At 47.8% G+C, this 124,567-nt stretch overlaps 3 protein-coding genes across 5 annotated transcripts in view; all 3 read left to right on the top strand.

The window, feature by feature from the left end:
• The first annotated feature begins 12,718 nt into the window (after window positions 1–12,718).
• On the top strand, window positions 12,719–99,523 carry sacm1lb (SAC1 like phosphatidylinositide phosphatase b). Its single transcript, XM_085989295.1, has 18 exons — window positions 12,719–12,790; window positions 17,091–17,218; window positions 33,200–33,349; window positions 35,176–35,235; window positions 36,970–37,003; window positions 43,486–43,587; window positions 46,039–46,124; window positions 48,035–48,121; window positions 52,415–52,483; window positions 52,594–52,676; window positions 64,116–64,214; window positions 64,355–64,493; window positions 75,015–75,084; window positions 75,630–75,702; window positions 85,348–85,441; window positions 86,827–86,919; window positions 89,294–89,351; window positions 97,954–99,523. Exons 1-18 carry the CDS (start codon window positions 12,766–12,768, stop codon window positions 98,088–98,090), a joined length of 1,587 nt encoding a protein of 528 aa, XP_085845421.1. The 5' UTR covers window positions 12,719–12,765; the 3' UTR covers window positions 98,091–99,523.
• Window positions 99,524–103,319: 3,796 nt separating this feature from the next.
• snrpd1 (small nuclear ribonucleoprotein D1 polypeptide) lies at window positions 103,320–114,801 on the top strand. Of its 2 annotated transcripts, XM_085989294.1 has the most exons (4): window positions 103,320–103,451; window positions 108,591–108,667; window positions 111,281–111,472; window positions 114,616–114,801. In XM_085989294.1, exons 1-4 carry the CDS (start codon window positions 103,438–103,440, stop codon window positions 114,690–114,692), a joined length of 360 nt encoding a protein of 119 aa, XP_085845420.1. In that variant the 5' UTR covers window positions 103,320–103,437; the 3' UTR covers window positions 114,693–114,801. The 2 variants fall into 2 exon arrangements, with proteins under 2 accessions (XP_085845420.1, XP_085845419.1); XM_085989293.1 differs by lacking the exon at window positions 103,320–103,451 and having other exon boundaries at window positions 108,562–108,667.
• A 7,996-nt stretch (window positions 114,802–122,797) lies between these two features.
• The window catches only part of slc6a20 (solute carrier family 6 member 20), a 114,969-nt gene continuing 113,199 nt past the window's right edge, over window positions 122,798–124,567 (top strand). Inside the window, exon 1 of one of the 2 annotated variants that reach the window (XM_085989291.1) lies at window positions 122,798–122,996. In XM_085989291.1, coding sequence (XP_085845417.1) covers window positions 122,876–122,996 — 121 coding nt within the window. In that variant the 5' untranslated portion in view covers window positions 122,798–122,875. The remainder of the gene's footprint in view (window positions 122,997–124,567) is intronic. The other variant, XM_085989290.1, reaches the window with a different exon arrangement.

The following is a 124,567-nucleotide window of genomic DNA, read 5'->3' as shown; positions in this document are numbered from 1 at the left end:
CCCCCCCACACACACCTCCCCCCCCCGCTCCTCCCCCACCCCGGCTCCTCCCCCCCCGGCTCCTCCCCCCCCGCTCCTCCCCCCCCCGCTCCTCCCCCCCCCGGCTCCTCCCCCCCCGCTCCTCCCCCCCCCCCCGCTCCTCCCCCCCCCCGCTCCTCCCCCCCCCCGCTCCTCCCCCCCGCTCTCCCCCCCCCTCCTCCCCCCTCCCCCCCCCCCTCCACCCCCCCCCTCCACCACCCCCCCCACCCTCCCCCCCCCCACTCCTCCCCCCCCCACCTCCACCCCCCCCCACACCCCCCCCCCCACTCACCCCCCCACCTCCCCCCCCCCCACCACACCCTCCCCCCCCCCACTCCTCCCCCCCCACTCCTCCCCCCCCACCACTCCCCCCCCCACTCCTCCCCCCCCACACCTCCCCCCCCCCACTCCCCACCCCCCCCCCACTCCACCACCCCCCCACACCTCCCCCCCACACCTCCCCCCCCACCCCCCCCCACTCCACCCCCCCACACCTCCCCCCCCACCACCCCCCCCCCCACCACCTCCCCCCCCCACTCTCCCCCCCCCCACTCCCACCCCCCCCCCACTCCTCCCCCCCCACACCTCCCCCCCCCCCCACTCCTCCCCCCCCCACTCCTCCCCCCCACTCACCCCCCCCCACTCCACCCCCCCCCACTCCTCCCCCCCCCCACTCCTCCCCCCCCCACTCCTCCCCCCCCCACACCTCCCCCCCCCACACCACCCCCCCCCCACACCACCCCCCCCCCCACTCCTCCCCCCCCCCACACCTCCCCCCCCCACTCCTCCCCCCCCCACTCCTCCCCCCCCCACACCTCCCCCCCCCACACTCCCCCCCACCACCCCCCCCACTCCACCCCCCCCCCCACTCCTCCCCCCCCCACTCCTCCCCCCCCCACTCCTCCCCCCCCACTCCTCCCCCCCCCACTCCTCCCCCCCCCCCCACTCCTCCCCCCCCCCACACCTCCCCCCCCCACTCCTCCCCCCCCCCACTCCTCCCCCCCCACTCCTCCCCCCCCACTCCTCCCCCCCCACTCCTCCCCCCCCACTCCTCCCCCCCCCCCACTCCTCCCCCCCCCCACTCCTCCCCCCCCCCCCACTCCTCCACCCCCCCCCCACTCCTCCCCCCCCACCTCCCCCCCCACTCCCCCACTCCCCCCCCACTCCTCCCCCCCCACTCCTCCCCCCCCCACTCCTCCCCCCCCACTCCTCCCCCCCCCACTCCTCCCCCCCCACTCCTCCCCCCCCCACTCCTCCCCCCCCCACTCCTCCCCCCCCCCACTCCTCCCCCCCCACTCCTCCCCCCCCACTCCTCCCCCCCCACTCCTCCCCCCCCCACTCCTCCCCCCCCCACTCCTCCCCCCCCCCACTCCTCCCCCCCCCCCACTCCTCCCCCCCCCACTCCTCCCCCCCCCACTCCTCCCCCCCCCCACTCCTCCCCCCCCCCCACTCCTCCCCCCCCCACTCCTCCCCCCCCCCCACTCCTCCCCCCCCCACTCCTCCCCCCCCCACTCCTCCCCCCCCCCACTCCTCCCCCCCCACTCCTCCCCCCCCCCACTCCTCCCCCCCCCACTCCTCCCCCCCCCACTCCTCCCCCCCCACTCCTCCCCCCCCCCACTCCTCCCCCCCCCCACTCCTCCCCCCCCCACTCCTCCCCCCCCCCAACTCCTCCCCCCCCACTCCTCCCCCCCCCACTCCTCCCCCCCCACCTCCCCCCCCACTCCTCCCCCACCCCACTCCTCCCCCCCACTCCTCCCCCCCCCACACTCCTCCCCCCCCCACTCCTCCCCCCCCACTCCTCCCCCCCCCACTCCTCCCCCCCCACTCCTCCCCCCCCACTCCTCACCCCCCCCCACTCCTTCCTCCCCCCCCACTCCTCCCCCCCCCCACTCCTCCCCCCCCCCCCACTCACAATTCACAATTCAAATCGCTTTATTGGCATGATAAGTTACATCTTATGTTGCCAAAGCATCAAAATACATTTATGGTTTAGCACATAAACGCAGTTCTATTCATACAGTGTATAAACAGGTATATCCCTGAGTGTATAAATATACATTTGCATTGTTTATATATATTCTTTTCTTAGTTTACTGGTTGTCCCTCTGTTCATGGCAAGCTGTAACATAGTGTGCCGCCAGTGTTATGCAGCTTCTCTCCTCTCCCAGTAGGAATGGGAGTTTTTGGTTGTCATTCAGATTTCTGAAATCAGGGCATATTTGTGAGAATTTTTGGTAGAAATTCTCCCTGATGCCCTGATATTTTCCACAAGCTGTGAGGAAGTGCATCTCTGTCTCCACCACTCCCTGACTGCAGTGAGAGCATATCCTGTCCTCCCCCCCCCCCCACTCCTCCCCCCCCCCCACTCCTCCCCCCCCACTCCTCACCCCCCCCACTCCTACCCCCCCCCCACTCCCCCCCCCCCCCACTCACAATTCACAATTCACAATTCAAATCGCTTTATTGGCATGATAAGTTACATCTTATGTTGCCAAAGCATCAAAATACATTTATGGTTTAGCACATAAACACAGTTCTATTCATACAGTGTATAAACAGGTATATCCCTGAGTGTATAAATATACATTCGCATTGTTTATATATATTCTTTTCTTAGTTTACTGGTTGTCCCTCTGTTCATGGCAAGCTGTAACATAGTGTGCCGCCAGTGTTATACAGTTTCTCTCCTCTCCCAGTAGGAATGGGAGTTTTTGGTTGTCATTCAGATTTCTGAAATCAGGGCATATTTGTGAGAATTTTTGGTAGAAATTCTCCCTGATGCCCTGATATTTTCCACAAGCTGTGAGGAAGTGCATCTCTGTCTCCACCACTCCCTGACTGCAGTGAGAGCATATCCTGTCCTCTCTTGGCAGCCTGGTCTGCCTGTGTCTGCCTTTTTCGATCGCTAGGCTATGTTCGCTAAGTCTGTACCTTGTCAAGGTTCTTCTCAGTTTGTTATCCTTTACCATGGTCAGGTAATCAGCTATGTTGTATTGTCTGTTTAGGGCCAAGTAGCAATTGAGTTTGCTTTGGGTTTTTGTTGTTTCTGCCCAATATGTCAGATATTTTTCCTTTTGCTTAGCGACGATTGTGTTGGGTCGAATTCTTTGTGTTACCCTGTCACTGTCCTGGGGCTGGTTATTGTTAGTATTGTTAGTAGTTACTTCACTGAGTCCCAGGACTAGTTGACTGAGGGTATTCTTCTTTATGGTCAGCTCTTGGCATTTCAGGGCGTCGTAGTGATAGCATTGGGGATTGCTCATTTGTAGGTGATTCCAAAATTTGGTGGCTCTTTTTTGGATAGTGATTATTAATGGATATTGGCCTAGTTCCGCCCTGCATGCATTGTTTACTGTTTTCCTTTGAGTCCGGAGGATACTTTTACAGAATTCTGCATGTAGGATCTCAATTGGGTGTTTGTCCCATTTTGCAAATTCTTGTTGAGTTAGCGGTCCCCATACTTCACTGCCATAGAGTGCAATTGGTTCAATTACTGATTTGAAAATTTTGAGCCAAATGCTAATTGGGATTTCTATTTGGATTGATTTTTTGATGGCATAGAAAGCCCTTCTTGCTTTCTCTTTCAGTTCATTCACAGCCAGTTTGAAGTTTCCCGTAGAACTGATTTTTAAGCCCAAGTATGTGTAGTTAGTGGTTTGTTCAATTTTGGTTGTTCCTACTGTGAAATTTATTTTGGGTCCCTGATGTTTGGATCTTTGCTGGAACACAAGGACTTTGGTTTTTTGGGGATTTATTGTCAGGGCCCAAGTCTGGCAGTACGACTCCAGCAGGTCCAGGTTTTGCTGTAGCCCCTCTTTAGTAGGTGACAGCAGAACCAGGTCGTCTGCATAGAGGAGGAATTTAACCTTGGATTCATATAGGGTGAGGCCGGGTGCTGTAGATTGTTCAAGTAGTTTTGCCAATCCATTTATGTAAATATTAAAGAGTGTCGGTGAGATTGGCGAGCCCTGCGTCACCCCCCGCCCCTGTGGGAAGTATTTTGTTTGTTTGTCTCCAATTTTAACTGCACATTTGTTGTTTGTATACATTGATTTAATTACATCATATGTTTTCCCTCCTACCCCACTTTCGATAAGTTTCAGGAATAAACCGTCATGCCAGATGGAGTCGAAAGCCTTCTGGAAATCTACAAAGCATGCGTAGATTTTGCTTTTGTTATGGTGAACGTGTTTGTCAATTAGGGTCTGTAGGGTGAAGATATGATCGGATGTTCTATAGTTTGGCAGGAATCCAATTTGGCTTTTACTCAAGACATTGTGCTCCTCAAGGAAGTTTATAAGTCTTTTGTTTATGATGCTACAGAATACCTTCCCCAGGTTACTGTTTACACAGATGCCTCGATAGTTGTTTGGGTCGATTTTGTCCCCACTTTTGTATATGGGCGTTATGAGTCCTTTGTTCCAGATATCAGGGAAATAACCGACACTCAGAACCAAGTTGAAGAGTTTTAGGATAGCCAGTTTCATTTTGTCATCTGTGTGTTTAATCATCTCGTTTAGTATGCCGTCTGTCCTGCAGGCTTTTCCTGGTCGCAGGTCCTTGAGTTTTTCAAGAAGTTCTTTTTCTGTTATTATGGCGTCCAGCGGGTTTTGGTTATCTTTTATGGCCATTTCTAGCTTTTCCAGTTTTTTGCATATTTGGTGTTGCTCTGGTCTTAGTGTGTTTTTCTGGTATAATTTTTCAAAGTGGTTTACCCATGTGTCCCCATTTTGAATGGCCAAATCGTCGTGTTGTTTTTTGTGTAGTGTTTTCAAGTTTTCCCAGAAACAATTGGAATCAATGGATTCCTCCATGGAGCTGAGTGTATTCTTAATATATTGCTCTTTTTTGGTTCTGAGTGTGTTTCTGTATTGTGTTAGTGTCTGACAATAAGTAAGGCGTAGTTCCTCGTTTTCTGGATGTCTGTGTTTTTGGTTTGATATTTTTCTAAGTTTTTTCCTCATGTTATGGCAATCTCGGTCAAACCATTTTTCATAGTTTTTTGTTTTGGGTTTGTTCTTGCGAGCTTTCAAGTTTGCATTTGTTGCCAAATTATCAAAAATATTGTTTAGTTTACTAACTGCCCGGTTTACGTCTTCTTTATTGTGAGTGTATATGTTATCCAGAAAGGTGTCTAAGAGAGCTTGAGTTGATGCATTGCTAATTGTTTTCTGGTATTTTTCCGTGTCGTTTTTGGCCCATCTGTACGATTTTTTGGTGTTGTACAGTTTACTGGGTTGTGTTTCTATGTTGTTTGTTTCTGTCTTTTTGAGGAACATAGTAATTTGATTGTGATCTGACAGTGTTGTTTGTGGTTTGACTGTGAATGCTCTGAAAGAGGATGGGTCTAAGTCTGTAATCATATAGTCTACTGCGCTGCAGCCAAGAGGTGAGCAATAGGTCGATCTTCCTAGGAGGTCTCCTATGAACCTACCATTGACAATGTACAGACCCAGGTTTCGACAGAGCTGTAGTAGCTGTTTTCCGTTGGTATTTGACTGCTTGTCGCAGTTATGCCTGTATGGAAGGGAAGGGATGTCAAAGTGGTTATTCCCGAAAATGTAATTGTTTCCCTGATTATTGGTGAAGTCTGGTTCTTCGCCCGTTCTTGAATTGAGGTCCCCACAGATCAACACGTTCCCCTGGGCCTGGTATTGGATAATTTCCCCCTCCATGTTGGAGAAGGTGTCCTCTTTAAAGTACGGGGAATCGATTGGAGGGATATAAAGTGCGCAAATGTAAACATCTTGGGTGTTTGAGATAATCTCCCTCTCAAGTTTGAGCCACATATGGTTTTCGCCCTTTTTTATAAATTTGATGTAATTCTTAAGTTCTGTTTTAAACCAGATCAGTATGCCTCCGGAGTCTCTGCCTTGGGTTACACTTGGTAATTTATTGGAGGGGACCACCAGCTCAGTGTACCCTTGGGGACAGCCAGTGTGTCCTTTTCCTTTATACCAAGTTTCCTGTAAAATGATAATATCTAGGTCTTTAGTTTCATCTATGAACTCTGGGGTCCTACTTTTCACTTCTCGCAGTGAAGAGCGTAGACCTTGGATATTCCAGGTCGAAATATATAAGGATTTCATGTTAAGTTTGATCTTTTACTATGATAGGTTAAAGAGTGGTACGTGTTTGTCGTGTCTAAGTGTGGGAAAAAAAAGATCACATCAGTTGTCTACAAAAGTTAATACAATTTGGTTACAGTTCTTTCTATTAATTAGTCCTTGATCCATAAGGCGGAAGTAGATGCTGCTGCACATCTGCTTATTGTCTCTTAATGGATTGTTTCTGTCTGAGGTATTGCGTACGTCCTGTGCATCTCTCCCTCTGTCTGGCTGGGAGCAGTCCTATTCCCCTGTGGGACAGGAGTGGTGCAGGTCTGATATTGTTGTTTTGCATGGGGATCCTCTCTGGTCTCGGTTGGTGTGTTGGTGGTCCTTGTAGTGTTCCTGATATGTACCCCGCTGATCTCTGGTGGTCGGGGGGGGGTCCTCTTGGAGTCTGGGTATGGACCCGGTTAAAAGCGACGTCCTTCAGGGCTTTAGCAAAGATCGATATTCTTTGCCTTTGGATGTGGACGTGGTCATAAAGACATTCCTCATCGAGGGTGGGGTGTTGGGCCAGGTGTACGTTGTGGTTTGATTCGCAGTCTCTTGCTATGCTGGCATTTATCTCATGAATTGTGTTGTTGTTGAAGTCTGTTCTCGGCAATATTGTGGAAACAGTGATTCTAGTGTTTGGAAATGTACTGCTTGCTTTCCTAATCATTGCTCTGAGCGATGTTGCTACTTCTTTCTGTTGGGTCTTTAGGTCATTTGTGCCCGTGTGTATTATTATGTGTTGGGGGGAGCCTAATCTGGCTTTGGTCAGCCATCCCATGGCTCTGTTTGTTGTTGGGCACCAGATCTTTTCTACTTTACTTCTAGGGAATAGCTTTTTCTCCCATAGAAATTTCCCATTTGAGTCTATGAGTATTACAACGTCAGCCTTGTTTGTGTTTACTGTCTGGTGGCTTTCGCTTGAACTCCTAGTGTGTGTGCTGGGCTGGGGTGTCTGGTGTGTGCGTACCTCTTGTGAGCGGCCCGCTTGTGGTTCCACGGTGGTGGGGGAAGATTGCGAATCAGTATGCTGGTCGGTCTGTGTGGCACCCCTTGTATTGTGTGTCTGTTGCTTTTGTTCCGTGTGGGAGTGCAGCCGTTCCGTCCGGCTCTGTCTTGTCTTATCTCTAGCCTCTGGTTGCTGGTCTAATGGTGTTATCTCTCCTCTATGGCTCTCTTCTTTTTCCTGCAGCTCTTTCACCTGATTCCTAAGTAGATTCACCTGGTTCTCAAGTAGCTTCAGCTCTCTCTTGTGTCTCTCCCTCTCCTGATTTTGATAGTCATTCATTTTGAGGAAGTCCTCTCTAAGTTTAACCACCTCTATCTCTAATTGATTAAATTTATCTTTTGGTCGTATCTGGCTGTGTGATCCCGGGGTATGTGTCTGGTCAGCCCTGGAAGGCTCACTCACTTCCTGGCTAGGCTGGTCGGCCCTGGAGGGCTCACTCACTTCCTGGCTATGCTGCTCTTCTCTTGGTGAGCTGGGAATGGTAGGGGGACTATGTGTGGCTTCCTCCCTGGTAGTTATGCTGGGGTTTGTCAGTTGTATCGTGTGGCTGTGGTTCCCCGGGGTTAGTGTCTGGTTTGAACTGTGTGGCTCGTTCACCTCCTGACCAGGCAGATTTTCTCCTGGTAAGTTGTCAATGTTGGGGGGAGTGCGGGCCACTCTGGGGCTGTTCCTTCCCCCCTTAGTTAATTTTTTCAGTGTCCTGAAGGCCGTTGCAAATTTGTCGAGGTTGCCTTGCACTAATATTGTTCCGGTATTGTACGCGTTGACCGTCGTAGTTGAACTGTCTCCTGGTGTGTTAATTTTCATTATGGACCCATTTGCGGTATTTTCTAGCTTAACATTGGTATAGTGTGATTTTATTGCTGTGATCCAAGCCACTGGCTGATCTGAGTAGAAAATGAGGTTACTTTTTGTCCCATTGTTGTAACAGTCAGCAAAAAGTGTTTCTGGTTTTTCTCTCATCTGCTCATGCTTGATCGCTTTTATAGCTTTTTTTGCGGTGTTGGGGGGAATCTGGAAGCGGGGCTGTTGTGGATCTTCTGATTCGCTCATTTTTGGTAAAGTATTGTTGATCTTAGAATAAGCTTTTCTGGGGCCCCGGGTTTGGTGTTTCCCTCTCCCTGTTCGCGAACTTTCCCGGTCCCCCTCTCCGACCCCGTGGTCCCTGGGCCTCGGCTTCTGGGTTCACCCTTCTCAGGTCTGGGTCTGTGAGCCGCTGTTTCCCGGTGCCTTCGGGCTGTTCCCCTCCCCCTCAGAGGTCTCTGTGCCTCTGTCTCGGCCTGGCTCCTCGGGCCTTTCCCTGGCTTCAGTCTCCCTCCCTGGGCCCTGTACTCACAGTCTTGGTTTGCTTCTGGAAGCCTTCTGGTTGATCCCCTTCTCCTCAGAGGTCTCTGGGCCTGGCTCCTCGGGCCTTTCCCGGGCTTTCTAGCCCAGCCGCCGCTCGGGCTGTGCCTCGTTCGCCGTTCGGGTGCTGGACTGCGGTCGTCGCTCGGGTGCTGGACTGCGGCCGTCGCTCGGGTGCTGGACTGCGGTCGTCGCTCGGGTGCTGGACTGCGGCCGCCGATCGGGCCGTGTCTCGTTCGCCGCTCGGGCTCCCCGAGTCACCTCGTTCCAGCTGCCGCTGCGTCTCCGTGCGGCCTCCCCGATTCGCCTCGTTTCCCGAAGCGGCCTCCCCGAGTCTCCTCGCTCCGGCTGCCGCTGCGTCTCCGTGCAGCCTTCGCGCCTCGGTTCCCGATGCGGCCGAGTCACCTCGCTTCTGCTGCTGCTGTGGCCCCGTGCGGCCGCTGTTCTTTGGTTTGTATATATTTTTTTTTCCCCTTATTTCTTTTTTTTCTTTGGCTTTTTTTTTCTAATTTCCTCTGGGTTTTTTTTCCTTTGGTGGTCTCTTTGGTGCTCTTTTCCTTCCTTACTTAATCTAGACTAAACTAAACTTAAACTTAACTAAACAAACTAAACTAACTTAACTAGAACTAAATTTAACTTTAAAACCTTTTTAAACTTGAAATGAACCTTTTTTTCCCCCACTTTAAACACTAAAAACACTAAAAATTCAGCAGCCCATCTTCAGCTTGTGTATTCACCCCCCCCCACTCCTCACCCCCCCCCACTCCTCACCCCCCCCCACTCCTCCCCCCCCACTCCTCCCCCCCCACTCCTCCCCCCCCACTCCTCCCCCCCCACTCCTCTCCCCCCCCCACTCCTCTTCCCCACTCCAGTGATCTAAGTGTTGTGCCTGCTGCTAATAGTCCAAAGGCCTCTGCTGCACCTGCTGCTGCCGACAGCTTTTCCACACTGAACGTCAGAGAACTCATAATAATATAAGAATTAGGAGCAGGAGTAGACCACTCGGCCCCTCGAGCCTGCTCCGCCATTCAATAAGATCATGGCTGATCTTCGACCTCAACTCCACTTTCCCGCCCGATCCCCATATCCCTCGATTCCCCCAGAGTCCAAAAATCTATCAATCTCAGCCTTGAATATACTCAACGACTCAGCATCCACATCTGGGGCAGAGAATTCCAAAGATTCACAACCCTCCGAGTGAAGAAATTCCTCCTCATCTCAGCCTTAAATAGCCGGCCCCTTATCCTGAGACTGTGCCCCCTGGTTCTAGACTCTCCAGCCAGGGGGAAACAACCTCTCAGCATCTACCCTGTCGAGCACTCTTCTAAACTCCAGAGAGTATCGGCCCAATCTACTCAATCTCTCCTCATAGGACAACCCTCTCCTCCCAGGGATCAATCGAGTGAACCTTCGTTGCACCACCTCCAAGGCAAGTATATCCTTGTCTTAAGGCAAGATCACACCTGTTTCTGGCCGTTATTTTTATATTTATATTAAAGCACTACTGCTGCTTACGTCGCAGTCTGGTAGGGTTTTCTTGGTAAATTACATTGCAGATTTTCTTCTCCAGAGAGGATTCCCTGGGAGAAATTAATTTGACTGCAGTTGAGTTTTGCCTAGCTGCTAATTAGTGTCTCCGATGTTTGATTCTGTGGGTAACCCTGGAGACTTTTCTCCAATTGACAGCATGTCCATCAGTTTGACTGAGGACACTGCACAATATAGGTTGACCTATTTTGTTCTTTCTATCTGTACATATCTCTGTGTCTCAACTTTACTGGAAAGATGTGATTGTACCAGAGAGGGTGCAGAGGAGATTTACGAGGATGTTGCCGGGACTGGAGAATTTTAGCTATGAGGAAAGATTGGATCGGCTGGGGTTGTTTTCTTTGGAACAGAGGAGGCTGAGGGGAGATTTAATTGAGGTGTATAAAATTATGAGGGGCCTGGATAGAGTGGATAGGAAGGACCTATTTCCCTTAGCAGAGAGGTCAATAACCAGGGGGCAGAGATTTAAAGTAATTGGTCGAAGGATTAGAGGGGAGTTGAGGAGAACTTTTTTCACCCAGAGGGTGGTGGGGGTCTGGAACTCACTGCCTGAAAGGGTGGTAGAGGCAGAAACCCTCATCACATTTAAAAAGTACTTGGATATGCACTTGAAGTGCTGTAACCTACAGGGCTATGGACCAAGAGCTGGAAAGTGGGATTAGGCTGGAGAGCTCTTTTTGGGCTGGCACATATAGGATGGGCTGAATGGCCTCCTTCTGTGCTGTAAGTTTCAATGATGCTATATTTCTGTGATTCACTCAAAGGCTCTATACGTTCACATTCAGCAGAGGAGCACTGGACGTCAGTGAAGAGCAGGATTCAGGGACAGTCACCTCCTCTTCCTCAGTCTGGCGTTGCTGATGCTAGTTTCAGTGGCATCAACTGCTGGCTGTCGTCAACTAATTCAACACAGTGCAACTTGGGATCCTCCCTGTCCATATAGCTTAGTAGCACACTGTGTGCGCGGCATTTACCCAGTGGCATGACCACCACCTTAGCATGGTTCACTTTATAACCAGACAGATCCAAATTTCTAAATACTTGGCCATACCATTCAGCAAAGGCAACACATCACAAATATAGAGCAATCCATACATCTAGGAAGAAAAAAAAGACAGACTTGCATTTCTACAGGGCCTTTCACAACCTCAGGACATCCCAAAGCGCTTTACAGTCAATTAAGTACATTTTGAAGTGTAGTCACTGTTGTAATGTAGGAGACGTGGCAGCCAATTTGCGCACAGCAAGCTCCCACAAACAGCAATGTGATAATGACCAGATAATCTGTTTTAGTGATGTTGATTGAGGGATAAACATTGGCCCCAGGACACCGGGGAGAACTCCCCTGCTCTTCTTCGAAATAGTGCCATGGGATCTTCGACATCCACCTCAGAGAGCAGACGGGGCCTCGGTTTAACGTCTCACCTGAAAGACGGCACCTCCGACAGCGCAGCACTCCCTCAGCACTGCACTGGGAGTGTCGGCCTTGATTCTTGTGCTCAAGTCTCTGGAGTGGGGCTCGAACCCACAGCCTTCTGACTCGGAGGCAAGGGTGCCGTCTACCACGGCTGACACTCGCATTTGTGTCGCACCTTTCACATCCGCTAGACGCCCCAACATGCTTTGCAGCCCGCGAAGTATTGAAGTGTAGGCAGTGTTGAAATGTCGGGAAATGACCATATTTTCTGTGTTACTCCTTGCATTTTAGACCCGTGAATATGAGAGTTGGCTAGTATCTGCATAGGCAAATGCTTAGTGGCCAAAGTAAACAAAAAGGTAGTTAAGGCTGACTATTTCAGTGCATTGTGTCGCCCTGTAGTGTTCCCTAGAATGGGTCAAGCATGGTGGGGTCTGTACCATTTATAGCCACTGACGATCAGAGCCTGAAATTTAGAACATCGACCCAAAGACAATATCACTTTGCACTCATTATATATCCCACTGCCACACCTGTGGAACTCATTCTTTTTGGTTTAAAAAAAGTCATCGATGCCTTGCTTTTTAAAATTAAAACAAAAAGTCTTGTTTATATATGTCCACAATCCTCTTGTTCTTATTGATTGCTTGTAAGTCTCTCTCTCTTTCGTTCTCGGTCTGTCTCGGGTCTGTCTCTCGCGCACTCTCTCTCTCTGTCTGTCTCTTGTCTGTCTCGCGCGCTCTCTCTGGCTCTTGCGCTCGCTCAGGCTCTCTCTCTCTCTGTCTCTCTCTGTCTCTATCTTTCCTCCCCACCCCTCCAAACCAGTCTTTTGTAGCACAGAAGCAGGCTGTTTGGCCAGCCAGTCCATGGTGTTTATGAGCAGTGGTCCTTATCCCATGTTCCCACTCTGTTCCCATGTTCCTTTATTCTCCTTTCCTTAAGCCTCCTATCTAACCTATTCTTAAATGTTGACCTGGTCTCTGCTTCAGTCACCAACTCCAGTAATACATTCTTCACCCTCGCCACCCTCTTTTTAAAAAAATGCAGTATACTTCTCACTGTTCAAATCTTTTAACATTATAACTGTTTCCCTCCAAACTAGCTCCCTTAACACCCATCCGTTTCTAGCTCCTCTGTCCTTGAATAATGCACATTTCTTCATATGCAACCAGTCTGTTGTACTTTCTCCCGATCTATGTATGAAATATTTTGATGCCTAAACAAATTTGTAAAAACTAAATTATATTAATGCATTTTCCTTTTTTCCCCCTTTCTCAGTTAAGAAAGATGTCCCTCCCTCTGCAGTGACCAGACCTGTTTATGGAATCATGGGAACAGTTCGCCTGGTGGCAGGTGGGTGGGCTGAATTAACATGCACCTTTTTAGAGCTGTGAGAGGTATGTGTATGTTTTAATTAGTTTAGTTTATGCAAGAATCCCCTAGCTTTGCTTTCACTTCTTGCTGCAGTAGAGCCCCAAACTATCTCCCCTGCTATAAATATCACATTCACGCTTCTCCAGATTCCTGACCATTGGCAGTCGAGGCATTGGGCTGCACTTTGGTTCAATATTGTATGCGCACTTTGCCACAACTGTGAGTTGAATTGTGTCTCTTGACGGCGCTGGGCTGCAACTGGTGTAGGGTGGGTTGTGACGCCAGCTAGAGGTGGAGCTGTCGGGGCACTCAAATAATCAATTAGTTTGGATTTTCCTCTGAGATTCAACCTTTATGGCAGAAAATTAAAGTGCCAGCATCAATGTTCCCTTTATTTTGGTGCCCGGCCCCTTTAAGGGGCTGCGTGGCCCATTCAAAATAACGCACGTGTGGTTTTTCCCATTTAAAAGCCAGTGAGCTGGTTGTGCAGGAGCTCCAGAGCGCTGTGCGGCCTCGCAGCTTAAAGGGAACATTGGCCAACGTATGTAGCGGTGAGATATCATGAATACCTCCAAACAGTGTTCCCTGTAATAACTTTTTGTGCGCGGCCCCTTTAATTGGCTGCGCGGCCCATTCAAATTTTACGTGCATGCGTGGTTTCGCCCGTGTAAAAGCAGGTGAGCGGCCTTCATGGGACCTCCAGACTGCCGTGCGGCCACGCAGTTTAACTGAAACGTTACCTCCAAATGAGACTGGCTGGCTAGGTTGGATTTTAACCTCTTGTGGAGTACAGACACCAGCACAGACTCATTGCGCCACTGTTTCTATGCTGTATATTCTCTGTAACTGAGACAGGATCGTAAAATACTGCATCCTTGTCAATTAGTGCAATGCATTTCTAACTAATTTTTGCTGGCTAATTAAAGCGAGATTTTTTTAAACAATCATTGTACAGGATTTACTTCCCAGACAAAAATAACTTGTTCCATTCCCACTTATAGATTGTAAAGATCAATGTTGTATTGGTTATAATTTTGGTACAGAAAACTCTTTTTTATCCGACACCGACAGGACCGGCGTGGTGCCGGTTGATCAAAAAGTCCGGATTACAGAGAGGTATACTTACTAAGGTACGAAAGCCCCGTACACGGCCACAGATCCAGGCGTCCCTGTTGCATGGCAACAAGTGCAGGAACCCCGGTTACACGGCCACAGATCCAGGCATCCCTGTTGCATGGCAACAAGTGCAGGAACCCCGGTTACACGGCCACAGATCCAGGCATCCCTGTTGCATGGCAACAAGTGCAGGAACCCCGGTTACACGGCCACAGATCCAGGCATCCCTGTTGCATGGCAACAAGTGCAGGAACCCCGGTTACACGGCCACAGATCCAGGCGTCCCTGTTGCATGGCAACAGGTGCAGGAACCCCGGTTACACGGCCACAGATCCAGGAACCCCGGTTACACGGCCACTAATATGAAGTAAAACTTACCTGAACCTACTCCTGAATTTTGCCGGTTAAGAGAGATTTCCGGTTATTTAGGTGCCGGTAAAAAGAGAGTTTCCTGTATATTTTTTTTTTTATTTCTTCACGGGATGTGGGCGTTGCTGGCAAGGCCAGCATTTATTGCCCATCCCTAGTTGCCCTTGAGAAGGTGGTGGTGAGCCGCCTTCTTGAACCGCTGCAGTCCGTGTGGTGAAGGTGCTCCCACAGTGCTGTTAGGGAGGGAGTTCCAGGATTTTGACCCAGCGACGATGAAGTAACGGCCGATATATTTCCCAGTCAGGATGGTGTGTGACTTGGAGGGGAACTTGGAGGTGGTGGTGTTCCCATGTGCCATTTTAATAATAATTGATGCATTTAAAAGTAAGCTGGATAAACACATGAGGGAGAAAGGAATAGAAGGGTATGTTGATGGAGTGAGATGAAAAGTGTGGGAGGAGGCTCGTGTGGAGCATAAACACCGGCACTGACCAGTTGGGCCGAATGGCCTGTTCCTGTGTTGTAAAATTCAATGGGCCTGAATTTGTGATCGGAGGCTTCTCGCTGGCGAATGCCTCCGAACCGCAATAAAAGTACCCACCTACCTGATGGTCCTAGATCCCTGGAGACTCGTGCTCCTGGGCCTCTGCGCGCACGCATACGTAAAGGCCCACGTATCCCGCGTGCGGTTCGCAAGCGTCCCACGGATCATGTGGGCCGGCCCGACCAATCAGAAAGGGGATTTCCATTATGCTCATGGAGATTCCATTTATGTACGGAATCCCCATAAGCTTCATAGGAATCACCCAAAAACACATTTTTACAGCACTAATATAAAACAAATCATTACATGTTTAAAATGAATTAAAATACAATTTAATTAAACATTTGAAACAAAAATGTTATTTTTTGAAAAATAACTTTAAACCTTTTTCAAGGAACCAAAAATATAACAAACTTATTTTACAGGTTTTTGAATATTAAAATGATTTAAAAAAAAATTATTTTCACCCGTACGCTGGTAAAAGAACGCCCTGCGCCTGCTTGTACCAGGCGTAAGAGTTTCACGGGCACTCGCTGGGCAAATAGCCTGACTCTCTGCCAGTGAATGTCCATTTCCCGGGGATGCGGGGGATCGATTCTTGACAGATCGCAAGTTCCGGGTTTTAACGTAGGCACAGCGCGTGCGCGTTACCCCGGAACTTGCGAGGCACTTACGGCCGCGTATGTGGCCATAGGCCCCGGAAAATCCGGGCCTGTGTAATTCTCTGCCACGTAATCAGTAATAGTTTCCATAAAATACTGTTTGTGAATGTGTGGTAAACATTTATATTTTGAAAATGCACAAAGAGCATTTTGTGCAAGACTGCGGCTCGTGGTTACTTGGGAACTAAAGCAACACTGCTGTCATTGAAAGGTATTTGGCAACTTTTCTCGTTTCCAAAATTCAGTAATCCAGTTTATGTTGCCAAGGTAACCTGTCACTTTTCTCCCCCTCCCTCCCCCCCCTTAAAAAAAAAAAGTGCCACCAAATTCAACTTGGTAGCCCCCCAAAAATTCTGCTTGTGAAGGTTTTAGCAAGTTAACTTCTAAAATCACAGAACCTTAGTTAACAATTTTCTGCTTTCAAATGTTGATCATTTTGCCAGTGGATTAAATTACATTCAAAACTCTGTCACTTGACATTTTCCATCTCTGTCACAGAACTGGTGTTAGCTGCCTGCCAAACCGACAGTAGCAGGAAGCGGTGCCGCATCTACCAGTACAAGTGTGTTAACTGGGCTGTTTTCTCCAATTTATTTTTGCTGACTATAAATAAAGTGAGGTTTTCTGCACAGTGGGACTGCAGCATATTTCAGTTGTATTTCTAACTGCATCTTAGATGTTGCTGCTTTTCAGAAACCCGGACTGAAAGAGGAGATTGAAAGGCATTATGAGGAAAATCATAGAATAGTCCAGCACAGAAGGAGGCCATTCGGCCCATCGAGTCTGCGCCGGCTCTTTCGAAGAGCAATCCAGTCAGTCCCACTCCCCCGCTCTTTCCCCACATCCCTGCAATTTTTTCTCCTTCGAGTATTTATCCAATTCCCTTTTGAAGGCTCCTATTGAATCTGTCTCCACCGCCCGATCAGGCAGCGCATTCCAAATCCTAACCACTCGCTGCGTAAAAAGATTTTTCCTCACGTCACCTCTGGTTCTTTTGCCAATCACCTTAAATCTGTGTCCTCTGGTTATCGACCCTTCCGCCAACGGGAACAGTTTCTCTTTATTTACTCTGTCTAAACCCTTCGTGATTTTAAACACCTCTAGCAAATCTCCTCTTCGCCTTCTCTGCTCCAAGGAGAACAACCCCAGCTTCTCCAGTCTATCCACATAATCCTCATCCCCGGAACCATTCCAGTAAATCTCTTCTTTGGGAAAGGACGCGAGTTAGCAGTGAACAAAGCAACAACTCGATGTAAGAGTTACGGATAATTCCATCCTGCAATTATGTGACAGTATGAGGCACTAATGAGACAAAGTTTACCTAATGCCCATAAAAAGTTTGAAGAAAACTAAATTGAGGAAGTGCTCTGGCGCGATTAAGTGCTGACATAAACCACACTAACACACGACGAATATTGTGTGTGGGGTCCAAAAACAGAAACCACCCGGGTGCAGAATTGAAAGAAGGAGCCTGGGTTTGTAGGGTCGTCACGGCTAATGGCGCTGGAATCCCAAGGCTAGTTCAGTTCTGTTGGGCTCCGTGCGGTGTAGTTTGATTAAATCCTTTCTTTTTCCGCTGTCGCTGCAGGCATGTACCTCATAGTCATTACCAAAAAGCAGAAGATGGGAGACTTGTTCAATCATGCAGTTTGGAAAGCAACGGAATTCAACATCATTTCCTACAAGAAGACGGTGCTGCATCTAACTGAGATGCAGGTAACGACTGCAATAAATTCTATGTTTGAAATATTTACAGAAACAGCCGGCTTTCAGGCTTAATTCTCTTTATTGACTTTTAACACATGCAGTGTGTGCTCCATTCTCATTTTATCGAAATATGCACATTTCCTGTCTGTCTCACTTTGTCATGATTTTCTAACGCCTGTCACAGATGGGTAATGCCAGCAAACTCTCTGTAATATAGAAACTGTAGGGTAAGATCTGCACACTCCGCATATACTTTCCTTTACCTCCTCCCGCCCCACAACCCTCCGAGTTCTCTGTGCTCCCCCAATTCTGGCCTCTTGAGCATCCCCAACTTCAATTGCTCCACCATTGGTGGCCGTGCCTTCAGCTGCCTGGGCCCTAAGCTCTGGAATTCCCTCCCTAAACCTCTCCGCCTCTCTGCCTCTCTCTCCTATAAGACGCTCCTTAACACCGACCTCTTTGACCAAGCATCTGCTCTAATTTCTGCTTAAGTGGCTCGGTGTCAAATTTTGTTTGATAATCACTCCTGTGAAGCGCCTTGGGACGTTTTACTACATTAAAGATGCTATATAAATGCAAGTTGTTGTTCATGAATCTTGTGCTCATCGGAAGTTAGGTGGTGCAACGATAGCATTCAACAACCCCACCTACTTTATTTCCTTTTCCAGAGTCTCCCCTTTGCCATAGTGCTGTTTATCCACCCTCTCTGTTAAGTATACTACTTTGTTGCTAATCCTCACCTCTCCTAACCCTCCTTCTGCTCCACAAAGCGCAACCCCTCCCTCTTCCAACATTGCAGGCCTTGGCCATTTGGCCTCTGACTTGCACACCCTCCAACTCCTGGTGTTGCTACTGCTCCACTCTGGTGCCTCACCAGGCGCCAAGGCTCACTCAGAATTTTTTCTGGGGTGCGTGGCCCATTCAAACTTCCGCGCATGTGCGGTTTTTCCATTGAGCAGTCAGCCTGCGCGGGAGCTTCAGACAGCTGTGTGGCCGTGCACCTAAACAGGAACATTGCCGGCCACTCCCCTCCAATGTTCCCGTGAAGCTGTCCGGCCGCGCAGGCGCGAGAATTTGAATGGGCCGCGCAGCCCGTTAAAGGCCCCCGAAAGAAAATGAAAGGGAACATCGCTCCCCACTCCTAGGCCTCCTTTATCATCATTTCCCAGCACTAGGAAACTGTCAACAAATGCGTTATAAGCACTACGAGTGCTGTCAAAATTTAAGTGCCCGTTTCCCAGAGCTGGGAACCCAGCAAAGCTGACAAAAGTTGGTCCTGGAGCAGCAAAGGGGAAGGAGTTTGTGTTTTAAACAACTGTTGTTCACTTGAGTAGTAACGAATTCGGTCTTACGGTTATAATCACTTTATTTTTTCTACTTTAACATAAAAGCAATCTAAAATTCGGAGTATAATTTCTTCAGAGTATAACGCAGTTTACAAGCGAAGTTTCGTCAGCAGTAGGCATGCACTCAAAAAGGTTTCTTTTTTTTCTGTAAACTTAACACAAAAGCTTCTTATTTATACACTATTCTCTTGATCAAACTGGAAGTTGCTTTGCCTTACTTGGTAGTCTCCGATCAAATGTACCGTCCTTCAGCCGATTCTTATGCACACAAATTTACATTTCTCTAATATTCGTATGTCAACATCCCTCTGCGCAGGTTGCAAATGCCCTTGTTGAACATCGTATTGGCAGGAATCCCAATTTCAGTCCCCCAAGGTTCTGAAGCTAGTCACTTGAACTGTTGCTACATGAAATCTGTATCTCTCACTCACTCTCTCACTCTCACACTCTCACACTCTCTCACTCTCTCACTCTCTCACTCTCACACTCTCACACTCTCACACTCTCTCACTCTCACTCCCTCTCTCCCTCTAGTGATGCCAATCACCTTATTTTGCCCTACTTTGAATGAACTAAACATGAATACCCTTCTGAAGCCGAATTAACCGAGTTCCATATGCCAGCAGTTTGGTCGGGTTAGGGAATACCCACAAAATTATTTGGGGTAAGGGTGGTGGTGGGGAAGAAGGGGCAGGTACATCAGATTAAGGTGAAAGGGGAAGAATCCTTTCCCACTTACCATTCCACCTCCCCCTCTCCCCTGCCCCCTCCGACTCGGAAGCTGTTTCTGTGGTGAGTACTCAGCTATTAGCAGGAACATATTTTAAATTGGTTTGAAGGGCAGCATGCACTTTCAAACCACTTAAAGCTTTTTCCTGAGTGAAGACTGGGAACTTGGCAATGTGGCTGCTTCTTGGGTGAGACATGCCAGTGAAAAGAAAGAAAGTGCCTTTCACAACCGTAGGACAGCCAATGAAGCACTTTTTGAAGTGTTGTAATGTAGGAAACACGGCAGCCAATTTGCACACAGCAAGCTCCCAAAAACAACAATGAGATAAAGACCAGATAATCTGCTTTTGTGATGTTGATTGAGGGATATATATTGGCCCCAGGACACTGGGGATAACCCCCCTGCTCTACTTTGAAATAGTGCCATGGGATCTTTTACATCCACCTGAGAGAGCAGACGGGGCCTCAGTTTAATGTCTCATCCGAAAGACGGCACCTGGATTTTTGTGCTGAAGTCTGTGGAGTGGGACTTGAACCCACAATCTGCTGACTCAAAGGTGAGAGGGTTGCCCACTGAGCCACGGCACCAGCAGAGCAGAGCGGGGTGGGAAGAAGCGCCACAATTACCTCGGCTCCCTTCTTCACAATGCTATGAGAGCCTGCCTCTTTCCCATCCCCCTTCAATACTGTCAGACCCTGCATCGCAAACAACGCTGACCCCTTCACTGCTCCCGCACACCTCTCCCCAGTACGCTTACGCCCCCTCCCACTGGTCCTACACTGAGATACACCCGCCCAAAACTCAGGACCCCGCTCCCATCACTGAAAGACCCCACTCGCACAGCTCCAATGTGCCAGGACACTTGCCTTCACAGTACTCCGATATCCCTGGAACCTTTTCTGTTCCTGTGCTTCCATAACCCAGAAACACTTTCCAGTGCTTCTGCACCTGCAGATCCCATTTCCGAACACACAACCCAAGACTGCCTCAATGTTCATAAACTCCAGGAATCCCCATACAAGAAAACCCGACACTCGCGTGTTTTCTCTTGTTTAAGAACATAAGAAATAGGAGCAGGAGTCGGCCATTCGGCCCCTCGAGCCTGCTCAGTCATTCAATAAGATCATGGCTGATCGTCGACCTGAACTCCACTTTCCTGCACTATCCCATATCCCTCGATTCCCTTAATATCCAAAAATCTATCGATCTCAGCCTTGAATATACTCAACGACTGAGCCCCCACAGCCCCCTGGGGTAGATCCAAAGATTCACCACCCTCTGAGTGAAGAAATTCCTCCTCATCTCAGTCCTAAACGGCCGACCCCTTATTCTGAGACTGTGACCCCTGGTTCTAGACTCCCCAGCCAGGGGAAACATCCTCCCTGCATCTACCCTGTCGAGCCCTGTAAGAATTTTGTATGTTTCAATGAGATCACCTCTCATTCTTCTAAACTCTAGAGAATATAGGCCCAATCTACTCAATCTCTCCTCAAAGGACAATCCCCCCATCCCAGGAATCAGTCTGGTGAACCTTCGTTGCACTCCCTCTATGGCAAGTATATCCTTCCTTAGGTAAGGAGACCAAAACTGTACACAATACTCCAGGTGTGGTCTCACAAGGCCCTATATAATTGCAGTAAGACACCTTTAAGACACGTTTCCCACATTACAACAGTGACTCCATTTCAAAAATTACTTCATTGACTGTAAAGCGCTTTGAGACGTCCGGTGGTCATGAAAGGTGCTATATAAATGCATGCCTTTCTTCTTTCTTTACTCTTATACTCAAATCCTTTTGTAACGAAGGCCAACATAGCATTTACTTTCCTAATTGCTTGCTGTACCTCCTGCATGTTAACTTTCAGCGATTCGTGTACAAGGACACCCAGGTCCCTCTGAACACCAACATTTCCCAATCTCTCACCATTTATAAAATATTCACATTTCTCCACATTATATTCCATTTGCCATGTTCTTGCCCACTCACTTAGCCTGACTATATCCCCTTGTAGCCTCTTTGCATCCTCCTCACAACTTACATTCCCACCTAGCTTTTGTATCATCAAACTTAGGTTTATCACATTTGGTCTCTGCATCCAAATTATTCCTACTCTTTGTTTTCTGTCCATTAACCAATCTTTAATCCATGCTAGTATATAATCTCCAATCCCATGAGCCCTAAATTTGTTTAATAACCTCTTGTGTGGCACTTTATTGAATACCTTCTGAAAATTCAAATATACTACATCCACTGGTTCCCCCTCATCTATCCTGCTAGTTACAACCTCAAAAAAACTAACAGATTTGTCAAACACGATTTCCCTTTCATGACTCTGCCCAATCCTATTATTTTCTAAGTGCCCTGTAACCATATCCTTAATAATAGATTCTAGCATTTTCCCTACTACTGATGTCAGGCTAACTGGTCTGTAGTTCCCCGTTTTCTCTCTCCCTCCTTTCTTAAATAGTGGGGTTACATTTGCTACTTTCCAATCCGCGGGAACCGTTCCAGAATCTATGGAATTTTGGAAGATGACAATCAATGCATCCACTATCTCTATAGCCACCTCTTTTAAAACTCTAGGATGTAGGCCATCAGGTCCAGGGGATTTATCGGCTTTCAGTTCCATTAATTTCTCCAGTACTATTTCCTTACTAATACTAATTTCTTTCAGTTCCTCATTCTCACTAGACCCATGGCTCTCCACTATTTCTGGATTTTTTTTTGCTGCATCTTCCGTGAAGTCAGACACAAAATATCTGTTTAATTTCTCTGCCATTTCCTTATTCCCCATTATAATTTCTCCTGTCTCAGCCTGTAAGGGACCCACATTTATTTTCACTAATCTTTTTCCTTTTTACATACCTATAGAAGCTTTTACAGTCTGTTTTTATGTCTCTCGCTAGTTCACTCTCTATTTTCCATTTCTTTATCAATTTCTTGGTCCTCCTTTGCTGAGTTCTAAAATCCTCCCAATCCTCAGGCCTACTACTTTTTTTGGCAACATTATAAGCCTCTTTAATCTAATGCTACCTTTAATTTCTCTTGTTAGCCAAGGGTGGACCATTTTTCCCCGTGGTGTTTTTATTCCTTAAGGGAATGTATATTCATTGCGAATTATGAATTATTCCTTTAAATGTTTGCCATTGCTTTTCTACTGTCGTATCTTTTAATCTAGTTTCCCAACCTACCTTAGCCAACTCGCCTCTCAGACCTAATTTTCTTTGTTCAGATTTAGGACCCTAATTTTGGACTTAACTAAATCACTTTCAAACTCGACATAAAATTGCATCATCAAATCAAATCAAATCAAATCAAATCAACCTTTATTGTCATTGTTAGTGCACAAGTGCAGTACAACGAAATGTAGGCTTGCGGCTCCCGAGAGTGTACAATTTGGATTAGGGCACTTAAACATTTCAACATACATTTGTACATATATATTAGCATAAATATGACCATAATAAAGTGCATCGGCAGATGTGCAGGCTTTAGTGTTTATTTGTGGAGTTCAGTAGGATGACAGCCCTGGGAAAGAAGCTGTTCCTAAATCTGGTCGTACGGGTGCGAATGCATCTGTAGCGTCTTCCAGATGGTAGGAGGGCGAACAGACTGTGGCTGGGGTGGGTAGGGTCTTTGATGATGGACCGTGCCCTCCGTAGGCAGCGTTTCTGATATATATGTTCTATGGTCGGTAGCCGGGTGCCGGTAATGCGTTGGGCAGTTTTGACTACCCGCTGCAGGGCTTTCCGGTCATGGGAGCTACAGCTGCCGTACCATACCGTGATACAGTTTGTCAGGATGCTCTCTATAGTGCAGCGGTAGAAGTTAGAGAGGATCGGGGGTGACAGATTACATCCCTTCAGCCTCCTCAAGAAATATAGGCGCTGCTGGGCCTTCTTCACCAGAGAGGAGGTGTTGAGGGACCAGGAGAGGTCTTCCGTGATGTGGACTCCGAGGAACTTAAAGCTGGCCACCCTTTCCACCTCCGCCCCATTGATGTGGATGGGGATGTGACTTCTGCCTTTGGATTTCCTGAAGTCCACGATTATTTCCTTTGTTTTCTTGGTGTTAAGGGCCAGGTTGTTGTCGGCGCACCACTTCACGAGATGCTGGACCTCCTCCCTGTAGGCTGACTCATTGTTGGTGATCTGGCCTACTACTGTGGTGTCATCTGCAAACTTGATGATGGTGTTGGAACCATTAACAGCCACGCAGTCGTGGGTGAAGAGGGAGTAGAGGAGGGGGCTCAGCACACATCCTTGTGGGGCCCCCGTGTTCAGGGTTGAGGGGGGGGGGGGAGGTGTGGTTGCCTAATTTGACAGACTGGGGTCTGTTTGTTAGGAAGTCCAGGGTCCAGTTGCAGAGGGAAGTGTTCAGGCCAAGAGTTTGGTGGCCAGTTTGGTGGCCATATTGTCACTGCTCCCCAGAGTCTCCTTTACTACAAGGTTATCAATTGTCTCATTGCCCAATGCTAGATCTAAAATAGCCAATTCCCTAGTAGGTTCCTCGACATATTGATCTAGAAAACTATCTTGAATGCAGTCCATGAACTCTTCCTCTGCACTATTACTGAACATTTGGTTTGCCCAGTCCATATGAAAGTTAAAGTACCCCATGATACTGTATTACCCCTGTTACATGCATCTCTAATTTCCTGATTTATACTCTGTCCAACACTACTGTCACTGTTTGGGGGCCTATAAACCACTCCCACTAGTGTTTTCTGCCCCTTGTTTCTTACCTCCACCCAAACTGATTCTACATTTTGTTTTTCTAAGCCAAGATCCTTTCTCTCTACTGTCTTTATCCCCTCCTTTATTATCAGAGCTACCCCTCCCTCCTTTTCCATTCTGCCTGTCTCTGCTAAAAGTCAAATATCCTGAAATATTTAGTTCCCAATCTTGGTCACTCTGCAACCACATCTCTGTAATGGCTATTAAATCAAACCCATTTATTTTTATCTGCTATTAATTCATCTAATTTGTTGCGAATGCTTTGTGCATTCAGGTATAGTACCTTTAGCTTTAACTTTTTTCTATTTTTCCCTGATGTCACTTTAGTCACTGGTGCCCTATTACAGGAAACTTTGAGTTATCCGGAGGCGAACCATCCGGCAAGCTCGAGCCACCGGCAAAAATCAGGAGCCGTTTTTATTCTTTTCGTTTCTTTTCTTTGCTTTTTTTGAACAGTCAAGCTCTGCAACGTCTGTAGCTAAGCAACAGCTTCAGCTAGAGATGCTACAGAGACACTTGCCGACTGTTTAGAGGCTGTTGCTAAGCAACAGGGTTTGTTGATTCATACGGAGATGAAAATCTCCGTATGTTTCAACATTAGCTCTGGAGTGTACGGCAGTTTTGAGGGAACGGCAGCAGCGCGGTCCCGTCGGTGCCGGATAGCACAAAGTTTCCTGTACCTTTTATTAATCTTCCTGTCCCTTCCTGACCCACTCTGCTTATCTTTACCCAGATCACTACTCTGCTGTACAGCCTTGACATTTCTCTCGCTGCTTTTGAATTTGCCCTTTCCTGAATCCTCCCACCCCCCTTCATTAGTTTAAATCCCTATCTACTGCCCTAGTTATTCGATTCGCCAGGGCACTGGCCCCATCCCAGTTTAAGTGGAGCCTGTCCCAACGGAATAGCTTCCTCTTTTCCCCAGTACTGATGCCACTGTCCGATGAAGCGAAACCCCTTCCTCCCACACCACTCTTTGAGCCATGCATTTAACTCTCTGATCTGTCTGTCCCTGTGCCAATTTGCATATGGCTCAGGTAACAATTCAGAGATTATTACCTTTGAAGTTCTGCGTTTTAATTTGGACCCTAGCTGCTCAAACTCCCCCAGCAGAACCTCATTCCTAGTTCTGCCTATGTCGTTGGTTCCTATGTGGACCACGACCACTGGATCCTCCCCCTCCCACTCTAAGTTCTTTTCCAGTCGCGGCGAGATATCCTTAACCCTGGCACCGGGCAGGCAACACAACCTTCGGAACTCCCAGTCGCGGCTGCAGAGAACAGTATCTATCGCCATGACTATACTGTCCCCTATCACAACTACATTCCTATTCACTCCCCCCACTTGAATGGTCAGTTTGCTCATCTACACAGGTAGCAAGTACCTCATACCTGTTGGTCAAAGACAAGGTCCGACGCTCCTCCATCACTACATCTTGGGCCCCCATACCTTCCTGACTTGCAGTCACAACCTCCTGTCCCTGACCACGGACCAAATCTGAAGTATTTATCCTAAGGGGTATGACTGCCTCCTGGAACAAAGTGTCCAGGCAACTCTTCCCCCCTCCCTGATGCATCGCAGTGTCTGCAGCTCAGACTCCAGCTCAACAGCTCTGAGCTGAAGTTCCTCGAGCTGAAGACACTTAGTGCAGATGTGGTTGCTCAGGATCTCGCTGATCTCCACCAACTCCCACATGCTGCAGTTACAGCCCACCCCCTGCCCTGTGCTGCTATGTCTGTCTAACCTTCTTTATTTATTTGATTAGCTAATTAATTTGTATTATTAATTATTTTAGTTTTATTACTTAATTGGCTTATCTAGTTTTAGTTACTAATTTAATGAAGTAAAGTTATAGCAATTTAGTTTCTTAGTTAGCTTAGAGACTGAAAAAACTGTAATACTCACTAGCCAATCACTTATCTGCTGCCCTGTGATGTCACTCCTTATTTTTTTTGCTCTCTCTCTCTCTCCTCCGCTCTTTATTCCCCAGACTCCGCTCTGTCCCCGGCCAGCTCCGCGCTCTCCGCTGCTCTCGGTGAGACGGGCCTCTCTCTCCGCTCTTTATTCCCCAGACTCCGCTCTGTCCCCGGCCAGCTCCGCGCTCTCGGTGAGACGGGCCTCTCTCTCCGCTCTTTATTCCCCAGACTCCGCTCTGTCCCCGGCCAGCTCCGTTCTCTCCGCTGCTCTCGGTGAGACGGGCCTCTCTCTCCGCTCTTTATTCCCCAGACTCCGCTCTGTCCCCGACCAGGTCCGCGCTCTCCGCTGCTCTTGGTGAGACGGGCCCCTCTCTCCTCTGCTCTTTATTCCCCGGTCTCCGCTCTGTCCCCGACCAGGTCCGCTCTCTGCTGCTCTCGGTGAGTTTGGGCCTCTCTCTCTCTCTCTCTCTCCGCTCTTTATTCCCCAGACTCCGCTCTGTCCCCGACCAGCTCCGCGCTCTCCGCTGCTCTCGGTGAGTTTGGGCCTCTCTCTCCGCTCTTTATTCCCCAGACTCCGCTCTGTCCCCGACCAGCTCCGCGCTCTCCGCTGCTCTCGGTGAGTTTGGGCCTTTCTCTCCTCCGCTCTTTATTCCCCAGACTCCGCTCTGTCCCCGACCAGCTCCGCTCTCGCTGCTGCTCTCGGTGAGTTTGGGCCTCTCTCTCCGCTCTTTATTCCCCAGACTCCGCTCTGTCCCCGACCAGGTCCGCGCTCTCCGCTGCTCTCGGTGAGACGGGCCTCTCTCTCCTCTGCTCTTTATTCCACAGACTCTGCTCTTTATTCCCCAGACTCCGCTCTGTCCCCGGCCAGCTCCGTTCTCTCCGCTGCTCTCGGTGAGACGGGCCTCTCTCTCTCTCTCCGCTCTTTATTCCCCAGACTCCGCTCTGTCCCCGACCAGGTCCGCTCTCGCTGCTGCTCTCGGTGAGTTTGGGCCTCTCTCTCTCTCCGCTCTTTATTCCCCAGACTCCACTCCATCCCTGACCAGCTCCGCTTTCTCCGCTGCTCTCGGTGAGTTTGGGCCTCTCTCTCCGCTCTTTATTCCCCAGACTCCGCTCTGTCCCTGACCAGGTCCGCTCTCGCCACTGCTCTCGGTGAGTTTGGGCCTCTCTCTCCGCTCTTTATTCCCCAGACTCCGCTCTGTCCCTGACCAGGTCCGCTCTCGCCACTGCTCTCGGTGAGTTTGGGCCTCTCTCTCCTCCGCTCTTTATTCCCCTGGCTCCGCTCTGTCCCCGACCAGGTCCGCTCTCGCCGCTGCTCTCGATTTCTCCTACATCCTGTGATTTCCCGCCCCCGGTGACACACGGTAACCCAAGCAGTACCCAGTTCCTCCATACGCTAAGATCTGCTCCTCCCAGAACTCCCGGTTTGTTTTAAAGTCCACACCATCACCTGTCTTCCCAAATTTAAATGTGCCCACAGCCACACCTGGCTTCTACCCAAGCCCAAGCTCCCCAGCCCTGCCAAACAACAACTTGTATTTCTATAGCGCCTTTAATGTAATAAAATGTCCCAAGGCGCTGCACAGGAGGGTTATAAAACAACATTTGACACCGAGCTGCATAAGGAGATATTAGGGCAGGTGACCAAAAGCTTGATCAAAGAGGGAGGTTTTAAGGAGCGTCTTAAAGGAGGAGAGAGAGGTAGCGAGGCGGAGAGGTTTAGGGAGGGAATTCCAGAGCTTAGGGCCCAGGCAACAGAAGGCACGGCCACCAATGGTTGAGCGATTAAAATCCGGGGTGCTCAGGAGGGCAGAGTTAGAGGAGTGCAGAGATCTCAGGGAGTGGGGGGGAATGTGGGGCTGGAGGAAATTACAGCGATAGGGAGGGGCGAGGCCATGGAGGGATTTGAAAGCAAGGATGAGAGTTTTGAAATTGAGGCGTTGCTTAACCGGGAGCCAATGTAGGTCAGCGAGCACAGGGGGTGATGGGTGAACGGGACTTGGTGCGAGTTAGGACACGGGCAGCCGAGTTTTGGATGACCTCAAGTTTACGTAGGGTGGAATGTGGGAGGCCGGCCAGGAGTGCGCTGGAATAGTGAAGTCTAGAGGTAACAAAGGCATGGTTGAGGGTTTCAGCAACAGACGAGTTGAGGCAAGGGCAGAGACGGGCGATGTTAGAAGTGTGAATAGACGGTCTCGGTCATGGCGCTAATATGTGGTCGGAAGCTCATTTCAGGGTCAAGCATGACACCAAGGTTGTGAACAGTCTGGTTCAACCTCCGACAGATGCTGGGGCGAGGGATGAAGTCGGTGGCTAGGGAACGGAGTTTGTGGGAGCTTGCTGTGTGCAAATTGTCTGCCGAGCTCCCTACATTACGACAGTGACTGCACTTCATAAAGTACTTCATTGGCTGTAAAGCGTTTTGGGACGTCCTGAGGTGGTGAAAGGCGCTGGAGAAATGCAAGTCTGTCTTTCTACTAAAACAATTTGACTTATATAATTATTATAAATCAGTGGCCCTCATAATACCTTGTACATTACATGGAATAACATGTTATAAAACAGTGTATCCTCAACTCTCGTGGAGGCCTACTGGTGTGTGTGTGGAAATATTTATTTATACTGGTTCATAATCCCTTCATGTCTGAGAGCTAAGATCATAGATCATTAATCTTTCAGTGTGGCATTATCACATATTCATGTGGGAGCAGGATCATTGGTTTCCTTTACCCAGCTCGGGGATCAGTTGTTGTACTCCTAATTCAACCTTGGAAATTGTATCTAGAATCTTCCAACTAATACCTGAGTTTAATGGAGAGAAATCTCTTTTTTTGACATTTCTTTGGGGGGTAAACTGCTGTACAAAAATGCTCGTCCTGCTGACAGGTTTTGAACTTCCAAGCTGAGTTCTAAACGATGCTGTAGCACTTTGCCACATGGTGGCAGGCTAAGCTCAGTGGAGGAGGTTGCACTTCATAGTTGCTTCTGTTTCACAAGAGATTGTAAGTACGCACCTCCATAAGCCAGAATTCTAACGGGGCCTGTCTGTCCCGTACTTCGCTCAGTTTCTTTCGAAAGGCTGGGTGGTCTGCACGCCGTCCATTCGCCATTGGAAGCTGAGTTTCGCTTCCGCCAAGACGAGTGAAATGACCGATCTAGTCTCTCTGACGATTGTAAGAGTGCCGCATAAAAGCGTCTAGAGTGCCTACATCTGCCTGTCCGTACATTCATTGAAATGTTAAAAGCAACATATCGGCTCGCACAGATGCATCTGTCGCAGATGCAAAAACTTTGCGGTCAGCGACGAAGCAAAGGTGCCCGCCGCTGGCCCCGAGGTAAGCTTCGCACAAGGATGTCTGTGGCGAGAGGTTTGGCTTTTCCGACGCGTATTTGAAATCAATGTAAGTTTAGTGGGAATCCCCTAGCGCGAGCTGCTGTGACGTCAGCAAGCTGTCTAAGCAGCCAATCACATTGCAGAATTCTCACAGACAGCGAACCAGGAAAAAGAAAGCACTAATAATCACTTTAAAAAAAAATTACAGACGAAATAAAGATTGGGACATACACATTGGGTTAAGGTAGAAGCTGAAATATCATGAACAAACTTTAAAAAATATATCATTTTAAATCTAATCATTTTTAACTTAATGGAGAAATTTGACATTCCACCAATATAAAATTATTTTTTCAGGGCCAGAACAGTTGTTTATCAGTAGTTATTACTCAGATCGCAGTTAAAAACCCAGTTGCACCTCATTTGAATGCTTCTAACAGCGATATTTGTTGGGAAAAGGGGAAGTTTTCGTCAGATCAGTGATTTCACGGATTGCCGGCTCCCTATGGCTGGTGGGGGAGTCCACAGCGCAGCCAGTGTCGGAGCATTGAATGACTGACCGCGATTTCGGGATGTCCGTGTTGGGACGCGCGTGCGCTACATCCTGAAGTTGCGGTCAGTTTCAAAGGTGAAATGACGGCCAACGCTGCCAGTTCACCGTCATCAGGACCGCAAATTCCGGGCCAATCTTAACGCTAAATGCCCCTCTGCTACAACCTGTTATAGATGAGCACATTCCGACCAGCAAAGCTCCCTGACCGAAGCGGTAAACTCCGAGTGACCTGGGATTCGGTTTACTTATAGCAAGTAGACTTTCAGATTTTGAAGATTAATCAGCGCTCCACTTTAGCAGCAGATTGATGCATTGTGCATTGCAGGGTATAATACTCCTGACCGTGTAAATATATATAAAATACAAGCCGATCTTCCGCAACATTGCACATAAGCGGGGCTTGAACCCATGACCTGTTAACTCGGAGGCGTGAGTGCTCCAACTGAGCCAAGTGTACAAAGAGTTTGAAGTCAGAACGCAGAAAAGTGCAAAGTGATGCATTTTGGTAGGAAGAACGAGGCGAGGCAATATAAACTAAAGGGTACAATCCTAAAGGGGGTGCTTGAACAGAGAGACCTGGGGGTATATGTGCACAAATTGTTGAAGGTGGCAGGGCAGGTTGAGAAAGCAGTTAAAAAGGCATACGGGATCCTGGGCTTCATAAATAGAGGCACAGAGTACAAAAGCAAGGAAGTTATGATGAACCTTTATAAAACACTGGTTTGGCCTCAACTGGAGTATTGTGTCCAATTCTGGGCACCGCACTTTAGGAAGGATGTGAAGGCCTTAGAGAGGGTGCAGAAAAGATTTACAAGAATGGTTCCAGGGATGAGGGACTTCAGTTATGTGGATAGACTGGATAAAAGCTTCTATAGGTATGTGAAAAGGAAAAGACTAGCAAAGGTAAATGTAAGTCCTTTACAGTCAGAGACGGGAGAATTTATAATGGGGAATGAGGAAATGGCAGAGAAAATAAATAAATACTTTGTTTCTGTCTTCACGGAGGAAGACACAAAAAACCTCCCAGAAATACAAGAAAATCAAGGGTGTGGCGATAATGAGGAACTTAAATAAATTATTATTAGTAAAAAAAAAACAGTACTAGCAAAATTAATGGGACTAAAAGTCGATAAAGCCCAAGGACCGGATGACCTACATCCTAGGGTTTTGAAAGAGCTGGCCATTGGGATAGTGGACGCATTGGTTGTCATCTTCCAAAATTCTATAGATTCTGGAACGGTTCCTGCAGATTGGAGGATAGCAAATGTAACCCCGCTATTTAAGAAAGGAGGGAGAGAGAAAACGGGGAACTACAGACCTGTTAGCCTCACATCAGTAGTTGGGAAAATGCTGGAATCTATTATAAAGGATGCAATAACTGGACACTTAGAAACTAATAGTAAGATTGGGCAGAGTCAACATGGATTTATGAAAGGGAAATCCTGTTTGACAAACTTATTGGAGTTCTTTGAGGATGTAACTAGTGGAGTAGACAAAGGGGAACCGGTAGATGTGGTGTATCTGGATTTTCAGAAGGCCTTCGATAAGGTCCCACACAAGAGGTTGGTGAACAAAATTAGGGCACATAGAATTGGGGGTAATATATTAGCATGGATTAAGAATTGGTTAACAAGACAGAAAACAAAGAGTAGGGATAAACGGGTCTTTTTCAGGATGGCAGGCTGTGACTAGTGGGGTACCGCAAGGATCGGTGCTTGGGCCCCAGCTATTCACAATCTATATCAATGATTTGGATGAGGGGACTAAATGTAACATTTCCAAATTTGCTGATGATACAAAGCTAGGTGGCAGTGTCAGTTGCGAAGATGATGTGAAGAGGCTTCAAGGGGATCTCGACAGGCTCAGCGAGTGGGCGAGAACATGGCAGATAGAATATAATGTGAATAAATGTGAAGTTATCCACTTTGGTAGAAAAAACAGAAAGGCAGAGTATTTCCTAAGTGCTGAAAGATTGGGGAATGCAGATGCTCAAAGGGACCTGGGTGTCCTTGTACATGAGTCACTGAAAGTGAATGTGCAGGTGCAGCAAGCCATTAGGAAAGCAAATGGTATGCTGGCCTTCATTACAAGAGGATTTGAGTACAAAAGTAAAGAAGTCTTACTCCAATTATATAGGGCCTTGGTGAGACCACACCTGGAGTACTGTGAACAATTTTGGTCTCCTTACCTAAGGAAGGATATACTTGCCATCGAGGGAGTGCAACGAAGGTTCACGAGATTGATTTTTGGGATGGTGGGACTGTCGTATGAGAAGAGATTGAGTAAACTAGGCCTGTACTCTCTTGAATTCAGAAGAATGAGAGGGGATCTCATTGAAGCATACAAAATTATTACAGGGCTTGATAGGGTGGATGCTGGGAGAATGTTTCCCTTGGCTGGGGAGTCTAGAACCAGGGGCCACAGCCTCAGGATAAAGGATAGGCCATTCAGGACTGAGATGAGAAGAAATTTCTTCACACAGAGGGTGGTGAATCTTTGGAATTCACTACCGCAGAGGGCTGTGGAGGCTCAGTCATTGGGTATATTCAAAACAGAAGTCGATAGATTTCTGACTGGTAAGGGCATCAAGGGATATGGCGATAGGGCCGGTGAATGGAGTTGAGGCAGAAGATCAGCCATGATCTCATTGAATGGCGGAACAGGCTCGAAGGGTCGAATGGCCTACACCTCCTATTTTTTATGTTCTTAAGCTGGGGTTGTTCTCCTTATAGCAGAGAAGGTCGAGAGGAGATTTGATGGAGGTAGTCAAAATCATGAGGGGTCTGGACAGAGTAGACAGAGAGAAACTGTTTCCATTGGCAGAAGGGTCGAGAACCTGAGGACACAGATTTAAGGTGATTGGCAGAAGAACCAAAGGCGAGATGAGGAAAAACTTTTTTACGCAGCGAGTGGTTAGGATCTGGAATGCACTGCCTGATAGGGTGGTGGAGGCAGATTCAATCGTGGCTTTCAAAAGGGAGTTGGATAAGTACTTGAAGGAAAAAAAATTGCTACGGGGAAAGGGCGGGGGAGTGGGACTAGCTGAAGTGCTCTTCGCAGAGAGCTGGCACGGGCTCAACAGGCCGAATGGCCTCCTCCTGTGCTGTAACCATTCTATGATTCTAAGTCAGTTGCATTGGTTTTTCCATCACTTGATCTGTGTCAAAATCCTAATAAAGTCAGTGAAGGAGTTTCTTAACCAATGCGATTCATTTTTTCCTGATTCCATTTTATGTTTGTGTGACTGAAACATTAATACAGGCTTGGAGTAATGCAGTGCCCAGCTCTACCCCATCGCTTGCCGTACCTTGTGCTCCCATAGTAACAATGTTGGAGAAGGTTCACCACCAAACGTTGAGTCTGCTCTTGCCCAACAGATGCTGGATAACAAGACCTTCTTAACGATGCTAAACAACGTGCTCAACACTGATGGATTTTACTTCTCCGCGACCTATGACCTTACTCACACTTTGCAACGATTGGCCAACACCAGTCCAGAGTTCCAAGAGATGACGCTACTGGAACGGGTAAGGCTGTCGCCGGGTCTCGTATTCTTCATCCTCTTGTCACAGTGTGCAGTCTGCCCGAGAGAATATGGAGTACTGGGAACAGTTCTGGTCTCCTTATCTGAGGAAGGATTTACAGTACTTGCCTTATAGGCGGTGCAACGAAGGTTCACTCGATTGATTCCTGGGATGAGGGGGTTTACCTATGAAGTGAGATTGAGTAGATTGGGCCGATACTCTCTGGAGTTTAGAAGAATGAGAGGTGATCTCATTGAAACATACCAGATTCTGAGGGGGATTGACAGGGTAGATGCTGAGAGGCTGTTTCCCCCTGGCTGGAGAGTCTAGAACCAGGGGTCACAGTCTCAGGATAAGGGGTCGGCCTTTTAAGACTGAGATGAGGAGGAATTTCTTCACTCAGAGGGTGGTGAATCTTTGGAATTCTCTGCCCCAGAGGGCTGTGGATGCTGAATCGTTGAGTATATTCAAGGCTGTGATCGAGAGATTTTTGGACTCTAGGGGAATCGAGGGATATGGGGATCGGGCGGGAAAGTGGAGTTGAGGTCGAAGATCAGCCATGATCTTATTGAATGGCGGAGCAGACTCGAGGGGCCGTATGGCCGCCTCTTGCTTCTCATTCTTATGTTCTTAAACTACCGCAACAGACGTGTATAGTTCTGAACTCTACTTAAGTCAAGCTGCTTCACAGAGGTCAGCCTGTAATAATGGCGAGTATGAGAGATGAAACAGGTTCTAATGATGTAAATGTGGGGGCTCCATTTGGAGATGTGCCTGAAGCGCCGTAGACTGGATTCGATTGCCTGCAGTAACCTGGAGTAGTTGGTATCACCAGCAGTACTTACTGCTTTGAGACTGACTGTCGCAGTAGGGAATAACAACAGAAAATGCTGGAAACACTCAGCAGGTCAGGCAGCATCGAGGGGAGAGAAACCGAGTCAACGCTTCGAGTCGGGACCCTTCATCAGAACTGGAAAAGGTTAGGGAGGAGAGATTTTTAAGCAGGGGCAGGGAGGAGGGGGGGAAAGAACAAAGGGAAGGTCTGTGAAAGGCTGGAAGGCAGGAGAGATTGACTGACAAAAGAGATGATGGTGCGAGGCAAAAGGAAAGGTAATGGGACAAGTTAAGAAACAAAAGTTGAGTCTAGATGTTGTGTGAGATGGTTCTCTCATCGTTTCTCATCAGCATAACCCTCTATTCCCTTCTCCCTCATATGCTTATCTAGCTTCCCCTTAAATGTATCTATACTATTTTCCTCAACCACTCCCTGTGGTAGCGAGTTCCACATTCTCACCACTCTCTGGGTAAAGAAGTTTCTTCTGAATTCTCTATTTGATTTCTTGGTGACTATCTTATATTGATGGCCTCTAGTTATGCTCTTCCCCACTCTGTGTCTACTTTATCAAAACCTTTCATAATTTTAAAGACCTCTATTAGGTCACCCCTCGGCCTTCTCTTTTCAAGAGAAAAGTGACCCAGCCTGTTCATCCTTTCCTGTTGGGTTAACTATTGAACAGCGAAAACCTGTCCCACAGTGCTCGAGTGTTGGCTCTGTTCGTTCTCTGGAGCTGCCATTAGGCTGTTGGCTTTGCCTGGGCTTGTTCCCCTCTAATGCTGGTTGGCAGCACCATCCTGTCGTGTTGGTTTTAAGCAGGGTGCTTTTAACATGGACTATTTAGCAATACCCACAACAGGAAAGATATAGCGAGGGAAGCCTGTCGTGATATTGCAAGTTGTAATTTTTACCGCCAAGCTGCATGTGTCTAATGAAATAGTGTCCGTGCTGTGGGGATGTTTACCTTGTGTTTACAGTGACATTATCCTTGCAGGCAGACCAGCGCTTTGTATGGAATGGGCACCTCCTGCGGGAATTTGCTGCACAGCCAGAGGTGAGCTCCTTGATGGTAATGTACTGTACGCTTAGAATCATAGAAAGCTACAGCAGAGAAGGAGGCCAGGCTAGCTACCCTATCCTTACGCCGAAAGGACAGAGGACTGGTGTGTAATTCACTTCTCTACTTCCAGAAGCATATCCAATAGAAATCTGATTCCCTACCTGTCTTATTAATTTAGGTAATACCGTTAAAAGTTGAATTTAGTTTGCAAATCAGTATTGCATGGTGCAACAATCAGTACATGGTGTTACGGTACTTCGCACTTGCATTAGGTCAGGACTGCTGAGTTGAGCAGTGTGTTGTTGAGTTAAGAAGTCTGCATTGAAGTGGATGTGGAAGTGAACTGACCTAACCATTGCCATAATTAACAGCATCAGCAGTGGAAACTGCACGGAGCAAGATAAACTGTTGCACTGATTTCCCCTGGACATTCTCCACTCAAGGGCTTGAGACAGAGCTGTTCGTGTTTATATTACTTTCAGTATTCAAACCTGCGTGCCATATTTATCCTTTGGGATTCATTGCTGAATCTGTATTTGTTTTAAAATGTCTACGTGGGAACATAATGTAGAGGAAAACTCTCCAATGTATGATTTGAGTTCTGCACTCAAATACTAAATGCAGAATTAAGGATCTTTAATGAGTAATGTACTGTTTTGCTGACATATTTTAGGAAAGTGAATGTGCTTTTAAATGTGGCTGTTATTACACCAGACTTGTTAGAAAAATTACACCAGACTTGTTAGAAAAATGCTTGAAGACCACAGCATGTGTCCACTCTGCGCACACTTAAATCATTGTGAGCACTTTGAAATGTCTCAATTTAGAGCAAAAGTGTTGAAGCTATACATTTAGAAAGGGATGCTGCTTGGCCAGCACTTCATACCGTTTAGGACATCATCTCTTGACAGTGTCTCAATAATCTCATTATTTCCACAGGAATATTGTGTAGAACAGATACATTTGTTTGCACTGTCCACATATCCCTAGATTCAAACGTCTAATTTCTTTGCAGAAAGCCTGTCCATTTTGCCACCTTTGTTGTTCACTTTGTGTGGCTCAGTGGGCGGCACCCTCGCCTCGGAGTCAGAAGGTTGTGGGTTCAAGTCCCACTCCAGAGACTTCAGCATAAAAATCTAGGCTGACCCTCCCAGTGCAGTACTGAGGGAGTGCTGCACTGTCGGAGGTGCCGTCTTTTGGATGAGATGTTAAACCGAGGCCCCGTCTGCTCTCTCAGGTGGACGTAAAAAATCCCATGGCATTATTTCGGAGAAGAGCAGGGGAGTTCTCCCTGGTGTCCTGGGGCCAATATTTATCCCTCAATCAACATCACTAAAAACAGATTATCTGGTCATTATCACATTGCTGTTTGTGGGAGCTTGCTGTGCGCAAATTGGCTGTCGCGTTTCCTACATTACAACAGTGACTACACTTCAAACATTACTTCATTGGCTGTGGAGCGCTTTGGGACGTCCGGTGGTGGTGAAAGGCGCTATAGAAATGCAAGTCTCTTTCTTTTACACTATGAATATGTGACTTAGCATCTCCCCTTGTTGAACACTGGCCACCATTTTTACTTTTAAAATTACTCTAAGTTCAAAGCATTGCACTCCCAGTTGTCAGTTAACAAATATTGATATGACCTGTGACGTCCAGTCCCCAAACATTGACAGCTGAGTTGATTCATTCTTCTTTTCTCTCCCACCCCCCCACCCCCCCCCCCCACAGCTTCACAGGTTTGCTGTCCCAGTGATTCACGGCTGTATCCTTTTCCAAACTGGTGCTGGCAATAGCAATTATAAATCAAAATGCCAGCTCAGAGTGTATATTAGCGATCGTAGGAGAATAATACATTGTTGTTTGCCATGACTGTTCCACTCGTGCATTTATGATCTGCAGGTCAGGCTGGGCCACTCAGTGGAGCACAGGGAGTAGACTGGTGCTACGGGGAGTGGGTCAGGCTGGGTCACTCAATGGAGCACAGGGTGTAGACTGGTGCTACGGGGAGTGGGTCAGGCTGTGTCACTCAATGGAGCACAGGGAGTAGACTGGTGCTACGGGGAGTGGGTCAGGCTGGGTCACTCAATGGAGCACAGGGAGTAGACTGGTGCTACGGGGAGTGGGTCAGGCTGGGTCACTCAATGGAGCACAGGGTGTAGACTGGTGCTACGGGGAGTGGGTCAGGCTGGGTCACTCAATGGAGCACAGGGAGTAGACTGGTGCTACGGGGAGTGGGTCAGGCTGGGTCACTCGATGGAGCACAGGGAGTAGACTGGTGCTACGGGGAGTGGGTCAGGCTGGGTCACTCAATGGAGCACAGGGTGTAGACTGGTGCTACGGGGAGTGGGTCAGGGTGGGCCACTCAATGGAGCACAGGGAGTAGACTGGTGCTACGGGGAGTGGGTCAGGGTGGGACACTTTTTAGGAATCTTAGAGGCCGCGCACCAAAATTTTTTTTTAAAGGGAACATTGCTCTTGTTTGCTTTCTTATTATTAGCAGCAACTTGTATTCGTACAGTGCCTTTAACATGATAAAACAGCCCAAGGTGCTTCAAGTGGGAGAAAATGGGCCGAGTGGCAGTAGAAATGACCAAAATCAATGGTTGAACGAGTGGGTTTTTAGGCAGCTTTTAAAAGCAGGAAGAGAAGTAACAAGGGGAAGAAGTTTAGGGAGGAAGTTCCAGAGCGGGGACCTGATGGCTGAAATAACGAGATGAATCCTCCTGTTACATAGACCTGTGACATAAGCCTATTTCTATTGTAATAGCTTAAAACAGTAAAATATTAACATAGTTGTATCTCGGTCAACGTTCCCGTTAAGCTGCGCTGCCGCACAGCGGTCTGGAGGTCCCGCGCAGGCCACTCACCCACTTTTAAATGGGAAAAACCGCGCATGTGCAATCATTTGAATGGGCCGCACAGCCCGTTAAAGGGACCGTGCATCCAAAAAACATTAGCGGGAACATTGATCTTGGTATGACTGCATCTGCCATCAGTTGATTTTTCTCTTGATCGCTGCTACTGTTCACCAGAGTTTCAGTTCTTGTATTATTTGTTACTTTTTAACAGTCCTAAAATGTATTAGATGAACATCGCTTACATTCCTAACTTTCTTCCTTTTGTGATTTCCCTTTTGATTGCTACTTCCCGCTTGCTGTCACTTTAATTGGGTATATCTACACTTGTCGTTGACTTGTTGCATCAGTCGGGTGCGAGTGTTCACACCTCCTAATTGTCTCTGAGTCAGAAGGTTGTGGGTTCAAGCCCCACTTCAGAGACTTGAGTACAACAATCTAGGCTGACACTCCAATGCAGTGCTGAGAGAGCACTGCACTGTCGGAGGGGCAGTACTGAGGGAAAGCTGCACTGTCGGAGGGGCAGCACTGAGGGAAAGCTGCACTGTCGGAGGGGCAGTACTGAGGGAGCGCCGCACTGTCGGAGGGGCAGTACTGAGGGAGAGCTGCACTGTCGGAGGGGCAGTACTGAGGGAGCGCCGCACTGTCGGAGGGGCAGTACTGAGGGAGCGCTGCACTGTCGGAGGGGCAGTACTGAGGGAGTGCCGCACTGTCGGAAGGTGCCGTCTTTCGGATGAGACGTTAAACCAAGGGCCCGTCTGCTCTCTCAGGTGGACGTAAAAAATCCCGCGGCACTATTTCGAAGAAGAGCAGGAGAGTTCTCCCCGGTGTCCTGGGGCCAATATTTATCCCTCAATCAACATCACAAAAAACAGATGATCTGGTCATTATCACATTGCTGTTTGTGGGAGCTTGCTGTGCGCAAATTGGCTGCCGTGTTTCCTACATTACAACAGTGACTACACTTCAAAAGTACTTCATTGGTTGTAAAGTGCTTTGGGACGTCCGGTGGTCGTGAAAGGCGCTTTAGAAATGCAAGCCTGTCTTTTCTAATTGTGGAATGAAATAGCAGTCTGTGAAGTGACCGTCACTGCAAAATCCTGACTGAGTTATTTGATGGAGATTTTATCGACAAGTACTTCTTTTTGAATGCCTCTGAACACATGACACATCGGAGGTGACATCCTATTACTCTCACTTCACACATGGCCGTCTCTCTCTTTATTTGGCTGACAAATTGATGGGTAGCCACACTCCTTTATCTTGTCTCTCCCTCTTTCACAACCTGTTTTATTTCCTTTTTGTGTTAACTTTTTTGCTGTGCTTTTTAAAAATATTAAAAAAAAATGATCTTAATTTATTGATCTAATAGATATTGGAGCGTGTTTTTGTTGTTGCAAGAACCATATCTGGATGTCGGGGTCGAAAGAGATGAATTGGATCAATTTGTGTGGCTTTCTGCAGCCGCAGAATGTTTTAGCAAGTACTATTGTCGGTTGATAGTCCCATGTTACAGTTGTACCAGGGCAATAATGAAATAGATCTGTAGTGGTTGTTAAAATGGAAAAGGGATTTTTGAATATTTTGTAGAAGGCAACATGCAAACATAGAAAAAAAAATAGGAGCAGGAGTCGGCCATTCGGCCCTTCGAGCCTGCTCCGCCATTCAATATGATCATGGCTGATCCTCTATCTCAATACCATATTCCCGCTCTCTCCCCATACCCCTTGATGACTTGTGTGTCTAGAAGAGACTAGTTGAGGTTGGTATTCAGACAGATTCGGTGGTCATTGTACACGAATCACAGAAAGTTGACATGCAGGTACAGCAAGCAGTTAGGAAGGCAAATAGTATGTTGGCCTTTATTGCAAGGGGGCTGGAGTACAAGCATAAGGAAGTCTTACTACAATTATATAGGGCCTTGGTGAGACCACACCTGGAGTATTGTGCACAGTTTTGGTGGTCTTACCTAAGGAAGGATATACTTGCCTTCAAGGGAGTGCAACGGAGGTTCACTAGATTGATTCCTGGGGTGAGAGGGTTGTCCTATGCGGAGCGATTGAGTAGATTGGGCCGATACTCTCTGGAGTTTAGAAGAATGAGAGGTGATCTCATTGAAACATACCAGATTCTGAGGGGGATTGACAGGGTAGATACTCAGAGGTTGTTTCCCCTGGCTGGAGAGTCTAGAACTAGGGGGCACAGTCTCAGGATAAGGGGTCGGCCATTTAAGACTGAGGTGAGGAGGAATTTCTTCACTCAGAGGGTTGTGAATCTTTGGAATTCTCTGCCCCAGAGGGCTGTGGATGCTGAATCGTTGAGTATATTCAAGGCTGAGATCGATAGATTATTGAGCACTAAGGGAATCGAGGGATATGGGGATCGGGCAGGAAAGTGGAGTTGATGTCGAAGTTCAGCCATGATCTTATTGAATGGCGGAGCAGGCTCGATGGGCATATTTCTTATGTTCTTATGATAAAATGATGACTCCACCATTCCTAACAACAAACGATCTTAACTGAGGAACTTATAAAGCTCCTTCTAAACCAGATTAGCTTTCTCACATGCTGTATGTTGCTCCAGGAATTTGTTGGATTACCCAGCATGGAAGTTAAAACTGATTTACTCTGTAATATTTTTCTGTTTTTTTTTAATTAGTGAATATTGAACCCTAGAGCATTTCAGTGACACCATACTAAAGAAGGAAAACCTGACATGTTTTGTTTGGCGAACATATCATGAAGTCTGTTTGTTTAAAGTCCCTGTAACCCACTTCAAGCCTTTTCATTTTAACGGTGTCTAATAAAAATAGTTTAACAAATCATGTTATGGTGAAAACGCGTAGTAATAAAAATTTATAGATTGGTGCGTTAAATTGTAATAGGACTTTTGTACCTTTTCCCATCCTTTCACCAGAATGTTGAAGCTTTGTACGTCATGCCCTCTGCCCAATATCAGTGATTAATATCTGCTGCCAATTGTTGTTTACAGAGACATCCCACTGGTTTCTCATAGTGGTAGGAGTGCTTTGATGTGTCGTGCTATGTCGCTACTTTGGACTATCTCCGCTTACCCAATGGGGAAAGAGGATGTGTGGGGCCACACCTGGAGTACTGTGCGCAGTTTTGGTCTCCTCATCTGAGAATGGGTATACTTGCCTTAGAGGCGGTACAATGAAGGTTAGACATAAACATAGAAGATAGGAGCAGGAGTAGGCCATTCGGCCCCTCGAGCCTGCTCCGCCATTCAATGAGATCATGGCTGATCATCCAAACTCAGTACCCTGTCCCTGCCTTCTCTCCATATCCCTTGATCCCTTTAGCCTCAAGAAATATATCCAACTCTTTCTTGAATATATTTAATGAACTGGCCTCCACCGCCCTCTGTGGTAGAGAATTCCACAGGTTCACCACTCTCTGGGTGAAGAAGTTCCTCCTCATTTCAGTCCTAAATGTCTTACTCCTTATCCTTAGACTGTGACCCCTGGTTCTGGACTCCCCCACCATCAGAAACATCCTTCCTGCATCTAGTCTGTCCAGACCTGACAGAATTTTATAGGTTTCGATGAGATCCCCTCTCAATCTTCTAAACCCCAGCGAGTATAAGCCCAATCGACACAATCTCTCCTCATAAGTCATTCCTGCCATCCCAGGTATCAGCCTGGTGAATCTTTGCTGAACTCCTTCCATGGCAAGAACGTCCTTCCTCAGGTAAGGCGACCAAAACTGCACACAATACTCAAGGTGTGGTCTCACCAAGGCCCTGTACAACTGTAGCAAGACATCCTTGTTCCTGTTATCGAACCCTCTCGCTACGAAGGCCAACATACCATTTGCCGCCTTAACCGCCTGCTGCACCTGCATGCTTACCTTTACTAGATTGATTCCTGGGATGAGAGGGTTGTCCTATGAGGAGAGATTGAGTAGATTGGGCCGATACTCTCTGGAGTTTAGAAGAATGAGAGGTGATCTCATTGAAACATACAAGATTCTGAGGGGGATTGACAGGGTCGATGCTGAGAGGCTGTTTCCCCCTGGCTGGAGAGTCTAGAACCAGGGGGCACAGTCTCAGGATAAGGGGTCGGCCATTTAGGACTGAGATGAGGAGGAATTTCTTCACTCGGAGGGTGGTGAATCTTTGGAATTCTCTGCCCCAGAGGGCTGTGGGTGCTGAATCGTTGAGTATATTCAAGACTGAGATCGATAGATTTTTGGACTCTAGGGGAATCGAGGGATATGGGGATCGGGCGGGGAAAGTGGAGTTGAGGTCGAAGATCAGCCATGATCTTATTGAATGGTGGAGCAGGCTCGAGGGGCCGAATGGCCGACTCCTGCTCCTAATTCTTATGTTCTTATAAAGGTGGGATTTTACATTCTAAACCCTCTGCTCAGGGGGTCAGTGCTCCAATGCTGGAGTTAACGAGGTGCTTAGGGTTCAGTGGTCTAATGCTGGAGTTCCTAAGCTGCTGGTACATTTTGCTTTCTAAAACTACACAGTAGTCGTGCGTTAACAGAAATGTTACTGTCTTCACAAATGGTCTGATCGATCTTTCAGATATGGAGCATGAGTGTTCTGACCAGACTTTAAGCATACTGTGGGAATGAAGTGCAGAATTGATTGCATGTTCTCTAAATTGGTGGTAAGGCTGGCGTCATGATTTGTGTTATCCGATGCACAATATCTGTTATACTCAGCACTTCAAAGGTAATGGAATTGTACAATTCATCAAATTGATTTCTTCTGACAGTTTTGCCAGTGAGATGTTGTTTGCAATTAACGGAGCTGCTACCTTCTGTAATGGTGTATTGAGAAAGCTGCGTTTTAGGAGCTGTCTATCTAATGAGGGTGATTACAAAATTAAGTTCTGTGTAGTTTTCAACTATAAAATGAGTATCTCGGATGCTGGCAGCAGACTTACTACACGGGTAAATCCTTAAACGCTCTTTTAAAATTACATTGTGGCAATTAATCTTGCACCGTTAACTGTTAGTATACGTGGTATATATTCTAACCATTGCAGTAGTTATCTTTTTTGATAAAAAGGTGTAGGGTTTGCTAGCCTACTTGGATAAGATCCTCTTGGTTTGGTTAGGTGAATTTCTATGTGAGATGTGGTCTTAATTTTATTTCTATTTTTACCACCTATATTTGTGCTCTGCAACTCTTTTGTTGCGTGATCATTATAGAATACTATACTTCATGCTTGAGGATCATAATAGGACGTGCTTGATATTCTTTGTCTTAAATCTGTATCGTATTAAATATGGAGTTGATATTTTTGAAATTCTACATGCAATGTTCTATCCTGCGATCGTACATCCTTCTAATGATAGAAGCTCTGCAATGCTATTTAATTTAAATATCCTTAACCATCCATCTCTTGCCTCAGTCCTGACTGTGAAGCGTTGCAGTATAAATGGAAAGTATTTTGACTGGGCAGTGCTCTCCAGGAGGAGCTGTTTCAGGGCTGGAGTCCGATACTATGTTCGAGGTAAGTGGGCAGATCCTGTTAGTGGCCAGTTAGCTAGGGGGCCTCGAGTTTTGTTTATTTTTGGTCACCAAGACGCACAAGTAACACTCAGGCCATGGAACAGGTGCAGAGAAGAACCATAAGGTTGAACCTTGATGTCATTGCATTGCATTATAAAGAATGACTGGAGAAAGTAGCCCGAATAGGAATTGACCGAGAGGGAATCTTACATAAATTTAGAAAATATTAAATGGTATAGATGAGGTAAGCTTGAAGCACTACTTAAAGGTAGGACTGTGCAGTAGAACAAAATATGAGATAAACCCGTCACCTCTACCGCCTAGAAGGACAAGGGCAGCAGGCGCATGGGAACACCACCACCTCCAAGTTCCCCTCCAAGTCACACACCATCCTGACTTGGAAATATATCGGTCGTTCCTTCATCGTCGCTGGGTCAAAATCCTGGAACTCCCTCCCTAACAGCACTGTGGGAGTACCTTCACCACACGGACTGCAGCGGTTCAAGAAGGCGGCTCACCACCACCTTCTCGAGGGCAACTAGGGATGGGCAATAAATGCCGGCCTTGCCAGCGACGCCCACATCCTGTGAACGAATTTTTAAAAAAGATCGATTTAGGACCGATGTTAAGAAAACATTCTTCACTGATCAATACCTAAAATAATCTTCCGGGTAGAGTTGTGGAGCTGCTAATTTTTGTTTCATTCACGATCCGTCCAGCTGGATGATGGGATGAGACCAAGGCCTAGATTTTTCCGATAGCAATACCAATAATGACTCGTGCATTTTAACTGAGATACGGTCTGTTGTAATTGGAAAGTACAATATTAAGTTTTCTTTTCCCAAATGGATGAGCTGAGATGCACCATATGGCATTCCTCATCTGTGTTTCATGAAGATTTTATCAAAGAAAATATGGTGCCAAAGTGACACAAAGGCTGGTGTACCATTGCACTGTGCCACATGACGGTAGGATGTATCACAGACTAGGACAGCACAGAAGGAGGCCATTCGGCCCATCGAGTCTGCGCCGGCTCTTTGGAAGAGCAATCCAGTTAGTCACACTGCCCCGCTCTGTCCCCCTATCCCTGCAAATGTTTTCTCCTTCAAGCATTTCTCCAATTCCCTTTTGAAGGCTACTATTGAATCTGTATCCACCGCCCTATCAGGCAGCGCATTCCAAATCCTAACCACTTGCTGCAGAAAAAAGCTTTTCCTCATTTCGCGCCTCGTTCTTTTGCGAATCACCTTCAGTCTGTGCCCTCTGGTTCTCGACCCTTCAGCCATTGGAAACAGTTTCTCTTTATTTACTCTATCTAAACCCTCCATGATTTTGAACGCCTCCATCAAATCTCCTCTTAGCCTTCTCTGCTCCAAGGAAAACAACCCCAGCTTCTCCAGTCTATCCACGTAACTGTAATCCCCTCATCCCCTGGAACCATGTAGGTTTGTGCTTATGATTTCCTATCAGTTTCTTGTCAAACAAACACCAGCAGATGGTTAGAGAGGCCTGGGAACAGGTTTCCTGGCCGGGAAATAGTGTGTGTACGGAAGGGAGGAAAAGTAAACTGATATTTTGATATTGCAATCATGTGTTCCAGTGCAAATTGTCCATCGAGCAAACAGTGTTTCCTCAATTTTCATCAAACCTGCACCCCTTCATTATAAACTTTGTGTAGTTTGCTGTCTTAATGCTACTTGCTCATAATAAGATTCAACTATATCCAAAACTGTTTCAGGGATTCAGATTTTGACTGAAAACACAATCCGCCTGCTGTGCTGTCACTTGCTACCATGGTTGCGGAACCAGGAGAGAACTGCATAGATTGCGCTCCCAGCTGTGTCGGCTCCTTTACATTGCTTTTAAATTCCTGGCTGTCAACTCTGTGTGTTTTAAAGTGCACTCGGGCCGTTACATCCTTTCCACTGCTTTCTGTTCATGTTTTTGTCTCCTTTTCGCAGTAATGGTTAGCAAGCTGAAAAGAACCGTAGGAATTTACAGCACGGAAGGAGGCCATTCGGCCCATCGTGTCTGCGCCGGCCGAAAAAGAGCTCTCCCAGCCTCATCCCACTTTCCAGCTCTTGGTCCGTAGCCCTGTAGGTTCCGGCACTTCAAGTGCATATCCAAGTACTTTTTAAATGCGATGAGGGTTTCTCCTCTACCACCCTTTCAGGCAGTGAGTTCCAGACCCCCACCACCCTCTGGGGGGGAAAAAAGTTCTCCTCAACTCCCCTCTAATCCTTCTACCAATTACTTTAAATCTCTGCCCCCTGGTTATTGACCTCTCTGCTAAGGGAAATAGGTCCTTCCTATCCACTCTATCTCCCAGATATTTAGTAGCAGTTGAGTCTTATGTAATTTGTCATTTTAGTTGAGAAACGTAGCCAGTAATTTAAATTGGATATTTAATTAAATTTTTTTAATAGAATTTCATGTTAAAACTTTTTTTCAGGTATTGATTCTGAAGGACATGCTGCAAACTTTGTGGAGACCGAGCAAATCGTTCAGTACAATGGTTATAAAGCATCATTTGTACAAGTGAGTAACTCTCCACTGTGTATTGAGTCTTGTTACTTAACAACAAAACTTGCATCTTAATATGAAGCGCCTTAACACAAAAAAGCATCCCGTTGCACTTCCCAAATAGAAATAGACGAGGAAATGGATGCTGAGCGCTGGATGGAGAGCTTAGATGGGGTGATCAAAGGCCTCGTTGAAAAGATGGGCTTCGAGAAGGCTGTTAAAGGAGGGAGGTGGGGAGGCAAAGTGATTTAGAGAGGGGAGTTGAAGAGTGCAGCCACACTGGCTGAAGGCTTTACCATAAATGGTGAGGCGGAGCAAGGCAGGACAACAACAACTTGTATTTATTTAGCGCCTTTTTGAAAGAAGAAAAACACCCCAAGTCGCTTCACAGAAGTGTAGTCAGATATTGGCGCCAAGTCCGTGGAGGTATCAGGAAGGGTGACTAAAAGCTTGGTCAAGGAGATGGGTTTAAACAAAGCTTGTAAGGGAGGAGAGGGAGTTGGAGAGACAAAGAAGCTGAAGAGAAAAATTTTCCAGAGCGTAGGGCCTAGACAGCTCCAGGCACAGCCACCGGTAGTGGGGTGAAGGGAGTGGGGGATGCACCAGAAGCCAGAGTCGGAGGAATGCAGTGTTGTGGGGAGGGGTGTGTAGGGCTGAAGAAGGTTGCAGAGAGAGGGAGGGGGAGACCAGGGTGAGAATTTAAAATTTTAAGCATTTGGGACTGGGAGCCAGTGTAGGTGGGTGAGCGGAACTTGGTGCAGGATAGGATACAGGCAGTGGAGTTTTGGACGAACTGAAGCTTATGGAGGATGGGAGGTTATCCAGGAGTGCATTAGAATAGCTGAGTCTGGAGGTAACACAAGCATGGATGATAGTTTCAGCAGCAGTCGGAAGTGGTGGTCCTGAATTCACGGAGAGATAGAGCTCAGATCATAGCATAAGCATTGTGGTATAGTACTCACGGTCCACAATTAAGACGCTCCTTAAAACCTACCTCTTTGACCAAGCTTTTGGTCACCTGTCTTGGTATCTCCTTATGTGGCTCGGTGTCAAATTATGTTTGATAATCGTTTCTGTGAAGCACCTTGGGACCAATGTTCCCTGTAATTTTTTGGGGGGCTGTGCTGCCCATTCAAAATACTGCGCATGCGCGGTTTTTACATTTAAAAGCTGGCTGATCAGGGCCTTTAGAGCACTGTGCGGCCGCGCAGCTTAAAGGGAACATTGCTTGGGACGTTTTACTACATTAAAGGTGCTACGTAAATGCAAGCTGTTTAAGGGGAAAAAAATATTTTGTTCTACAGGAAACTTTTTTATCCGGCACCGACTTGGTGCCGGTTTATCAAAAAGTCCGGATTACAGAGAGGTATAGTAAAAGGTACGAGAGCTCCGTACACAGCAACAAATCCAGGCTTCCCTGTTGCTTAGCAACAAGTGCAGCAACCCCAGCCACAGACCAAGCGTCCCTGTTGCTTAGCAACAAGTGCAGGAACCCCGGTTACACGGCCACAGATCCAGGAACGGCCACTAATATGAAGTAAAACTTACCTGAACCTACTCCTGAATTTTGCCGGTTAACAGAGATTTCCGGTTATTTAGGCGCCGGTAAATCGAGAGTTTCCTATAGTTCTGAGAATGGAGATCGAGTCAATAGAGACCAAGGAAAGCAAGATTGTTTAGTAAGAAAAATGTAAAAATAGGGAATATAGTTAATAAATAAAAGGTAGAACGGATGATGGGAAAGAAATAAGAATGGAACTAATGGTTTAGAGCTGTTTTTATTTAAGTTTTTTAATAAATCGCTCATTTTTAATATATGTACCAATAAAATTACCTTTAAGATCTCAGCTGCTTCGATACTGAGGGGTGAGTCTTGAAGGCTGCCCGACGTCAAATAAATTTCTCTCTTTTTTTCTGTTTTGAAGACACGAGGATCGATTCCTTTCTTCTGGTCACAAAGGCCGAACCTGAGATACAAACCCAAGCCACAGATCAGTAAATCCATGAACCATGTGAGTACATTTAAAACACAGCATGACACGTTTCATTAAGGAGCACATAAACCCATTGACCTGCAGTAAGAGAACGGTTCTACATCACAAGAACATGAGAATTAGGAGCAGCATTCGGCCCCTCGAGCCTGCACCGCCATTCAATAAGATCATGGCTGATCTTCGACTTCAACTCCACTTTCCCGCCCGATCTCCATATCCCTCGATTCCCCTAGAGTCCAAAAATCTATCGATCTCAGCCTTGAATATACTCAACGACTCAGCATCCACAGCCCTCTGGGGCAGAGAATTCCAAAGATTCACCACCCTCTGAGTGAAGAAATTCCTCCTCATCTCAGTCTGAAATGGCCGACCCCTTATCCTGAGACTGTGACCCCTGGTTCTAGACTCTCCAGCCGGGGAAACAACCTCTCATCATCTACCCTGTCAATACCCCCCTCAGTGAGATAACTGTGATAATATATTTATATTTGTAGTTTCTTTTGTAGCGGTGCTCATTTTGGATATGATAAACATACAATTTTCCTTGGTAGAGTTGCAGTTGTCAATTATGTTCTCAAATGTATTAGTTGTCTGGAAAAACACTGAAATCGTGTAGCTAAACGAAGCTGTTCAAGAGATGCAAAAGCCTGCTGCTAAACCATATTTCTAAGACAATTCAGTGTCAGTTAAAGAGGAGCATGTGCATTGATGGATGGCATTTCATTTTCAAATAGGTGATGTTATGCCGGCGGAGCCCTTTCCAATTCTGACTTTAATGCAACAAAGGTGTTTGTAATTGGACGTTAAATGTTGGAAAGGGAGCAAGTGATTTGTTTTTGCTCAGAAACGGGCGTTTTCACTCCCTCCAGGAATGTTTGTGTGAGATTGCAGTACTTGGGCAGCAGCTTGTGCTCCGTGTGGAATGTGTGGAAATTTGCAGAATGAATCATAGAATGGTTACAGCACAGTAGGAGGCCATTCGGCCCGTCGAGCCCGTGCCGACTCTCTGCGAGAGCACTTCAGCTCGTCCCACTCCCCCGCCCTTTCCCCGGAGCCCTGCAAAAAATTTTCTTTCAGCTACTTATCCAAGTCCCTTTTGAAAGCCTCGATTGAATCTGCCTCCACCACCCTCTCAGGCAGCGCAGTCCAGATCCTAACCACTCGCTGTGTAAATTTTTTTCCTCATGTTGCCTTTGGTTCTTCTGACAATCACCTTAAATCTGTGTCCTTTGGTTCTCGACCCTTCCGTCAATGGGAACAGTTTCTCTCTATCTACTCTGTCTAGAACCCTCATGATTTTGAACACCGCTATCAAATCTCCTCTCAATCTTCTGTGCTCTAAGGAGAACAACCCCAGCTTATCAGTGTAACTGAAGTCCCTCATCCCTGTAATGATCAATAACATGTCATTCTAGAGTGGTACACTAGATGGAGCTGTACAGAGCTGTGTATTTAGTTGTGTGTTTAAGACTACACTATCCACGATGCACTAGGCTACCCACAAGGCAGTAGTCAAGATGGCTGCCTGCACACAGAAGCACACGTGCTGAATCTCTACAGATGCTGTACCTAGAGAACGTGTACTGAATAAATGACCAGCTAGAAGCTAGCTGTTAATAATAAGAATGTCTAGTTATTAATGAACATAACAATCCCTGGAACCATTCTTGTAAATCTTTTCTGCACCCTCTCTAAGGCCTTCACATCCTTCCTAAAGTGCGGTGCCCAGAATTGGACACAGTACTGCAGTTGAGGCTGAACCAGTGTTTTATACAGGTTCATCATAACTTCCACGCTTTTGTACTCTATACCTCTATTTATGAAGCCCAGGATCCCGTAAGCTTTATTAACTGCTTTCTCAACCTGTAAGAGATATTTTTCTAATTAGTTACTATCTCATGAGCCCAGATAATATCAAAACTGTTCATGTCTGGAACTAATTACAGAAAGAAAGACTTGCATTTCTATAGCGCCTTTCACATCCACCGGACGTCCCAAAGCGCTTTACAGCCAATGAAGCACTTTTTGAAGTGTGGTCACTTGTAATGTAGGAAACGTGGCAGCCAATTTGCGCACAGCAAGCTCCCACAAACAGCAATGCGATAATGACCAGATCATCTGTTTTTAGTGATGTTGATTGAGGGATAAATATTGGCCCCAGGACACCGGGGAGAACTCCCCTGCCCTTCTTCAAAATAGTGGCCGTGGGATCTTTTACGTCCACCTGAGAGGGCAGACGGGGCCTCGGTTTAACGTCTCGTCCGAAAGACGGCACCTCCGACAGTGCAGCACTCCCTCAGTACCGCACTGGGAGTGTCAACCTAGATTTTTGTGCTCAAGTCTCTGGAGTGGGACTTGAACCCACAACCTTCTGACTCGGAGGCGAGAGTATGGCATGAAATGGGTCTCGTGCAGGTCCAGTACCGTGAATACATGGGCCACAAAAAGTCTTAACGTCCCATAGTAACTATAATTATTAAATTGCTGGATGGTGTCTGTTACCTTACTTTCACAGAGGTCAGTATTTATGCTAAATTATAAATGCAAAAACAGGTTTTTCATCTGGTCTAAGCATTAACCTTAGCAATTTCAGGTGGTAGCTATTTCCCCCATTATCTTTGAAGCGGTCATGACTTTAATCTCTTCTCTATTCAGGTTCTGCTAGCCTTGCTTTCTGCTTCCAGGGTTTTATGTTTTTATTTTAGATATCCCAGTAATCGCAGTTTTTTTTCTTTCCCCCATTTCTTGTTTTTATGTGGGCCTCTGACCTCTGTTGCGAGCCTTTCCAATGCCTCTCAGTTATTTCCACACGCTTCTTTCTCCCAATGTCCTGGCACGGAGGTGATCTTTACATATCATCCACTGGGTTTTTGCATCTTTCCAAACTTTTAAAACCCCTTTTTTGCTGGCCATTTAACCCAAGTTCTCCTGCCTGTGACTCATGTCAGTGTTCATAGCATCATAGAAATTTACAGCACAGAAGGAGGCCATTCGGCCCATTGTGTCCGTGCCGGCCAACAAAGAGCTCTCCAGCCTAATCCCACTTTCCAGCTCTTGGTCCGTAGCCCTGTAGGTTCCGGCACTTCAAGTGAATATCCAAGTACTTTTTAAATGTGATGAGGGTTTCTGCCTCTCCCACCCTTTCAGGCAGTGAGTTCCAGACCCCCACCACCCTCTGGGTGAAACAAGTTCTCCTCAACTCCTCTCTAATCCTTCTACCAATTACTTTAAATCTCTGCCCCCTGGTTATTGACTTCTCCGCTAAAGGGAGTAGGTCCTTCCTATCCACTCTATCTAGGCCCCTCGTTATTCTTGTTTCATGACTTCTCTCAGTTGTTCTACCCACCCCACCAGCCCCCACTGGTGTCTGTAGCCCTATTAAGGGGTTTACAGATCTTTCAGTTTCCTGTTCTGAACAAATGTTAGAATAGAATCATAGAATGGTTACAGCACAGTGGGAGGCTATTCGGCCCGTCGAGCCCGTGCCGGCTCTCTGCAAGAGCACTTCAGCTAGTCCCACTCCTCCACCCTTTCCCCGTAGCCCTGCAATTATTTTCCCTTTTGAAAGCCACGATTGAATCTGCCTCCACCACCCTTTCAGGCAGCACATTCCAGATCCTAACCACTCGCTGCATAAAAAAGTCTTTCCTCATGTCATCTTTGGTTCTTCTGCCAATCACCTTAAATCTGTGTCCTCTGGTTCTCAACCCTTCCACCAATGGGAACAGTTTCTCTCTATCTACTCTGTCTAGACCGCTCATGAGTTTCAACACCTCTATCAAATCTCCTCTCAACCTTCTCTGCCCTAAGGAGAACAACCCCAGCTTCTCCAATCTATCCACGTAACTGAAGTCCCTCATCCCTGGAACCATTCTTCCTAAAGTGCGGTGCCCAGAATTGGACACAATACTCCAGTTGTGGCCGAACCAGTGTTTTATACAGGTTCATCATAACTTCCTTGCTTTTGTACTCTATGCCCCTATTTATGAAGCCCAGGATCCCGTAAGCTTTTGTAACTGCTTTCTCAACCTGCCCTGCCACCTTCAACAATTTGTGCACTTATACCCCCAGGTCTCTCTGTTCCGGCACCCCCTTTAGAATTGTACCCTTTAGTTTATATTGCCTCTCCTCGTTCTTCCTACCAATACGCTGCGTCAAGTTGCTTGTCCTATCAATAACCCCGCCCCCCCCCCCCCCCCCCCCCCCGCAGCCATAGAGAACAGTTTTAGTGCATTACTTAGATTATTGATGCCTTTGAGTGGATTTTCTTTTTAAAGAGGATTGTAAACATCTCTTTATTTTTGATTCCAGATGGATGGCTTTCAAAGGCATTTTGATTCTCAGCTCATCAGCTATGGGAAGCAAGTGATCGTTAACTTGGTAGGTTTTATTTTTTTAGCCAAATATGTCTAAATGCTAAAATGTTAACTCTTAGCTTTATTGACAATGGAAAACATTGTTTTATGTTTTTTAATATTTCTACTTTACAGATTGATCAGAAGGGTCCAGAAAAATCCCTTGAACAGGTTTTTTCCAAGATGAGTGCAAGCCTGGGGAATGATGGGATGGTTCGGTACGTTTCCGCAGCATCATCTGCAGAGCTTAATGCATCTCTCTTGATTTATATAAAAGAAAACAATTGTTCAAAGTGGCTGGGGCGATTTACAGTTTCCTTCTGGGGTCCCAATTATTGCACAGGAAGGAAGGCGATGAAAACATGCGCGCAACAGCCAAAACACTGGCTGTTACCAAGAACAGAGAGAATTGCAATTATATAGTCTTATCACCAACATTCCCTGTAATTTTTTTTGGCGCCGTGCGGCCACACTCTCTCCCCCTTCCTCCCTCTCACTCTCCCTCTCTCTGTCCTTTCTCTCTCTGTCCTTTCTCTCTCGCTCTCTCTTCTCTCCCCTCTCTCTCGCTCTCTTCCTCTCTCTCTCGCTCTCTTCCTCTCTCTCTCGCTCTCTTCCTCTCTCTCTCGCTCTCTTCCTCTCTCTCTCGCTCTCTTCCTCTCTCTCTCGCTCTCTTCCTCTCTCTCTCGCTCTCTTCCTCTCTCTCTCGCTCTCTTCCCCTCTCTCTCGCTCTCTTCCCCTCTCTCTCGCTCTCTTCCCCTCTCGCTCTCTTCCCCTCTCGCTCTCTTCCCCTCTCGCTCTCTTCCCCTCTCGCTCTCTTCCCCTCTCGCTCTCTTCCCCTCTCGCTCTCTTCCCCTCTCGCTCTCTTCCCCTCTCGCTCTCTTCCCCTCTCGCTCTCTTCCCCTCTCGCTCTCTTCCCCTCTCCCGCTCTCTTCCCCTCTCTTCCCCTCTCTTCCCCTCTCTTCCCCTCTCTTCCCCTCTCTTCCCCTCTCTCCCGCTCTCTCCCGCTCTCTCCCGCTCTCTCCCGCTCTCTCCCGCTCTCTCCCGCTCTCTCCCGCTCTCTCCCGCTCTCTTCCCCTCTCTCCCGCTCTCTTCCCCTCTCTACCCCTCTCTACCCCTCTCTCCCGCTCTCTTCCCGCTCTCTTCCCCTCTCTCCCGCTCTCTTCCCCTCTCTCCCGCTCTCTTCCCCTCTCTCCCGCTCTCTTCCCCTCTCTCCCGCTCTCTTCCCCTCTCCCGCGCTCTTCCCCTCTCTCCCGCTCTCTTCCCCTCTCTCCCGCGCTCTTCCCCTCTCTCCCGCGCTCTTCCCCTCTCTCCCGCGCTCTTCCCCTCTCTCCCGCGCTCTTCCCCTCTCTCCCGCTCTCTTCCCCTCTCTCCCGCTCTCTCCCGCTCTCTCCCGCTCTCTCCCGCTCTCTCCCGCTCTCTCCCGCTCTCTCCCGCTCTCTTCCCCTCTCTCCCGCTCTCTTCCCCTCTCTCCCGCTCTCTTCCCCTCTCTCCCGCTCTCTTCCCCTCTCTCCCGCTCTCTTCCCCTCTCTCCCGCTCTCTCCCGCTCTCTTCCCCTCTCTTCCCCTCTCTTCCCCTCTCTTCCCCTCTCTCCCGCTCTCTTCCCCTCTCTCCCGCTCTCTTCCCCTCTCTTCCCCTCTCTTCCCCTCTCTCCCGCTCTCTTCCCCTCTCTCCCGCTCTCTTCCCTTCTCCTCCCGCTCTCCTCCCGCTCTCTTCCCCTCTCCTCCCGCGCTCTTCCCCTCTCTCCCGCCCGCGCTCTTCCCCTCTCTCCCGCCCGCGCTCTTCCCCTCTCTCCCGCCCGCGCTCTTCCCCTCTCTCCCGCCCGCGCTCTTCCCCTCTCTCCCGCCCGCGCTCTTCCCCTCTCTCCCGCCCGCGCTCTCTAGCTCTCTGACCTCTCTCTCGCTCTTTCCAAATTCACTCGGGTCATAAGGATGGTTGATATGGAAACAGAAGTGCCACAGTGGTGCAGCAGAAGGTACTGTTTTGCGTTTGGAGTTCAGGCTAGTTGTTTGAGCAGACTAACAGAAACTGCATTTGGCTGTGCTATACCTGCCAGTGAGTGCTTAATCTTGATTTGAGGTTCAGGGTGCTGTAGTGATTTGGACAATGGCCATTTGCTCTAGGACCTGGGTACAAACCAGCCCGGACTGATGGGTGGAATCTGCTGACCGCAAGCGTTGTACATTATTTCAATCCAATTGCTGGTGGTTTGACCTCGCAGCACCGGGCATTAATTGGCAATCTCCCTCGGAAGCCACAGAACGTCTGTTGCGGGAAATGAACAATGTCACACTGCTGCAGCCGGGGTTGGTCTTGAGTTTGGGGCCGAGACTCTTCAGCTGGGATTTTCCAGTTTGGCGGAATCTCGGCAGGAAGCTGGTTTGGGTTTGTGCCCGCCTGACATGACCACCATTACTCCAGCATGGTTCCTGTGGTCGGGCTGCTCTTGGCTTTCCTCAGAATGGGCGTGGAAGCTCCCGTCAGTGGTTACAGGACAGCAGAGGCAGCTTATCTCTGCATCAAACCATTGCTTGATAGCTGGCACAGTGCCAGAAATGGAAATAGTTCTGACCATCGCACTAACGTGACTCATTGTGATGAGCACAGGATTCATGAACAACAACATCATGTATTTATATAGTGCCTTTAACGTAGTGAAATGTCCCAAGGCGCTTCACAGGAGCGATTATCACACAATTTGACACCGAACCACATCAGGAGATATTAGGACAGGTGACCAAAAGCTTGGTCAAAGAGGTAGGTGACATAAGAAAACTACTAGGCACTTGGTCTAAGCGTTAAACAAAGCTTTAATCAACTGTTTTGCAACATGGATGTCTAGTTGTGTCCTTCACTAGTTCCTGTTAAGAATGTCCTGCGCAAGCTGGGCCCGTGCCCGAGTATTTATACTCTCCCTGGACAGCGCCATCCGCAGGCCGCTCAGTTGATTCATGTCATTTAGGTTTTAAGGAGCGTCTTAAAGGAGGAAAGAGAGGCGGAGAGGTTTAGGGAGGGAATTCCGGAGCTTAGGGCCCAGGCAGCTGAAGGCACGGCCGCCAATGGTGGAGCGATTAAAATCAGGGATGCTCAAGAGGCCGGAATTAGAGGAGCGCAGATATCTCGCGGGGGTTGAGAGGCGGGAGGAGATTACAGAGCTAGGGAGGGGCGAGGCTGTGGAAGGATTTGAAAACAAGGATATGAATTTTAATATCGAGGCGTTGCTTAACCGGGAGCCAATGTAGGTCAGCGAGCACAAGGGATGATGGGTGAAGCAAAAAAAGAAACAAAATTAAATATACTGAACATTTTTGCACCCAACAATGATCAATTTCTCGCAAGTGGAGGCCCCTCTGCAATATTACAAAGTATTTACAGCACAGAAACCAGCCATTTGGCCCAACCAGTCCATGCCGGTGTTTGTGCTCCACTCGAGCCTCCTCCCACCCCTCTTCATCTCACCTCATCAACATATCCCTCGATTCCTTTCTCCCTCATGTGCTCATCTACCGTCCAATGTTCCCTTTAGTTTTGTTTGGGTGCGCGGCCCCTTTAGCGGACTGCGCGGCCCATTCAGATTCCCACGCACGGTTTTCCTATTGTAAAGGCGGCAGGTGGCCTGTGCGGGAGCTCCAAACAGCCGCGCAGCTTAAAGGGAACATTGCCAACTTCCTCTTCAATGCATCTGTGCTATCCGCCTCAACTACTCCATGTGATGGCGAGTTCCACATTCTAACCCCATTGAAACTTGCAGTAAGGCATTTTCCACTCAATTGTGTTTTAAAAAAAATCCCACTTGGAGTCCATTAATATTTTGGCAAAGGATACCAAAGAATGTAAACAGCCCACAAACACACTTACAACTCGTTTGAGCTGTTAGGCCAGCGTATTTATATTTCACAAGCCTACGTACTGCGCCCTCCATTATAAAAAGGAAAAGGAAAGACTTGCACGACCACCAGACGTCCCAAAGTGCTTTACAGCCAATGAAGTACATTTTGAAGTGTAGTCACTGTTGTAGTCTTTTCTTCTTAGCCAGTCCCTGTGCATGTCCACAGATCCCTGAAGGTAGCAGGCCAGGTAGATAAGGTGGTTAAGAAGGCCTACGGAATGCTTGCCTTTATTAGCCGTGGCATAGAATACAAGAGCAGGGGGGATATGCTTCAACTGTATAAAACACTAGTTAGGCCGCAGCTAGAGTAGTGCGTGCAGTTCTGGTCACCACATTACAGGAAGGATGTGATTGCACTAGAGAGGGTACAGAGGAGATTTACACGGATGTTGCTGGGAGTAGAGAATCTGAGCTATGAGGAAAGACTGGATAGGCTGGGTTTGTTTTCCTTGGAACAGAGGAGGCTGAGGGGAGACCTTATTGAGCTGTATAAAATTATGAGGGGCCTAGATAAAGTGGATAGAAAGGACCTATTTCCCTTCGCAGAGGGGTCAAAAACCAGGGGGTTTAGAGGGGATTTGAGGGGAAATTTCTTCACCCAGAGGGTGGTGGGGGTCTGGAACTCACTGCCTGAAAGGGTGGTAGAGGCAGGAACCCTAACCACATTTAAAAAGTACTTGGATGTGCACTTGGGATGCTGTAACCTGCAGGGCTACGGACCAAGAGCTGGGAAGTGGGATTAGGCTGGATCGCTCTTTGTTGGTCGGCGCGGACACGATGGGCCGAAATGGCCTCTTTCCTTGCTGTAACTTTCTATGATTCTATGAACCGAGGATGACTTGCTTCCACATTAAAAATGAGTGCGCAGGTGACTGATGAGTCCAATGCGGGACCTACAGTCTCTGTCACAGGTGGGGCAGACAGTGGTTGAAGGGGCGGGTGGGTGGGGTGCTTGGGTTGACGTACGCTCCTTCCATTGGTTTCCGCTTGCTCCCGGCGAAGAGACTCGAGGTGTTCGGTGCCTTCCCGGATGCTTCTCCTCCACTTTGTGCGGTCTTGGGCCAGGGAGTTCCAGGTGGCAGTGGGGATGTTGCACTTTTTCAAGGAGGCTTTGAGGGTGTCCTTGAAGCGTTCCCTCTGTCCACCTGGGGCTCTCTTGCCGTGTCGGAGCTCCGAGTGGAGCGTTTGTTTTGGGAGTCTCGTATCGGGCATGCGGACGATGTGGCCCATCCATCGGAGCTGATCGAGCGTGGTCAAAGCTTGAATGCTGGGGATGTTGGCCTGAGCGAGAACACTGACGGTGCGTCTATCCTGCCAATGGATTTGCTGGATCTTGCGGAGGCAGCGTTGGTGGTACCTCTCCAGTGCTTTGAGGTGCCTGCTGTACATTGCCAATGTCTCTGAGGCATACAGCAGGGCGGGTATCACTGCTGCTCTGTAGACCATGAATTTAGTGAAGGGTTTGAGATCCTGGTCTTCAAACACTCTCTTCCTCAGGCGACCGAAGGCTGCACTGGCACACTGAGGCGGTGTTGGACTTCGTCATCGACGTCTGCTCTTGTTGACAGTAGGCTCCCGAGGTATGGATTTTGATAATTGGGGGGCAGTACTGTGTGGTGGGGGTAGGTTGGTAGAGGACCTTTGTCTTATGGATGTTTAGTGTAAGGCTTCGGTGAAGGTGTTAACGATGGTTTGGAGTTCGACTTCTGAATAAGCGCAGACGCAAGCGTCGTCTGCAAACTGTAATTCAACGACAGAGGATGGGACGACCTTGGATCTGGACTGGAGGCGACGGAGGTTGAACAGTTTCCCGTTTGTTCTGTAAATTAGCTCCACTCCAGTGGGGAGCTTACTGAGGGTGAGATGGAGCATTACAGCAAGGAAGATCGAGAAGAGCGTTGGTGCGATGACACAGCCTTGCTTGACCCCGGTCTGTACGTGAATTGGGTCTGTGGTGGAACCGTTGGTCAGGATCACGGCTTGCATGTCGTCGTGAAGCAGGCGGAGGATGGTGACAAACTTTTGAGGGCAGCCGAATTTGAGGAGGACACTCCATAATCCCTCACGGTTAACAGTGTCGAAGGCCTTTGTGAGATCAAAGAAGGCCATGTACAGCGGTTGGTGTTGTTCCCTGTGTGATAATAATAACTTCTGGGAAATTATGTGCATCGCTTCCTGTGAACTGTGAACTTTGTACATGCATCACTTCCTGTCAGATGTCACTTCCTGTTGGACTGGTATAAATAGTGAACTCCTCAGTATTGTAAGGGGCTTCTACCAGAGGCATGGTGAAGACCTCTCTTGTATATAGCTTACTTTAAAGTTACTTAATGTGTGAGACTCCTTTTTCTTACATCAATTTAAGCAACTTAGTATTTACACTCACAAATACTAGACCTTCGGACAAACTCGGAGTTAAGGATCCAGGGAACCACCCATCATGGAAAAGATCCTTAAACCTACTCGTCTGGACTTGGACCCAAACACACCAGCAGCTGGCAGGGTATGGAAGCATTGGTACCGTACTTTTGAGAATTTCCTTGATGAATGTAACGCGGATGCTCCTACTAAACTGAGGATACTTATCAACTATGTGACTCCAACAGTGTTTGAATATGTTGATGAATGGGATAATTACGATGAGGTGATTCGGGCACTTAAAAAACTGTATGCCAAGACTCCAAATGAGGTCTATGCTAGACATCTACTGGCCACAGCCCGACAAGGGCCAGGGGAATCGATTAACGAATTCCTTCAAGAACTTCGCAGGCTCAGCATAGATTGTAACTTTCAGGCAGCCTCAGCTGAGCTGTACCGCGAAGAAATGTTTCGCGATGCTTTCATCTGCGGGATTGCCTCTCCATTTATACGCCGGCGTCTACTAGAAAGTAAAACACTTGAGCTACAATAAGCTTTTGACCTAGCTTGTTCTCTGGATTTGGCAAAGAGAAATGCAGACCTCTATCAGCTGCCCAGATCTTGATCTGCTGCTGTAACTGCAACCAGACAATCCAAGTGGTCTCAGGTGAACCCTATCATGGAGGAATCTAATCCTGATAATTCTGATGAAGAAGAGGAGGGTGACCCCACTTTAGCAGCCTCGTGGCAATCTAGGAAGAAATGCTTCTTTTGTGGAGATGCTTTTCACCCTAGGAAACTGCCCTGCCCGCAATGCGTTCTGCAGTCATTGCAAAAAAAAAAGGACACTTTGCTAAAGTTTGCCAATCAAGAGCCTCTACGAGGGCCTATCCAGCTAAGGCCTACCGAACTGCCCCAATTAGGGCCTATCAAGATGCTCCAGCTAGGACCTATCAAGCTTCCTCTCGAGCTCTCTCCCGAAGAAGCACACCGAGAGTTTTAGCCACTCTCTGTGCAACGACACCAATTACAGCTGCTTGCCCACAGAACCTGTTTCATGCAGCTACAAAAGTTTCAATTAAAGGGCATACCTTAGATGCCTTAATTGACTCAGGAAGTACTGATAGTTTCATTAAAGAACAGATTGTTGCGAAATTGAAACTACATGTCTTCCCATTGGACCAGGCAATTGCGATGGCTCAGTCATCACTTAATACCAGAATCTCCGGCTTTTGTGTTGTTGATATGACACTTCATGGTCGTATGTATCCCTCCACCCGACTTTCGGTGCTCAAGGACTTATGTAGTGATCTCCTCTTAGGGCTGGACTTCCAAAAACAGCATAAGAAACTCACCATTGAGTTCGGTGGATCCAAACCCGGACTTACTATTTCTAATATACCGTCTAAATTACCGTTTTGTGCATTGTCAGCAGCTTCACTTGATGAACCCTCATTATTTGCCAGTATTCCGCCTCGATGCAAACCAATAATAACGAAATCGCGGCGCTTTAATCAGGAAGACCAATCTTTTATTGAGGCTGAAATCTCTCGACTTCTAGCAGAGGATATCATCGAACCATGTTCATCGCCCTGGCGGGCTCAAGTCGTCATTGTCAAGAACCCTCTAAAACCTCACAAACAGCGACTATGCATTGATTATTCGCAAACCATCAATCAATATACCGACTTGGACGCCTACCCATTGCCACGCATTGATGATATGGTTAATAAACTGGCCGAATACAAAGTGTTCTCAACTTATGATTTAAAAAGTGCCTATCATCAGGTACCCTTGAAGGTCTCAGATAAGCAGTACACGGCCTTTGAGGCTAATGGACGGCTGTACCAATTTCGTCGCCTCCCATTCGGGGTTACTAATGGAGTGGCTGTCTTCCAACGGGCAATGGATGGCCTGGTTAAGCAGGAAAACCTAAGGGACACTTTTCCCTATCTTGATAACATTACCATTGCAGGTCACAATCAACAGGAACACGACGCCAACCTCCAAAAATTTCGGGATGCCCTCCATCGCCGTAATTTAACCCTGAATGAATCCAAATCTGTTGAGTCGCAACCGACCATCAACATCCTTGGCTACTGCGTAGGCAATGGTATCATTAAGCCAGACCCAGAAAGACTTCGCCCGCTCCAAGAGCTCCCGTCACCTAAGAATCCGGCTTCTTTACATCTGGCTCTCGGTCTGTTTGCATACTACGCTAAATGGATTCCTCATTTTTCAGACAAAATCCAACCCTTGCTGCATGCTAGATCATTTCCATTGGAAACAGCGGCTGTTGCAGCCTTTAACCTTCTCAAAAAACAGTTGGAGAAAGCGGCTCTTCACTCCATCGATGAGAATCTCCCTTTCATAGTCGAATGTGATGCCTCGGAGGTGGCGATCTTGGCTACTCTAAATCAGGAAGGTCGTCCTGTAGCATTTATGTCCAGGACCTTACAAGGTGCCGAGCTACATTATCCTCCGGTTGAGAAGGAAGCCACAGCCATCATAGAGGCAGTACGGAAGTGGAACCATTTTGTAGCTCGCCAGCACTTTACATTAATTACGGACCAGCGATCAGTCGCCTTCATGCTCGATAATCGGAAACGAACCAAAATTAAGAATAATAAAATACAACTTTGGAGGATGGAACTGGCCTCTTTTGGTTATACCATTCACTATCGACCTGGCAAGGAGAATGTGGCCCCGGACACCCTCACACGGGCATTCTGCTCCACTATGTCGTCCTCCACTCTCATAGATGTCCATAATGGATTGTGTCATCCTGGCGTTACGCGCATGCTACATTTCGTACGATCACGGAATCTCCCTTTTTCTACTGGAGATGTAAAGAAAATATGCTCAGAATGCCGGCTTTGTGCAGAATTAAAACCTCAGTTCTTCCGCCCCTCAGATGGTATACTCATGCAACCCAACCGATGCAACGACTTAGCATTGATTTTAAGGGCCCAGTGCCCTCTTCAACTCGGAACACATATTTGCTCACCATGATTGATGAATATTCACGTTTTCCGTTTGCCTTCCCCTGCTCCAATATGCTGGCATCCACAGTAATCTGCTGCCTTGAGCAGGTATTTTCTCTCTGTGGCATGCCGGCTTATATTCACTCAGATCGGGGTCCATCCTTTATGTCAAAGGAACTCGAGGACTACCTCTCGGAACGGGGAGTTGCTACAAGCAAAACAACACCATACCATCCCATCGGAAATGGGCAGGTAGAGAGGTATAACGGTATCATCTGGAATTCCGTACGTCTTGCTTTAAGATCTCGGGGCCTACCAGACCAGCAATGGGAAGCAGTGCTTCCGGATGCATTGCACTCTATACGGTCCCTTCTTTCTACAGCCACAAATACTACACCTCATGAGCGGTTCTTTGGATTCCAGCGTCGCTCATCTCATGGGACATCACTCCCGTCATGGCTAACCACTCCTGGACCGGTACTACTCCGAAGATACGTTCAGACATCTAAAAATGAACCCCTCGTAGACGAGGTCGAACTAACCGATGCCAACCCCACCTATGCAAACATACGATATCCCGACGGCCGAGAATCTACCGTATCATTACGGGATCTGGCTCCCTGCCCGCCAGGACCTAGTGGGACATCGGGTGATGGTATTTCACCAGGAAACTCTTGGAATCTATCGGGTACCCCTCTCCAAGATCCTGATCGGACACCAACTAGCTTGGTGCCGGTAGAACCCCGTACTCAAAGTTGCGATCCTCCCAGTACCGCGCACGAAAGTACTGATCCGCCACAGACCAGCTCTGCACCTCCCCTCTGAACAGAGGCAGACCGACTTTGAACCTATTGGGGCTCGTACACGAAGCCATGATCTCCCCGACCCTTCACAGGGTAATCCAGGCCACACAGACTCTGACCAATGGCCAACCGTATGTAAGCGGACCAGCGACCCTCTACGACGGGAACCGAAACGGGTGCGACTCTTCCTCGTTCGGCGGCTGCGGAACAAAAGGAAGACCACAGCCTTCTAATCCTGCAGGAGGGAAGAATGTGATAATAATAATAACTTCCGGGAAATTATGTGCATCACTTCCTGTGAACTTTGTACATACATCACTTCCTGTCATATGTCACTTCCTGTTGGACTGGTATAAATAGTGAACTCCTCAGTATTGTAAGGGGCTTCTACCAGAGGCATGGTGAAGACCTCTCTTGTATATAGCTTACTTTAAAGTTACTTAATGTGTGAGACTCCTTTTTCTTACATCACCCTGCATTTCTTTTGTAATTGACGCGTGGTGAAGATCATATCCATTGTGCCCCTTAGTGGGCGGAATCCGCATTGCGACTCTGGGAGCAGCTGTTCGGCCACTGGGAGAAGGCGATTGAGGAGGATTCTTGCGATGACTTTCCCTGTGGCAGACAGCTGGGAAACTCCTCTGTTGTAATGTCGGAAACGTAGCAGCCAATTTGTGCACAGCACACTCCCACAAACAGCAATGTGATAATGACCAGGTAATCTGTTTAAGTGATGTTGATCAAGGGATAAATATTGGCCAGGACACCGGGGAGAACTCCCCTGCTTTTCTTTGAAATAGTGCTATGGATCTTTTTCGTCCACCTGAGAGAGCAGACGGGGCCTCGGTTTGACATCTGATCCAATAGACGGCACCTCCGACAGTGCTGCAGTGGGGAAAGAGTTAAACTGACATCGCTGGCAGTTTCACTGAAGGTGTAAGGAAGACTGGAGCTAACATGAAAGACCACATCCATAAAGATGCAGTCAAAGATAGCTGACCTTTGGAGAGATATACAACAATTAAATGGAGACTGGATGTCCAGCATTTCGACTGCCCGTAAGAACTTTATTACCTAGGTTACATTCCAAGTATCTTTTTAATTAGCATTCAGCAGTTTGAGTGATTGATTGAAGAGGCAGCTTATACATGTTTATATTAAGATTCGTAACCAATCCGTGAAGGTGCATGTGGGCCAAGATCCAATCAGGTGGCAGGAATGAATTTAACATGAGGTGGCCATGCTTATTGTAATGTATAAAAATGTAGTGTTTTCTGTACCAATTTGGAAAGGTCTGGCTAAGACCGAGCAGACTGTCTCCCCACCGGTGCAATAAAGACAACTTGACTATCGATCTAAAACCTTGTGTCGAGTGTTGGTTTAAAATACTCCACAACAGTGCAGCTAAATCTAGGCTAATACTCCAGTGCAGCACTCCCTCAGTACTGCACTGGCGTGTCAGCCTAGATTTTTGTGCCCAAGTCTCTGGAGTGGCACTTGAACCCACAACCTTCCGACTCGGAGGAGAGGGTGCTGCCCACTGAGCCACGGCTGACTAATTATGGTCATATGCTTATGAATTACTTTTTTTAATGTTCACTAATCACTCTGCTCTCATTTTTGTAGATACTGTGCATTCGATTTCCACAAAGAATGCAGCCGGATGAGATGGGAGCGGCTCCAAATCCTTTTGGATCGTTTAGCAGACCATCAAGATGAGTATGGGTAAGCAGTCTTTGCTCTTTTTAAGAAGACTCTGTTAATTACCCATAATTATGAAAGTTAAGATACTTTGTTGATTATAGAAAAATCTTGATTGTTTCCATTTTTTAAAAAGAAGTCACTTATTTTTCTACTTTACTCAGTTATTTCTTAGTGGATTCCGACGGGAAGATGCTGTTGCAGCAGGAAGGAACTTTCAGGACCAATTGCATTGACTGTTTGGATCGGACAAATGTGGTGCAAAGTTTGTTAGCGCGTCGTTCTCTCCAGTCACAGTTTCAGGTTAGAAGCACTTTACCAGGCTATTGTTTAGTGGCGATTTAATGTTTAAATGCTCTTTTTATTCGGAGACACTGATGCGCCATCAATTACTCCAAAGACTGAGGTTAAGCGAGTAACAACCAGGCTTTTATTAACTAAAGAATGAAGGTCTAGTCTCGAGTGGTCGACCCGTCCAGAATACTAAGGGACTGGGAGGTAGTCACTTATATACCTGGAATAGTGGGAGGAGTCAGCCGAGGCATGTCCAGACCTGTACCTAGTGGAAAAGACATACACATACAGACAGGTATAACAGTGGTTTACCACATTCACCCCTTGTTTAAAAATGAGTCCGGCGGGGTGAAGTGTATTTAAAAGTTCGTGTATTGGAGTCTCTCCGGAGGTCTTGTCTGCCGCTGTGATCGACGTGGCGACGGCAGGGGTGGTGGAGCTTCTGGCGTCGCGTCCCGTGTAGGCTGGGGCACTGGAGTGTAGTCCTCGTGGGTGACTGTCCAAGGCGAGCCGGCTGCTGGGGTTGGATATCGGGTCGTGGGGGGGGGGGGTGGTAATGGGTAGTGGATTACAGCGGTCCCCGAGGGTGCGAGGTCTCGTATGGAGACTGTGTCCTCCCGCCCGTCCGGGTATGCAATGTAAGCGTACTGGGGGTTGGCGTGGAGGAGGTCGACCCTCTCGACCAGGGGGTCTGTTTTATTGGCCCTCACGTGTCTTCTCAGTAGTACCGGCCCTGGGGACGTCAGCCATGGCGGTAACGATGTCCCCGATGTGGACTTCCTTGGGAAGACAAACATTTTCTCGTGAGGGGTGGCATTGGTGGCAGTGCAGAGCAGTGACCGAATCGAGTGGAGCGCATCGGGGAGCACCTCCTGCCAGCGGGAGGTCGGAAGGCCCCTAGACTTTAAGGCTAGTAGGGCGGCCTTCCAAACTGTCGCATTCTCTCTTTCCACCTGTCCGTTCCCCCGGGGGTTGTAACTGGTGGTCCTGCTTGTGGCTATACCCCTAGCGAGCAGGTACTGGCGGTGTTCGTCGCTCATAAACGATGAGCCCCGGTCGCTATGGATATAGCTGGGGAAACCGAACAGGGTGAAGAGGCTGTTCAGAGATTTAATGACCGTGGCACTGGTCATGTCCGGGCAGGGGATAGCAAACGGGAACCGGGAGTACTCGTCAATGATGTTGAGGAAGTACACATTGCGGTAGGAGGAGGGGAGAGGCCCTTTGAAATCGACGCTCAGGCGTTCAAAAGGGCGAGTGGCTTTTATCAGGTGGGCTCTGTCTGGTCTATAAAAGTGCGGTTTGCACTCAGCGCAGACTTGGCAGTTCTTGGTCATGGTCCTGACCTCCTCGATGGAGTAAGGCAGGTTGCGGGCCTTGATGAAGTGGAAGAACCTGGTGACCCCCGGGTGGCAGAGGTCATTGTGGAGGGCCCTCAGCCTATCGATCTGCGCGCTGGCGCAGGTGCCACGCGATAGGGCATCTGGGGGTTCATTGAGCTTCCCAGGCCGGTACAAGATCTCGTAATTGTAGGTGGAAAGTTCGATTCTCCACCTCAAGATCTTGTCATTTTTGATTTTGCCCCTCTGCTTGTTGTTGAACATAAAAGCAACTGAACGCTGGTCAGTGAGCAGGGTAAATCGTTTTCCGGCCAGGTAGTGCCTCCAATGACGCACAGCCTCCACGATAGCCTGGGCCTCCTTCTCGACCGCGGAGTGGCTGGTCTCTGGGCCCTGGAGGGTTCGTGAGAAGAATGCCACAGGTCTCCCCGCCTGATTAAGGGTGGCGGCCAGAGCAAAGTCGGACGCATCGCTTTCCACCTGGAAGGGGATGGATTCGTCCACTGCGTGCATGGTGGCTTTGGCAATGTCTTCCTTGATACGGTGGAAGGCTAAGCGGGCCTCTGCCGTCACGGGAAAAGAGGTGGACTTGATCAGCGGACGGGCTTTGTCTGCATAGTAGGGGACCCACTGAGCGTAGTAGGAAAAAAACCCTAGGCACCTCTTCAGAGCTTTTAGGCAGTGGGGCAGTGGGAGTTCCATAAGGGGACGCATCCGGTCCGGGTCGGGACCGATGACCCCGTGTTCCACAACAGCCAAGGATGGCGAGGCGATCTGTGCGGAATATGCACTTCTCCTTGTTATATGTCAGGTTCAGGAGTTGGGCGGTGCGGAGGAATTTCTCGAGGTTTGCGTCATGGTCCTGCAAGTCATGGCCGCAGATGGTCACATTATCTAGGTAAGGGAAAGTGGCCTGCAGCTCATTTTGATCGACCATCCGGTCCATCTCCCTTTGGAAGACGGAGACCCCGTTGGTAACGCCGAAGGGAACCCTAAGGAAGTGATAGAGGCGGCCGTTTGCCTCAAAAGCAGTATACTGGCGGTCTTCAGGGCTGATGGGGAGCTGGTGGTACGCTGATTTCAGGTCAATGGTCGAAAAGACGCGGTACTGCGCGATCTGGTTGACCATGTCAGCTATGCGGGGGAGTGGGTAGGCGTCCAGCAGGGTGTAGCGGTTTATTGTTTGGCTGTAGTCGATGACCAGGCGTTGTTTCTCGCCGGTCTTAACGACCACAACCTGGGCTCGCCAGGGGCTGGAGCTGCCCTCAATAATCCCCTCCTTCAGGAGCCGTTCCACTTCGGTTTTGATGAAAACCCTGTCCCCGGCACTGTATCGCCTGCTCTTTGTGGCGATGGGCTTACAGTCGGGGGTGAGGTTAGCAAACAGTGGGGGGGATGGGACTCTGAGTGTGGAGAGGTTACATCTGGTGCGCGGCGGGCAATTTGGAGGCTGCTGGCTGCGGACTGTGAGTGGGGGGAGGGGGCCACTGTACGCCATCGTAACGCTTTTGAGGTGGCACTGGAAATCCAACCCCAGTAGAACGGCAGCGCAGAGGTCGGGCAGGACCAGGAGTTTAAAATTATTGAACACAGCCCCGTCTACTACTAGTGTCACCACGCAGTAGCCGCCAATGTCCGCTGACTGGGACTCGGAGGCCATAGAAATCCGCTGGTGCGCAGGCAGGACTGGGAGAGAGCAATGCCGCACCGTGTCGGGGTGGATGAAGCTCTCTGTGCTCCCGGAGTCAAAAAGGCAGTTTATTGCATGGCCGTTTACCTTAACGTCCATTTTGGACCGAGCTAGCTGGTGCGGTCTCGTTTGGTCCAGCGTCACAGAGGCCAGCGTAGGGGTCGGTGTGTCGCTGCGATTATCAGATGGGGGGGGGGTTGGCGGTCTGCTGCGTCCCGGCTGGTGTCCGAGATGGCGGCGTCCATGATTCCCATGTGGCTGGAGTCGTCCAAGATGGCTGCTGCTGCGGTGGTTCGCACATGGCTGGGGAGGCCCAAGATGGCGGCCCGCACGGCCCACACGCGGCGCTGTTGGGGGCCCAAGATGGCGGCTTGCACGGCCCACACGCGGCGCTGCTGGTGTTCGGGGTGGCTTTGGCCTTGCAGACGCTGGCATAGTGTCCCTTTTTTCCGCAGCCCGAGCAGGTCGCATTCTTCGCCGGGCAGCGCGCTCTGGGGTGTTTGGCCTGGCCACAGAAGTAGCATTTCTGGCCTTGGGATACTGCTGTCTGGCTTTGGGACACTGCTGCGGCAGTTGGGCCGTTGTTGGGCTGTGGCTGGGGTGGCACGGTGCTATGGGGCTGTCCTACCGTGTCCCAGGTTGTCGTTCCCCGCGGCGTCCACGGTGCAGAGGAGTAGGCATCCATGTCCCGGAAGGCTGCGTCCAGCGTTAGTGCGATGTTTGAGGCTTTGTCGAGGGTGAGGTCACTCTGCTCCAGCAGTCGCTGTCGGGTGTAGTTGGACCTGTGGCCCGCTACGAAGGCATCCCGGATCACTTCCTCCGTGTACTTAGTGGGCGTTACCGCCTTACACCCACAGGCCCGGCCAAGCACGGACAGTGCTTGGAGGTATTCCTCAGTCGATTCCCCAGGTTGTTGCTTGCGACTCCCCAGAAGGTGCCTGGCGTAAACTTCGTTCACAGGGCGCGTGTACTGGGTCTTGAGGAGCTGGAGGGCGGCTGTGTACGAGGTCGCGTCCCGGATGACTGAGTACACTCGGTGGTTCACCTTGGAGAACAGGACAGACAGTTTGTCCACATCCGTTTCGACCGCAGTGGAGGCAGTCAGGAATGTCTCGAAGCACGTGAGCCAGTGAGCAAACTTGGTGGAAGCGTCCGCTTCCCGACTGTCCAGGTCCAGGCATGCTGGTGTGAGGATCTTCTCCATTATAAAAAATTTCGTTAATAAAATTGATGCGCCATCAATTACTCAAAAGACTGAGGTAGAGCGAGTAACAATCAGGCTTTTATTAACTAAAGAATGAAGGTCTTGTCTCGAGTGGTCGACCCGTCCAGAATACTAAGGGACTGGGAGGTAGTCACTTATATACCTGGAATATTGGGAGGAGTCAGCCGAGGCATGTCCAGACCTGTACCTAGTGGAATACACATACAGACACAGACAGGTATGACAGTGGTTTACCACAGATACCAGTGTGTGTAAATAATGAGTGAACCTGGATGCAGTGCTCCTCTTGGAGTCTAGGATTGTCAACTCTTGTCACGTCCTGAACTGGACAGAATAGGAGCAGGGCACAAGATCGTAACTTGATATATTTGCATTGCTGAAGAAGATTTATTGCAAACCTCGGTGACCATAATAATATAACTGAAGCAAATTGAAAAATTGATTTTTCTTCTTGCGTTTCTACTTCTAGTTTTCATTTGAAAAAAAATTCTGACCGCATTCTAGACTGTTGTGTGCTACTATCAGCCGTGGCTCTGGGTAGCACCCTTGCCTCTGAGTCAGAAGGTTGTGGGTTCAAGTCCCACTCCAGAGACTTGAGCACAAAAATCCAGGCTGACACTCCCAGTGCAGTGCTGAGGGAGCGCTGCACTATCGGAGGTACCGTCTTTCAGATGAGACGTTAACCTGTCTCCCCTCTCGGGTGGATGTGACAGTTCCCACGGCACTATTTTGAAGAAGAGCAGGTGAGTTATCCCTGGGGCCAATATTTATCCCTCAACCAACATCACTAAAACAGATTATCTGGTCATTATCATATTACTGTTTGTGGCAGCTTGCTATGCGCAAATTGGCTGCCATGCTTCCTACATTACAATAGTGACTACACTTCAAAAAGTACTTCATTGGCTGTAAAGCACTTTGGGACGTCCGGTGGTTGTGAAAGGTGCTACAGAAATGTAAGTCTTTCTTTCTTTACTAGATGTAATATCTCCAAGTTTGCAGACGACACAAAGCTGGGTGGGCATGTGTGCTGTGAGGAGGATGCCGAGAAACTCCAGTATGATTTGGACAGGTTGGGTGATTGGGCAGAAGCATGGCAGATGCAGTATAATGTGGATAAATGCGAGGTTATCCACTTTGGTGGCAAAAACAGGAAGGCAGATTATTATCTGAACGGCAATAGATTGGGAGAAGGGGAAGTGCAATGAGACCTGGGTGTTCTTGTGCACCAGTCGCTGAAGGTAAGCATGCAGGTGCAGCAGGCAGTTAAGAAGGCAAATTGGCCTTCATAGCAAGAGGATTCGAGTACAGGAGCAAGGATGTCTTGCTGCAGTTGTACAGGGCCTTGGTGAGACCACACCTTGAGTATTGTGTGCAGTTTTGGTCGCCTTATCTGAGGAAGGATGTTCTTGCCATGGAGGGAGTGCAGCGAAGATTCACCAGACTGATACCTGGGATGGCAGGAATGACATATGAGGAGAGATTGGGTCGATTGGGCTTGTACTCGCTGGAGTTTAGAAGAATGAGAGGAGATCTCATTGAAACTTATAAAATTCTAACAGGACTGGACAGACTAGATGCAGGAAGGAAGTTCCCGATGGCGGGGAGTCCAGAACCAGGGGTCACAGTCTAAGGATAAGGGGTAAGCCATTCAGGACAGAGATGAGGAGGAATTTCTTCACCCAGAGAGTGGTGAACCTGTGGAATTCTCTACCACAGAAGGCAGTAGAGGCCAGTTCATTAAATATATTCAAGAAGGAGTTGGATATATTTCTTAAGGCTAAAGGGATCAAGGGATATGGGGAGAAGGCAGGGACAGGGTACTGAAATTGGATGATCAGCTATGATCGCATTGAATGGCGGAGCGGGCTCGAGGGGCCGAATGGCCTACTCCTGCTCCTATCTTCTATGTTTCTATGTTTACTTGCCTTTAGTTTGGTTGTGCACTTAGCAATGTCAAAGGCCAGGCCACTGGTACAAATGCATTCAAGCATGCAATAATAGCGCCGATTCTCAAAATTGACAATATCGCTGCTTTTCAAAAGAGACGCTGCAGCAATGTTCCCTGTAACCTGTGCTTTGTTCTGTGCGGCCTGTTCCTTTCCTGCACAGACACTAAATTTCTGCGCGTGCGCGGCACTTGCTCTGGACCTTTCCCATGCAGCTTAGATGGAACATTGCTCTGCACACAAACCGGACAGATGGCAACCAACGTTCCCTCTAATTTTTTGTGGGGGGCCGCACGGCCCCTTTAACAGGCTGCGCGTCCTGTACAGAATTCTGCGCGTGCGCGGTTTGTCCATTTCAAAGCCGGCTCACGGGCCGCGCGGGACCTGCAGTTGGACGCGCAGCTTAAAGAAAACATTGATGACAACCCAGTGTTTGTCTATTTCGGATGCCAAACTCCCCCAGAATATGTCCACTCAGTTTAGTATTTGAAATTAATAAATAGGGAACTCCACAAATAAAGCACTGTAAAACTGAATTATTTTCGAAACAAATTGATTAACCAAAAGAATTCCCTGAAGCTCTTGCATGGGTACGTAGTTAGCCCCTGCATTAAGATTTATTCGCTACATGTTTCAGCATTGGTGCAGCGTATACAGTGAGAAATAAGTTGTCTCGTTACACACCTCCCTGAATGGTGGTCATCAACTATTATTTCCAAGATCTTCACAATATACAAATTTGATATTATCTCAATATAAGATACAGTAAATAACAATTGCTGCAGTACCAACATTGAATGATGGATGGCTGTGGAGGAGTTGCACCTGAGAATTGGGAGCAGGAGTCGGCCATTCTGCCCCTCGAGCCTGCTCCGCCATTCAATAAGATCATGGCTGATCATCGACCTCAACTCCACTTTCCCGCCCGACCCCCATATCCCTCGATTCCCCGAGAGCCCAAAAATCTATCGATCTCAGCCTTGAATATACTCAACGATTCAGCATCCACAGCCCTCTGGGGCAGAGAATTCCAAAGATTCACCACCCTTTGAGTGAAGAAATTCCTCCTCATCTCAGTCTTAAATGGCCGACCCCTTATCCTGAGACTGTGACCCCCGGTTCTAGACTCTCCAGCCAGGGGGAAACAACCTCTCAGCATCTACCCTGTCAATCCCCCTCAGAATCTTACATGTTTCATTGAGATCATCTCTCATTCTTCTAAACTCCAGAGAGTATCGGCTCAATCTCTCCTCATAGGGCAACCCTCATCCCATGGATCAATCTAGTGAACCTTCGTTGCACCGCCTCTAAGGCAAGTATGTCCTTCCTCAGATCAGGAGACCAAAACTGTGCCCAGTACTCCAGGTGTGGTCTCACCAAAGCCCTGTACAACTGTACCTAACTTCCTTGCATGTTCTCATGAACTTCCAAACTCCATACAAGTCTGAAATTCACCCGCTAACCATTATTTTTCCGATGTAATTTAGAATTTATATATGGTTTTATAAAATCATTAATAATTTTGTAATTAAGAATAATGGAGTGACTTCAGGATGCAATGACACATTGTCTAATGATGGGTAGTACAATGTTAGAGGGAAGTATTTGCATTTTAATATAAAAACAGATTATTTTAAGGAAAATAGACGCCTGCAAATGCTTCTCAATCCATAACCTAATCGAGGAGGTTCCTTTTTCGTGTGACAATTTCAACAGCTGATGTGTTTGTGCTTTAGGATTAATCAGAAATTTACGGCACTGAAGGAGGCCATTCGGCCCATCGTGTCTGCGCCGGCCGAAAAAGAGCTATAGAAACATAGAAACATAGAAGATAGGAGCAGGAGTAGGCCATTCGGCCCTTCAAGCCTGCTCCACCATTCAATGAGATCATGGCTGATCATCCAAATTCAGTACCCTGTCCCTGCCTTCTCCCCATATCCCTTGATCCCTTTAGCCTTAAGAAATATATCCAACTCTTTTTTGAATATATTTAATGAACTGGCCTCCACCGCCCTCTGTGGCAGAGAATTCCACAGGTTCACCACTCTCTGGGTGAAGAAATTCCTCCTCATTTCAGTCCTAAATGGCTTACCCCTTATCCTTAGACTATGACCCCTGGTTCTGGACTCCCCGGCCATCATAAACATCCTACCTGCATCTAGTCTGTCCAGGCCTGACAGAATTTTATAGGTTTCGATGAGATCCCCTCTCAATCTTCTAAACTCCATTGAGTATAAGCCCAATCGACACAATCTCTCCTCATACGTCATTCCTGCCATCACAGCTATCAGCCTGGTGAATCTTCGCTGCACTCCTTCCATGCCAAGAACGTCCTTCCTCAGGTAAGGTGACCAAAACTGCACACAATACTCAAGGTGCGGTCTCACCAAGGCCCTGTACAACTGTAGCAAGACATCCTTGTTCCTGTACTCGAACCCTCTTGCTATGAAGGCCAACATACCATTTGCCTTCTTAACCGCCTGCTGCACCTGCATGCTTACCTTCAGCGACTGGTGCACAATAACACCCAGGTCTCTTTGCACTTCCCCTTCTCCCAATCTATTGCCATTCAAATAATAATCTGCCTTCCTGTTTTTGCCACCAAAGTGGATAACCTCACATTTATCCACATTGTAGTGCATTTGCCATGTTTCTGCCCAATCACCCAATCTGTCCAAATCGTACTGGAGTTTCACGACATCCTCCTCACAGCTTACCCTCCCACCCAGCTTTGTGTCGTCTGCAAATTTGGAGATATTACATCCAATTCCCTCGTCCAGATCATTAATATATATTGTGAACAGCTGGGGTCCTAGGACCGATCCTTGCGGTACCCCACTAGTTACTGCCTGCCACTCGGAAAACGACCCGTTTATTCCAACTCTTTGCTTTCTGTCCGCCAACCAGTTCTCTATCCAAGTCAATACCTTGCCCCCAATCCCATGTGCCTTAATTTTGCACGCTAATCGCTTATGTGGGACCTTATCGAAAGCCCAGCCTAATCCCACTTTCCAGCTCTTGGCCTGTAGTCATGTAGGTTCCGGCACTTCAAGTGAATATCCAAGTACTTTTTAAATGTGATGAGGGTTTCTGCCTCTCCCACCCTTTCAGGCAGTGAGTTCCAGACCCCCACCACCCTCTGGGTGATAAAAGTTCTCCTCAACTCCCCTCTAATCCTTCTACCAATTACTTTAAATCTATGGCTCCTGGTTACTGACCACCTGTAATAAATGAATGATTATAGTAATCTGCTACAAATTTGAGAAATCATTTACGGTTAAGTAGCAGTATTAAAGATGGAGTAAACTGTGCCTGCTATATTATGGTTTGTAAGTACAGTTGCAGCACATGCTGAGGTGTTGGGATAGAAGGAAGTTGCTTAATTTATTTCCTATTATTTCCTCTCTCAACTCTCTCTTTTTATTTTGTCCCTCGAATTCTGCTGCCTTTGCCCCTCCTCTGCTGAAGGCAGTGAGCTGTACTGGAGGATGGTTACTCCGGGAGCAGGGGTCCTCTGGTACCTGACCTAAATGGCCCATTTTTACCTGAGCATTCGGTGTCAGCAGGCGATTTAACTGTGAGGCTGCCACAGCCCAGGCCAATCCTGTCTGCACGTCCAGCAGCTGTTGACTGGATAGTGATCAGGGGCATCGTTCCAACTCCTTAATCTGCAAAATGGAGGTCAGTTGTGGTGGTGTGATCTGGCTCAAACAGACTCGCTCTCAAAGACCAGCGAGTAAATGTAGGACCCTCCTCTCTCTGCTTAAGAACCACGTCATTTACTCTGAGTTATTGCGAGTACCTCGTGTAGGTATTTAAAAGCAGAGAAGGTGGATCCAACGTGAGCCATAAGTTTAATGCATCATATTACATGCGTTTTTTACATAGAATCATAGAATCTTTCGAAGCGCAATCCAGTCAGTCCCCCCTCCCGCTCTTTCCCCACATCCCTGCAATTTTTTCCCCTTCCAGTATTTATCCAATTCCCTTTTGAAGGCTACTATTGAATCTGTATCCACCGCCCTATCAGGCAGCGCATTCCAAATCCTAACCACTCGCTGCGTAAACAAGTTTTTCCTCCTGTCGCCTCTGGTTCTTTTGCCAATCACCTTAAATCTGTACCCTCTGGTTCTTGACCCTTCTGCCACTGGAAACAGTTTCTCTCTATCTACTCTGTTCAGACCCCTCGTGATTTTGAACACCTCTATCAAATCTCCTCTCAACCTTCTCTGCTCCAAGGAGAACAACCCCAGCTTCTCCAGTCTATTCAAACTCATCACCAGTTATACAATTCATTATTAAACTGTTTCTTTCTATTGGGTTTAGAGGATGGGTATTCTTCATGTTGGCCAAAGAATTGAAGAACAAGCAGAGTTTGAAAAGATTTACAAAAATGGTGAGTTTACTTTCAGTTTTCAAAACCTATTTGCTGAAGTCTTTTAATACAAAACAGAGGGCTCCTCCGATAGCTCAGCGAGTTTATCCAGTGACTAGCTGAACCTTGCACACCGCGAAGGTTTCGGGTTTGATCCCCGGCCTCTCTGTCTTAGCTGACCCCAGCGATGGGAGCAGTACAATTGGCTTTAGTACCCCCTGGGTGAGGATGGGAGAGTTCCTGCTCCTGATTACTACCCGTCGCTCCCCGCTAGATGCGTGCGTGCTTGGCAATTGGGTGGGAATATGGTGGGAATGGCTAATGGCTGTGATGCTTTCACGCTCGCTGTCGAGGACAATGAAAATATTGTCCATTTAGACCAAGTGCCAGAAGATTTCCGAGGAACCCTATACCAGCATGGAGTCTATGCCTTAAAGAGAGGGGAGAAAATTTGGGAGGAAAATCTACCTTAAAATCAAGCAATTGTTACTTTGCCGAATACTTTGAAGTTGTTACTTTTGCAGCCTGAAGTACTAGAGCTTAGCGATAATTTGATTTGTCCACAGCTTGGGCTGATAATGCGAATGCATGTGCCAAACAGTATGCTGGAACTGGGGCCTTAAAGACTGACTTTACAAGGTAATTATCTCTGACTGCTATAACTAGTTTGCGACAAGATGTTCATGTGCATGGGGAGGGGAGCAGGGAAAGCAACTTGAGCTGTGCGATATGAAAAAATACTGCATTGAGTGACTTCATTGGTTAAGAATATGGCAGTATAAGTGCTTCTTACATCCAATTTATTCGACTTAAACCTTTGATTTTAGAATTAGCTCTGTTAGTCTGTATAATTAAAAGTCTTGTGCATAAGGCATCACATAGTGAATGTTTACGGTGACACATTAAATCTGTTCATAGTAGGAAAATAACGATCATGTTTTATTAGTTGGACCCAATAAGGAATCTAAGCATGTGTGAAAGAAATGCATCAATAGCAACCTGCATTTATATAGCGCCTTTAACGTAGCAATATGTCTCGAGGCGCTTCACAGGAGCGATTATCAAACAAAATTTGACACCGAGCCACATGAGGAGATATTGGGGCAGGTGACCAAAAGCTTGGTCAAAGAGGTAGGTTTTAAGGAGCGTCTTAAAGGAGGAGAGAGAGGTAGAGAGGTTTAGGGCCCAGGCAACAGAAGGCACGGCCACTAATGGTGGAGCGATGAAAATTGGGGATTGTCAAGAGGCCAGAATTAGAGGAGCGCAGAGATCTCTGAGGGTTGTGAAGCTGGAGATGGTTACAGAGATAGGGAGGGGCGAGGCCATGGAGGGATTTGAAAACAAGGATGAGAATTTTGAAATCGGGGCATTGCTTAACCGGGAGCCAATGTAGGTCAGCAAGCACAGGGGTGATGGGCGAACGGGACTTGGTGCGAGTTAGGATACGGGCAGCCGAGTTTTGGATGACCTCAAGTTTACGGAGGGTGGAACGTGGGAGGCAAATAACATTGCTGCATTTAAAGGGGAGGCTGGATGCATACATGAGGGAGGAGGGGCGGGGGACCACGGGAGGAGGGGCGGGGGACCACGGGAGGAGGGGCGGGGAACCACGGGAGGAGGGGCGGGGGACCACGGGAGGAGGGGCGGGGGACCACGGGAGGAGGGGCGGGGGACCACGGGAGGAGGGGCGGGGGACCACGGGAGGAGGGGAGAGGGACCACGGGAGGAGGGGAGGGGGACCACGGGAGGAGGGGAGGGGGACCACGGGAGGAGGGGAGGGGGACCACGGGAGGAGGGGAGGGGGACCACGGGAGGAGGGGAGGGGGACCACGGGAGGAGGGGAGGGGGACCACGGGAGGAGGGGAGGGGGACCACGGGAGGAGGGGCGGGGGACCACGGGAGGAGGGGCGGGGGACCACGGGAGGAGGGGCGGGGGACCACGGGAGGAGGGGCGGGGGACCACGGGAGGAGGGGCGGGGGACCACGGGAGGAGGGGAGAGGGACCACGGGAGGAGGGGAGGGGGACCACGGGAGGAGGGGAGGGGGACCACGGGAGGAGGGGCGGGGGACCACGGGAGGAGGGGCGGGGGGGACCACGGGAGGAGGGGAGGGGGACCACGGGAGGAGGGGAGGGGGACCACGGGAGGAGGGGCGGGGGACCACGGGAGGAGGGGCGGGGGACCACGGGAGGAGGGGAGGGGGACCACGGGAGGAGGGGAGGGGGACCACGGGAGGAGGGGAGGGGGACCACGGGAGGAGGGGAGGGGGACCACGGGAGGAGGGGCGGGGGGGGACCACGGGAGGAGGGGCGGGGGGGGACCACGGGAGGAGGGGCGGGGGGGGACCACGGGGGGAGGGGAGGGGGGGACCACGGGGGGGAGGGGGGGACCACGGGGGGACACAGGAGCAGTAGGAAAAGGTCATTAGTGTGGGACAAAGCTCAGGTGGCGTATAAACACCGGCAGACACCAGTTAGGCTGAAAGCCTGGTTCTGTGCTGTAGATTCTATGTAATTCTACGATGCCTTTGTTACCTCTAGACTTGACTATTCCAACGCACTCCTGGCTGGCATCGTGGAATTACATAGAATCTACAGCACAGAACCAGGCTTTCAGAATCTGTGTCCTCTGGTTACCGACCCTCCTGCCACTGGAAGCAGTTTCTCCTTATTAACTCTATCAAAACACCTCATGATTTTGAACACCCCTATCAAATCTCCCCATAACCTTCTCTGCTCTAAGGAGAACAATTGATATTTGGACAAAAGCAAAATACAGGAAACTTTTTTTATCCGGCACCGGTGTGGTGCCGGTTTATCAAAAAGTCTGGATTACAGAGAGGTATAGTAAAAGGTACGAAAGCACGTACACAGCAATAGATCCAGGCTTCCCTGTTGCTTAGCAACAGGTGCAGGAGCCCCGGCCACAGACCAAGCGTCCCTGTTGCTTAGCAACAAGTGCAGGAACCCCGGTTACACGGCCACAGATCCAGGAACGACCACTAATATGAAGTAAAACTTACCTGAACCTACTCCTGAATTTTGCCGGTTAAGAGAGATTTCCAGTTGTTTAGGTGCCGGTAAATCGAGAGTTTCCTGTACAGCAAATGCTGGAAATGCGGAATACAAACAGAAAATGCTGGAAATACTCAGCAGGTCAGGCAGCATCTTGTGGAGAGAGAAACCATGCTAACGTTTCAGGTCGATGAACTTCCATCAGCTACAAGTGGCCACCTGCATGGAGCATCAAACACAGCAATCACACGGGCACATGCAGACCTTCACTAATGGCTTGCACACGATCAATGCCACCTTAAGTAGGATGAATGATACCCTAGCTGAGTATTTCCAGCATTTTCTGAATTAATATTTGGATTTGAGGATTTTTCACGGGTTACTAAGGAAGGCTGATGTTTGAGCCAGGTTTGAAAGTGAATGCTTGAGGTTGACTTCACCACCTGTTCAAGGTCCTGGTGATTGGAGACCAGGTTCTGAAACGTCTTCCTGGTTCAATGCTGTATTGCCGGATTCAGCAAGAAATACAAATCCACTGCGGGAAGTAAGGCAGAGAAATTGCTGTGTGTGCAAGTCCACTGCAGTAGTATGAGCCATGGCTCAGTGGGCCGCAGTCATCGCAAGAATCCTCTTCAATCGCCTTCTCCCAGTGGCCGAAGAGCTCCTCCCAGAGTCGCAATGTGGATTCCGCCCACTAAGGGGCACAATGGACATGATCTTATTCGCACGTCAGTTACAAGAGAAATGCAGGTAACAGCACCAACCGCTGTACATGGCCTTCTTTGATCGCACAAAGGCCTTCGACACTGTCAACCGTGAGGGATTATGGAGTGTCCTCCTCAAATTCGGCTGCCCTCAAAAGTTTGTCACCATCCTCTGCCTGCTTCACGACGACATGCAAGCCGTGATCCTGACCAATGGTTCCACCACAGACCCAATTCACGTACAAACCGGGGTCAAGCAAGGCTGTGTCATCGCACCAACGCTCTTCTTGATCTTCCTTGTTGCAATGCTCCATCTCACCCTCAGTAAGCTCCCCACTGGAGTGGAGCTAATTTACAGAACAAACAGGAAACTGTTCAACCTCCCTCGCCTCCAGTCCAGATCCAAGGTCGTCCCATCCTCTGTCGTCAAATTACAGTATGCAGACGACGCTTGCGTCTGCGCTCACTCGGAGGTTGAACTCCAAACCATCGTCAACACCTTCACCGAAGCGTACGAGAGCATGGGTCTTACACTAAACATCCGTAAGATAAAGGTCATCTACCAACATGCCCCCGCCACACAGTACTGCCCCCCGATTATCAAAATCCACGACAAGGCCATGGACAACGTGGACCACTTTCCGTACCTCAGGAGCCTACTGTCAACAAGGGCAGATGTCGACGACGAAGTCCAACACCGCCTTCAGTGTGCCAGTGCAGTCTTCGGTCGCCTGAGGAAGAGAGTGTTTGAAGACCAGGACATCAAACCCGGCACTAAGCTCATGGTCTACAGAGCAGCAGTGATACCCACCCTGCTGTATGCCTCAGAGACATGGACCATGTACAGCAGGCACCTCAAAGCACTGGAGAGGTACCACCAACGCTGCCTCTGCAAGATCCTGCAAATTCATTGGCAGGATAGGCGCACCAACGTCAGTGTTCTTGCTCAGGCCAACATCCCCAGCATCGAAGCTTTGACCACACTCGATCAGCTCCGATGGACGGGTCATGTTGTCTGCATGCTCGATACGAGACTCCCAAAACACGCGCTCTACTCGGAGCTCCGGCATGGCAAGAGAGCCCCAGGTGGGCAGAGGAAAACGCTTCAAGGACACCCTCAAAGCCTCCTTGAAAAAGTGTAACATCCCCACCGACACCTGGGAATCCCTGGCCCAAGACCGCACAAAGTGGAGGAGAAGCATCCGGGAAGGCGCCGAGCACCTTGAGTCTCTTCGCCGGGAGCAAGTGGAAGCCAAGCGCAAGGAGCGCACGTCAACCCAAGCACCCCACCCACCCGCCCCTTCAACCACCGTCTGCCCCGCCTGTGACAGAGACTGTAGGTCCCGCATTGGACTCAACAGTCACCTGAGAACTCATTTTTAATGTGGAAGCAAGTCATCCTCGGTTCAGAGGGACTGCCTAAGAAGAAGAAGAAGATCAGCCATGGCTCAGTTGGCAGCACCCTCGCCTCTGAGTCAGGAGATTGTGGGTTCAAGTCCCACTCCAGAGACTTGAGCACAAAAATCTAGGCTGACACTCCCAGTGCAGTGCTGAGGGAGTGCTGCACTGTCGGAGGTGTGCCGTCTTTCAGATGAGACGTTAAACCGAGGCCCCGTCTGCTCTCTCAGGTGGACGTAAAAGATCCCATGGCACTATTTCGAAGAGGAGCAGGGAAGTTATCCCCGGTGTCCTGGGGCCAATATTTATCCCTCAACCAACATCACTAAAAACAGATTATCTGGTCATTATCACGTTGCTGTTTGTGGGAGCTTGCTGTGTGCAAATTCGCTTCCGCGTTTCCCACATTACAACAGTGACTACACTTCAAAAAGTACTTCATTGGCTGTAAAGCGCTTTGGGACGTCTGGTGATCGTAAAAGGCGCTATAGAAATGCAAGTCTTTTTTTCTTCATAGATTGTCCACCATTTGGGGCACACTTTTGAAGCCCAAGGTGGAAAAAATGATACTGGTGCACTAGTGGCGGTCTACTGCAGTTAGAGTAAAGGCACATTGTTGGAGGAACATAAAGGGAGCGTTGCCCCTCATTGGACATTGACATACTGATTTGAGAGTACTTAACTATGACGCTGGGTAACCAAGTGGTAAAGTTTTTCATTTGTCAGTGATTCACTCCAACTCTCATTTGAAGGGCACCTTCACAAAAAAGAATCCACAGATATCCGTGAATGCCATTGTCTTCCTTTTAAGGTTTCCCGATTAAAGTCCAGCGTTTAACTTCAGCTTCCTGTTACAGGAGTTGGGTTCCATGTCCAAACAGGATTCCGGGAGGTGGCATTTAACTTTGGGGTTTCATTCAGAGAAAAATAATGGCAATATGGACAAGGAGCATTTGAGGCACCATTCCAGTTGATCATATAGCTCTGTATTCAATCGTGCTGCTTTTGCAGTGAGTACGTCTGATTTTGAAACTGGGAAGGACTGACCCAACCTTCCTGGGTAAGTGAGAATTGTCAGCTTTCACCTGGTAGTGGAGATTGGAATGACTCCACCTCTGGAGTTCCAGACATTACCTGATCCAATCTTATCCACCTTACCTACCTGCCCCCTTGAGCATCCCTGATTATAATCGCTCCACCATTAGCGGCCGTGCCTTCTGTTGCCTGGGCCCCGAGCTCTGGAATTGCCTGCCTAAACCTCTCCGCCTCTCTTTTCTCCTTTAAGACGCTCCTTAAAACCTGCCTCTTTGACCAAGCGTTTGGTCACCTGCCCTAATTTATCTTTGTGGCTCGGTGTCAAATTTGTTGTCTTAAAATACTCCTGTGAAGCGCCTTGGGACGTATTACTACGTTAAAGGCGCTATATAAATACAAGTTGTTGTTGTCCTGTTGAAACAAGTAGTTAAGAAGCCATACGGGATAATTGCCTTTATTAGAATATAAGAGCAGGGAGTTTAAGCTTGAACTGTATAAAACACTAGTTAGGCCACAGCTACAGTACTGCATACAGTTCTGGTCACCACATTACAGGGAAGATGTGATTGTACTCGAGAGGGTGCAGAGGAGATTTACGAGATGTTGCAGGACTGGAGAATTTTAGCTATGAGGAAAGATTGGATAGGCTGGGGTTAGAAACATAGAAGATAGGAGCAGGAGTAGGCCATTTGGCCCCTCGAGCCTGTTCCGCCACTTAATGAGATCATGGCTGATTATCCAAATTCAGTACCCTGTCCCTGCTTTCTCCCCATATCCCTTGATCCCTTTAGCCTTAATAAATATATCTAACTCCTTCTTAAATATATTCAATGAATTGGCCTCAACTGCCTTGTGTGGTAGAGAATTCCACGGGTTCACCACTCTCTAGGTGAGGAAATTCCTCCTCATCTCAGTCCTAAATGGCTTACCCCTTATCCTTAGACTGTGACCCCCTGGTTCTGGACTCCCCCACCATCGGGAACATCCTTCCTGCATCTAGTTTGTCTAGTCCTGTTAGAATTTTATAAGTTTCAATGAGATCCCCTCTCATTCTTCTAAACTCTAGCGAATATAAGCCTAATCGAACCAATCTCTCCTCATACGTCATTCCTGCCATCCCAGATATCAGTCTGGTGAATCTTCGCTGCACTCCCTCCATGGCAAGAACATCCTTCCTCAGATAAGATGACCAAAACTGCACACAATACTCAAGGTGTGGTCTCACCAAGGCCCTGTACAACTGCAGCAAGACATCCTTGCTCCTGTGCTCGAATCCTCTCGCTACGAAGGCCAACATACCATTTGCCTTCTTAACCGCCTGCTGCACCTGCATGCTTACCTTCAGCGACTGGTGCACAAGGACACCCAGGTCTCGTTGCACTTCCCCTTTTCCCAACCTATTGCCGTTCAGATAATAATCTGTCTTCCTGTTTTTGCCACCGAAGTGGATAACCTCGCATTTATCCACATTATACTGCATTTGCCATGCATCCGCCCAATCACCCAACCTGTCCAAATCATACTGGATCCAAACCTGTGCAAATCATCATGGGGGTTGTTTTTTTTTGGAACAGAGGAGGCTGAGGGGAGATTTAATTGGGGTGTATAAAATTATGAGGGGCCCAGACAGAGTGGATAGGAAGGACCTATTTCCCTTAGCAGAGAGGTCAATAACCAGGGGGCAGAGATTTAAAGTAATTGGTAGAAGGATTAGAGGGGAGTTGAGGAGAACTGTTTTCACCCAGAGGGTGGTGGGGGTCTGGAACTCACTGCCTGAAAGGGTGGTAGAGGCAGAAACCCTCAGCACATTTAAACAGTACTTGGATATGCAGTTGAAGTGCCGAAACCTACAGGGCTACGGACCAAGAGCTGGAAAGTGGGACTAGGCCGAGTAGCTCTTTGTCGGCCGGCACGGACACGATGGGCCGAACGGCCTCCTCCTGTGCTGTAAATTTCTCTGATTCTTTGATTCAAGGTGAGAAACTAGTTTGTCCTTTGGTGCTCCAGAGTGGCATCTTTCTGAAAAGATACTGAGACACTTGTGTGTAAATATTGGAAATGCATGTGCTGCAATCAGCGGCATTGTATTCGGTGACTGAGACTTGCAGTCCACGAGATCATAAGAACATAAGAAATAGGAGCAGGAGTAGGCCAATCGGCCCCTCGAGCCTGCTCCACCATTCAATAAGATCATGGCTGATCTGATCCTAACCGCCAATCCACTATCACAGAACCATCTCCTGATTCTAACAGAATTAGACACACGAAATAGGAGCAGGATCAGGCTACACGGCCCCTGGGCCCGCTCCGCTACCCACAGGGCCATGACCGATCCGAACCTAGACTCATGTCCAAATTCCTGCCCGCTCCCCGTAACCCTTAATTCCCTTTACTTCTAGGAAACTGTCTATTTCTGTTTTAAATTTATGTAATGATGTAGCTTCTACAGCTTTTTGGGGCAGCATATTCCATGGACCTACCACCCTCTGAGTGAAGTAGTTCCTCCTCATCTCAGTTTTGAAAGAGCAGCCCCTTATTCTAAGACTATGCCCCCTAGTTCTAGTTTCACCCATCATCGGGAACATCTTCCCCCGCATCCACCCGATCCAACCCCTTCACAATCTTATATGTTTCAATAAGATCGCCTCTCATTCTTCTGAACTCCAATGAGTAGAGTCCCAATCTACTCAACCTCTCCTCATATGTCCATCCCCTCATCCCCGGGATTAACCGAGTGAACCTTCTTTGTACTGACTCGAGAGCAAGTATGTCCTTTCTTAAGTATGGACACCAAAACTGTACGCAGTATTCCAGGTGCGGCCTCACCAATACCTTGTACAACTGAAGCAATACCTCCCTATTTTTATATTCTATCCCCCTAGCAATGAAAGCCAACATTCCATTGGCCTTCTTAATCACTTGCTGCACCTGCATACTAACCTTTTGAGTTTCGTGCACCAGGACCCCCAGATCCCTTTGTACTTCAGTACTTTCCAGTTTCTTGCCATTAAGATAATAACTTGCTCTACGATTTTTCCTGCCAAAGTGCATAACCTCACACTTTCCAGTATTGTATTCCATCTGCCAAATCTCTGCCCACTTACTTAGCCTGTCTATGTCCCCTTGCAGGTTTTTTATGTCCTCCTCACTCACTACTTTCCCTCCCATCTTAGTATCATCTGCAAACTTTGATATGTTACACTCGGTCCCCTCCTCCAAATCGTTAATATAGATTGTAAAGAGTTGGGGACCCAGCACTGACCCCTGCAGAACACCACTAGTTACTGATTGCCAGTCTGAGAATGAACCATTTATCCCAACTCTCTGCCTTCTGTTAGATAGCCAATCCTCTATCCATGCCAGAATATTACCCCCAATCCCGTGATTTTTTATCTTAAGCAATAATCTTTTGTGTGGCACCTTGTCAAATGCCTTTTGGAAGTCTAAATACACTACGTCCACTGGTTCCCCTTTATCCACCCTATATGTTACTTCCTCAAAGAACTCCAGCAAATTTGTCAAACATGACTTCCCCTTCATAAAACCATGCTGACTTTGTCCTATTAAATGATGATTATCCAAATGTCCTGTTACTGTCTCCTTAATAATGGACTCCAAAATTTTACCTACCACAGATGTTAGGCTAACCGGTCTATAGTTTCCAGCCTTCTGTCTACTGCCCTTTTTAAATAAGGGTGTTACATTAGCAGTTTTCCAGTCTGCCGGGACCTTTGCCGAGTCCAGGGAGTTTTGGAAAATTATTACCAGAAATACTGTCAATTAAATTATTAGTCGCTCATACAACTAGCATTCAGAAGATAGCATAACTAGTTGGGAAATTGAAATACTGTCCTAGAATATCTGGAATGGGTTTTTAGAAGACACCGAGACCTGCCATGCCGCACTTTAGATCTGCCTGATGTTGACGTGGGGAGCTGGATTATTTGGAAATAAGCATAACAAGGAAATGGCATGTTATCGCTTTCTGCAGATTTAAACAGCACATTGCTTCCAATCCCTGGGCGTTACGCCTTTATTTTAACGTAACTGCTGCTCGGCTACTGTTTGGACATTTTCAGCGCAAGTATCCATTGTTTTAATACACTTGCTTCATCCTTCACATGCTTTCTATAGGACTGGAAAGAGAACCAAATGGGGTCTTGTAATGGATGGATGGAACTCGATGATCAGATACTACAAGAATAACTTTTCCGATGGATTTCGACAGGTAACACAAGCATTACTTTCCCATAAGAACATAAGAATTAGGAGCAGGAGTCGGCCATTCGGCCCCTCGAGCCTGCTCCGCCATGCAATAAGATCATGGCTGACCTTCGACCGCAACTCCACTTTCCCGCCTGATCCCCATATCCCTCGATTTCCTTAGAGACTATAATCTGTCTTTGTCTCTCTCTCTTTCCTTCTCTATCTCTCTCCATTTCCCTCTGTCTCTCCATCTCCGCCTCGCGCTCTCTCCCCCTCCGCCTCGGGCTTTCTCCCCCTCCGCCTCGGGATCTCTCCCCTCGCGCGAGCGCTCTGCGTCTCTGTGTGTCGGTGTGCTCTCCCTCTCTCTGCATCCTATTGACTTTCTTGGCCCATTACTTCCTCTGGTCTTAGTGAATTATCTTCCATTGATCAAGCTGCCTCCAAGAACCTTGATTTCCACTTTAATGCCAAATGTTTTTTTCTACTCCTCGACAACTCTTATTTCCCTCTAAAACCCAACTTTGTCCAAGATTTGAATATTGATCCCATTATCTAGGAAGGGTTTTTCTAGCACTTGACTTGCACTGCTGGACTGGATACAATAGTTGGTCGTCTAGTAGACTTTTCTCTCGATTCCAGCCTCCAGCTGTGCCTCAGTTTCAATCTTTCTTGTCTTTCTCTATTTTCCCAATAGTAATACAGTCATAAGCTCCAAATGTGCCATCTTATACACTCTTCCGTCTCCACGTGCATACAATTGAAAATATGACCAATAGCACCATTTCTCATGGTAACTCATTCTTTTCCCAAGCTCTCAGATAGGAGTGTCAGCCGTGGCTCAGTGGGCAGCACCCTCACCTCTGAGTCAGAAGGTTGTGGGTTCAAGTCCCACTCCAGAGACTTGAGCACAAAAATCTAGGCCGACACTCCAGTGCAGTACTGAGGGAGCGCCGCACTGTCGGAGGGGCAGTACTGAGGGAGTGCTGCACTGTCGGAGGGGCAGTACTGAGGGAGTGCTGCACTGTCGGAGGTGCCGTCTTTCGGATGAGATGTAAAAGATGGACATAAAAGATCCCATGGCACTATTTCGAAGAAGAGCAGGGGGAGTTCTCCCCGGTGTCTGGGCCAATATTTATCCCTCAATCAACATCACTAAAACAGATTATCTGGTCATTATCACTTTGCTCTTTGTGGGAGCTTGCTGTGCGAACCATGATTCCTACATTACAACAGCGACCACACTTCAAAAAGTACTTCATTGGCTGTAAAGCGCTTTGGGACGTCTTGTGGTCGTGAAAGACGCTATAGAAATGCAAGTCTTTTAGCTCTTCACCTAGGTTTCTCCGTAGAAATATAAAACTGGTTTTCTATTTGTTAATGCGTTATGTACTTTGATTACTGTTCCAGGATTCAATAGACCTGTTTCTTGGAAACTACGTTGTGGATGAGGCCGATACTTTGGTTCTTTTACATGACCAGAAAGAGTGGAGGTTCCTAGCGGTGAGTTTGGAGACGGCCATTCATTTTAATGGACTATTTATTATTGAGTACAGGAAACTTTCGTTTAACTGGAGGTTAAAAGTCCGGAAAGCTCTATCTACCGGCAAAATTCAGGAGCCGTTTTCTATAAGTTTTTTTACTTCTCGTTGCTTTTTTTTTCCCCAGTCAGGCTCTGCAAGGTCTGTAGCTAAGCAACAGCTTCAGCTAGAGACGCTTGCAGCTGCAGCTGACTGTTTTGAAGCTGTTGCTAAGTAACAGGGTTTGTTGATTCACACGGAGCTGAAAAGCTCTGTATGTTTTAACATTGCCGCTGGTTTATACGGCAGTTTTGATCTAACGGCACCGGCTCGGTCCCGTCAGTGCCGGATACCAGAAAGTTTCCTGTACTACTTTGGTTACAATTTGAATCTGTATAACATTGTTGTTGTTTTGTATGATGGGAAAAGCTTATGATGGGATGTCTAGTTTGGCTCTCCGTTCGATGGCCTCCTGAGATGCTGAGTGGAGAAATGAGGAGCCTCCCGCAACAGATCTCAGTGGACAGGTCGATGTGATGTGTTCCATGGTCTGGGACTCAGGGCCACAGTTGCACTTCGGGCCGTCCCGTCATCTTCCACTGGTGGAGTCGGTGGCCGCACCGTCCGTGCCCCGTGCGGATTGGGTTGAGCGCCGCCCACAGTCTCCGATGGAGGTCGGAGCCAGGGACCTCTGCTGTTGGGTCAGTGATGAGGTGTTGGCTCTTTATGTTGCACACGTCCCACCCATCTGGGACAGTGGGTCAATACCGGCTGCAGGAATATTGCCTGCTGTTTCGCAGAATGGCTGGTGCGATTTTAAGCGCATTCATGGTGGGTTTTAACATTGTTACAGACTTAAAACTGAGATACTTTTGGTACGGATTCAGGTGGTCTTGCCTGAGCATTGATTAGCTTGATGAGTTTTTTAATATGGGAGAGGTTTGTTGAATTATGGAATGCCTGTAACAGTAACCCATGGCAAGCTGTCACAAATCAGGTAGCTGTTCCATTTCTGTCCTTTAGATTAGTAAACAAAAGAACATTTGCATTTCCTCTCCTGTAATGGTCTATTGTATTTGTTTAATCAGTGGCCTTAAAACCCCTTTAGTTAGAATCATAGAAATTTACGGCACAGAAGGAGGCCATTCGGCCCATCGTGTCCGTGCCGGCCGACAAAGAGCTCTCCAGCCTAATCCCACTTTCCAGCTCTTGGTCCGTAGCCCTGTTGGTTACGGTACTTCAAGTGTATATCCAAGTACTTTTTAAATGTGATGAGGGTTTCTGCCTCTACCACCCTTTCAGGCAGTGAGTTCCAGACCCCCACCACCCTCTGGGTGAAAAAAGTTCTCCTCAACTCCCCTCTAATCCTTCTACCAATTACTTTAAATCTCTGCCCCCTGGTTATTGACCCCTCTGCGAAGGGAAATACGTTCTTCCTATCCACTCTAACCAGGCCCCTCATAATTATCACAGTATTTAATTTTAGAGACCGGTCTGCTGAAGAACCTCAACCTGCCAATTAATGGTGGTTAGTTAATTATGTGATGGGGTACATGGCAGTCCTGATCTGGTACAAGCTTAAGCGGTTGCATAGGGATGTATGATGATCAGAAGCAAAGGCTGGGGATGAAGAGCGAACAGCGCAGGCAATTCTGTTACAATTTTGAGATAGACTTGTTAAATAAGATTGCTTCAATAAGTCTTGCACCCAGACAGCTAGTACCTGCGCTCTTTAAATGTCAATCTGTGGAGGCAGCTGTGCTGAAATTATTTACACTGATCATTTCCAAGCATCAACTTTAGATTGAATAGACTAGGTCTATATTCCCTAGAGTTTAGAAGAATGAGAGGTGATCTCATTGAAACATATAAGATTCTGAGGGGGATTGACAGGGTGAATGCTGAGAGGTTGTTTCCCCTGGCTGGGGAATCTAGAACCAGGGGGCACAGTCTCAGGATAAGGGGTCGGCCATTTAAGACTGAGATGAGGAGGAATTTCTTCATTCAGAGGGTTGTGAATCTTTGGAATTCTCTACCCCAGAGGGCTGTGGATGCTGAGTCGTTGAGTATATTCAAGGCTGAGATCGATAGATTTTTGGACTCTAGGGGAATCGAGGGATATGGGGATCGGGCGGGAAAGTGGAGTTGAGGTCGATGATCAGCCATGATCTTATTGAATGGCGGAGCAGGCTCGAGGGGCCGAATGGCCGACTCCTGCTCCTAATTCTCATGTATCGACTGGAGACATTCTTAAGGGGACTGGAACGTGTGTATGTTTAGCGTTTGTATTTAAAGAAACCTGTGCAGGAAAGCGGTTTGCTGTGGTAAATTATATTCCCACTTTTATTCCTTCACAGCTGCCTATAATAATGATCGTGGCTTTCTCGATGTGCATCATCTGCCTACTTATGGCCGGTAAGTAAAATGTTGAAATGAGAAGTAAGAAGCGAGACAGACGTTATTCCTTTTGGGATTCAGCTTCAATTAAACAATTCAGTCAGGTGCATAAAGTCTAAAATTCAGGGATTGTTTTTTTATTTGGAACACTGCTGCCAAGTTACTGTATAGAGTCATAGAAATCTACGGCACAGAAAGAGGCCCTTCGGCCCATCGCGTCCACGCCGGCCATCAAGCCCTGTCTATTCTAATCCCATTTTCCAGCACTTGGTCCGTAGCCTTGTATGCTATGGCATTTCAAGTGCTCATCTAAATGCTTCTTGAATGTTGTGAGGGTTCCTGCCTCTACCGCCCTTTCAGGCAGTGAGTTCCAGATTCCAACCACCCTCTGGGTGAAAAAGTTTTTCCTCAAATCCCCTCTAAACCTCCTGCCCCTTACCTTGAAACTATGCCCCCTGGTTATTGACCCCTCTACTAAGGGGAAAAGTTCCTTTCTATCTACCCTATCTATGCCCCTCATTTTGTACACCTCAATCTGGTCCCCCCTCAGCCTTCTCTGCTCCAAGGAAAACAAACCCAGCCTGTCCAGTCTTTCTTCGTAGCTGAAGCGCTCCAGCCCAGGTAACATCCTGGTAAATCTCCTCTGCACCCTCTCCAAGGCAATCACATCCTTCCTATAGTGTGGCGACCAGAACTGCACACAGTATTCCAACTGTGGCCGTACCAGCGTTTTGTACAGCTCCATCATAACCTCCCTGCTCTTGCCTTCATTAGCCGAGGCATAGAATATGTGTCCCATATGCCTTTTTAACCACCTTATCCACCTGTTCTGCTGCCTTCAGCGATCTATGTGCATGCACACCAAGGTCCCTCTGATCCTCTGTCTTTCCTATGGTCCTACCATTCATTGTGTATTCCCTTGCCTTGTTAGTCCCTCCAAAATGCATCACCTCACACTTTTCAGGGTTAAATTCCATTTGCCACTGTTCTGCCCATCTGACCAATCCATCTATATTGTCCTGTAGCCTTAGGCTTCCCTCCTCGCTATTTACCACCCCACCAATTTTCGTGTCATCTGCGAACTTACTGATCATACCTTTTACATTCACATCCACATCATTAAGGTAGACCACAAACAGCAAGGGACCCAGCACCGATCCCTGCGGTACACCACTGAACACAGGCTTCCAGTCACAAAAACAACCTTCGACCATCACCCTTTGGATCCAAAACTGGCTTAGTGGAAGGCAATGTGCCAAGGCACCCTGGATCCCATGGACTCTTACCTTCTTGACCAGTCTCCTGTGCGGGACTTTATTGAAAGCCTTACTGAAATCCATGTAAACCACATCCACTGCACTACCCTCATCCACACACCTAGTCACCCCCTTGAAAAATTCAATCAAATTTGTCAGGCATGATCTTCCCTTGACAAAGCCATGCTGGCTATCCCTAATTATTCCTTGCCTCTCCAAGTGGAGACTAATTCTGTCCCTCAGAAATTTTTCCAGTAATTTCCCAACCACTGATTTTAGGCTCACTGGCCTGTAATTCCCTGGTTTATCCCTACTACGCTTCTTGAATAATGGTACTACGTTAGCTGTTCTCCAGTCCTCTGGCACATCCCCTGTGGCCAGAGAGGTTCTGAAAATTTGTGTCAGAGCCCCTGCAATCTCCTCCTTTGCCTCACACAGCAGCCTGGGATACATCTCGTCTGGGCCTGGGGATTTATCCACTTTTAAGCCTGCTAAAACCGCTAATACCTCCTCCCTCTCGATGCTAATATGTTCAAGTATATCACAGTCCCCTTGCCCGATTTCTATGTCCACATCGTCATTCTCCATAGTGAACACAGATGCAAAAAATTCATTTATAACCCCACCTACATCTTCTGGCTCCACACACAGTTTGCCACTTTGGTCCCTAATGGGCCCTACTCTTTCTCTAGTTATCCTCTTGCCCTTAATATACTTATAAAACACTTTAGGATTTTCCTTTATTTTGCTCGCCAGTGTTATTTCATGGCCCCTCCTCGCTCTCCTAATTTCTTTTTTAAGTATCCCCCTTGATGCGCTATCAATTACTCATAAAAGACTGAGAGTTAAGAGAGTAACTAAAGGCTTTTATTAACAAAAGAATGAAGGTCTGCCTCGAGTGGTCGACCGGTCCAGAAATACAAAGGGCTGGGGAGCAGTCACCTTTATACTAGGACTTGTGGGAGGAGTCAGCCGAGGCATGTCCAGGCATGTACACAGTGGAATACAAACAGTGGTTTACCACACCCCTGCACTTTTTATACTCCTCTAGGGCTTCCTCTGTCTTTAGTCCTTTGTATTTGCCAAAAGCCCCCCTTTTTTTCCTAATCCATTCTCGTATATCCCTTGACATCCAAGGTTCCCTGGGCTTGTTGGTCCCACCCTTGACGTTTGCGGGAACATGTTGCCATTGTGCTCTCTCGATTACCTTTCTGAAAGACTTCCATTGCTCCGATGTGGATTTTCCATCAAGTAGCTGATCCCAGTCCACATTGGCCAGATCCTGCCTTATCCTATTAAAATCGGCCTTCCCCCAATTTAGAACCCTTACTTCCGGTCCATCCTTGTCCTTTTCCATGACTACCTTAAATCTCACTGAATTATGGTCACTGTCACCAAAGTAACTCTAACCCGGCTACCGACCATAGAACATATATATCAGAAACGCTGCCTACGGAGGGCACAGCCCATCATCAAAGACCCTACCCACCCCAGCCACAGTCTGTTCGCCCTCCTACCATCTGGAAGACGCTACAGATGCATCCGCACCCGTACGACCAGATTTAGGAACAGCAGCTTTCCCAGGGCTGTCATCCTACTGAACTCCACAAATAAACACTAAAGCCTGCACATCTGCCGATGCACTTTATTATGGTCATATTTATGCTAATATATATGTACAAATGTATGTTGAAATGTTTAAGTGTCCTAATCCAAATTGTACACACTCGGGAGCCGCAAGCCTATATTTCGTTGTACTGCACTTGTGCACTAACAATGACAATAAAAGTTGATTTGATTTGATTTGACTTCTACCACTTGCCCGGCCACATTCCCTAGAATTAGGTCCAGTAGAATTAGGTCCTCTCTTGTAGGACTTTCTACATGCTGGCTCAAAAAGCTCTCCTGGATGCACTTTAAGAATTCTGCACCAGCCTAATCCCACTTTCCAGCTCTTGGTCCATAGCCCTGTAGGTTTCGGCACTTCAAGTGCATGTCCAAGTACTTTTTAAATGTGATGAGGGTTTCTGCCTCTCCCACCCTTTCAGGCAGTGAGTTCCAGACCCCCACCACCCTCTGGGTGAAAAAAGTTCTCCTCAACTCCCCTCTAATCCTTCTCCCAATTACTTTAAATCTATGCCCCCTCTGTTTTCATAGAATAGAATAGTACAGCACAGAAGGAGGCCATTCGGCCCATCGAGTCTGCGCCGGCTCTTTCGAAGAGCAATCCAGTCAGTCCCACTCCCCCGCTCTTTCCCCATATCCCTGCAATTCTTTCTCCTTTAAGTATTTATCCAATTCCCTTTTGAAGGCTCCTATTGAATCTGCCTCCACCGCCCTATCAGGCAGCGCATTCCAAATCCTAACCACTCGCTGCGTAAAACAGTTTTTCCTCCTGTCGCCTCTGGTTCTTTTGTCAATCACCTTAAATCTGTGCCCTCTGGTTATCGACCCTTCCGCCATTGGAAGAAAAATTCAGTTGTTTGCGCCTCCCGTTAGCGCTGCTCACGAAATTAACTAGACATTTTGCGGCGACGCTAAACACTACCGTCGCGATCTCCTGCGCCGGCAGATTGTGACGTCAGTCGAGTGAGCAGCGCCCCAGATCGGATATCGAGTGGCACCCCCTGCCGCTAGCAACGACAGGTTGAGGGGAGCGTTTTGCAGTCGGGAAAGGACTGGGGGAGCGAAAGCGACCGCTTCCTGCCTTTTTTTGTTGGTGACATTTGTGCACCACGCATTCTGAGAGAGAGAGAGAGAGAGACTTCTGGAGAGATTCAACGCTGTGTGAAGGAGTTTTGGGTACTGAGCAGCACTTTGCAGGTTCATTTTGATTTGCTCTTCCTTGCTTCGCCAGTGCTCTGAGGTAGCGCCTCGCTCCTCGGCCTTTGCGCCTTAAGACAGGTGTGTAGCGCCTGATTTAGCGCTCTAATCACCTCCAGGGGCGATAAAAGCCAAGTTTGCAGTTGGAGGCGATAATTAGCGCCAGGCGCTAAACATTGCGCACGGCCGATAATGGCGCCCCAAACGGGGCGATACTGAATTTTTCCCCCTTTCTCTTTATTTACTCCATCAAAACCCTTCATGATTTTGAACACCTCTATCAAATCTCCTCTTAACCTTCTCTGCTCCAAGGAGAACAACCCCAGCTTCTCCAGTCTGTCCACGTAACTGAATTCCCTCATCCCTGGAACCATTCTAGTAAATCTCTTCTGTAATTTCTCCAATGCATTCACATCCTTCCTAAAGTGGCGCTGCCCAGAATTGGACACAATACTCCAGCTGGGGCCAAACTAGTGTTTTATAAAGGTTTAGCATAACTTCCTGGCTTCTGTACTCAACTGTGTACTTTCTGGGTGGGTCTGAAGAACGTTGCAAGTAGTCTCGCCTATAATTCTTCGAATAAGCTTAGGCAAACCTGCAGCCGTTCATCTCTCGACTGGTTAAAGAAACAGCCTTTAAAAACTGCTTTTCAGCCAGAAACTGATCCTAAATGATACAGGTTCCACTTTCAAAATGGGCGGTAGGTAAACGGGGGTTTCAGCCACGCTTCCAGCGTCGTTACGGTGGCGGAGTGGAAATCTAATTCTTCGGCAGCTCCTCCCAAACCCGCGACCTCGACCAAAGAAGGACAAGGGCAGCAGGTGCACGGGAACACCACCACCTCCAAGTTCCCCTCCAAGTCACACACCATCCTGACTTGGAAATATATCGGCCGTTCCTTCATCGTTGCTGGGTCAAAATCCTGGAACTCCCTCCCTAACAGCGCTGTGGGAGCACCTTCACACGGACTGCAGCGGTTCAAGAAGGCGGCTCACCACCACCTTCTCGAGGACAGTTAGGGATGGGCAATAAATGCTGGGCCTTGCCCGCGATGCCCACATCCCATGAACGAATAAAAAAAAAAAAAAAATTGAGAGTGTACATAAATAATAAAAATGATAATAGAGAAGAAAATAGGAGGACAAGGAAAACTAAGAGAAGGGAGCAATATTAAATTATTGTTGAGACTTGCACTGTGTAGGCCGAAGGCCAGGATAAGGCCATCACTTTCTCCATTCTTCTGCCAAGAGGTAGTCTGAAGCTATAGGAACATATTGAGGCCATTCAGCCCCTCGAGCTTGTTCCGCCATTCAGAGAGATCACTGCTGATCTGCGACCTAACTCCACATACCTTTGCCACGTATCTCTTAATACTTTTGGTTAACAGAAAGCTATCAATCTCCGATTTAAAATTAACAATTGATCCAGCATCAATTGCCGTTTGCGGAAGAGAGTTCCAAACTTCTACCACCCTTTGTGTGTAGAAGTGTTTCCTATTTTCACTCCTGAAAGGTCTGGCTCTAATTTTTAGACTATGCCCCCAGTCCTAGACTCCCCAACCAGCGGAAATAGTTTCTCTCTATCTACCGTCTGTTCTCCTTAATATCCTGAAAACTTCCATCAGATCACCCCTTAACCTTCTAAATTCTAGGGAATACAACCCTAATTTGTGTAATCTCTCCTCGTAATTTAACCCTTGGCGTCCGGGCATCATTTTGTTAAACCTGTCATAAATAGCACTCAAGCAAATAGGAACTTGATTCTTTGAGTGCTGCATAGTCAGAAGTTAATGCATATGCTGGAAAAAAGAATAATGGTAGATATAAACTTTATTGATCTTTGGAGAGTTTACTTTATTACTTTGATTGTAGTAGGACATTTCATTTTTTTTAAAATAGCTGTGACGATTTATGTCCATTGTAGGTTGTGGTTCAGTTAATATTTTAGGTTGTGATTCAGGAGCTGTTTCCTGTTGCCTTGTACTGAACACATCTGTAAGAAATGGCTAACATGATGCAGGGATCAAAGAAAGTGTAGTATTGAAAAGCAGAGGAGTTACGTTAAACTTGTATCGAACCTTGGTTAGACCGTACTTGGAGCACTGTGAACAGTTCCGGTCTCCATAGTGTAAAAAGGACAGTGAGGTACCGGAGAAGGTGCAAAAACAATTCACAAGAACGATACCAGAACTGAGAGGTCACACTGATCAGAAAAGGCTCTTTTCTGGAGAAAAGAGAAGACTGTGGGGTGACCTGATAGAGGTCTTTAAGATAATGAAAGGGTTTGATAGGGTAGACATAGAGAGAATGTTTCCCCTTGCGGGCCAGACCAGAACTAGAGTGTCATAAATATAAGATAGTCACTAATAAATCCAATCGGGAATTCAAGAGAAACTTCTTTACCCAGAGAGTGGAGAGAATGCAGATCTCGCTACCACAGGGAGTGGTTGAGACGAATAGCGCAGATGCATTTATAGAATCCTAGAATAGTTACAGCACGGAAGGAGGCCATTCGGCCCGTCGAGCCCGTGCCGGCTCTCTGTAAGAGCACTTCAGCTAGTCCCACTCCCCCGCCCTTTCCCCGTAGCCCAGCAAATTTTTTCTTTCAGGTATTTATCCAATTCCCTTTTGAAAGCTGATTGAGTCTCCCTCCACCGCCCTTTCAGGCAGTACATTCCAGATCCTAACCACTCGCTGCGTTTAAAAAAAAGTTTTTTCTTATGTCGCCTCTGGTTCATTTGCCAATCACCTTAAATCTGTGTCCTCTGGTTCTCGACCCTTCTGCCAATGGGAACAGTTTCGCTCTATCTACTCTGTCCAGACCCCTCATGATTTTGAACACCTCTATCAAATCTCCTCTCAACCTTCTGTGCTCTAAGGAGAACAACCCCAGCTTCTCCAGTCTATCCACGCAATTGAAATCCCTCATCCCTGGAACCATTCTCGTAAATCTTTTCTGCACCCTCTCTAAGGCCTTCACATCCTTCCTAAAGTGCGGTGCCCAGAATTGGACACAATACTCCAGTTGAGACCGAACCAGTGTTTTATACAGGTTCATCATAATTTCCACACTTTTGTACTCTATACCTCTATTTATGAAGCCCAGGATCCCGTAAGGTTTTTTAATCTACTTTCTCAACCTGCCCTGCCACCTTCAATGATTTGTGCACATATACCCCCAGGTGTCTCTGTTCATGCACCTCCTTTAGGATTGTACCCTTTAGTTTATATGTCCTCTCCTCATTCTTTCTACCAAAATGTATCACTTTGCATTTTTCTGTGTTAAATTTCATCTGCCACGTGTCCGCCCATTCCACCAGCCTGTCTATGTCTTCCTGAAGTCTATCACTCTCTTCCTCACTGTTCACTGTATTTCCAAGTTTTGTGTCATCTGCAAATTTTGAAATTGTGCCCTGTACACCCAAGTCCAAGTCATTAATACATATCAAGAAGCAGTGGTCCTAGAACTGACCCCTGGGGAACACCACTTATACCTTCCTCCAGTCCGAAAAACAACCGTTCACCACTACTCTGTTTCCTGTCACTTAGCCAGTTTCGTATCCATGCTGACACTGTCTCTTTTACTCCATGGGCTTCAACTTTGCTGGCAAGCCTATTATGTGGCACTTTATCAAACGCCACATCAACTGTATTGCCCTCATCAACCGTCTTTGTTATCTCATCAAAAAACTCGATCAAGTTGGTTAAGTACGATTTGCCTTTAACAAATCTGTGATGGCTTTCCTTAATTAATCTACACTTGTCCAAGTGACTGTTAACTTTGTCCCTGATTATTGTTTCTAAAAACTTCCCCACTACCAAGGTTAAACTGACCGGCCTATAGTTCCTTTTTTGAACAAGGGTGTAACATTTGCAATTCTCCAGTCCTCTGGCACCACCCCCATCTCTAAGGAGGATTGGAAGATTATGGTCAGTACCTCCGCGATTTCTTCCTTCACTTCCCTCAGCATCCTTGGATGTATCCCATCCGGTCCTGGTGACTTATCTACAGCGCAGCCAGTGTCGGAGCAGTGAATGACTGACCGCAACTTCAGGATTTCGTATGCGGCAAATCCTGAAGTTGCGGTCGGTTTCAAAGGTGGAATGACGGCCAACGCTGCCGGTTCACCATCACCCCGACCGCAAATTCTGGGCCGTTGTTAATTAAGGAGTCCATCATTGGAGAGGTAGTTATCATGTTTAATATCCAGTCATTACATCCCTAGTTATTGACCAAAGATGTGTGGGTTAGGTTGATTGGCCATGATAAAAATTGACCCTTAGTGTTAGGGGGGATTAAATACGTGGGGTTACGGGGATAGGGCTTGGGTGGGATGGCTGTCGGTGTAGGGACCGGGTGCTAGGGTTTGGATGATCAGCCATGATCTCGTTGAATGGCGGAGCAGGCTCGAAGGGCCGAATGGCCTACTCCTGCTCCTATCTTCTATGTTTCTATGACTTCTCGCTATTAAAGCCTGTTACTGCTGTTTGAATTATGATGGTCTTTAACAATTTAATTTGTTTTTATGGACCCGATATTAGGCGACACCTGGACCGAGACCCTGGCTTACGTGCTGTTCTGGGGAAGCGCGAGCTTTGGGACCGCTGCGATCATACTCTTCAACGGCAAGGAGTTTGTCGATGCGCCAAAGCTGGTTCAGAAAGAAAAGATGGACTGAATTTGTACCTGTGGAAAGCAGCTTGGCCGCCAAGATTCTGCGCCGATGTGGAGGATCTTCTGACTTGCTTTCCACACCACACGCTGTGGGATCTTTTTTAATGATTGATTTCTAACGGTGGATCTAATGGTTATAGTTGGCAGTCGGTGACTCATCGGTCAGCCTTAGCCGTTATAAACTTTCTCTTCCTTTGTCAGCCTGAACGATTTTAAGAACCGCGCTCGCGAAACAAAAAAAAAATATTCCTGCTCGCGTGATCTTCCGATCCTGACTGTTCAACTTGATGTCCAGAATGTAAAAGCGAACTCTGGTGTTTCATACAGGGGTATATCCGTTCAAATGCAACAGGCGTCCTTATATATTTTTTTTCTTTTTCCACTCCGCTTGTTTGTATATATCATGAAATCGCGCCGTAGCAATAACGTATATTCACAGAAATGAGTTAATTGCTTCCAGACTTCAAGTTGTTGAATTCGAAGTTTTTGTGTAAAAGTTTTGGATACCAACTTGCCGCATGACCTCAGTTCATTCAGTCGGGTGTTTAGAAGCTGCTGCTGCTTTCAAAACGTCTGTCTGCAACAGATATAACTTTTAGGTAGGGGGCTGTAATTTACCTGCAAAAACTGTACAGTGAGTTTTAGACGAATATGGAATTTGTATTATGTTACAGAATCAACTGTATATCTTGTTTCCTCCTGTTGTGTACTTGTTGATGTTTTCTTTTCATTAATTACCGTATAATTATATCATAGTTGAAGTGTTCAAATCTGCTCTTCTAAGAGAGAGATGATATAGCTTGGTAACGGGAGACCCTCTCTACATACATTTCCTTCAGCACCTCTTCTACTTTACCTTAAGAATTACGATAATATTTAAACATTAACAAACTGTTGAAATATTCACGGTGGAATGGTTCATACGTTCATTCCTCTTATAGCAGAATAATGCATTCAGATTCAGCTTTTTATTCCCCAAACGGTGCCTGGTTTATCTGTTCATGTGTCTTTTTTTTTATAAAACTCATCTGTAAATCGTTAATAAATTGCAGTGGATGCTATCGACCATTTTACCGTACATCTCTGCTGGAGATGTGCAAAGCAGGACTGGAACTGTAGTGGAGCAACGAATTTGCAAAATGCCTTTAAATTGTTGTGCAATCATGAGGTGGAGGGTGATTCAATCAGCGTATTTTGCAAATTGAGAGCAGGAATCGTCTTTCAGAATTGAACAAAGGAATCTGTTGTAAGGAATTAGGCCAGACACTTAATTATCAATGTAGTATGGGGGGAGGGGGGGGGTGTGGGAACTATTTCTATTTATACAAATGAAGCTGTACTCAGTTTTCTAACTATTTCCATTCCATTGTCGCCCTGGCTCTGTTATGTTTCCGTGTTCCTTTTTGGAGTAACAAATAAAACCCAAATAAGAATGAAGATCTTTATTAAGTCTTTTTTTCATCTGCGGTTTTGCTCACAATACATTCACCAATGCAGACTTGAACTCGGTACGGGGTTGGGGGTAATATATTGGCATGGATAGGGGAATTGGCTAACTAACAGAAAACAGAGAGTCGGGATAAATGGGTCATTTTCCAGTTGGCAAACGGTAACTAGTGGGGTGCCACAGGGATCGGTGCTGGGGCCTCAACTATTTACAATCTATATTAATGACTTGGATGAAGCGACCGAGTGTACTGTAGCCAAATTTGCTGCTGATACAAAGATAGGTGGGTTAGCAAGTTGTGAGGAGGACACAAAGTCTGCAAAGGGATATAGAGAGGTTCAGTGAGTGGGCAAAGATTTGGCAGATGGAGTATAATGTGGGAAAATGTGAGGTTATCCACTTTGGAAGGAAGAATGAAAAAGCAAATTATTATTTAAATGGAGCGAGACTACAAAATGCTGCGGTACAAAGGGATCTGGGGGTCCGAGTACAGGAAACACAAACACTTAGCATGCAGGTACAACAAGTAATTAGGAATGCTAATGGAATGTTGGCCTTTATTGCAAAGGGGTATGGAGTGTAAAAGTAGGGAAGTTTTGATGCAACTTTACAGGGCGCTGGTGAGACCGCACCTGGAGTACTGCGTACAGTTTTGGTCTCCATATTTAAGGAAGGATATACTTGCATTGGAGGCAGTGCAGAGAAGGTTCACTCGGTTGATTCGGGAGAATCGGGTGCTCCGGTTTCCTCCCACAGTCCAAAGATGTGCGGGTTAGGTTGATTGGCCATGATAAAAATTGGCCCTTCGTGTTAGGGGGGATTAAATACGTGGGGTTACGGGGATAGGGCTTGGGTGGGATGGCTGTCGGTGTAGGGACTGGGTGCTAAGGGTTTGGATGATCAGCCATGATCTCGTTGAATGGCGGAGCAGGCTCGAAGGGCCAAATGGCCTACTCCTACTCCTAGTTTCTATGTTTCTATGACGGGGTTGACGTATGAGGAAAGGTTGAGCATTGGAGTTTAGAAGAACGAGAGGTGATCTTATTGAAACATAAGATTCTGAGGGGGATTGACCGGGTGGATGCAGAGAGGATGTTTCCCCTAGTGGGGGAGTCTAGAACTAGGGGGCATAGTCTCAGGATAAGGGGTTGGCCATTTTAGACAGAGATGAGGAGGAATTTCTTCTCAGAGGGTGGTGAATCTTTGGAATTCTCTACCCCAGAGGGCTGTGGAGGCGGAGTCAGTGAATATATTCAAGGCAGAGGTTGACAGATACTTGAAGGCGGAGGTTGACAGATATTTGAACTACAGGGGAGTCGGATATGGGGAGAGAGCGGGAAAGTGGTGTTGAGGTCGAAGATCAGCCACGATCTTATTGAAGGCTCGACGAGCCGACTCCTGTTTATGTTCTTGTATACTTGTACAGTGAAACCTACAAACTATGGACACCTCACGGACTGGCATCGGCTGTCTTTGTTTTTTTGCAGGTGTTCTAAATGCTCATTGTATGTACTGTATATACATTTTTTTTAAAATCCCCAGCAATCTTGGAAGAATTTTTTTTTTATTATTCATTGATGGGATGTGGGCATCGCTGGCTGGCTAGGCCTGCATTTAGTGCCCATCCCTAATTGCCCTTGAGAAGATGGTGGTGAGCTGCCTTCTTGAACCGCTGCAGTCCATGTGGTGTAGGTACTCCCACAGCTGAGATTATGATCAGCACCTAATCACAATTCCGCAACTACTTGATGATGAGGTTGATGCGCTATCAATAACTCAAAAGACTGAGATTAAGCGAGTAACTAACAGGCTTTTATTAAGAGAATGAAGGTGTGCCTCGAGTGGTCGACCGGTCCAGAATACAGAGGGACAGTGGAGCAGTCACCTTTATACCTGGACTCGTGGGAGGAGTCAGCCAAGACATGTACAGGCATGTACACAGTGGAATACAAACTGGTTTACCACAGAGATACGTTAAAGAAAAAGAAAGATTGGCGTTTATATATTACGCCTTTCACGAGCACCGGACGTCACGGAGCGCTTGGCAGCCAATTAAGTACTTTTTTTTTTTTGAAGTGTGGTCTCTTGTAGGAAACGTGGCAGCCAATTTGCAAACAGCAAGCTCCTATATACAGCAATGTGATGTTGATGTAAAACAAGACGGCTCGCCACCACCTTCTCGAGGGCAATTCGGGATGGGTAATAAATGCTGCAGCGACACCCGCAGCCTGCGAAGGAATTTAAAAAATGCCTGTTCCTCTGGTGTAAATTATAATTAATGTCGGAACACAGACAGTAATTAAGGAGTAGAATGGGCTCCCTTTATAGCCTGCAGTGTCAGCCGTGGCGCAGTGGGTAGCACCCTCTACTGGGGCGGAAGGTTGAGTACAAAAATCTAGGCGAATGCCCCCAGTGCAGTACTGAGGGAGCGCCGCACTGTCGGAGGGGCAGTACTGAGGGAGCGCTGCACTGTCGGAGGGGCAGTACTGAGGGAGCGACACACTGTCGGTGGGGCAGTACTGAGGGAGCGCCGCACTGTCGGAGGGGCAGTACTGAGGTAGCGCCGCACTGTCGGAGGGGCAGTACTGAGGGAGCGCCGCACTGTCGAAGGGTAAGCACGAAGGGACTGCTGCACTGTCGGAGGGGCAGTACTGAGGGAGCGCCGCACTGTCGGAGGGGCAGTACTGAGGGAGCGCCGCACTGTCGGAGGGGCAGTACTGAGGGAGCGCCGCACTGTCGGAGGGGCAGTACTGAGGGAGCGCCGCACTGTCGGAGGGGCAGTACTGAGGGAGTGCCGCACTGTCGGAGGGGCAGTACTGAGGGAGAGCGGCACTGTCAGAGGGACAGTACTGAGGGAGCGCCGCACGGTCGGAGGGGCAGTACTGAGGGAGTGCCGCACTGTCGGAGGGGCAGTACTGAGGGAGCGCCGCACTGTCGGAGAGGTAGTACGGGGGGAGTGCTGCACTGTTAGAGGTGCCGTCTTTCGGATGAGACGTTAAACCGAGGCCCCGTCTGCTCTCTCAGGTGGATGTGAAAGATCCCACGGTACCATTTCAAAGAAGAGCAGGGGGAGTTCTCCCCGGTGTCCTGGGGCCAATGTTTATCCCTCATTCAACATCACTGAAAACATATTATCTGGTCATTATCATGTTGCTGTTTGTGGGAGCTTGGTGTGCGGAAATTGACTACATTTCAGAAAGTACTGTACTTCATTGGCTGAAAAGCACTTTGGGACGTCTTAAGGTGGTGAAAGGCGCTATAGAAATGCAAGTCTGCCTTTACTTTTTTTTTTGCAGTGAGCGCTGTGGGACCCATTTCCATCGGGGTTTCTGCGCATGCTCGGTGCTAAGAGCGGGGGGGGGGGGGGGGGGGAAGCTGCCGGCACTCCGCGCATGCTCGGTGCAGAGAGCGGGGGGAGCTGCCGGCACTGCGCGCATGCTCGGTGCTGAGAGAGCGGGCGGGCGGGAAGCGGGCCGACGACACTCCGCGCATGCTCGGTGCTGAGAGCGGGGGGGCTGCCGGCACTCTGCGCATACTCGGTGCTGAGAGCGGGGGAGCTGCCGGCACTCTGCGCATGCTTGGTGCAGAGAGCGGGGGGAGCCGCCGACACTCCGCGCATGCTCGGTGCAGAGAGCGGGGGGGGAGCCGCCGACACTCCGCGCATGCTCGGTGCTGAGAGCGGGGTGGCTGCCGGCACTCTGCGCATACTCTGTGCTGAGAGCGGGGCCGGCTGCCGGCACTCCGCACATGCTCGGTGCAGAGAGCGGGGGAGCTGCCGGCACTCCGCGCATGCTCGGTGCAGAGAGCGGGGATCTGCCGGCACTGCGCATGCTCGGTGCTGAGAGCGGGCCCAACTCTTTCCCCCTCAGTCCCGCGGCTCCCGGGGAGACAATCGGCCGCCATCATGAAGCTGGTCCGGTAAGTGGAGCCGCTCGAGCCCGGGCGACCGCGGCCCCGGACCCCCAAGTCTCCGATACCGGGGCGAGTTTAGCGGCGGGGCGATGGAGGGCGGCAGCGGCCGGGGCCTAGGCTCAGGCTCCGGGGCCTGGTGATCACTCAGAGCCCGCTGTAGGCCCCGGGCCTGGCAGTGAGGCAGCCGCGGATCCACTGACTCCCAGTGAAGCGGCTTCATTCAAACTAACCAGAATAACTACCAACCCCACTGGAGAAAAATTAATATAATATCTCTCTTCAAAGTTTGCAGAAAATAATATTGTTTCTCCCTTTCATTTTCTCCTAGAGACTTGAAGAAAGACAGACTTGCATTTCTATAGCGCCTTTCACTACCTCAGGACGTCCCAAAGCTCTTTACAGCTAATGAAGTACTTTGTGAAGTGTGGTCACTGTTGTAATGTAGGAAACGCAGCAGCCAATTGTACACAGCAAGCTCCCACAAACAGCAATGTGCTAATGACCAGATAATGTTTTAGTGATGTTGATTACTGGGGAGAACTCCCCTGCTCCTCTTCAAAATAGTGCCATGGGATCTTTTACGTCCACCTGAGAGAGCAGACGGGGCCTTGGTTTAGCATCTCATCCGAAAGACGGCCCCTCCGACAGTGCAGCACTCCCTCACCGACAGTGCAGTACTCAGAAACATAGAAGATAGGAGCAGGAGTCTGCGATTCGGCCCCTCGAGCCTGCTCCGCCATTCAATGAGATCATGGCTGATCATCCAAATTCAGTACCCTGTCCCTGCCTTCTCTCCATACCCCTTGATCCCTCAGCACTGCACTGGGAGTGTCAGCCTAGATTTTTGTGCTCAAGTCTCTGGAGTGGGACTTGAACCCACAACCTTCTGACCCCTCGAGCCTGCTCCGCTATTCAATGAGATCATGGCTGGTCCAATCTTGTCCTCAACACCACTTTCCCGCTCTCTCCCCATACCCCTCGACTCCCTTGTTGTTCAAATGTCTGTCAATCTCCGCCTTGAATATATTCAGTGACTCCGCCTCCACAGCTCTCCGGGGTAGAGAATTCCAAAGATTCACCACCCTCAGAAGAAATTCCACCTCATCTCTGTTTTAAATGGGCGACCCCTTATTCTTACACTGAGCCACAGCTGACACTTCCAGAGACTTGAGCACAAAAAGCTAGGCTGACACTCCCAGTGCAGTACTGAGGGAGTGCCGCACTGTCGGAGGTGCTGTCTTTCGGATGAGACGTTAAACCGAGGCCCTGTCTGTTCTCTCAGGTGGACATAAAAGTTCCTATGGCATTATTTCGATAGAAGATTAGGGGAGTTCTCCCCGGTGTCTTGGGGCCAATATTTATCCCTCAACCAACATCACTAAAACAGATTATCTGGTCATCATCACATTGCTGTTTGTGGGAGCTTGCTGTGCACAAATTGGCTGCCACGTTTCCTACATTACAACAGTGGCTACACTTCAAAAAGTACTTCATTGGCTGTTAAGCGCTTTGGGACGTCCCGAGGTGGTGAAAGGTGCTCTAGAAATGCAAGTCTGTTTTTATATAGTGGTGTGGTTAGGAGGTCTTCGGTGCGGCCACTTTATGAAGCAGCGTGTTAGTGCATCAGTTGCCCGCCGACCTTGGTTTTAAATGCTAAATACATTTAATTAGTTACTGCTGAGCAATGCAATGCATTAGAACAGCACAGCTACTGGAGGAATGTCGTTTTGACTTCCCCGACCTGCTAAATTTTCAATCTCAGCTGTGCGGCTGTGTCCTCATATCCTGACGAAGGGTTTCGACCCGAAACATTGACTCTGTTTCTCTCTCCACGGATGTTGCCTGACCTGCTGAGTTTTTCCAGCATTTTCTGTTGTTATTTCCTCATATCTTCTTTGACTCTTGTCTCAATTTGTGAAGCGCCATCGTACGTTTTCCTGCATTAAAGACGCTATATAAATGCAAATTGTTGCAAGGACGTGACATCTCCCACAAGAAAATTTGATGGGGTGTCTTCCAATGTTCCATCCAATTTTTTTTTGGCACCGCGCGGCCCCTTCAAAATGTTGCGCATGTGCGGTTTCTACATTGAAAAGCCGGTTGCGAGGCCGCGAGCTTAGGGAACGTTGGTGCCTTCACTCGGCTACCATCAGACTAAATGTGGCATATGAACAGAAAATGCTGGAACTACTCCACAGGTCAGGCAACCTCCGTGGAGAGAGAAACGGAGTTAACGTTTCAGGTCGATGACCTTTCATCAGAAGTGAATGTGGCGCATGAAACATAGAAACATAGAAGATAGGAGTAGGCCATTCGGCCCCTCGAGCCTGCTCCGCCATTTAATGAGATCATGGCTGATCATCCAAATTCAGTACCCTGTCCCTGCCTTCTCCCCATATCCCTAAGAAATATACCTAACTCCTTGAATATATTTAATGAATTGACATGGTAGCAGTCTCCTTGCTCTGCTGAATGCAAGAGCTGTCTTTGGGAACTGGATGGTTGGTGTGAGGAGTATGCATGGCCTCAGAAGTTAACATACACTTAAGAATCCATTGGAACTTGCTTTAAGTGATCTAAAGTGCGATTTGCCACCAATTTATCCGCAGTAAGTCCCGACTAATGTCAACCAGGTGCTCGTGGCTAACTGAAAAAGATGCTCCTGCAGTTTCTGTGCTCTCGAGATTGTTGGTAAAATCTCTAATTTCTTTGCTAATACATGTTTTTAAAAGCAGGTTTGTATATTTGGGGCGTTCCCTTCTGCTCAGTAGAGAACGCGGTCCCCAGAACGCGTGGTTACTGCCAGAATTTATAAATGTAAACGGTTGCGGGCAGATTATTCCCAGGCCCGACTGCCGGCGAGGCTTTGCCCACCATAAGCGACTCGTTGGCAAAATCGCGGGTGCTCTGTCTGTGATTTCTAAACCCATTGGCGATAATTAAAGGAGAATTGCGAGCGGTGCACCCACAATTTTCCGGTAGCGCCCCTCTAGTGAACACAGTGTCTTGTAAAAGTTCTGCCTCGATCATAGAATCATACGGCACTGGACGAGGCCATTCGGCCCATCGTGCCTGTGCCGGCTCTTTGACCGAGCTCTCCAATTAGTCCCACTCCCCCCATCTCTTTCCCCAGAGCCCTGCAAACTTCTCCTTTTTCAAGTATTTATCCAATTCCCTTTTGAAAGTTGTTATTGAATCTGCTTCCACCGCTCTTTCAGGTACTGCATTCCAGATCATAGCTACACGCTGCGTAGGAAAATCTCTCCTCATCTCCCCCTTGGATTGTTTGCCGATTATCTTTCGTCTGTGTCCTCTGGTTACCGACCCTCCTGCCAGTGGAAACAGTTTCTCCCTCTCGACTCTTATCAGAACCCTCATAATTTTGAACATCTCTATCAAATCTCCCTTAACCTTCTCTGCACGAAGGAGAACAATCCCAGCTTCTCTAATCTCTCCACATCACTGAAGTTCCTCATCCCTGGTACCATTCTGGTAAATCTCCTCTGCACCCTCTCCAAGGCCTCGACATCCTTCCGAAAATGTGCCCAGAATTGGACACAATACTCCAGCAGAGGTCTGACCAATGATTTTATAACAGTTTACCATAATTGGCTTGCTTTCGTACCCTGCCTCTACACAGCTAAGGACCACATTTGCATTTTTAGCAACCTTCTTTCTCAACTTGTCCTCAACAATTTCCCTTTCGAAGATTTGTGTACGTACACCCCCAGGTCTCTCTGCTCCTGCCCCCCCTTTTAAAATTGTACCATGTGGCCGCTCCTCATTCTCCCTACCAGAATGAATCACTTCACACTTTGTGTTAAATTTCATCTGCCATGTGTCTGCCCATTTCACCAGCCTGTCCATGTCCTCCTGAAGTCTGTTACTATCCTCCACATTGTTTACTGCATTTCCGAGTTTCGTGTCATCTGCAAACTTTGAAGTTATACCCTGTGAACCCCCCCCTTTTCTCTCTCCCACATGGCAGCTGTCTCTCTCTCTGCCAGAACATTTCACACCTAATCTGAGCCGTCTTTTGTCTCCACTAGTCCTACCACCATCTCGTCTGGTTTTGAATACCTCTTAATGTCTCTTCACTTCTTTTGTTCTCTCCCAGCCCTGCCTTCGATCTATTTCATTTCCCTTCCAGTCTTGACAAAGGGTTAGACCCGAAACGTCGACTCTAATTTCTCTCCACGGATGTTGCCTGGCCTGCTGAGTTTTTCCAGCATTTTCTGTGGTTATTTTGGATTTCCAGCATCTGCAGTATTTTGCTATCGCCCCTGTGTACCCAGGTCCAGGTCATTTATATACATCAGAAAGAGCAGTGGTCCTAATACTGACCCCGGGGGAACACCACTGTACACCTCCCTCCAGTCTGAAAAGCAGCCGTTCACCATTGCATCCTGTTTTCTGTCCCTTAGCCAAGCTTGTATCCATGCTGCCACTGTCCCTTTGATCCCGTGGGCTTTAATTTTGCTACCAAGGCTATTACTGTTTTACCCGACAACCTTTGTTCCCATTCCACCTGGACCAGATCCCTTTTCAACTCCCTGAAATTAGCCCTCTTCCAGTTGAGTGTTTTCACATTTGATTGTTCCTTGTCCTTTTCCACAATGACTCTAAAGCTAATGATACTGCGATCACCAATGTTCCCGCGAAGCTGCGCGGTGTCTGGTGGTCCCGCGCAGGCCGCGCACCAGGGATTTGAATGGGCCGCGCAGCCCGTTAAAGGGACCGTGCACCCAAAAAAAATTAGGGGGCAACACTGGTGATCCCAAATGCTCTCCCACTGAAACCTGCTGCACTGACTCCAATATGTTGTATCGATGCACGAGTCCTAAAGGTAAGCATTATCTCCCCCCCCCCCCCCCCCCCCCGCCCCCAAAAACACCCAAACTTTGGTTAGCATCAGAGCTATGGTGCCATCACCAGAGTTTATATAAATGCAAGTCTTTTTACAAAATGCCCTGTCTTTATGTTTCACACACGTGTGAAGTTCATTAAAATTGCATGTCCGCTGCAAGGGTTCTTCGGTTAATAACAAATATCGGCGACGCCGTTTTGCTTTTTCTTTCTTTTGGTGCGATGCAGCAGCGAGATTGGTGATCGATGATCTAATTTTGGGGGAATGTCTTTGCGCAGGTTTTTGATGAAGTTGAGCCATGAGACCGTGACCATCGAGCTGAAGAATGGGACGCAGGTACACGGAACTATCACAGGTAAAGAAAAAACAGCTCGGAAACTACACCTGTTCCTTCGCTGGCTTAAATCACAGACTAGTACAGCACAGGAGGAGGCCATTCGGCCCATCGAGTCGGTGCCGGCTCTTTCGAAGAGCGATCCAGTCAGTCCCACTCCCCCGCTCTTTCCCCACATCCCTGCAATTTTTTCTCCTTCCAGTATTTATCCAATTCCCTTTTGAAGGCTACTATTGAATCTGCCTCCACCGCCCTATCAGGCAGCGCATTCCAAATCCTCACCACTCGCTGCGTAAACAAGTTTTTCCTCATGTCGCCTCTGGTTCTTTTGCCAATCACCTTAAATCTGTGGCCTCTGGTTATCAACCCTTCCACCAACGGGAACAGTTTCTCTTTATTTACTCGATCTAAACCCTCCGTGATTTTAAACACCTCTAGCAAATCTCCTCTTCGCCTTCTCTGCTCCAAGGAGAACGACCTCTACCCAGCTTTTCCAGTCCATCCATGTAAATATAATTCCTCATCCCTGGAATCATTCTAGTAATTAAAAAAAAATATGTGATCTATGGAGTAAATTTGTAATTTGTTTCGTGTTTTGACACCGCTCTGAAAATCCTAGTGCGCTGTTAGTCATAAAATGCTGCGGCGGTTCAAGGCGGCGGCTCACCACCACCACCTCCAGGGCAATTAGGGATGGGCAATAACTGCCGGCTTTGCCAGCGACGCTCAGATCCCGTGAACAAATTTTAAAAATGCTGCCTTTTCCCTCTGCTTATACATGTTTCAATTCTTTGTGTTTTGTCAGTTTTTCTTCTCTTCCTGTGGGTAGTTGCCTGGTCTGCTTTGGGCCTCCCCGAGTGACACCACTGAGTTTAGGAATTGGCCACCTTGTCCTTCCATCTGGGGCGGTTAACACCTGAGCATTGTTGTACAAAGTAATTACAGCACAGAAACGGGCCATTCGACCGGTGTTTATGCTCCACATGAGCCTCATCTTCCCCATTTCATCTCACCATATCAGCATATCATAACATAAGAATTAGGAGCAGGAGTTGGCCATTCGGCCCCTCGAGCCTGCTCCGCCATTCGATAAGATCATGGCTGATCTTCGACCTCAACTCCACTTTCCCGCCCGATCCCCATATCCCTCGATTCCCCGAGAGTCCAAAAATCTATCGATCTCAACCTTGAATATACTCAACGATTCAGCCTCCACAGCCCTCTGGGGCAGAGAATTCCAAAGATTCACAACCCTCCGAGTGAAGAAATTCCTCCGCATCTCAGTCTGAAATGGCCGACCCCTTATCCTGAGACTGTGACCCCTGGTTCTAGACTCTCCAGCCAGGGGGAAATATCCTTCTATTCCCTTCTCCCTCATGTGCTTATCTAGCCTCCCCTTGAATGTATCTATACTATTCACCTCAACCACTCCCTGTGGTAGCGAGTTCCACATTCTCACCACTCTCTGGGTAAAGAGGTTTCTTCTGAATTCCCTACTGGGTTTGTTAGTGACTGTCTTCTATTTACTGCCCCTAGTTCTGGTCCCCCCTACACGTGGAAACGTCTCCTTTACGTCTACACTATCAAACCCTTTCATGAACCGCCGCAGCATTTTATGACTAACAGCGCAATAGGTCACCTCGCAGCCTTTTTTTCTAGAGAAAAGTGCCCCAGTCTGTTCAATCTTTCCTGACAGGTGTAACCTCTCAGTTCTGGTATCCTTCCAGTAAATCTTCTCTGCACCCTCTCCAGTGCCTCTATCCCTTTTCTAATATGGAGACCAGAACTGTTCACAGTGCTCTAGCTGCGTTCTAACTAGTGTTTTATATAGGGGCACCGCAGTTGGTGTAGGAGCCCCTGGGCTGGCGCGGCGCTCCTGCTGCTGACCACGATCTAATGACTCCTGTTAGAAACTCTGGATGCCGGTGAGAAGAGGGTCAGGCGTGGTTGGGATGCTGCTTCCTGCAGTTGAATCTTGTCTTGTGCTCGCATGAAGAATGACGACTGGAGGGTTGCCAGACACCATTACAGTTTTACCTTTTTTGTGATCATGTTTTTTTGCAGAAGAAACTATAGAAGTTTATTAGAACTGCCTATTTATCACAGTTTTAGTTTGAGAGATTGTCCTGGTGTTCAGATTTTATAGCAAATGTTATGATTGGGGCCTGCTTTTTAAGGATTGAATTTCAGTTCTTCCTATAACATTTGGCAAGTTCTTGCTAGCTGTTGGTGGTTTGACGGTAGACACCCCATCCAATGTTCCCTTTAAGCTGTGTGATCTCTCGCGCAGCTGGCTTGTCAATGTGAAAAATCGCGAGTGCGCGGTAATTTGTGCCGGGCAGCCCCTTAAAGAGGCCGCGCACCCAAAAAAAATGAACAGGAACATTGCACCTATCCCCGCCTCCCAGTGAAGTTGGGTGATGCCACGTCTATAACTACCGAGGACCAGAATGTGCAAAGCAAGAAGGATGGCCAAACCCATCCTAATTAGGATTCCTTTAAGGAAGGTCCACTTGAGCCAGAGCAGGAGGCACTGCTGTCTGAAGAACAACAGATGGGGACTCGCCCTCCCTCCAGTTTGAAACACCTTGTTGCAGATACGCAAATGGTTTACGGTTTGACTTTCTCCTCTAGGTGTGGACGTCAGTATGAATACTCACCTGAAAGCTGTGAAGATGACGTTAAAGAACAGAGAACCCGTGCAGCTTGAGACGCTGAGTATCCGCGGAAACAACATTCGTTATTTTGTTCTCCCAGACAGCTTACCGTTGGACACACTGTTAGTTGATGTTGAGCCCAAAGTCAAGTCAAAAAAGAGAGAAGCAGGTATGACGTTTGCTAAGTGATTAGTTGGAAAGTTTTGATACAAATATTAAATCAGCTTTCAAGCGGTGCCCCGCTTTGGGGACGGGATGATATCAACGGTCAGCAAACCCCTTTTATTGCCAGGATCTGGTTTTTGATCCAGCCCAGACTAGTGGGCTGTTGTCCTGGTTTTTGGAGCAAGTGCGGTAGCTCTGACCCAGCTCTCGAGTGGCTCCGAGTCGAAAGCACGCATTGCCAACCAGCTATGGGAGATGGAAATAATGCTGGAGCACTAAGGAATGGTGTTCTGAGGTTGGGTTTATGGCGTGTTGAAGCCTTATTCTGCATTTAACCTGCACTATATAGATGACCAACGTTCCCTGTTAAAAAAATAATAACTTGGGCCGTGTGGCCCGTTCATGTTTCCACGCATGCACGTTTTTTCCCCCCCAAGTTAAAGCCAGCTGCACGGGAGCTCTAGAATCCGGCCGCGCAGCTTAAAGGGAACATTGTATATGACTTGGGTATTTTTCCTGACATTGCGTTTCAAAAATGCAAGTGTGCACACCCCACTAGCTGAAAAATGTTTATTTTATTTGAAGATATCCTTTTGGTTATTAGAAAGAAAGACAAACTTGTATTTACATAGCACCTTTCACCTCCTCAGGTTGTCCCAAAATGTGATTCACAGCCAATGGAGTACTCGTGAATTGTAGTCACTATAGGCAAACTTGTGCATGAAATGATTTGGGAATCTGTTTCCGACCATTGCAGGGTATGCTGAAACAATAAAGGGATGCGAGTACATGGTACTGTCATGTTAATGTTTGGATTGCATTCAAGAATAATGTTGCGTGTGAAATTTTTGTACTTTATCCAGTTGAAGTGTGAAAACGCCAACTAATACGATTTATTAATGTCGCCCTTTCAAACATGGACTGTGCCTGTAGGGAGTATGTTGAGCAGTATATCGGGCAAGTACAGGTCTGTCAAGTGGGGGGCGAGCAACTTGAGGTGATGAGTTTAGGATTACCATAATATTAAAACATTGGCTTTAGTGCAACTCAAGTCTGCTCTTGAACTGTGTAAAGGCAGGCTACCTTTCAGGGCGCTGGTCTTGAGCCCTGTTACAACAGATACGTCTATAACCTGTAGCTCATGCTTTTAAAGTCTAAAAGTGCAGAAATTAATCTAATTATGCTGCATTGGTGTAATTGGCTGCAGAGGGTTCGAAATACGAGGTAAGTAACACGGAGTCCAGTTCTGCGGAGTACTGCTCCTACAGAGTACTAAACTCGGGAATTTGGTGAGTGAAGGAATTCAGTGAGGTGGGGGTAAGAGGTGATGCTTGATGCATAAAAAAATATAAACAACGCAGGTTAAATTAGGAGTGTGGGCTAAGTTACAGTAAAGACCTAAAGCATATAACTAAATTAAATTAATTAAACAAGGTTATTACCTGGATTAAAAACTATTAATAGACAATCGAGTATTTCAAAACTTGAAAACCTAATTAGTTAAATAAATTACAATTGAGATGGCAGGGCAGGTGATGTGTTGCAACTGCAGCATGTGGGAGCTGGTGGACCCCAGTGTGATCCACAGCGACCACATCTGCAGTAAGTGTCTGCCGCTCGAGGAACTTCGGCTCAGGGTTGATGAGCTGGAGTCCGAGCTTCGGACACTGCGATACACCAGAGAGGGGGAGAGTTACTGGGATACTGTGTTCCAGGAGGCAGTCACACCCCTTAGGATAAATACTTCAGATTTGGTCCGTGGTCAGGGATAGGAGGGTGTGACTAAGAGTGAGGCAGGTACGGGGATCGAGGAGGTAGCATTGGAGGAGCCTCAGCCCTTGCACTTGTCCAACAGGTACGAGGTTCTTGCAGCCTGTGTGGACGAGAGCAAGGACTGCAGGGAGGATGAGCAAACTGACCACAGCACCGTGGTACAGGGGGCCATGCAAGTTGGGGGTGTCAAAAGGAATGTAGTAGTGGTAGGGGACAGTATAGTTAGGGGGATAGATACTGTTCTCTGCAGCCGAGAGCGTGAGTCCCGAAGGCCAGGGTTAAGGACATCTCCTCGGGGCTGGAGAGGAACTTGGAGTGGGCGGGGAAGGACCCAGTTGTCGTGGTCCACGTTGTAACAAACAACATAGGTAGGAACAAGAAAGAGGTTCTGCTGAGGGAGTATGAGCAGCTAGGGGCTAAATTAAAAAGCAGAAGCACAGAGGTAATAACCTCTGGATTACTACCTGAGCTACGAGCAAATTGGCATATGGTCAATATAAGATCAGCGAGTTGAATGCGTGGTTCAAGGATTGGTGTGGGAGAAATGGGTTTCGATTCTTGGGCCACTGGCACCGGTACTGGGGAAAGAGGGAGCTGTTCTGTTGGGACAGACTTCACTTGACCTGTGCTGGGACCAGTGTCCTGGCGAATCGAATAGATAGGGCTTTAAACTAAATAGGTTGGGGGCGGGGGGAGAGGAGTGTTCAGGTGAGGAAAAACTTAGAAAGTTAAAGAGAAAGAACAAGGCAATGGTGCAGGGTAGCGACAGGGATAATGATAACCAGAGTGTGACAGGAAGGGACAGAGCGTACAAGCGTAAGAGTTCACCAGCAAATCAGGTCAAAGTAGGGAAAAATGGTAAAGAGACAAAATTAAAGACTCTCTATCTGAATACACGCAGCATTCGTAACAAGATAGGTGAATTGACGATCCTCTGAATGAAGAAATTCCTCCTCATCTCAGTCTTAAATGGCCGACCCCTTATCCTGAGACTGTGCCCCCTGGTCCTAGACTCTCCAGCCAGGGGGAAACAACCTCTCAGCATCTACCCTGTCAATCCCTCTGCTGAGTCGTTGAGTATATTCAAGGCTGAGATCGATAGATTTTTGGACTCTCGGGGAATCGAGGGATATGGGGATCGGGCGGGAAAGTGGAGTTGAGGTCGAAGATCAGCCATGATCTTATTGAATGGTGGAGCAGGCTCGAGGGGCCGAATGGCCGACTCCTGCTCCTAATTCTTATGTTATACAATTGTGAAGTCGCTGGTGGGATATTGTTTTCTTACAACTGCAGTGATATTGTGAAATAGTATGATGATAATGATCCACGCCGTGCTTCACTTAACTGACTTCATCTCTCTGATTTATCCGCTAGTTGCTGGCCGAGGCAGGGGAAGAGGTCGAGGCCGGGGACGAGGGCGCGGCAGAGGGCGAGGAGGACCAAGGCGATAATATTCCGTTCCGCTTTGTGGAGACCGTTACAGTTGATGTTTGTACACGTTTTGGTGACTCACGAATTTTTGCATTTTTTTTTGGTTTTTAATAAACTTACTTCACCTCACTTTGTTTCCCACTGCTCTGTTCAACTGATAACCATTACAATATAGCAAAAGAAAAAGACACCGTTTCCTTTTAGCCTAATCTTTATATTTTTAAGCGCTGATCTCTCGTATTGTCCTGCCTGTTGGTAGTAAAACTAAATGGATCTTAAACTGGCCACAAAATGATTGAAGCAGCCCAGTTACTGCAGTAATTATTTACCGTGTTGACCGGTTTCAGTTTATTTGTGATTTTTAATTCTATCCGTTCCTGGGATGTGGGCGTCGCTGGCAAGGCCAGCATTTATTGCCCATCCCTAGTTGCCCTTGAGAAGGTGGTGGTGAGCCGCCTTCTTGAACTGCTGCAGTCCGTGTGGTGAAGGTGCTCCCACAGTGCTGTTAGGGAGGGAGTTCCGGGATTTTGACCCAGCGACGATGAAGGAACGGCCGATATATTTCCAAGTCAGGATGGTGTGTGTGACTTGGAGGGGAACTTGGAGGTGGTGGTGTTCCCATGCACCTGCTGCCCTTGTCCTTCGAGGTGGAAGAGGTGGCGGGTTTGGGAGGTGCTGCCGAAGAAGCCTTGGCGAGTTGCTGCAATGCATCTTGTAGATGGTACACACTGTAGATTGGGACTTACAATCCAACAGCTAGCTTTAGAACATGACTCTTATCCAGAGGGCCCTGTATGAACTTCTATCTCAGCTAGAGTGTGTTTGCTTTATTTTCCCCTCTTATTCCCTCCTTTCCCGTTGGCATTGACTACAAACTCAACGTTTTAGTAGCAGAGCTGTTGGAGACGGGGATGACGTGGCAGGGCTATTTTCTGCCTTGCGTTTGCCTTTTATAGAACAAGTCAGAGAGAGGTGTGGCTGCAGCCATGAAGAGCATTGAAAACCCGACCGAGTAGGATTGCTAACTTATCACAATGAGGAAGAGTCACAAACCGGTTTCATTGGAAAATAGGAGGTTTTTAGATTTGCTTTGGAAGAGTTAGCTCGCCTTGGGATTTACAGACCAAGGTTTGATGCCTGTCCAATGGGGTTCGTTGTGCGTATTACTTGGACGGCGTATCTTTGCATTACTTGGTTAGGCAGCAGAATAATCCTATAATTGTAACAAAGCAAACCTTTAATGGCCCTATATGGACACAGCTACTGCATGGTTTGCCTGCTGTATGTGTTTCAAATAATAAAAAATTAGTATTTTTAAGTTTTATTCTATAAACGTGAGGAGATTTACGAGGATGTTACCGGGACTGGAGAGTTTTAGCTATGAGGAAAGATTGGATCGGCTGGGGTTGTTTTCTTTGGAACAGAGGAGGCTGAGGGGAGATTTAATTGAGGTGTATAAAATTATGAGGGTCCTGGATAGGGTGGATAGGAAGGACCTATTTCCCTTAGCAGAGAGGTCAATAACCAGGGGGCAGAGATTTAAAGTAATTGGGAGAAAGATTAGAGGGGAGTTGAGAACTTTTTTCACCCAGAGGGTGGTGGGGGTCTGGAACTCACTGCCTGAAAGGGTGGTAGAGGCAGAAACCCTCATCACATTTAAACAGTACTTGGATATGCACTTGAAGTGCCGTAACCTACAGGGCTACGGACCAAGAGCTGGAAAGCCTGACATCGGTAGTGGGGAAAATGCTAGAGTCCATTATAAAGGATGTAATAGCAGAACACTTGGAAAAAAGTGACCGGATCGGACAAAGTCAACATGGATTTACAAAAGGTAAATCGTGCTTGACTAATCTACTGGAATTTTTTGAGGATGTAACTGGTAAAATAGATAAGGGAGAACCAGTGGATGTGGTGTATTTGGATTTTCAAAAGGCTTTCGATAAGGTCCCACATAAGAGATTAGCGTGTAAAATTAAGGCACATGGGATTGGGGGCAAGGTATTGACTTGGATAGAGAACTGGTTGGCAGACAGAAAGCAAAGAGTTAGAATAAACGGCTATTTTTCCGAGTGGCAGGCAGTGACTAGTGGGGTACCGCAGGGATCGGTCCTTGGACCCTAGCTATTCACAATATATATTAATGATCTGGATGAGGGAACTAGATGTAATATGTCCAAGTTTGCAGACGACACAAAGCTGGGTGGGCGTGTGTGCTGTGAGGAGGATACCGAGAAACTCCAGTATGATTTGGACAGGTTGGGTGATTGGGCAGAAGCATGGCAGATGCAATATAACGTGGATAAATGTGAGGTTATCCACTTTGGTGGCAAAAACAGGAAGGCAGATTATTATCTGAATGGCAATAGATTGGGAGAAGGGGAAGTGCAACGAGACCTGGGCGTCCTTGTGCACCAGTCGCTGAAGGTAAGCATGCAGGTGCAGCAGGTGGTTAAGAAGGCAAATGGCATGTTGGCCTTCGTAGCGAGGGTTTGAGTACAGGAACAAGGATGTCTTGCTGCAGTTGTACAGGGCCTTGGTGAGACCACATCTGGAGTATTGTGTGCAGTTTTGGTCGCCTTATCTGAGGAAGGATGTTCTTGCCATGGAGGGAGTGCAGCGAAGATTCGCCAGGCTGATACCTGGGATGGCAGGAATGACGTATGAGGAAAGATTGGGTCGATTGGGCTTGTACTCGCTGGAGTTTAGAAGAATGAGAGGGGATCTCATCGAAACTTATAAAATTCTAACAGGACTAGACAGACTAGATGCAGGAAGGATGTTCCCGATGGTCGGGGAGTCCAGAACCAGGGGTCACAGTCTAAGGATAAGGGTAAGCCATTTAGGACAGAGATGAGGAGGAATTTCTTCACCCAGAGAGTGGTGAACCTGTGGAATTCTCTACCACAGAAGGCAGTAGAGGCCAGTGCATTAAATATATTCAAGAAGGAGTTAGATATATTTCTTAAGGCTAAAGGGATCAAGGGATATGGAGAGAAGGCAGGGTACTGAGTTTGGATGATTAGCCATGATCACATTGAATGGCGGAGCAGGCTCGAGGGGCTGAATGGCCTACTCCTGCTCCTATCTTCTATGTTTCTATGTTAGTGAGATTAGGCTGGATAGCTCTTTTTCGGCAGACGCAGACACGATGGGCTGAATGGCCTCCTACTGTGCTGTACGTTTCTATGATTCTATGAAATACTGGGCCAAAAGTATAGTTGATGTATTAAGATACAACACACCAGGAACAATCCAATTCCGAGACGCCAGAATATTTGACAATGTAGATCTAGTTTTCCTTTATCATCTGATATTAAGGGATATGGGGATCAGGCGGGAAAGTGGAGTTGAGGTTGATGATCAGCCATGATCTTATTGAATGGCGGAGCAGGCTCGAGGGGCCGTATGGCCGACTCCTGCTCCTAATTCTTATGCTCTTATGAATCAGGTGCAGACTTTATACAGATGCTATATTACCATTTGAAGTGGGACGAAATCTAGAAACATGTTCTTTTGAGAATGTGTGCCGTATTGCTGGTTCTTTCCCTACTTTTTAATCTGATTGTATTTTGAATTGCACCATCAATCTGCTTCTCAGATTTGTCATTTCATCAGGTTTATAACACTTAGAACTCCAGCTTCAAGTAGACATTTCTTCGTTACTTCTATATGCTCGAGAGTCCGTATCTTTCAACCTTTGCTTTCCCAGAAATGCATATTGTGGTTTGGAAAGCCACTTTCTTGCTTTAATGGGATGAAAACCCAGCGGATCTGGGTCTTGCCTCAAATTGCGACACACACAGTCACTTTTCTGCAGGAATTCTTATCTACACGACCTCCATCAGCTCTCTTTCTCCCTCCCCCGAACACTCGTCTTCTGATTGACCTCTTGTGCATCCCCCTCCCATTACCTCACTGGTGACTACAGAGCTTTCAGCTGTGGGATCCTGCTCTGGACTTCACCTCCACAAACCACCCCAGCTATACTCATCTCTCGCCTCCTTAAAACCCATCTGTTTGACCAAGCTGGCCATTCTTCCTACCCTCTCCTTCCCTGGCTAGTGAACATTTTCCTTGTGCTTATCCATGTAAATATTTTTTGTACATTAAAGGTGCTATATAAATGGAAGAACATAATTAGGAGCAGGAGTCGGCCACACGGCCCCTCGAGCCTGCTCCGCCATTCGATAAGATCATGGCTGATCTTCGACCTCAACTCCACTTTCCCGCCCGATCCCCATATCCCTCGATTCCCCGAGAGTCCAAAAATCTATCGATCTCAGCCTTGAATATACTCAACGATTCAGCATCCACAGCCCTCTGGGGTAGAGAATTCCAAAGATTCACAGCCCTCTGAGTGAAGAAATTCCTCCTCATCTCAGTCTTAAATAGTCGACCCCTTATCCTGAGACTGTGACCCCTGGTTCTAGACTCTCCAGCCAGGGGAAACAACCTCTCAGCATCTACCCTGTCAATCCCCCTCAGAATCTTACATGTTTCAATGAGATCACCTCTCATTCTTCTAAACTCCAGAGAGTATCGGCCCAATCTACTCAATCTCCTCATGGGACAACCCTCTCATCCCAGGAATCAATCTAGTGAACCTTTGTTGCACCGCCTCCAAGGCAAGTATATCCTTCATTAGGTAAGGAGACCAAAACTGCACAGTACTCCAGGTGTGGTCTCACCAAAGCCCTGTACATTTGTAGCAAGGAAGATGTTGATTATAAAATCCTCACGTTACTCCTCGTGAAAGCCACGTGAACTCTGCTGCACAGCAGCCCATTCTAACTGCTCTACATGTGACACAACAAACAAGTAGAGGAGCAAAAAGATGTGGACGACATTCAGGCTTGGCTGATAAGTGGCAGGTAACATTTGTGCCAGGCAATGACAATCTCCAACAAGCGAGAGTCTAACCACAGCCCCTTGACATTCAACGGCATTACCAGTGCCAAATTTCCCACCATCAACATCCTGGGGGTCACCATTGACCAGAAACTTAACTGGACCAGCCACACAAATACTGTGGCAAAGAGAGCAGGTCAGGGACTAGGTATTCTGAGGTGAGTGTCTCACCTCCTGATTCCCCAAAGCCTTTCCACCATCTACAAGGCACAAGTAAGGAGTGTGATGGAATACTCCCCACTTGCCTGGATGAGTGCAGCTTCAAGAAGCAGGACAAAGCAGCCCGCTTGATTGGCACCCCATCCACCACTGGCGTACCGTGGCTGCAGTGTGTACCATCTACAAGATGCACTGCATTAACTCGCTAAGGCTTCTTCAGCAGCACCTCCCAAATCCGCGACCTCTTCCACCGACAAGGGCAGCAGGCGCATGGGAACACCACCACCTCCAAGTTCCCCATCTAGTCACACACCATCCTGACTTGGAAATATATCGGCTGTTCCTTCATCGGCGCTGGGTCAAAATCCTGGAACTCCCGACCGAACAGCACTGTGGGAGTGAGGTGAGACACTCGCCACAGAATACCCAGCCTCTGACCTGCTCTTGTTGCCACAGTATTTATGTGGCTGGTGCAGTTACGTTTCTGGTGATCCTCCCAGGATATTGATGGTGGTGGATTCAGTGATGGTAATGCCATTGAATGTCAAGGGGCAGTGGTTAGACTTTCACTTATTTGAGATAGTCATTGTGCTTGTGTGGCACAAATGTTACCTGCCAAGCCTGAATGTCATCCAGGTCTTGTCACATTGGATGAGGTCACAGTAGATTTTTCCCACCTGTTGCAAGCCTAGAAGCTATGTCCTTCAGGTGGTGCCTTTGCTACTCTCAGTGTTTCTTCAACATGGAGGAGTACTGATTCATCAGCAGGAAGTTTCCTTGCTTGACCTGAAGCCGTGAGACTTCATGGGGTCCAGAATCAATGTTGAGGACTCTCAGGGCCACGCCTTCCAAACTGTCTGCCAGTGATGGAGGAGTTTGGCTGGAAGATTATGATTCTGAGTATGACGCTCCCAGTTTTGGCACAAGTCTCCCAGATGTTGGGGAGAAGGACTTTGCAGGATTGACTGAACTTGGTGTGCCCGTAACCAGTGCCGAGGTCTGTCCAGTTTTATTTTCATGTTATAACTGACCCATTTCACAGGGGCAGATTAAGAGTCAACCACACTGCTGTGAGTCACATATCGGCCAGACCGGGTAAGGACAGCAGATTCCCTTCTCTAAAAGAAGCTTAGGAAACCAGATGGGTTTACTACTGAATTAACATTCCCCAGCTGCCATGGGGGGATTTGAACTCACGTCTCACAGATCATTAGTCTAGGCCTCTGGATTACTAGCCCAGTAACATTACCACTATGCCGCCATTTCACCTTGTGTTACAGGGGGAATTTTTATAATGTAAAAGCTACACTGTCATATATGTTGATATAGGATCGTGTATGAGTTCACTCCTGTAGGAGTAGGACCCCCAAACTGCTTATAGCAGTGACTATTGCCACTGAACCCAAAAACGTGTCTACAGCAGAACCGAATTTGTAACAATTACCTTAAAGAAAAGACAGACTTGCATTTCTATAGCGCCTTTCACGACCTCAGGACATCCCAAAGCGCTTTACAGCCAATGAAATACTTTTTGAAGTGTAGTCACTGTTGTAATGTAGGAAACGCGGCAGCCAATTTGCACACAGCAAGCTCCCACAAACAGCAATGTGATAATGACCAGATAATCTGTTTTTAGTGATGTTGATTGAGGGATAAATATTGGCCCCAGGACACCGGGGAGAACTTCCCCTGTTCTTCTTTCGAAATAGTGCCATGAGATCATTTATATCCACCTGAGAGAGCAGACGGGGCCTCGGTTTAACATCTCATCCAAAAAACGGCACCTCCGACAGTGCAGCACTCCCTCAGCACTGCGCTGTGAGCGTCAGCCTAGATTTTTGTGCTCAAGTCTCTGGAGTGGGACTTGAACCCACGACCTTCTGACTCAGAGGCGAGGGTGCTGCCCACTGAGCCACAAGGTGACACTGGGCAATAAATGATGGCCTTGCCAGTGACGCCCATGAACGAATATAAAAATTACAAAAGCAAAATACTGCGGATGCTGGAAATCTGAAATGAAAACAGAAACTGCTGGAAATACTTGGGCAGCATCTGTGGAGTGAGAAACAGCGTTAACGTTTCAGCTCGATGACCCTTCGTCAGAACTGGAAAAAGTTGGAGATGTAACAGGTTTTAAGCAAGTGCAGGGGCAGGGAAAGGGGGGGGGAGGGGAGGAAAGAACAAAAGGGAAAGTCTGTGATAGGGTGGAAGGCAGGAGAGATTAAATGACAAAAGGGATGATGATTAGAGGCAAAAGGAGATGGTAATGGGACAAGTAAAGAAACAAAAGATGGGTCTAGAAGAGGTGTAAATGGGAATGGCAGAATCATCAACAGCTGGCATGGGGAAAAATGGGTACAGAGGTTCTGATCTGAAGTTGTTGAACTTGATGTTGAGTCTGGAAGGTTGAGCCGCTGTTCCTGGTGCTTATGTGAGCTCAGGTGAGTTGCTGAACAATCAGATGGAGCAGTGCCACTAGATGGCGCCCTGTCAAACTTTATAAAGTCTTGCAGCAGACAGATTTAATAAACCCGTGATTAATGTTAGAATAGCCCCCCTCACAGTCTCAAATACGGCAGGAAGGTTTTTTTCCTCCTCCAAAGGAGATGATTATCACTGGATTAAATCATTTTCAAAAATAGCCCTTTTTGCCAAACACTGTGCAAGATTTGCAAATTGTAACTAGCTTCCATGAAGCCACATTAAGTCAAATATTAAATGTCCTATATATATATGTATGTTGCACACCCCTTATATGGGTATCACCTTTCTGTGACGCAGTCACCGCTGCCCCTGCACACTCTGCCACTAAATGCACCTTGAAAAACTTCGCAAAAACTCGCCTCTTCCCCATGCCCACCCCATCATCAGTTGGCAGTCTGAGGGGAGAATCTGCTTTGCCCTGACTGTGCATGGGCAGAACCTGTGCGAGCCCCACTCCTCCCTGTCAACTATTTACCAACAGTCACTGTGTCGGGAGTTAATAAGATTAGAAATTAAACATCTGATTTTTTTTTTTCTGTTGCAAGTGCCAAATTCCTGGAGGGTGTGTTGTGTGTGTGTGTGTGTCCCTTCACCACTTGAGGTTGGTCCTGAGAAGCAAGTGTGTGAGCTCCACACTGCATTCCGAGACATGGAGGATGCCAGGCCGTCGTGGGACAGTCCCATGGAGTTTGTGTTCGCCTGCATTTCCTTCGCAGTGGGACTGGGCAACGTGTGGCGTTTCCCCTACTTGTGCCAAATGCACGGAGGAGGTGAGCTGGGGATGTTTCACTCTCTCTCTCTCTTGTCAAACAGGCAAACTCCCAGAGGTGGTGTGCTGGGGGTGGGGTCTCAGCTTAAAGCCCAGCTCTTGTTGAAGAATTGCCACGATTCTGGGGTAGTTTGAACCGACCTGCTTTTGAGGTTTAGCTTTTTTGTTGCTCAATCTACGAAGAACCACTTCACAGATCAAGATGATGGTTTGTTTGTATTGTCCAACCTGTGTGCTGGGGGGAGAGTTTGCAAAGTGCAGCAACTTTTAAAAAAAGTTTTATGTGTGCAATTTTTTTAATAAGGGCTGAGCCACTATCTCAAAAAATAGAAGCAAAATACTGTGGATGCTGGAAACCTGGAGTTACTGTATAAACTTCTCCAATACACTGCTGCTGCTGTGTAACTGTCTTTAAGTGAAAGGTTTGAATGTGTCTCTGGTTGGTTGTCTACACTTGTCTGATGTTGGCTTTCAAAAGACAGACTTGCATTTCTATAGCGCCTTTCACGACCACCGGACGTCCCAAAGCGCTTTACAGCCAATGAAATACTTTTTGAAGTGTAGTCACTGTTGTAATGTAGGAAACGCGGCAGCCAATTTGCACACAGCAAGCTCCCACAGACAGCAATGTAAAAATGACCAGATAATCTGTTTTTGTTATGTTGACTGAGGGATAAATATTGGCCCCAGGACACCTCCCCTGCTCGTCTTTGAAATAGTGGCCGTGGGATCTTTTACGTCCACCTGAGAGGGCAGACAGGGCCTCGGTTTAACATCGCATCTGAAAGACGGCACCTCCGACAGTGCAGCGCTCCCTCAGCACCGCACTGGAGTGTCAGCCTAGATTGTTGTGCTCAAGTCTCTGGAGTGGGATTTGAACCCACAACCTTCTGACTCGGAGGCAAGAGTGCTATCCACTGAGCCACAGCGGAAGAGATGTGACAGAAGAGCATAATATATTTTCAAATTTTTTTAAACTACATTTTACAGTTTTTTTCCCCCCTCTTGGATACGAGCAAAGTTTAAGCGGACTAGCAAAGAATCTTAAATATTCTCCAATATTTACTATGAACCAACCAGGCCGGCACCAGCCAGACTCCCATTGTAACCTGGTACAGTGGAATCAGCAATCTGGCTCACAATGAAAGGGAAAATTAACCAAAAGAAACAATGATGTCAGTGAGAGCTGGAACACTGTGTTCAGATATTTGGCTTGTTCGCAACTTAATCTGTGGCTGTAAAAATGAAGAAAACATGCCCGTGTACTGCAAAATGTCGAACCGATTTGAATCTACAAAGTTAATTATAACCCGTATAACAAAAGAAGGTTATGGAGAGTAATCATTTCAAACAGCGCTGGCAGGATGTGAGCAAAGAGAAGTTACCGTTAGACATGATATTGCAAATGGCACAGAATTCAAATTGTTTAATGAGTATTTGCATGATTTTTAAAATTTGTTCATGTGATGTGGGCGTCGCTGGCAAGGCCAGCATTTATTGCCCATTCCTAATTGCCCTCGAGAAGGTGGTGGTGAGCCGCCTTCTTGAACCGCTGCAGTCCGTGTGGTGAGG

Source organism: Somniosus microcephalus, chromosome 5 (genome assembly GCF_052327205.1).
Source record: "Somniosus microcephalus isolate GS21.2 chromosome 5, FLI_Smic_1.0, whole genome shotgun sequence".
NCBI classification, from domain to species: Eukaryota; Metazoa; Chordata; class Chondrichthyes; order Squaliformes; family Somniosidae; genus Somniosus; species Somniosus microcephalus.
Note: the sequence above shows the minus strand (reverse complement) of the source record. Positions and strands in the feature narration are given on the sequence as shown.

Excerpts from the sequence above, each read along its gene's own strand:
- sacm1lb (XM_085989295.1), top strand. The coding sequence starts at position 12,766 with ATGGGAACAGTTCGCCTGGTGGCAG. Across the intron at positions 43,588-46,038 it reads AGTCCGATACTATGTTCGAG|GTATTGATTCTGAAGGACAT; the intron begins GTAAGTGGGCAG and ends ACTTTTTTTCAG. Across the intron at positions 86,920-89,293 it reads AAGAGTGGAGGTTCCTAGCG|CTGCCTATAATAATGATCGT; the intron begins GTGAGTTTGGAG and ends ATTCCTTCACAG.
- snrpd1 (XM_085989294.1), top strand. Across the intron at positions 108,668-111,280 it reads GGTACACGGAACTATCACAG|GTGTGGACGTCAGTATGAAT; the intron begins GTAAAGAAAAAA and ends TTTCTCCTCTAG. Across the intron at positions 111,473-114,615 it reads GTCAAAAAAGAGAGAAGCAG|TTGCTGGCCGAGGCAGGGGA; the intron begins GTATGACGTTTG and ends TTTATCCGCTAG.